The sequence below is a fragment of the Perna viridis genome, chromosome 8 (assembly GCF_037379345.1).
Source record: "Perna viridis isolate PV_CMFRI_1.1 ecotype Kerala chromosome 8, ASM3737934v1, whole genome shotgun sequence".
NCBI lineage: Eukaryota > Metazoa > Mollusca > Bivalvia > Mytilida > Mytilidae > Perna > Perna viridis.
The window spans coordinates 2,415,734-2,552,261 of record NC_142452.1 but is presented as its reverse complement, the minus strand read 5'-3'; the positions used below and the strand labels follow the sequence as shown (position 1 = coordinate 2,552,261).

Below are 136,528 nucleotides of genomic sequence, written 5' to 3'. Positions count from 1 at the left end.
TATAGCAGTTGTTCGTTCTATTTTATAATGTTTCCATTGTATCATATTTATTGTTGCTATATATTCATTACTTTATTATCGATAGTATAATACAACAATTGTAAGATCCATTAGTGACTTAGCTTCGAATTCGGAACTATTGTTCTTTATAGGTATGTATGTAATCCCCAATATATTGGTGATGAAGAGCTTCTTTCTTACAATATAGTAATAGTTAGAAATTTAGTGCATGACTGTTACCTTTATTACATTGTTTGTCAGGATGATCTTCTACAACTGTTAAGTCCATGAACAAAAGGATTAATTAAAAACAAAATGGATCAAAAGAAAACCAGAAGTTAATAAATAATTTGAGACCCCCCCTCGCCTGCCCTCTGAAAGAATACAATTAGGTATACACCCACAGACCTCGGGTCACATTACTAAAAATACATTTTAGTACATGCTGTAATTAGGATGTGATTTTAAAAGTTACGTTAACTTTATATGATTTAAAAAAGTTATGTTAACTTTATATGATTTTAAAAAGTTATGTTAACTTTATAATGTATTGTTTGGGATGATATGACATTACACACAAATAGGTACCGACATACGGACATAAAACTTCATTCCTTCTTTGTTTACTGGTTATGAAATGACAATAAGAAAATAAAGTACTTAACTGCTGGAGGTAAATGTTTGTATGACATTTTTTTTCACCTCCGAATAACCAGAAATAATTATATATATATATATATATATATATATATATATATATATATATATATATATATATATATATATATATATATATCACTTTCTATAATCAGGTATAAGATCGTTTCTTTAAGCTAAAACAATTATTACAAGGAAACATTAGATTCAAAATGTCGTGTCATTGATTAGAGATAAATGGACCTTTGTAAGAACTGAAATGTAGGTAAATGGACCTTTGTAAGAACTGAAATGTAGGTAAATGGACCTTTGTAAGAACTGTAATGTAGATAAATGGACCTTTGTAAGAACTGAAATGTAGGTAAATGGACCTTTGTAAGAACTGAAATGTAGGTAAATGGACCTTTGTAAGAACTGTAATGTAGATAAATGGACCTTTGTAAGAACTGAAATGTAGGTAAATGGACCTTTGTAAGAACTGAAATGTAGGTAAATGGACCTTTGTAAGAATTGTAATGTAGATAAATGGACCTTTGTAAGAACTGAAATGTAGGTAAATGGACCTATGTAAGAACTGTAATGTAGATAAATGGACCTTTGTAAGAACTGTAATGTAGATAAATGGACCTTTGTAAGAATTGAAATGTAGATAAATGGACCTTTGTAAGAACTGTAATGTAGATAAATGGACCTTTGTAAGAACTGAAATGTAGATAAATGGACCTTTGTAAGAACTGAAATGTAGATAAATGGACCTTTGTAAGAACTGAAATGTAGACAAATGGACCTTTGTAAGAACTTAAATGTAGATAAATGGACCATTGTAAGAACTGAAATGTAAATAAATGGACCTTTGTAAGAACTGTAGATTATTAATTTCATTTTCGATATACTTGTATTTACTTTACAACAGATGTAAGTACATGTATGATGTTGTCGACTCAACAGAATATAACATGAAAGGATTTAGAAGAAGAATTGACAATTATAATACAACTCCATTTGTACAAAATTACACACATTTTGAAAACAGTTTCTCGTCAAGCCGAAAAGCCTTTCGCTAGGCTTATCAATAATTCAGACTTTTCAATTAAGTTAACTTATAGAATTTAAATGTATCATTAATTACAGATCATATAAGGATTTCTCAAGTGAACAGTCAATGGTTAAATTGCTAAACATATGCAGATAGTGTGTTTTGTTTCCATCGCAAATATCCTTCTAAAATAAGTGTATACAGGTCGGGATTTTTTTTGTATCCTCTAACCTCGAATATCCATTCATATTAAAATACTACCACATCCATTATGTGGCTGTTTTTTTAACAATATGTAAAAGAAAGTAGGATCGAGTGTGTGCCAGACAATATGACACCACCGCTTGGCTGAGAGCCAAGCCTTGGACATCACCAAGGGGAGTTAGAGCCATACACTATAACAACACGAGGGGGATGAGAGCCAGACACAAGAACATCAAAAGGGCTGTACGCTGTCGCTATCCTGTTTCGATGTACATACGATCAATTGTTCCTCATTCAGACACTTCCGTGAATTATGCTATAGTTTATATATATCGTTCATACTGTTTAAAGGAATGCATGTTGATGTAACTAATAAGCCGATAGTTAGTTTTTGTCAATAAAGTTACAGAGCAACAACATATTAACTGCTACTAAGAGTTAAAATGTTAATCAGAACGTGCTACTGACAATTGTTATGACTTCAGTTATACAAAGTTTATTTTTAATGTCATTTTTAATAACCAAATAGATCCCGAAAGAATCGCTATATACGTCATACGTAAGAGATTAGGGATGTAGAGTTTGGTGTGTCGAGGACAAACAACTACATATTAAACTGAACAATTCCCATGGGGTGTGTTACTCACGTACATGTTAAACTGAACCATGGGGTGTGTCACTCACGTACAGGTTAAACTGAACAGTTCCCATGAGGTGTGTTACTCACGAACATGTTAAACTGAACCATGGGGTGTGTTACTCAAGTACATGTTAAACTGAACAGTTCAAATGGGGTGTGTTACTCACGTACAGGTTTAACTGAACCATTGGGTGTGTTACTCACGTACATGTTAAACTGAACAGTTCCCATGGGGTGTGTTACTCACGTACAGATTAAACTGAACAGTTTCCATGAGGTGTGTTACTCACGTACATGTTAAACTGAACAGTTCCCATGGGGTGTGTTACTCACGTACAGGTTAAACTGAACCATGGGGTGTGTTACTCACGTACATGTTAAACTGGACAGTTCCCATGGGGTGTTACTCACGTACAGGTTAAACTGAACAGTTCCCATTGGGTGTGTTACTCACGTACATATTAAACTGAACCATGGGGTGTGTTACGCACGTACTTCGAGCGTGTTTCTAATTCATGTACCGAGCCACATGGCTGGAAAATTGACAAAGAATTAGTTTTTAACATTTATCGTTATCACTTAGTTGAGACGTGAAGGTCTCAATACATACTTTGAATCAAGTGATGTTTTTAGTTTCAAATAATCTTAAGATAATAATTAACAAGAATTATGAATGAAACTGACTGATTCATTCCTTCCTTCGGTAATGGAATGCAGGTCGTGTTTGAAGTTTAATCGAACGTGGCAGTGGAACATGGAAACGGTACAATTCAAAATATGATAATAGTTCTATAAATTTGAATTGCAACACAAAAGCATTATTGACTACAACCCCCCCACCCTCCAAAAAAAAACAACACAAAAACAAAACAACACAAAACAAAACAAAACAAAACAAAACAAAAACAAAAAAAACAACAAACCACTTTTGTGATCGGAATATTCCGACAAATCTAATAAATTTGAAGATTTGCGTCAGAAGACAAAGATGCTTCAACTTTTGCTTGTTGAAAAGAGTAAACACTGGTCTACAGTGGTATACAGTGGTAAACAGTGGTATACCACTTTTACCATTAAAATGTTTTTATGGGTAAATTGTCCAAGTAAGACTTACAAACCACATTTCTAGAATTGTCCATAAAACAATTAATTTCTCTCATTTTACTGGCTAAATATCATTGGTCACTTAAATGTGCCAAGTTCGTAAATAAGTGATTCATTCCTGGCTCTTGTACAAGAAGCAGACAGAATACTGCACGTCGACCATCCAAATTATTGAAAGGGTATATTGTGATTATTATCATGTATTTATGTTAAATATACTTTCTAATTTCAATGTTAATGAACTGTGACTTATCAGAGATATAAGTGATGCATCTACCAAAGAAAGTTCAGCTCATTCTGTGATGTGCTGTAAACGAGATCGTTGTTTTTTACGGAACATCTATTTCAATTATTATCATACGGTAAGAACATTTGTTTCCAAGCTTACAACACATAGTTCATTAACTTCCTAGTGTGTTACACATGTCAATAACGACGAGTTTCTACCGTTCTTCTGTATTTTTTTCGTTATTTTTTGTGTCGCTCTTTGATGAATGAATTGTAGAGGAATCTTGTGTCTGTGATATGACATAGAAACAATTTTTAAGTAATAAAATATTCATCTGTTCACATGAAACTTGATATAAAAGTTGTCATTTATAACATTGTACTAGTTACCGTGAGTACACGTTATTGTAAGCCTTAGGCAGATTTCACTTTATTCTTGGCATTTTAAACGTGTTCAACGCGCGTACATGATCTCTCCATTTTTTCGGACAAACTACCGCAACATGGTATACAAAATTGTCATTAATTTCATTTAATAATACAGTGTACCGTGGGTGGTAATTGAATCTATGTTTGGTCAGCATTGCATGGCTGAATTTTACGTGCAGTTGTTTTGATCTTGTGTCTTTTTACATTTGACACAGAAACGAATTTGTGGCACCTTGCATTTTTTTTTCAAATTCTTTCGTTAAATAAATGAATTTTAAGATTTTAAGCTCTGTAGAAGAGCTATTATACAAATTGCACTCATGCTAATTGACCTGCTCTTCTTGTATATGCAATGGTTTGCCAGAATGTAAAGTTGACGTGTACTTGACATTTTTGGCATTTCGACATTTCCTGTATAGTAGTAATGAGAATGGTTTCTAACATTTTGTCATTGATAATTTGTACGAATTATAAACTATCTTATAACACAGTTGTTAAAATAGAAGGAACATGAAAGTTGTAAAATAACAATATGAAGAATATAATAAATCGAATCCTTACAGTTTGTTTTGCTTGAACGAACGTGACTTAATTACGAGGAAGTGTTGATTCAATTGTGGTAATTGTTTCAATTAACATACAAATAATTAGTGCACAATGGAATAATTGAATTTCTCTATCATTAACAGGTTATAGATAACTGGAGGATGCTGATACTTCGGGAGGAAGTAACGAATGACAGTTAACAATGTGGTAAAACCGGAACTGTTTTTGAAGGGAATCTTTATTTTAGCGACAGTTTGACTCGTGCAGTTGAGTGCATTACTAAACGATTGTCGAATAATAAAACACAAAAACGTTCTGATATTATAAGAAAATGGCAGAAAACAAAACAGACATATTTTTGACTTTGGCGGATCTTAATGATGAGGAAACTAGTAAAAGAACATCAGCTATAGTTTATTTGTCTATTGTTATGGCGCTAGGGATTCCTGGAAACTTATTAGTAATTATAATATATTTTGGAACATTACGTCGCCGAGATGGCGCTCATTGGATGTACATCCGAGCTCTAGCCATTACAGATTTTCTGGTGTGTGTAATTGCTATTCCATTTGAGTTGTATCAACAGACTCATCAGCTTACGTTTTACTCAGAGTCAGGTTGTAAGACGTTTAGATCTATCAGTGTACATTTATCTCTCATGTCATCTCTTGTTCTAATTGTTATGTCCGGTAACCGTCTGCGGAGGGTTTGTCAACCACTCAAGAAACAAATGACTCCAAAACAGGGACTGCTAAGTATTGCCATTGTTGTTTTGATAGCCGCATTATTCTGCTGGCCTGAAGGTGCCTTAAGTGGTATAAGTTTAGAGGAATTACCCAACAATCTAACAGGTTATGATTGTAGTTTCTCAGACAGGTACAAGAAAGAGAATTACACAATGGTGTATAGCACATTACTTTTGACGGTTTATATTTCTTGTATGGCTGCTCTTGTTATTATCTACGCCATTGTTGGTCGAGAGGTACTGAAACGGGCAAAATTACAGAATGCAAAACGTAAAGTCTCCGCCCGTATCGCAGAAGTGACATCGTGTGAACACGCTGTCCACAATGATTCTGATACTATCGACGATAAAACGGATTCTTCAGATCATAAAACAATACACATCGAAGTCATATCAAAGTCATATAATTCATCAGATCAAAACGACAACAAACCCAAAAGGTGCAAGAAATGTCAACGCAAAACCGACTCTAATTTAAAGGCGTCAAAGCGTGTGACAAGAATCGCCTTTGCAATCAGTATATGTTTTATAGCGAGTTATCTGCCTTACGTTGCGGTAAAACTAAACGCATCTGTAGCCAAGGGGAACTTTGTTGTGACTCCTTTGACAAAGGCAGTCTTCCCAATCTTGGCTCGAACGTATATTCTAAACAATATAATAAACCCATTATTGTATGGATTTTTAGATCCAACGTTTTTACAACATTGTAAACTCTTATTCAGACGTGTTTTCTGTTTAAAACCAAAGCTGTAACTTTTTTTCTGTGAAAACTTATAATTTCTATCATGCGGTACTAAAAAAGACAATTAAATGGTATATTGGAACCAGAAAATATTAGTGGTTTTCATTGATGTGCATGTGATTCAACAGTACCTACTAGCGGGGTTTGGGTTATATTAGTATATGAGCTATGTGCAAGGAAGTAGCTAATTTGGATATTCTAATATCAGTTTATAGCGATTTTTTATTCTTTTTAAAATATATTAGAAGATTAATATTTTATTAATTGGAAAAAAATATCCCCATTACTTACTACTTTCTACTCTATAATGTAGTAATTTTGTCTCAGACTTTAAAACATACAAAATCCACATTAATAACTAATATTTCAAGAGAAATAGTAATGATGACAAATTAATGACAAAGTCAAATCAAGTTGATTGCCCTACCATAAAGCAGAAACACAGTACTTAAATATCAATAACCCTCTTTATCAGATCTGTTATTGTCATAACTTTACCAATCTGTAATTAATATGTAATTATAAAAGTTACAGCATCATATGACGCAAAATGACTTTAATGTATTTGAAGGAATTCATAATTCTATTTCATACATTATTTTTTTACATACGTTTTCTTATCGAATGTGCCAAACTTTACTTTTTACAGATAATATCATTATATTAAATGTAATATAGACATTTATGTACAGTATGATACTAGATGTATTAATATTGCTGTCAGTATTAAATCAACTCACTTGTATTGTTATATTCTAGCAATTGACAACAACATAAGAAAGATGGACGACGAATTCCCAGAAATAACAAAATCCATACTTTACATTACAGTATAACCCTGCTTGTAATCATGTCTTTATATTTATGCTCCGATTCCTTCATCAGAGAGATAATGTATATGTAATTATAGACAATATTTAAATTTCAACATATGTTAAACTAAACAACAAAAATCACTTGTAAAATTTAACTGTTAAAAATGAAATGGAGAGCTTAAAATTTATCATTCATCCAAACAATTAGCTTCAAACTGAGATAAAGAAAATACAGAGTTGTCTTAATTGTGAAAAACTTTGAGAAAGAAAAATAACTGGTTGATATTTATCGGAGTGTACATAACAAGAAATTGATACTCCAGCAGTGTCTCGCAGGAATTTTGGCAACAATGTTAAATACATTTAATCGGAACTCTTTCTTTTGCCACAGACTCAATTATTAATTATTTTAGTATCTTGTTTTAACGACAAATGGGAAAGCAAATGTAACAGAGAGAGAGAGAGAGAGAGAGAGAGAGAGAGAGAGAGAGAGAGAGAGAGAGAGTAATCAAGGGGAACTAAGATTTTAGCGAAAATCAAAAGAATGCAATCCAGGGACAAAGACTAGACATGGAAAACAAACAAACACGACAAAGAACATGAAGTAACTAAAATAATACATACAAAGTAACAAAAGTAAATGAGCAACTCGGGCTCCACTAAAAACTGGGAGCATAGACAATGTGCACTGGTAGGTGTCTTCTTCTTTCTAGAAACAACCGTCGAGTTGCGGATAAAAAGTCAAGTCCGAGGTAGAAGAAAGAGGAAAGGAAAACTATGACACGATAAACAAATTAGTTTTCATGGTGCAGATGGATAAACCGTGACAATCCACGAGTTCATGACGACGACCATATTCTGTAGTGCTGACTTCAATCTTGTAGCAACATAACCCGGTTCCAGAAGCCTATTTGTAAGAAGTACGAAGTCTAGCGAGATACAAAAACTCTGCGTAGTTACGGCAAACTCGGCACAACGTATGAGGTGTGATATGAACACTCCATACGCAGGTGTTGAAGGGATGTTGTCACACATGAAAGGGAAGTTGACAATTATGAATGAAAAGTCATCACGTTTGGTCAATAGTTTTCAATAAATGTCGTTAAGATGACATGAAAGCAACTCATTGCATGTGCCACCCAAGTTTGGTTGAATGACTATTTAGTGTTGAAACCATACCGTATAATCAATTAATTTTAAACTTCATTTTTGAGCTTATAACATTAAATGGCTCATTTAGACTTGATCTTTCAATAGCTGCAGGGCGGAAGGATAAGTTTCCTTCTGCGTAATTTGTGTTGTTTAAGTAGCTTTTTTCATTGATTTCTCCATCTCACAAAAATAATTTGTATGGAATTTATGGAATGAAGGCTAATAATAAAATTACCGAACTGATAAAATCCAGGCAATAGTCAAAATGAATAGTCTAAAAGGAAAGTCCGTATATCAAATGGCAATATCAGGGTATAAACCAGAAAGATGAAAAACCACCGTAATGACAATGACTTGGTACATGCATTTCAAAATGAAAGATAAGTGATATAATGCATATATTGACTATTTTAATGTTGTGGTATTGATTTAGTTTAAAACCTTGCACGTTGACACTATTTTTATTCTATTTTATGATGTGTCTTTTGATGTTGTATAGGGTATGTAAGTCTCGTCACGTGACTCCGTGATTTCGTAAGAATGGGTCCTAGTCTACCATTCGAATGTATGGAGATTCGTCATTAACATAGCATTGATTTAATATTAAAAGCGAAGTATCATTTTTGGGTAAAAGTACTGATTAAAATGACAATTTTATCAAGTTCTAAGAGATAAAAATGTTTAGAATAGCATAAAATAGAAGATTTTGCATTGTGAAGCAGCTTTTGGATTTCCCGGAAGTACACTCTAAAATGCATATCGGTCTTCGGATTTCAATACGTTCTACACCGGAAATTCCGGAAGGGAAACTGAAACTAGAACGAGACTTACAAACCCTATTGTGGTATTTAAGTAGTGAACAAAAGGGTACATTATTTTTATCTTAGTCAAATATCTGATTGAATAAACGTCAAGTTTACATACCTAAATACATTGACGTTTATTGATGTCACTTGAATAAAATAAGTATTAACGTGCTAAAAAAAACTAAAAACAAGATTCGAAAATATGACGAAAATCTCAGCATTTCCCATTCAATAAATCAATGTTTGCCGTGCATTCGTGATTCAACTTGTGTCTGTTTTTTCTCGAACCATTAAAATGAAAGAAATACAACAAGAAAGAACTATTCACTGCAAAATTAAATTTTTATCAGTTTTCTTGCACATCTGTTAAATAAACCATTTTTCCTATGAAAAGAACCCTTTGTTTAAAACAAAACTTAACAGAATTTTATCCTTATTTTAAATAGTATTTCCCTTCTACAATCATATCGTTACATTAACGTCAATAATTATATACCTCATTTGAAAAACTCATTTGTCAAAACAAAATACTAGTGTTCATTGAACAATATGATATATCTTGCCTACCAGACACAGATGTATCGGAAAGCATTTTACTGACATAACCAGATAACTGTTTAATTGATAAATATCAGTCTTTGATTTCTTTACCCTTTTATAAACAGTTTATACATCTGAAAAATACTATGTAAATCAATGTCATTCTATACATTGAGAAACAATAAACAAAAGGTGGTGTCATGACGTGTTTTAATGGTACAGATTTCAATGGATAACTTGTAAAATGTAAATTGTTTAAAGAATAGGCTTGCCTCTCTTGTTTTAATTGGCATTAAATAATCATTGCCTATCTCTTAACTTCCAGCAATATTACTTGAAAAACGAGAGTGATTATGTTTAGTAAAGGGAAAGAAAAGTCTGTCGTCCTGTAGTACCCTTTAAAACCGTAATGAAGGTTCTTATTTCTACGACACCATAAAAACACATACATTGTAATTGTCCTTGAAATGATAAAGAAAGTGGCAGTAAAATAAATACAAAACTAATATGAAGAAATTATATATTCATCACAAAGTCGAGTTTTCATAAGCATTTAGAACCATTAAATACCGGTGATATTCTGACAAGGTTTATATGGTACATGTAAACCACTGAATACCGGTAATATTCTGACAAGGTTTATATGGTACATGTAAACCACTGAATACCGTGATATTCTGACAAGGGTATATGGTACATGTAAACCACTGAATACCGGTGACATTCTGACAAGGTTTATATGGTACATGTAAACCACTGAATACCGGTGATATTCTGACAAGGTTTATATGGTACATGTAGCCACTAAATACCGGTAATATTCTGGCAAGGGTATATGGTACATGTAAACCACTGAATACCGGTGATATTCTGACAAGGGTATATGGTACATGTACCCACTAAATACCGGTAATATTCTGACAAGGGTATATGGTACATGTAAACCACTGAATACCGGTGATATTCTGACAAGGTTTATATGGTACATGTAAACCACTGAATACCGGTAATATTCTGACAGAGCTAATATGGTACATGTATCCACTGAATACCGGTAATATTCTGACAAGGTTTATATGGTACATGTAAACCACTGAATACCGATGATATTCTGACAAGGTTTATATGGTACATGTAGCCACTGAATACCGGTGATATTCTGACAAGGTTTATATGGTACATGTAGCCACTAAATACCGGTGATATTCTGAAAAGGTTTATATGGTACATGTAGCCACTAAATGCCGGTAATATTCTGACAAGGTTTATATGGTACATGTAAACCACTGAATACCGGTGATATTCTGACAAGGTTTATATGGTACATGTAGCCACTAAATGCCGGTAATATTCTGACAAGGTTTATATGGTACATGTAGCCACTAAATACCGGTGATATTCTGACAAGGTTTATATGGTATATGTATCCACTAAATACCGGTGATATTCTGACAAGGTTTATATGGTACATGTAGCCACTAAATACCGGTAATATTCTGACAAGGTTTATAAGGTACATGTATCCACTAAATACCGGTAACATTCTGGCAAAGGTATATGGTACATGTAAACCTTTGAATACCGGTAATATTCTGACAAGGGTTATGTGCTAAATTTAAGTTTGTGATTAAAAAAGCACCAATAAACAAAATGAACATGTACAATTGTTTTCTTTAGTTTACAACAGCGCATGTATCGTGTTAACTGATGGTATATATAACTTGAATTGGCAAAGATTTTTTTTCTATTTTAATCCTCACCTTTCTATGCCTATGAGCGAGGGTCAAGCATCACGTGATAATAGTGGAAGTTAAACAGTGCAAATTTCTGATGAAATGCGCAAAAATAGCTTACACTTAAAAAACATAAACCAGAAAAAACCCTAATCATGAGTAAAACTAAAATTCACAACTGATAACAAGTCTAAATAATCAAGAATAATTACACTAAATATATCTTGATGGTTTTTGGATATTGGCATATTGTACAGTTACAATTGACATTCAATATCCTTTTAACCCTAAGAGAATAACTTAATGGTCGAACTGTGTGGTCTGAAGATAAGCATACCATGACAAATGACTCTAAGGGCGATTGATAATGTCAACAGAATTAACAATAACAAATACCTCTTATGACGATCATGGCAACAGAACGTACTATGACAAATCCCTCTAATGTCTATCACATCAACAGAACGTGCCATGAAAAACACCTCTAATGACGTCAATGGCAACAGGACGTACATGCCGTGACAAATACCTCTAATGGCGAACATGGCAACAGAACGTGCCATGACAAATACAACAAATGTACCTCTAATGACGTTCATGTCAACAAAACGATACCTGTAAAGTGCTTTTAATGTCAATCATGTCAACATAACGTACCATGACAAATACCTCTAATGTCTATCACATCAACAGAACGTGCCATATGAAAAACACCTCTAATGACGTTAATGACAACAGGGCGTACCATGACAAATACCTCTTATGGCGAACATGGCAACAGAACGAGCCATGACAAATACAACAAATGTACCCCTAATGAACATCATGGCAACAGAACATGTCATGACAAATACCTCTAATGGCGATCATGGCAACAGAGCGTGCCATGACAAAAATCTTTAATGACGTTCATGGCAACAAAACATGCCGTGACAAATACCTCTAATAGCGATCATGGCAACAAATCGAGCCGTGAGAAATACCTCTAATGACGAACATGGCAAAAGAACATGCCGTGACAAATACCTCTAATGGCGAACATGGCAACAGAATGTGCCATGACAAATTCCTCAAATTACAACAAACAAGGAAAAATGTATTTTAAAGCAACCAAAAACATACTATGACATATAACTTAACAGTAAGTATGGAGATTACTTGCCCGTTTATATCTAAGAAACTACAATATCCAATCCGTTGTGTGGAAGATTATTTGCGTTTCAAAAAAACATCATAACCGATTTACTTCTGATAATTGAATGATTCTGACTTTAAAAAGACAAAACAGAATTTGAAAATATTTGCTATCCTAGTCAACCATTAGTTGCCGGTATATGGCGTTATCTTCCTAGAATTAATAATAAAATGCATAATGTGTAAACCTATGGACATGGTTATATTTTCTCACCTATTTGAAAAAAGAAATCAAAAAGATGAATAGTCACCTTTTACCTGATCTCATCTATTGATCTTAATTGATAGATAATATTAATTTAAATCTAGATAAAACAATTCTTAAACTTTTTTTCTTAAATGTCAGGAGTTGTACCCCTTTACCTTCTAACATATAACACCAATATTACACTGTACTAACTGTCAAATTAGCGTTGTCATATTCAATTTATTTTAGCTAATAACTTTAATACCTAATAAATATGTCAAGAGAATACAGAAATTTAATCAATGCTGATCAATATTGTGACAAACTGCAATCGAGGCCAGACAAAACTAAAGCAGACTAACGACGCTAGCTATAGGACAGCTTTTAAAGAATTCTCGAAACAAAAATTTCAACAAGGTAGCTACTGTACATGATTACCGAAATAGTTTTAAAAGGCAGCTGATAGCGATCTTACTTTAATTTATTGTTGTTATCTAAAGATAATGTATTCAAATTGGTTTCGTAGATAAGACAAGTTAATTGCAGTAGTTTATGAGTTCAGTTCATACTAAAAAAACTCATGGAATTCATGTTAGGAATTTTAAGCATTAATCAGTGATGTACACTGGTGAAACCACCCTTCTTTATTTTGATAATAATTGTTGATACAATGCTAATTGTATAAAGTAGAACATATTTGTCATTATATCAACACGAATGGCACTAATTACCAAAAGTAAGGTCACGAGGGCACGAAAAAGTTAAAGTAACACAACGAAGACAAATACAACGTTTAGTAATTCAGCAATAAAGTCTTTCGAGAATTTGATATCACACCTACTCCAATGAAGTTAAACCAAAGGATACCAAAGAAATTATAAACTCAGCCTCGTATACCTACACTTAGAGATCGGTGGAATGGGAAAACTAATGACCAAACAATGCGACAAACGCGATGACTTCTAATTTCTTGTGATCACGCCAAAGTACTTTAATCCCGCCGTATATATTGCGCCAAATCAAGAATTTCTGGCTTCTGTATGTCACAGCACTACTTGCTATACATCAATACGCCGTACTACTATATTTGGACTTTTTATTTTTTTAAATTGTTTTCCACAATTAATTGTAATTTTGATAAAAAGACCCTCTTTGTTATTTTCATTCAGGCTCCTCATCAGTTGCTTATGTGAGCCTTTGATAAAGGAACAATTACCCACAGCGCACGCTATTCAGCTTCTGAATCTGTTTTGATCTTGAACTTTATGAGTTTTATGCTCGTTAAGTTTTGTGAGTTTTATGCTCATATAGTTTTATGAGTTTTATGCTGAGGAATGATATCTGTTATCCGAAATATTCAATTTAAATTTTACCATCTTCTGGTGATGTTAAACGTATTTAGACGTTTATATATATGCAAATTTTTGGTCGTTCCCTCCGCGGGACTCGAACTCGTACTGCTGTGACATCTATGGCAACACCGCCTGCACAAAGTCCAGCGCCCTAGACCACTCGGCCAACTAGGCTATATAAAAAATATAGCTTTCGCTGGCCGGGTCATTCCTCTTCATAGGATTAATCTAGGGCTGTAACATAGTACGCGATGTATGGTGGTACGGGACAGTTCATTTAGATGTTAATATGTAGGATAGAGGATCAAATTAATGATGCATGTCACAAATTGGGGTGTTATTAGAAAAGCAGAGATCTTTTACCCTACCGATGGACATGGTCCTTGCTCCGAATTTTTGGTGTCTTTAAACGTATTATTTTGGTTATTTCATGTTCTTTGTTGTGTGTGTCTGTTTCCCCTGTCTTTATGTTTGGAATATACTCTTATGATTTCCGCTAGAAACTTGGTTTCCTTTATAACTCTCTCAACAAAATCATATAAATGAGTAATTGACAAGAAGTGTGGCTTAACAGGGCCATTTACACCACCAGTACACAAAAATATAAAAATCTGATGTCAAGTTTACTTCATCAGTTCATTTTATAGTGACTGTTAAACCCTCCATTATCGTACACTATCTAGTCTTAATGTCAATTGTTATTTTGTGCCAACAATTTCCTGAAAATCTAGTATTATAGCTATTTTTGGTGACAATTCACTATCCAGTCAGTAACTGGTAACCCCAATTTTGATGACTACGTGTGGGTGTATAACATCTATATAAGTAAAACGAGGAACTTGCATTTGGACTTTATTGTACATGACTATTTATTAGCGAAATTCGCAAAAAGTTACAGTGGAATAACTCAATGAAATTCATAACATAGTATTATTTGTTATGTTATTAAGCTGCCGGTATCAAAATTACTTCCAATGTGAACAGTGGATGTTTTTGTTTATTCTGCTGAGATTTCTTTTAAATTGATGTTTTATTTTTGAAATTTTATTCAGAGTCAAGGAATTCGGATTTAAAGGAATAAACATTACAATAATACTTATGTTAGGACAATAAACGACTGAACATTTAATGGTCGTCTATAATATATTGCTGTACACGTGTTTCAAGAGGCAGCTTCTAAAATGATCTTGTGTTAAAAAGAGAACGAATCGACCAATTTAAAACATATCCATATCAAAAATAAAGACAAGTCTACTGAGAATTTCGGAAGGAGGTTATTAGAAACAAATACTTAAAAAGTTTATGAATTAAAAATCCAAAAACAAATTATGTACAAGAAGTATCAAAACCCAAACATATATGATATAAAAATAAAGTATGTAAAATATATAATAGGAACCCAAATAAAGCACCGATAGTGAAGCCTCATTGGTTAAATGCTTCGAATTTTGTGCTACTGAAAATTTTATAAATAATCTATGAAATGAAGTTCAAACCAGAAAAGTCTGACTATTGGCCTAGGGTGGTAAATACGCTCGAGGACTTATGATCCATTATTATTGGCATCGATTTAATGGTTTTAAAAATCATACAAATAATGGAAATTGAAATGTCTTAGAACCAACTGATAATATCATTTGTAGAAAGTGTAACTAACTCATTGTCTGATAGAAATAAGAAATTTATGATTGCATATGTTATTTTTAAGACCTCGAAACACACACACACATATATGTATTTATGATTGATTAATTACTAAATTACAACTTTTACAACCTAAACAGACGATTCTGCCGTCAAAGGGATGCTTCAACAGTGTAAATGTCGCAGAAATGAATCAACAGACTTCAATGATGCCTTAAAATTGACGAAATATGATTAAAACTTATTTTAACCGTGATATTAGGGTCATATGTGTTTGGGTGATAATACCAGAAAACTTGTCATTATTCAAATAAAATATTAATACTTAGCAACTGTGCATGCTTGGTAAGGCATTTCCAGCTCACTTAAAGCTAAGCAACGGTAGCCGAAGTAGTCAGTAGTCAGTATTCAGAAATAATTCAAATATTTCGTCAAAAGGTTTGTTTTGTAAGAATCTGTAGATCTGTTGTATAATTTCATTTTTCCGTTTCTTTTCTCTAAATTTACAAGCACTTCATCTACTATTATCATTTAGAGCAGTCATGTTTTTTTGAGATTTATTTGCTTGAAAACTGTTTTAGTTGGCCACAGTTTGTTTGTTGTTAAAACTTGATTTATTAAAAAATCTAGGGGAAATTGAGTTATCTTTCTTTCATTGTAAGACAAATTGAGTGTAAGGCGAATGTTACCATTCCGGCAGGGTGGAATGAGGTTCTAGGTACGAGCTCACAATTATCTGCCCTTAGCTATTCGTTGTATAACGAATATAGTTCCTACTTTAATAGGGTTTATTTTTTTTTAATTTTAGACAACCTTACCTTTAGAATTTATTATTCTTTTTTGGTTCAATTGAAAGAAGAATAATGGGAATAATTTAATAGACGTCTTAAATTAATAAAAAAAAATACATATAGGGTGTGATTTGGTGAGGTCAGAAAAGGTCAACTTTTTGGCCTTTGGAAGCCATTTTGGGTCAAATTTGAGGGGGTCTCTGTGTTGAGGTAGTTAAAATTGAAAAATGATGGTAAAAATTTCTATTTTTTATGGAAGTTTAAGGTAAGATGGTTTATTCAGCTCCCAAAATTTCATTTGATTTGAAGCGGTAGATTTTTTTTAATTTGAAAAATGCTATAATAAACTCTGTGTGAAAATTAATTTTGTCCTTGTTCCTTCTGGCTACTACAGTTACAAGCAGATGATTTGCTAAATACCAAAGAGTCTTCTCGTGAAGCCATAGAAAATGAAGACATTGTAATTTGAACGAAAAAAATGAAAGTGTCATTATTTTGTTATACAAGTGTGTACATATATAGTATGTACGTTAGTTCACACTTTCGTCTTATTGCACTCCAGTCTATTAGTAAAGAACTGATGGCAATAAACATACTGTAAAATTCAGCATTTTTAAGTCTGATATGTTAATTACAACCCAGTAATTTGTTTTACAAGACAAGACGTGTGATTTCATTAGGTTAAATTCTCAACTAATCCATGATGAATTAAGACCAGGGGCAAGGTTAGACACTAAAAGTAATCAATCTAGAAGTTCCTAATCACCAAATGTTACCCTTGTAGAAGAATATTTTACATAATTTACATTTATTATGCATTTTATACATCCGTCTGCCTAAACGGGGTGTATTATGGTATACCGGTATTCGTCCGTCCGTCCTTCGTTCACACTTCGAAAAATAGTTTAAAAAATGCAGCCACTACTTTTTGAAACTTTGGTGAAGTATTTTGTTCCTATTGCTGATTTCATGGGGATTTCAATCAGATCAGTTTCGGAGATGCTTTCTAAAACTCGACTCGGTTCTCCGACCTTCCTTGATGCACATATGTGTTGTACGGATGTCACTGTCGGGTTATTATTGACAGCTGGCAAAATCGTGCATATTGTCGTGACAATATGTCTCATACTTGTGTTACTACAGCGAATAATTTATGGTTCTATCAGAATTGTTTTGTAAAAATTGGTAAACAAGCTTTCTTGAACTCCGGAGGCTTTCAGTCATCTCGCATAAAGCTACTTCCAAGAACCAATTACATTACCTTTCTAGAATGCACATGATTAACGATAAACGTTATCCTTAACCTAACTTTTGGAGTGCGGAAGATTTAAAACATTTTTTTCTTCACTGTCCACTCCTAGAACGCATAAGAACATTTCTTAGATCCTTTGAAGAGATTATAAACAATAGTTTCAACTTCATGAAGTTGTCACCTAGTTCAAAATACATTTTGTTGGTGACATTGGTTATGCTTTGAATGAACGAAATAGCTATTTTTTTCTTTTAATGATATGTATGGAAGAATGTATCTCTTTGAACTATTCAATTTTCGCCGAAATGTTTTAACTTATTTAGGGGAGGTGGACAGGGGATGGGAATCGGTGGTAGAAGGGATGAGGGACGATGTCGGAGAGAACGGTAGTTGAAGGGGCGGGCAACGGGAAGTGAAAATTACGGGAAACGGTGGTTCTGGTTAGGAAACGTAACGGGGGAAACTGAAAGGGGTCGGAAAGTGGTTCTCAGAAGGGTGGGAGGCAGTTTTCTAGGCGGATGGAAGCGGGGATAAAATACCCCCTGCTCACCCCCTCTTTTAGATGATGTATGATGTTTTTTGTACAACTCTGATTATAATATACCATTTTAGATTTGACTTTGTTTACTATGTAAATGTTTTATTCGTAATGAACATGATTTTACTAAAAACACCCTAATTTTCTGTGATTTGAAAACATAATTCGCATGTATTTGTAACGTTTCTGAATACTTGTAAATAATAATGTATTAGACACACTGTTCTTTCATACCTATCGTTTATAAGTTTTTATCACATTTTTAATTTAACATACTGCACATATTAAAATATTTTCAATATTGTTCAAGTTGAAATCATTTTTTGGCCATTTTTGTTTTTGTACATGTTATAACATGTTTTGGCAAAATTTGTACGTGTTGTAACGGGAGAGCAGGATTTGACTCACATAATTATACTCCGCCACCGAGGATCGAACCCGAGACTGCTCGGTGACAAGCCACTAACAAACCGATTCGGCTATAGAATTAATCCTTTAACCAAGTCAATTAACTGGCTATTTAAATCTCACTACCTACTTCAACGCAGGTAGGCCGTACCACCACATTTCCCCCACCTTTAGAGTCTTCGTACCACGAACGACTAACACTAGTTCAATAGCTAAACCAAATCCCGTGGGTTTTTTTAGATGGGCACCAAATGTAACGGAAGAGCATGATTTGACTCCCAAAATTATACTCCTCCACCGAGGATCGAACCCTAGAATTAAATTTAATTCACCCACTGGACCTAAAATAAAAACTTAAATCAAACAATTAAAACACCATTTACACAGTTTGTGATAATGAATCAGGGTCACAAACAAAATGTTTCAGCAGAACAGAGGTAAAGAGTTATCTCCAATTGACCTTGAAACAATGTAAACAAAGTTTGAAAAGCTACAAATTTTACTTTAAGTAAGTTTAAGAGTAATCAAGGGAACCAAGGTTATAGCGGTAATCAAAAGAATGTAATCCAGGGACAAACACCAGACATGGAAAACAGACATACATAACAAAGAACATAAAGTAACTAAAATCATACATACAAAGTAACAAAAGCAAATGAGCAACTCGGACTCCACTGAAAACTGGGAGCATGGACCAGGTGCACCGGTAGGGTAAGCATCCTCTGCTTTTCTAGAAACACCCGCCGAGTAGCTCATAAAAAGTTAAGTCGATGGTTGACGAACGAGGAAACTATGACGCGTTCAACAAATCAGTTTTTATGGCGCAGATGGATACACCGTAACGATCCACGAGTTCATAATGACGACCATAAAACTTCTGTAGTGATGACTTAAATCTTGTAGCAACATAACCCTGTTCCAGAAGCCTATTTGTTACAGTTCTAGCGCGATACAAAAAATCTGCTTAGTTTGGGCAAGTTCTAGCATAACGTTTGAGTTGTGATATAAACACTACATACGCTTATTCTGAAGGGATGTTGCCACAGATGAAAGGAAAGTTAATAATTCTGAATGAAAAGGCATCACGTGTCCCTTTCCCATCGATTTCTAAGTGTAGGTCAAGATATGAGGCTGACCTCACAGTGTCTGTAGTATCCTTTATCTCAAATTCTTTGGGGTAGATGGGGTAAAATTTCTGTAATAATGAATTCAATCGTGTAGTAACATAACCTTTTTCCAGAAGTCTAATTGTAAGAAGTCTAGCGCGGTACAAAATGTCTGTGTTTTTACGGCAACGCATGAGCTGTGATATGGAAACTCCATACACAGGTGCTGAAGGGATAGTTGATTTATATTTCATTTGTAAGACCTATTGTTGTTTGTATTATGCACAATGTGTGTAGATACTATCTTGCAAGTCTTTTTCTCTGCTGTTTGCTTTTCCCCATCATTTGTAATTGTAATGGAATCCTCTACTATCATCGCACAGAATGGAACAAAATTACCTTTATACAAATAACATTCAATGGAATGCTTTTGGGTACAACCGAAACCGACCTATCAAATAAATTTTGTTAAGGTGCCGGAGGATAACTGTCAAAATGGTACAAATGTACATGATTTGAACAAGAATCGTTTGCATAATACCACTGAAATCGACCGTTCTTCATGAAGGTAAATATAATTGTTTACATATCAAGATAAACTTCAATGACAAAAGATTGTTATTGCTTATGTGTCCCAAGTTTTATTTAGGCTATTTTGTATAAACCTTTACAACTTTGCGTAAAAGCGACTGAAAATGAATTATGTAAACAGAAATAAATCACATTTGATTGTCATCATGTATTTCAGTATCTGTTTTGGACGTATTTTTTGACAACACTCCTAATATCAATTATATACTCTCAAGAACATGATACACACCGTCCCAAATGCACTCTTAACCATGAAAACGCGTTCAATAATTCTGCACATCTGTATGCATTTTATCATACTGAGAAACCAAATTCATTCTTAGCAGAGGAATACGTCCTAAGGTGCCCATTTATGCAAGTTAAACACATATCAAACTGCTGTCACATGTTTTTATCATTTTAGCTGACAACACCTCTGTGTAACTTTCATGGAATTTAAAAAAAACTACATGTAGTACATACATGTATACGTACATCTTGTCTTAATATATATTCGTATCTTACAAGTTAACAAGTTGGCGAGTATCTATAGTCAAAACTTATAACATCTTTGTAAACGTAAACACATGAAGTTAATAAATCTATTAAAATAACTACATTTAAACTAAGTAAAACATCAGTACAAAATATTTACATAAACACAAAATTCAATAATAAAAAACATAAAATATAATTTGTTAATCTGGGCGCTACTCGTAGAAAACAAACTTATTTTAGAAATTAGTATCTAGGGGGAGCCCAGCAGATATATGAAAGATGTAGGAGGGTAATCAAGGGAACCAAGGTTATAGCGGTTATCAAAAGAATATAATCCAGGGACAAACACCAGACATGGAAAATAGACATACACAACAAAGAACATAAAGTAACTAAAATCATACATACAAAGTAACAAAAGCAAATGAGCAACTCGGACTCCACTAAAAACTGGGAGCATGGACCAGGTGCACCGGTAGGTTAAGCGTCCTCTGCTTTTCTAGAACCATCCGCCGAGTTGCTCATAAAAAGTCAAGTCCGGGTAGACAAACGAGGAAAGGAAAACTATGACCCGTTGAATAAATCAGTTTTCATGGTGCAGATGGATACACCATAATAATCCACGAGTTCATGATGACGACCATAAAACTTCTGTAGTGATGAGTTCAATCTTGTAGCAACATAACCCTGTTCCAGAAGCCTATTTGTTAGAGTTCTAGCGCGAAAAAAAAGTCTGCTTAGTTTCAGCAAGCTCTGGTATAACGTATAAGTTGTGACATGAACACTCTATACGCAGATGCTGAAAGGAAAGTTGACAATTGTGAATGAAAAGTCATCACGTTTGTCGTAAAGTTTGGTCAATAGTTCTCCTTTACCATCGATTTCTAAGTGTAGGTCAAGATATGAGGCAGACTTCACAGTCTGTAGTATCCTTTATCTCAAGTTATTTGGGGTAGATGCGATGTATCAAACCCCCGAAATTAGGATTGTTTAAAGATAATACGTCATCTATATAGCGGAAATTGATATTAAAGGATCTAGCCAAAGGATATTCTTACTTTCGGATCAAAGCAGCTATAAAGTCATATAAAAAATGAAAATACATGTGAACTCCATAATAAAAGAAAACAAAAGTACATTGTATAATTGCATCTACTGAAGTCCTAATGTACCTATTATAACAGTTTGATGACCAGCGACCTTAAGTTTGAATCAAATGATCTTCGATTCCTGCAGCTGCTGCTGTAGTAGGTGCCCCTATACGAAAAGGAATGGCCACTTTATTTGGAATAATCAATACCTAATAAAGATAATGCATGTCTAAAAAGTCAATAAACTTGTTTCTGCTCAATGGTGCTCCTTTACAGTCTATAAAAAGAGCTGATGAACTAACTGCACTTGTTTCTTCCTCAATTCAATGAACTGTTTCATACATAGTACAGGTTTGATACTTTCAGATTCAAAATATGAATATTTACACCCTGTCTGAAAGGATCAGTCTTCGACATTTTCAAATTCAAAACATAGTAAGACCTATTTATATCATAAGTAATATCTTGCATTAAGATACAGTTATCATGATCAATTTACTGGTAACAGTAAATTTCCCACAACATAAAAGCAAAAAAAGGCTAATTGACAAACTGCTTATATCATAGAGTCTAGAAAAGGGGACAAAACCCTTTTTTAAGTAATTTACAAATCTCTGTCAAAATAGATAGAGTTAAAGGAAGTCTTTTCTTTAAAGCTAAATCAGAACCTTGAATTCTTTTGATACCTCTCAATATACATTCTAACCTATCATTATACTTGAGTGGATCTTTTCTACCTTTTCTTAAGTAAAAAGCCTAACTCCAGATAGACAAATCTTAATGGTGGTTAATTTGAGATCTAAGGCTTGATAATAGTATGTAACAAAGTTAATTAGTAACTCTTCGTCTATAGTAAGAAGGTTTTCTGGTTGGTTAGCCATACCATATAAGGTGACAAATTGGCAGAAAAGTTCAAAACCAGTCTTATAAGCTGCTGCGGTATTTGCACTAATAGAAGCGTTCCATAACCGTTCCCTCTCATCATCAAATCTTTCCACTGAATACAAGGTGTTTGAAATTGATCTGTCCATGGTGCTAGCTGTTGAAACTTTGCAGTGTTTGTTTTTAATCGCTACTGTAGATATGTTGTCGCAATGAAATACAGCTCTATGCCTAGCCCAAGTACTACCCCTCAAGGTTATAGCCATAGCTATGGGATATAAATAAGGCCATAGAAGCTTCTTGGTTGTGCAAATTCTATGAAGGAAACCTCCCTTGAAACCACATAGTACAATAAATACCCCCAATAACGCAGTCTGTAGCATCAGTGAATAAATGCAAATCAGATGCTGGAGTAAGATTATAATTTAGAAAGAAAGAAACACCATTCCATCCATATTCCATACATTCTTCGGTAAGATAAACGTGGTGATGCAGTTTTTTAACCGTTGTGAAAAGCTTAATGATATACGAAATAAATGAACGTCCAGGATAAATTACTCTGCATGCAAAAATTGAGATGACCCAATAAACTGCATAATTGTCTCTTTGTACATGATTTTAATGTCAGAAATATCTCTATGATTTCACAAATCGTTTCGATTTTTTCCTTGGGTAACCGAGCTTCCATATATTCCGTATCTAATATTACACCTAAATATTCCAAACAATGAGTCAGTCTAACAGTCTTATGGGGTTCAATTGGAATGTTCCACTTCCTGAATAACAATAATATTGCCATACTTCTATCAGCTTCGTAATTTGGTGGGCAAATTGTAAGGAAGTAATCTAACAAATGTAAAATGTTATTCACTTTGAATACATTCTCAACTATTCAGCATGTTGCAAGAGATATTTGGTCAAATATTTTCGGACTAATCTAGAACAAAAGTAATAATTATCCTCCCAATGAATACCGTGAAATAGCCATAAATGTTCAGCTATTGGCACTAATTTGAATGCGTCAAAAATATCGATTTTGCATAGCCAACTACCTTTCTCACATTTTTTAATCATATGGATGGCATGGTCAGTAGTAACATCTGGCAGAGAAAATCTTTTTTATCAATTAGGTCATTTAAACTAGGGTTATCTAACTCATCATGGGGTGCCGAGAAATCCACTATCATTCTTTCTTTTTTGGAATATTTCCCTTCGACAATGCTTATTGGATTAATGCGGTATAAGTCGTACATTATATTAATAAATGTACCATAGATGAAACCTTTGTCTAGTTCAGACTGAATATATTTTGAAGTGATATCCGGCTGACGTCTAGCTGTCTAGCTGATAACAAATGTTTACATATAACTGATGAAGACGGTAATGGAGAAATACCAGTATCAAAGCCATATTTTAGACCTGTCACTAAGTTTGCACAAATCCCTATCTGAATGGTAGCATAATAGTTTTTGAAAATTGTCAATATTTAAAGCAGTAGACACTGGGCCTTTTGTGTCTAAGGTTTGAATGGCACTTTGGGGCTATCAAGTTTTTTGAATGAAGACATTGTGATTTCCCGTGTTCTGCTTTCTTACATATAGTACATACATGTAAATTGTTACATCTTGGTCGGGTACATCCTTTCTCTGCATTAAAGGTATTGCAAATTTCTAAACCACTATAAGTAATCCTAAGTCTGCCATAAGCATCGGTATGACTATTGTCATTAAGAACTTTGTTGGAATCTCTATAAATTGGCTGTGCAATCCTAGAAACATTAGAATTCCTAACAATTTCAGGGCAAAAGGCCACTGAATGGTTCATACTCTGACAATTTAAACACGTGATTGGCTCCATATTGGCAAATATACTGCATAAAAATGTGTTATTCCTGACAGACCAATCTGCTGGCAATCCTCGATATTTGAGGTGGGCTGCAGCTCTAGCAATAAAAAGCTTATGGTACTCATAAAAGCCATTACCAACATACCGGCTCGACATTTCTATAATGTGTCTTTCATAAAGATCAAGTTCAGTACATCTATGTGGGAAAACCTCACACATTAATGCTCCGAAAGCGTTAACAAATTCTGCTATTGACAATTGTTTATTTAGCCCGGAGTCGGGACGTTCATTGTCTTTCTTCAGAGTAACTAAAATGTGGTATGAGCAATGTTGCAAAATTAACATCCTGACCTTCTAATACACTTTTGCGTAACAGAGGTGATACTGTTTCCACAAAAGGCAAGGATTCCATTACAAAGCTGAACTTTGTTTTGAGGAATTGATTATGATTTGTGTACTGTGTGTTGGTAAGATTTGAATTGTCAGTACAGATTGCAATATGCTCTGCTAAGTGTTGTGTCTTCTTGGAGTTCTTCGGGAATCCAAGAGTTGTCATGTTCGTCCTTAGCTCTATCGGCACCGCCTGGTCTGGGCTTGCTGTAGCTGCTGACACGTGTCTGGTGCCTTTTAATGTTTGAAAGTCATTCGTAACAGAGTTCATGTTCTTCTTGAATGCGTTGACGTTGGCTGACAATTCTCGAATTACACTGAGAAGTACAATATTTATATTATGATTCTTCTCATGCACTACGGAAGTTTCAGCCGTTCCAATATCTGGCTCTTCAGCTGTTACGGTTACCTTTCGTGTATGACCATATGATTTATACAATGAAATCAAGTGGGATCGGCGCGGGTTCCCAGGAAAACTTATTCCAGGTTTTGAAAGTTCAGTTTTAAGCTGATCAGCAGTCCAATTTTCTGGCAATGATAAATTATACGGTAAATTACGATGCACATTGCGACCCCTATTGCTTGCCTTTGGAGGCATCGTTCGTGTGATATAATAAAAATACTACGTGATTTCCGTAACACATGCTATGAATAGATGCACAAAATGAAAGTCAAACGGCTATTGAAGTCCAAAAAATTTGAAGTTTGGAAAGCTACATTCCATCAATTGAAATTCACTGAAATTCGTTTGGGTCCAGCTGTCTCAGCCTAAAAAATTTCATGACGTCACACATAGGTCATATGACTTGTGGATGTCGATCTAAAAATAACTGTGAAGTTAGGGGAACCAGGAAGGGGAGAACAAACGTATATAAACCTACATTAAAAATGTTCATTGATAATAACAAACTTACCCTTTCTATGGTAATATGAAAATATTCCCGAAAAGACGCTTATTTTAAGAGTTTAATGGATCGGAATACCATATGGCTTCACTTTGTATCACTTAGAAAATTGAAAAGGCGATCCGATTTAAGCCTGTCGTAGAAGTTTTCCGTAGTACAATTTCCAAAAAAGGTGAATATCAAAGGCTTAATAGGAAAACATAATTTGTGCATTTTTGCCATTTCCTTTGCAAACATTTGGCTAAAACTTGACAAAATTTGAACATAATTTTGATAAGGCATTGCTGTTAAGTATAAAGTGGTCGCAAACTTATATTATAAAATTTGCCCCCGACCAAAACCAATACAATGGAAAGTTTGTAGAAACAAATTGGTATATTCCTTTCTAAATATCACTCTATTATCATTCTTATCTGCATAACCAAAACATTGCCGACAGACACATTATGCTAGTTTCTTTTGCCACAAGAATTAATATACAGAAGTTTACAAAGAAAATGCGACTTGAGACACACCCTTTCCAAGAATATTTTCTCCTTGAATTAAATTTAATACATGAAGATTTTTTATTTCATACCTAATAAATTTCAGCGAAAAATGACCAAAAATATTTACATGCGATAGAAAAGAAATGTATTTATTCCGAACGAGGTCATTGTGGAAAGATACTCACTATTTGAAATCATATTTTTTACATCGTAGCACCCCTTTAACAAAATTAATCCTACCATCTCTTTATACTTTGAAATTCATCAATGAATTTGCCTGTATAAATAAAACATGTCAAATCATGTGTCAAAAACTATTCTTAATGGGGACATCATTAATATTATAAATATCATTCCATGGACAAGCAAAACATGGGTATAAATCCGTTATCAACACAAAATGCACAATTAAAGGATAAAAAAAAAAATTAATACATATTGCTTACCCATGTCAATATGTTTTACATGAAGAAAATTATCATCAATTGCAAGACATCAATGACTTTGTAGTTTTGGATTAAGACACTATAAAATGGATAATGTTTGACCCACGCTTGTGTTTTTGTTATATGGGAGTTTTCATTTAAATTTTCTAAAACAAATCTTGATAGACAATTGTTTCCATTACAAATATAAAACCAAACAATTGAAACCAAAATGTCGGTGATTTTTCATTTGTTTATTTATAATGACTTAAGATCTTTAATCTTCCAGGAACAGGAATCTTTTGACAACAACAAAAAATAACATTCGACTATTTTACACTACGCAGAAATGCATGGGTAAACGTTATGTTCATATTTCGTCAAAATAAGTCGGAAACGGTTTCAAAGAGAATGAAAAAAATGTACAAATTTTGTAATTTTAAAGAGTCTTTGATGTTGACCTTTAACCTAAATGGTTATTTTGTGAACATTGCAATTGCATAGCACAAGGCTTTCCCTTTTTGTTTCAACAACTGTATTTGATAGATAAATACGCATTGTTTGAAATATCGATATACAAATATGTTCAGTGACAGTGTATTAACGAGTATCTCTAAAAGACTAATTAAATGAATAAATAAATGATGAAAAACTTTGTTTGTAATTGAAGTACAAACCAACAAACAAAACAAAATAAAAACAATATAAAACATCAAAAACAAAACAAAAACAAAAAAAAGCAAATTAAAATCAAACAAAAAAAAAAAAAAAAAACAAAAACAAAAAATGTAGTAGACTTTTTATACAGTTTAAGTAATGACTATAGTGCAAATATACAAAGCTGTTACTGAAATAATCAAAATGATGACTTCGTCTGCAGTACAATCGTTTAAATTAAGGAATAGCTTCAACTATTTTCTTGATAAGTACCAAATGCATGTCATTTATATCATGAATACAACTTTCACTCAGGGTATATAACCCTATTTCAATACGTAACATTACGATACGAATTCGCCCAGTTGTGGAACCGCGTTACTCAAAGAATAATCAAAAGAATGTAATCTAGGGACAAAGACCAGGTGCAAAGGTAGATTTAGCGTCCTCTGCCTTTCTAAAAATACCCGCCGAATTACTCATATAAAATCAACTCCGAGGTAATACACACTCAATGATCTGCATCGTCTCAATCAGCAGACATTACTTTATCAATAACAGTAATTGGAAACTAGATGCACAGCAAATTATGTTTCGTTAGGCATAGACAAAGTAAGTTACAGTTTGAAGTCATAGACCAGTGAACACTCAGAATGCAGAGAAAGGTAAACTCGAATACAATAAACAATAGTCAGACTCGTTTGACCCGAAATATATCATTTTTTTATTTATCGTATTCAAATTCTCAGTATTACAAATTTCAAAAGCTTCATTCATTATATTGAACATAGGAGAACCTCAAGAAGTCAAGGGAATTGTTATCGGTGACAATTTTAAAATTGTTGCTGCAGAGGTATTCGTTTAATTATTCTATAACCGGCCTTGTCAGCGTAAGAAATTCCTGTTTGTGGACTGGATAATTTCGCCCTGCTTTCGATAATCCCCTGCTTGCGTAAGTAATGACTTTCTAGTGATCTCCTTGCTGTTTATATAACACAGCTTCAGTCAAGTTTGGCAGGCATGTGTGTGTGCTTCCAACAGTTTTAAGTAATATTGGTTAGGTAAATATCATAAATGGCTCATAAACATATCTATTAAACAGGAAGAAAGGTTCATACAATATCTCATATATTGCTAACAGATGCATTAATTTAACAATGAAACTGGCAATATATTTATAATATTATAATGCGGGAATCGATATTAAAATTCTGTTTGAATTTTGATGTTGATAAATTTTAATATATTCATTAAGAAAGTTAGTTCATATTTCAGGAAGTTTTTAATGATGAAAGGTGGTAATGTGAAATATTTATTAAACAACAAAAATGTGTTTGTTTTCAGTAAAATAATGCTAGAACACAATTTGAGTGAACACTAGTCTGACTTATAATTCATCATTCTACTATCAATAATCATTAATCGCATTCTGGCATACAAGGCAGCATAAACTTATGGCAAAATAAAATTAATATTAGATAATCTTTTCTTCATTGGGAAGCTCCATAATTCAGCGTATATTTTAAATTATTTTGACTAGTGAAAAAATAAGGGATATCATAGTAACATCCTTTTTGAAACCTTGTAAATATCAAACTGGAGATGATACCAGTTTGTCAAAAATTCACTTTCAAATTTTATTCAGGCAAAGTTTGTTATTCAGACGTTGCACTTTTGAGATAAATGTTATAAAATTTGTACATGAATTAGCGCTATGCAAGAGTTATCCTTCTTATTTTTTTATTTAAGAGGGAGATGAATATATAGTTTTCTCCGTAAGTACAGATCGTTATGCAAAATGGATTTTTGTGTATCTTGAATCTCTATTATTGACACTGTCGGAACTTTATATAGACTGGTACTCAAAGCTGTCATTCCACCCATTCAAACACCGCATGGAAATATAAAATGTACATAGTTTATGACCTTTTACGCTAAGAAAATTAGAGAAACTTATATTGTATTCATAATAAAAATATACAGATATGCGACGTGAATGAACAAGGATTGAGTAATAATTGTTATTGATTCCATTTTTGTTGTTCTTTTATGTAAAACATTTCTCTTTCCTTCCGATATTTAGTGGTCCACTGACTATAACGTTCAATAACAAAGGCTTTAGTTGTATTAAAGTCCTCTCGATAGTTGTCAGGGAGCATGAAGTGCTGACTAATTTGAAGGAAAAAAATGCTTTTGTCTCAGATCGCTCTTTTGACCATTTAGCCGTTTGTGAAAGGATTTTACTGATTCTCCCACAATCTGGATATCAAAGATTTGCAATTCGTGCCTAAGTTTCTACTGGCGAATGATGCCGAGACCCGTTTGAAGGCAGAGCATTTGCAACGCCTATCACCACATTATCCAGTCTTTTTTATGGGTCACCCCTAATCGGCAAGTTTTTGATGCTGTCTGCTGTTTTAAAACCGGAACTGGAGGCACATGAAATATCTTGGAAACTTTCGAGCTCCTTTCATTTATTTCCTATGTGTATTGATAATGTCGGAACTTTCCCTTACAGTTTGGTGATAGCAAAAGAACTCTATTTGTTTTGGTACTAAAGTAGTGTGCTCCTTTGGATAGACTCTGTTTTCGTACTACAGTAGTGTGCTCCTTGGGATAGACTCTGTTTTTGTACTATAGTAGTGTGCTCCTTGGGATAGACTCTGCTTTGGTACTACAGAAGTGTGCTCCTTGGGATAGACACTGCTTTTTTTTCTTTGAATGACCCTCCAGGACACCTAGTTATTAGTGAAGTCAGCTTCATATCTTGACCTACACTTAGAAATCGATGGTAAAGGAAAATATCCAGTGTGGTGGACGTGTTTTTCAACAAACGGTCGGCATTCCAATGGGAACAAATTGTGCTCCTTTACTTGCTGACCTATTCCTTCACTCTTATGAGGCTGACTTTATAGCTGATCTGATCAGAAAGAAAGAATATTGTTTGGCTAGATCCTTTAATCTCAGTGTCCGCTATATAGATGACGTATTATCTTAAACAATCCTAATTTCGGGGATTCGATACATCGCATCTACCTCAAAGATTTTGAGATAAAGGATACTCCAGACACTGTGAAGTCAGCCTCATATCTTTTTTTTTGTTCAAGCAGACGGGTGGTAGCTTTTTGGGGACAAATACTGATACCTATCTGTCGTTTTGGTATAAGAAATAATGAAATACATGTAATAATCCATTTAAGAATTTGAGCTGTAATGTGATGTATGTCCATCATTGTTTAAATGAATTTCTCATTTTTTTTCTTCATTTGTTTAGGACCATGATGTTGGTGGAAGCAGCCTTGTTCCTTGTCCTTATTTTTGGTTTGTAATTTTGATTCTTAAAAACAGTTCACTGCATACGTGTAGTCTGTATGATTTTATATTTTGTAAAAATAAAGCATAATGGTTGAACAAAGTTTTGTTGAATACAAATGCACTAATCGTATATATTTAAACTTTCGACATGGAAAGAGTAACGGTCAATTTACGAATAAGGGTGGACTTGCGATCAAAGCATCATTTAGTTAGTATTTCGAAAAAAGTAAGTCACTATTTATATTTGAAAGTGCAACGATATAATCGTATTTTACAATTTTAAAGCATATAATTTCCGACCTTTTTAAGTTTCTACTTTGATATGCTTACTCATACAATGTATATTTGTTTGTATCGTGCTTATACTTGAGTGAAGAGGAAATGCTTTCAGTCTTGATAAAGCAATAAATTTGAAGTTTAATATATCATAGGACTCGGAATAACAGCTTCACACTGTCAAATGATCAGACCTGGGGAAAAGGAGCATCTTGCCACAGTCAACAATCTGCTGAGAGGGACAACAGGAAAGAGTTTTATGAGTTACATAGGATATGGCAACTACTGTGGAAAAGGAGGGAGAGGCATTCCAGTTGACCTCGTTGATAAGTCGGTAACATGTTTTGATTTATCCCTCTTTAATTGCATTTTCTACAGATTTTATTTTAATTGTTCCAGCGATATTTTGTTATATCAAAAGTTCCCCATTTGTTCCCGATTTCTTAGAAGCTATTTCCTGTTATCCCATTTTCAATACATTTAAATGAATAATGTGAACAAGATATAAGCTTAATTAATATGTATGTAATGCTGATATGTCACAGTCGTATCCTTAAATGAAGTAACTGCTAATGAAATACTATGATACATTTTAACCAACATAACTTTGTTTTATAAATACCGTTTGATTGTAAGAATCTTTATTGTAAGTAAAATAAAAACTCTCAATATTACAAAAACAAAAAACAAAAACAAAACAAAAAAAAGCAAAAACCTAGTTAACTTTAGTATTATGGGATACAGCATAACAGATTTGAATATGCTCTCCGTAGGTGCTGTCTGGAGCATGATCTGTGTTATAGGGAGTTGAAGTGGTTTAGAGGTTGTGATGTTTTGACTGACAACTTCATACTGGGAACCAGACCTGATACGTCTGAACTTACCTGCGGTACGAATGTTTTTACGGTTAATTGTAATACCAATAATCCTGATACTATATCCAGGAAAGAAAAAAAAAGAAATATCTAAAAACAATATTTATATGTAACAAGTAAAAATAGAATAAAGAAAATAAAGTATATATAACAAAGAAAACAAATATTATGTATATAATTGCAGTGAATGTTTTTGCTGCTATTATAATGTTCTTTTATAGCTTTTCATTATACGTAATGCATCAATTGAGTATTGAATCCTCACTATTTTTTAAAGTAATGTAAACGTTGATTCTCTTAACCAAGTTTACATTTGCAAAAAAAAAAAAAACACATTCACTTTAAATCAAAATAAAAAAATAAATAATATTTAGGAAGATGTACGTATTTTTCAGACGCTGAGCCTGTTCCATGCCGTCGTGAAACATGTAAATGTGATCTTGCAATAGTTTATTGCTTTGCTCGTAATGACAGGACCTACAGTTTAAGGCGAATAAAGCCTTTACGAGTTTTACAATCATTTGACTACTTCCTGTCGCCTAGGATAATACATTAACAATTTCAGCAATAAAGAGTCCTGCGTGTGATTGGTAAGGTCCAAAAATTTAAGTTGCGTTTTTGTTTTCTCTACTTTAAAACACACAATTCCGTGCACTGTGTTTTTCTTAGTAGGAGTTTTACAAACTTTTATGTTTTTTTTCAAACACGACAAACTGGTCTAGAAAAAACTAAATTTACAGTATCCAATTACCAACTGAATGGAAAAGGTAAGCATGTAACGTAAGCGACGTTCTGATTTTTTTCTCCTTACTTGCATCGATGGTAGTAGCAATAGATTACAAAAACCATGAAGTAAGAATAATGGAAACATATAACGATACCGGTAACGTTTTGTCCTGTTAAACGAAATGCACTATACCGATAAAGTACATTGTGGTGACCTTTGATCCTTGGTTAGTGATTATAGACTTCAAACATTACAACTATGTCACAGAAGTTTAGCTCGGTTTTGAGAGTTATTTTACCCGATACACTACAGAATACTAAATATATAGCAATGAACAGTTCGAAAATCAGTAAACAAAGACATACACTGCACAGCGAAGCGAGTGAAATAGATTACATATAAAAACTAAAGATAGAGAAAACAACAAATACAAAAATCGAAAGAACTATCAGTATGAACTCCCACAAAACCTCGACATCGATTACTTAACATGGGTAAGTCCTGCCATCGGCATCCAACATATTGAAAGTATGTATAATTCAGTAAAAGTAAAAGTAAAAAAGACATTTGGGAAGTTTCTGTATCCATAAAAAGTAGGAATTTTGTTATCCGATAGATACAATTACACTGCCACATGACAAGACAGCCATATGCACACTTGTGAAATTTTGTATACTTAACATACAAAAAATATGTTTGGATATCCATATCGACACTTTTAAAGTTTTGGTATCCAAAAGATAGCAGTGGGAGCCATATTGTTATTACTTATATGTCATTTTATGATTTGATGAGTGAAATGTATTTTTGGTTTTGAGGAGTGCCACTTGTCTGTTGTAATGGTTGTAAATCTTACACATAAAGACCATTGTAGTATCAATCAATTGTCAGTTAATCATAAATACTCATATTTCTATCAAAGTCTGTTAAAATTGAAGGGAATGTTATTAAGTTAATAATACCAATAGCACAACATTACAAATTGAAACTTAAACTGGCTGAGAACTTTTAGGATGATGAAGGATGTTGTTCCTGATAATTATGTTTATTCCTAAGCAATAGCAGAACTGTTTTCCTATCTACGATAATCAGGTTTGACAGGTTTTGTCGCTTTTGATACATTTGTATCAATCAACTCATTAGCACTGTGTACATACAACTGTAACATATCTTAATTATAAGAAACCACTAATGATATTATTGGAGGCATGCTCATCAATTAAATGATTAATGAAATGATTATATAGAAAACAAACTAACAATGAACGTTTATAATTATGATGTGTTGAACAAAAACATGTCAATCAATGCAAACGAAAAAAAAGTTAAATGAATATTAAAGGAATAATACCTCAATGATTGAAGACAAATATCAACTATATAGTTCAAGGCCTCAAGTGAAATTGGTTTTGCTATTTGGTCTGTAAAAGATTTTAAAAAAAAACATAAGATTATCATAAATATTTGCATTGAAAGATGCTTTATATTATTGTGTGTGGTAATAGTTAAATATATAAAGGCTATATATTGTTATATTGTTATTAACTGTATGCTGTTATTTCATTATATATAGTCCATTTCAATTCGAAAAAAAATATAAATGACCAATGGCTGTTTGAGAATAAGATTTTTCATTTAAGTAAAATTTTTATATCCTAATTCAGAACACACGTGGAATTTCCTACTTCTACCTACCATAATAAAGTGAATCACATATTTCATTGCCTAGGTGTATATGTATGTGCCGGTATACAGTCATCGATAAACTCATTAGTTAGTTTGTTTGTTATGTTTTATGGGGTTTAACGTCCGAGCAGCAATATTTCAGCTATATTCAGACGACGAACATGAAATGGATGATAAAATGAACATGAATGATAATGAAATGAAAAGGGATGGGACACAAGGATAATATGGTCGACAAATTTTGATTGCCACTAGAAAAAGGGGGGTGGGTAAGGTCCTGCAATTTAGCCTCTTGTGGCGGAGCGCAAAGGTTCCTACTCCTATCGAATACCACAGCAGGGTTCTTTAACTTTAACGTGCGAGGAACGTGGCATCTTTCCCAACACGGTGCACCACTATGGTTTGCGGTCAGGTTTTCCGTATTATAGCCCGACAACCCCAGCATGTAACACGCCAGGGGTATCCCATTCCACCACCTGGGGCACACATCCCAGTTGCTCTGTGGGCAGAGCGCCTAGCCGCCGGCTAGGTTTCTGAGCACTATTTAGTCGCCCTTTACGACAAGCTTAGCGCTGCTGCAGGCCTATTCTTTTAACACTCGGACCTGCACGGGGGCTCATTAGTTAGAATGATAATTAAATATATTAACTGGTGTAAAGAAATGATGTCATACCGACATTACATAATCAATAAACACGCAGATAAAAGAATTATGCATGCATATATTCAGTGTCTAAGTGATGAAATCTATAAAAAAAGTATAAATGACTTTTGATATGTTTTTGTTAGAAATATGTTCTTATATGACTTTGCTCATGCAAAACATGTATATTCATTTTAAGGAGAACACCACAAGCATTTATATATGCGTTCGTATATGCACACAATGTCTGTCCTAATGTAAGAAAATATATATAGATGTAACTAGCAATTTATTATGTGTATTTGAGTAATGACCGTATATATGTTTTCTGTGTGTGAATAACCAGTCACGAGATGCACACTAAATAACTTGCAAAAAGAAGTAAAGCTGTTAAATGTGAACTGGCCCAAGCCCGGATTTCGTGTAACATGTTGAAATTAAAAACATTTAACTTCTGATGGAGTCAAGTACAAATAATCAGAATGGATGCGTTATCGAAACATTATATTGTTTGGAATCGCGGACTGCATACTAATTGACAGTAATAATGTAGACGTGCCAAACCAAGTTCAAAGCATGCTGTTTATAATAACATGTGGTTTGATGAAAAACCCGTTTGTTACAAATCAAACATATTATAAACAAATTGATATAATGTACTTAACATAATAATCCATAGAATTTTATCATATCATATTTTGAATTATGATTTCACTTTTTATGTGGACATTTGGAATCGATAAATTAAATTCGAGCAGCTTTTTTTTATTATCTGTAAAATATTTAAAGATTTTCATTAGGTTATGTGCAATATATAGCAGAACAGAATAAAAATCACGATCTCATGTTTCTGGAATTATCAAAAATGATAGAATGAGTAGTTTGACTTCTACATGAATATTGATGATTGAACTACTAATTGTAACCTATGGAAGTCATTACCCTATCTGCTGTGCAGTGGTTTATAGCAAAACAATAATAATTAGATTATAGAAATGGGAAGAAATGATAGGTCACGAAAGCAATAGATCATTCCCGCCTTCTCCTACTTTACCATGCGAGTTAAAAGCTTGCTAATTGTTATACAGTTTTTTTCCTGAGAATGAAAGCACTTATCTGTTGCTAGAATGTAAATGGACTATGAATAGTAAAGTACATGAAATATTTTTCGTTTGCTAAACGGTTGTTTCTGACAGTTAAAGCAGAACCTACGCAACAGTGTATCAGTAACAATTAGCTACTAAGATGTGCAATTGGTTATTATAATCTTGAAGAATTACATAAGTGCAACAGTGCTAAAAGAATCGAGTAATAGATGCTTGTAGTTTCAATTGGAAATGTCAAATAATTCAACCTCAGTTACTATGTTTAAACTTTCAAATCTGTCTGCTTTAAATGATACCAGTGTGACTTTGGAGTATTTGAATGATGAGGAAACAAAGCGGAGAATAATTCCCATAATTTACTTGACAACCTTATTGGTATTAGGAACACCAGGAAATTTAATGATTATTTACATCTATTTTGTGAAATTCAAAAGGAAAGCAACACACAGAACATTTGTGATTGCCCTTGCACTTGCAGATTTATTAGTTTGCAGTTTTGCCATTCCTTTTGAGATATACCAGATGACACGGGAATATACATTTGAGACCGAATGGCTTTGTAAGCTTTGCAGAACATGTAAAAATGCAATGACAATATCATCAGCATTAATATTACTGACCCTTTCCATCAACCGCTACTGGTCAATCTGCAAACCCCTTCGGCAACAGTTACGTTACTTTCAGGCATTAAAATGTATAGCATGTATTGTAAGCTTTTCCATAGTACTTGCAGCGCCAGAAATATTTCTTACAGGAATTAAAATTCATTACTTGGACCACAATTTAATTGGGAGAGATTGTTCGGACTCCGAAAATTACGCACACACCATATACCCGATGATATACGGAACCGTCCAGTTAGTGTTTTATTTCTCATGTACAATAATTCTCCTAGTGATGTGTTTCCTGATTGGCCGACAGATTCTAATACACGTGACGTTTCGACGACAATTTCGTCTTTCAAGAATGTTTACAAAACGACGTTCTAAGGGATCGTCTGTGTCAACTACAACAATAGTAAGCCGTCCGAAAGTACCAAGTTTAGCAAGTTTGAAACAGTTTTTCAGTAACAAAGAACGTAATCATACTAAACATAAGAACACAACCTCACCAACTAAAGTAACTAGGACGGCGCTTGTTGTTAGTGTTTGTTTTGTGATTGTATATATGCCATATATTACTATTAAACTCCTAGCGGCCATTACTGAGGGGCATATTATGCCTCCGAGCAGATTGGCATCCATTATCATGCCTTTATTCTCCAGGACACACTTTATAAATAATGTTGTTAATTTTATTATATATCTGTATATGGACTTATCGTTCCGTAAACAGTGTTCTAATGTTCTTTTTTCAGTGTGTCTACACCTTGTATGCTTCCACAGGCAATACAATTAGATAGATATACATGTACTATAGCATGAAACTGTATTCTGAGTATACCTTAAGGTAAAAAACATTAATTATGCAACAAACCAATAGTGTCCTTTTCAATATCAAAACATTGATATTGATGTGAATTTTGAATCGCAAGGAGCACAGACAACAAAAATTGCTTGAAATAGAAATATATTGTAGATTTAAACATTCTGTTTTTATATTACTTTTTTTTAGACATGAGGTTTTATTTATAATAACAATGAATTAAAACCTTTTCTTTTGATTTGATTATAATTTAATTATACATGGAGACCTCCGCATGCAGGTATTCTGTATAACTATTATGAAACCACTTCCAATGCATCTGGCCACAAAATGAAACAAGCGACACAAAGCACCTTGAAGATGGGAAAGAGTAATCAAGGGAACCAAGATTAAGCGGAAATCAAAAGAATGTAGTCCATAGACAAAGACCAGATATGAAAAACAGACACACACAACAAAGAACATAAAATAACCAAAATGGTATATACAAAGTAACAAAAAAGGTTAATCATAAGTCCAAAAATAACCGCTTAACTCAAGTTCATTGAATTTACTATATCATTCTATTTGCCGATTATTGACAATGAAATTGACTTCTTTTCAAAGTAATATCACAGAAAAACTATAAACAATATCCAATGATTATGTTTGACAAAACTCCTAAAGTTAATTATAAATCTTAGATTAACTCTTGGAATATACCATGCATTTTTCTTCCCAAGATCGATACAATAATTATGATGGCATCCATAATGACTCAAAGGACGTCTTCAAGGAAGAATTTTCACTTTCCTACAAGAACGTCTAAATTTCGATTTGCCACTAAATAATCATCATTTTGTTTTGGCATTCGATGAATATTTTCAACAGTAAATGGTTCATTATTCATTTTCATGACTATTTTAATGTAGAAGCTAATAAATAAGAGAACTAACGTATTGTAAAAATAAAACGCAAGTGATATAATTTGACACAAAATGAAACCATTACTTTCAATTTAACAACCCTGTACAAAAAGAGTATAGAAACTTATACTTCTTTGTTGCAGTCATGGATTGTAGCGAAGAATATTTCTAACTAAATGATGTTCATTCCAAGACTAACGTTGTTGCTAACATAAAATATTGCATTAATTGTGGTACAAAATTACAAATCGAACTTTTTGTTTTAGTCAAGGTTTCCTCAAAACTCATGGCACAAATTCATATCTGGGGTTGGTTGTTCAAAATATTAATTTTCTGGTCAAAGGACACTACACTTTATAAAAGTTATTCTGTGATAATCTATCGGTAGTGGACCCTGGTATATATTGCTTGTCAACTTATAATGTGTTGCCCGCAAACATAAATGGTCTCTAGAAAATGATAAATTATTAACGCATATTTCTCGTTGGGAAAGGCAGGCAGACGACCTTTTGGCTTATGATGCATTATCGGTCAAATATTATCGTATTTTATCAATTTTTTTTACAAAATATTATGTGTGTACTACAAGCATATAATAAGTCCTATTAATGTAACTCAGTAATAGTAAGATCGCTTATTAACATACCTGTTGAAAAAGTATACCATTAATATAGGCTTCAAAGCGAAAAAAAAAACATATATTTTTTTTTTAATTTAACAGTTGAACTTGGTTTTAAAGACATAAAAATAGCTTACGTCATCCAATGCAAAAGACAATCACAGAAGCAAAATATAAAATTGTTCCAGATTTTAATTCTTTTTATGTTTTTGTTCAAGGAGTTCTTATTGTACACTAAGTAACCTTCTTATTCTTTCAAACTCAACAATTAATATTCTTAAAGGAAATGCTGTACGTTCTATGAGGCATTTTACAGATTCCTATTGAAGTGCGTAAGGATCGATAATTTCAACTTTGAGTTATCAATGGGTTTTAATCGTAATCGTTTCTGTTTCAGCCAGCAAAATCGAAATGCATTGTATTTGTAGGTATTTGGAATTTGCTAAGATTTCCACTTTTGACGCGTGCCATGGTTATTTCAGATCTACATTTAAATTGATTTTTTTGTCTTAAATTTTAATGTTTTTTTAATATCACAATAAGGTTTCATTCCTGATGTTTTGATGCTTCGGATTTGTTTGTCGATATATTTATATAACTGTTAAATACTTTTGCAATAAAGGAATATCACAAATAAAGTAAAAGATTCATTAGTTAAATCGAACTTTGACTCTATAAGTTCGAGTAATGTTGTATTTTGACAGCGCATATCCTTCGCAAAAGTAATCAAGGCAACCATGCTTCTTGCGGTAATCAAAAGCATGTAATCCAGGGACAAAGTCCAGACATGGAAAACAAACACTACAAAGAACAAAATGTAACTAAAATAATATGTACAAAGTAACAAAGGTAGACAAGAAACTCGGACTGTAAAAACTGAGAGCATGGACCAGGTGTACCGGTAGGGTAAGCGTTCTCAACAGATAGATACAACAGTCGCACACAAACCGTGTTTAATCAAAAGAATCGAAAAGTTCATCAAATAGGTTCAGTACGAATCCAATCCAATAGATTCAGTACGAATTCAATCCAATAGATTCAGTACAAATCCCATCCAACAGATTCAGTTCAAACCCCTTGCATTGACAGGTAATGCATCGAAGCATTGTAAAATAAGATCAAGATTGTAGTAGTGACGTTTTATCATTGTACAATAATTTTATGGTTGTCGTGTGTGTATAAAGAACATACCTTTCTAAATATTGAGGAGCAGTCTTTACAAACCAAACAGACAGAAAGTGATTCATCAACAAAATCACTTTGATATCTTATTTAGTAACAGTTACATACCACATGAATCACCTTTAACAGAAGTGTGTGTGTGTGTGTGTGTGTGTGTGTGTGTGTGTGTGTGTGTGTGAAATTTACAAGGGTTGGTCCTTTAACATATATTGGAATAAAATATCTCACTTTTTGTAAGTAAGCATGGATCTACAAAGAGTCGTTGATCGCAACTGCTCTAGAAATATTTTCAAATGTAGGTCATGACGTCTTTTACAAAATGAGAATTCTTACCCTATAAATGACACAGAATATCATAACCACGTCACGATGGGAGTCAGAAAACACAAAAATAGAAAACGTGTCAAAAATAATAAGACAACTATTAAATAAAATAGGTGGTGTTAACCTTTTATACGTCACCTTAATTACATGAAGAATTTGTGTTTACAGTTCTCCTAACTTATAAAAAATATTACATATGGAATATCAAAGTCAAATGCGAATGGAAATTATATATAGTAATACACAACATCCAGCTGTTTGAAAATGTTGACAACATGCACTCATTTAAGTTGCTAAATAAGTATCCCAAACATAAACATATTTTCGGGAAATTGAAAAAACGCTATCCAAGGAACTAAAACGCAGAAAACGTAAACAAGCCGAGACAGAAATAGTAAATTAACATTTAAGAATAAATCAGAACAGACTTGGAATATGAACCACAAGTGCATTTGTAGGATAAACTTTCCGATACTACTGAAACATCCACATGCGTTGTTCGTTGAAATGTGGTCGAGGAAACCCACAATAAATGGATTGATATTAAGTGCAAATTTTCTCCATACACAAACAAGTCTCCCATTAATTTAATCAAACAAAACACAAGTATGTAAGTAGACGCCAGCATTAACACAGATACAAGAAAAATGGTATCCAAAAAGCATTTTTAACCTTTGAACTTTGAATATATGCACAATCATTAATTGTGGCAGATGTCAAAATATACCATGCATTCGTGTTGTAAAGAAACACTGGATACATCTTCAAAGGAACTCATAACTTGTTAACACTATTTACATACAAAGGTTAATTACTAAACGCCTTAGAGCAATAATAAGCAACAAATGAAGTTAGATTGATAACTGGCCAATTAATTATAAATATTAATGGAATCGATGATGAACCAACAAAGTTTATACGAATATGAATACCAAAACAAATTTTACGTACTTTAAAATTGGTGCATTAATGGGCAACTTTCATACATATAGATTTTTAAAATTGTATGGTAAAATATTTAAGACTGTTTAAAAAAGACACACAAAAATATCAAATTATTTATAAAATCTGTTCATGAAATAAAAATAAAATAAAACAGAACGGACAACTGTGAAAATATCAAATTCCTTGAGAATGGAGCAGGTAAGATAGTCAATCACCTTTTACTGATGATAGTCCCATATGTCTGGTGCATCAAAGGTAAAAACTAAATTACCAAAATAATAAATGAATAAAAGGAAAGTTCGTATAAGAAATGGCATTAAAAAAAGAGCCAAGAAAGTTGGAAGACTACCCCAATGGTTCGGACTTAGTACAAGCATTTCAAAATAAATGGTGGGTAAAATCAAGTTTTATAGCGCTCTGAATCTCTCGCTTCCATTACGGTTCGCTATTTCCGGTAGATTTGAACACAGACGCTTAGTATAAAAAACCAGTCATAATCGGTAAAACCAGAATTGAAAACTACATATTTGTATACTTCTTTTCAAAATTTCACGTTCTAATTATCTTTTTGTTCCATACAAATCACGAGGTACTTAAACTCAATAGAATGGGCATAATGAAAGAGTAATCAAGGGAACCAAGGTTATAGAGGTAATCAAAAGAATGTAATCCAGGGACAAAGACCCGACATGGAAAACAGACATACACAACAAAGAACATAAAGTAACTAAAATCATACATACAAATTAACAAAAGCAAATGAGCAACTCAGACTCCACTAAAAGCTGGGAGCATGGACCATGTGCACCGGTAGGGTAAGCGTCCACTGTTTGTCTAGAAACATCCGAAAGGAAAACTCGTTGAAAAAGTCGGCAGATGTTTCTAAAAAGCAGAAAGAATCTTACTCTATCAGTGCATCTTTTTGTTGGGTATGCTCCATTAACTTTTGTTTCTATAGGTATGTTTTTATATTTGTTTTCTTATCATTTGTATTATGTACCTATTTTCTTCGTCTAGTTGTTATCCCTGGATTATGTTCTTTCTTTTTATTACTGTTAGATTCATCATTCTCTAAAAAATGATTTTCCTTTCTCAACCTTCATAACAGGTCTTTTCTACCTTATCTTGAATGCAGTTTATCATATAAAAATATACTCAACATGTATAATCCGAAATATATTTCTGACTTCCGGCACAATATTCAGTCCTCCTCAAAGAGACGAGCTCTATCAAGAGTATTTTTCCGTCATCGGAAGATGATTAGATCGAATTCCATAGTATTGTCGTCTTAATTAATTATATAATTGAGTAATGACATAAGTCCCACAGCAGATCAATCTATTTACAACGATATCAGGATGTCTGTATGTGAAAGTAAACGATTTATAGAGAAATAGAATCGTGTACTGTATGTCTGGTCACACGCAATTTACAATAGAACGAATCCTGCACTTTAAATAAGTCAAGTGTATAAATACAGATTCTCCTCCAGTCTCAAGGGGAGTAAAGATTTCCCCATTTGAGATGAGTAGAAAAATTGCGGGAAAAATCTTGCAAAAATCAATCACCGCCCGGTATTTAAAAAGTCACATAAGGTTTAATTACTGGCTTAGAATGGGAGAAAATTTCTCACAAACTGCAATTACAGAGGTATAGGGAATTCAAATAATACACATAATTTGCATTCTTTATTCATTTTTATGTATAAGTAAGAGATGTATCACATAAACCCCAGGAGATTTATTTTTCTACAATTGTTCTCATGTACTTACAAATCTTGATGGGATCTTTAAGGTTTCAAATGTACAATAGTTTCTTCATCTTTAAAGTGTTTGGCTTTACTCTATAATTAAATTTCAAGTGTGCATTTCTATTCATATTAAAAAAGGAAAGACAAGTAAGAAGTGAAATTCATCACATCTCCAAAGTTAACTAGACTACACTGAACGATCATTTCTGTCTATAAATTTCTGTCTATCTTCCTTTTTCAATCGACATAATATGATCTGTTGTTCTCAATCTACAAAACGTAATAGAGTTTTTTACTGTCATAGATTTTTTGAAGTATTCTACAAAGAGAAATAATAAAAATACGATAATTAAGAGCTTATGCTTAATTTTGTAAAGACGGATTTTAGCTTTGAACAAACTGTAGAATAAGAGTTGATTGTCAGAAGGAGTAATCAAGGGAACCAAGATTTTAGAGGAAATCGAAAGAACGCAATCCAGGGCCAAAGACCGGACTGGGGAAACACACACACACACATAATACGTACAAAATAACAAAAATAAATGTGCAATTAGGACTAAAACCCGGGGGCATGGACCAGGTGCACCGGTAGGGTAAGCGTCCACTGCTTTCTAGAAACACCCGCCAAGTTGCTAATAAAAAGTTAAATCTGGGGTAGACGAAAGAGGAAAGAAACACTATGAGAGGTTAAACAAATTCATGGTGCACATAAATACACCGGAACGATCGACGATGTCATGATAGTGGCCATAAAACTTCTGTACTGATGACTTCAATCTTGTATCAACCTAACACTGTTCCAGAAGCCTGATTGTAAGAAGTCTAGCACAGTGAAAAAAAGTCCGCGTACTTACGGCAAGCTCTGGCATAACGTTTTAGTTGTGATATGGAAGCTCCATACGAAGGTGTACAAGGGATGTTGCCAAAGATTATAAGAAAATTGACAATACGGAATGAAAAGTCATCGCGTTTGTCTTTTACTTGGATCAATAGTTTTCCTTTTCCATAGATCTCTAAATGTAGGGGTATATTAGAGGCTGACTTTATTTTTTGGGTAGATGCGAAGTATGAAATTCCCGAAACTATGATCGTTTCAGGAAATTAATGGATCTGGTAAAACGATGTTCCTTCGTTTTGATCAAATCAGGTATAAAGTCAGCTTCATAAGAGTGAAGGAGCACAATTTGTTCCCATTGGAATGCCGACCGTTTGTTGAAAAACGCGTCCACCACACTGGACAAATATGTTGTCGATGAAAAATTTCAATTTGCAAACAAAACATCTTCTTCGGTACATTTGGAAGATGATTTGGAATCTCTTTTTTTTACAAAGTATGAGAAATCTCTATCAGAAATACCTACATGTATCTGTGTCTTCCTGTACCGTCTTTTCTGGAACAACAACGATGTTTTCCCATAGGGAATTTAACCAAGTATTGGGAATTGAAGTATTTAGGATTGAAATATCATAGCATTTAATGTCATTGTATTCTGATAATAATCTTCAATTGAGGGTTACCAGAAGATCTTTCGAATTTTTCAGGATTCACATTGAATTAACACGTGAGTATCAGGTGTCGTGGTAGGAACGGAGACCCTCTTTGACAGCTTTGAGTATAGAAGTGAAAGATTTGAAAGGTTTGGTGCTACATTTGCAGATCCCGCTTCGAAATTTCTCGTAATGACGTGAGGTGCTTTATGAAGTACTCGAGGTCCTGCAATAGCCTTTTATAAATGAAAATCTTTGATACAATAGGTAAAGTATAGGTATGAAATAACCGGCCATCATTTCGGAAAAGTTCTTTAAACCAGTTTGTTTTTAAGGTCAAAGCGCAGAAAAAGGATCATCTCTTAAACACACGTTTGTCAACAAAGGTATATGTGCAAATTATTTGGCTAACATTCTCAACAAAGGTAAAGGTGCAATTTATTTGGCCAACATCCTCCACAAAGGTATAGGTGCAATTTATTTGGCCAACATCCTCAACAAAGGTATAGGTGCAAATTAATTGGCCAACATCCTCAACAAAGGTATATGTGCAAATTATTTGGCCAACATCCTCCACAAAGGTATAGGTGCAAATCATTTGGCCAACATCCTCCACAAAGGTATAGGTGCAAATTATTTGGCCAACATCCTCAACAAAGTTAAAGGTGCAAATCATTTGGCCAACATCCTCAACAAAGGTATAGGTGCAAATCATTTGGCCAACATCCTCAACAAAGGTATAGGTGCAATTTATTTGGCCAACATCCTCAACAAAGGTATAGGTGCAAATTATTTGGCTAACATCCTCAACAAAGGTATAGGTGCAATTTATTTGGCTAACATCTTTTATCACAAAAACGTCACGAACAAATTTCCGTCATATTTCGGAGACACATGTTCTTTCACTTCTTGTGTGAAAGGTTATGTTTATAAGGAAAGTAGTAAAGAAAGAGTTTGCAACTAGAATGTTACAAGTTTTGGAATTTTTAATTCCATATTTTGATATAGTACAATATGGTTCGTTATCGTTTTTTCTGAAATATATCATGTAAAGTGATAGAACATGGTTTGATTGGTCTGAAATAGCCAGAATGTTTGTACTGCAATAGATGGTCAGCAGACTGAACATCCAATTTGGTACACTTTGATGGAATTGTTTTGTTGTCTATCTATTTCGTGTCATTATATTTATGTTGTGTTGTGTTAACATTTTGTGTCATTATAAACATTGTTTCATTTTATAATTTGTCAATTAAAAATTATGTATGTTCACTATCACAAGTCGATAGTTCATTAATACTTTTCGAAATTTTTGCAAAGCTAAGTATTTCAGTAGAAATAAAATTTAAATTATGGCATAACATTATATTTATAAAACAGTAGATTTCTCCCAAAGACATAAAAAGGAATTGGTGGCTTATTTTGCACCCGGAAAATTGTGTATATGGAGAACACATTACGACATTTCAGATCTGGCATATTTTTAATAATTCTTCATTTTAGGGGAAAATATGAACACAATAACCCCAATGTCATGAGATTTAACTTTTTCATGGAAATTAATGTTTTTTTCTAAAGATGTAAAAATAAAATAAGATTACGATAATATTTTGGTGATAATAGCGTTATCATAACTGACCGTTTGTTTGTTTGTTTGTTTGTTTGGTTGTTTGGTTGTTTGTTTTGGAAACGACTGTGACGTGTACAGAGTACTTTTATATTCGATTTTCTTTCCACTGAGTACATTTGTACAAAGAGGAGTAAATCCAACATATCATTATTTCGTCTTCTTGGGGTTTATACTGTTATGTGATATCAATATAATTCGAATTGAGAAAAAAGAATGTCAAAAGTCCCATTGTTTTGGGACACAGTCTGTATTCACTTCATATAAGATGATAATGTTTTGACTGAAAAGTCACATCAACATCTGAAAGAAGATAAACCACCTCTAAAGTTGAATTTCTAATCAATGTGACAGAATTTGTTACAACTTAAATCCTACTTAGAAGACTCCCATTATGTAAACTAATCTAATCAGGAACTAGCGTGATCTGTCATAACGGTGCAGCAAAAATTCTGTCTTGTTTGTGTAATTGTCTTTTTTTCAAATAGTAGTTCAAACATTGGTAAACATTGGTGATGTATAAAATATGCGTTTGTCATGCATGTTTCGGTAGCTACAAATGTCGCGCCTCAAATAACAAAATTGATTTAGCACTGTTTATCATGTTAACGTTATTCTCCATTCTATATATGTGCCTCTATTAAAACAGCATTATGATATATTAGTTGATGTTATATTTTCTTCATATGACCCTAAACTGTTTGGCCATTAGTGGGTTATAGGTACAGTTGAATTTTCAAATTCTATCTATACCCAACTTCTTGTTAAACGTCTTAGTTTGAAACCAATGCGACACTTTTCGCAGGAATTTCATGTAACATTTTCTGAACAAACGACGTAGAAGTTATTTCCTGCCTATTTATTAGCACAATGAAATGTTTTACAGAGCCTTTATCTCAGGTTATGTTAGTTAAAAGAACTTGTTTTTAATATTCACGATTCATTAAAGTAAACATATCCTCATGTTGTTAAAAATCGATTCAACAAGGAAATCGAAATGTAAGGGAGTCCAGGTTTGAAGAAACGTCAAGGATTTTCTACTATTGATCTCCTATAAACACGTTTTTTTTACGATGGAAGTGTAACGGCAGGGCATTATTTGAATATTAAAATTGTACCTCCGCCACCAAAAAACCGAACCGTAGAGAAGTCTGCGACACACCTATTCTGCTAAAGAATTAATCCTTTCGCCAATGCATACCTACTACAACGCAGGTAGCTTCGCAACAGCTGAATTTGAAAAAATGTACCAGCATTTTCTTACGGAAGGTAGAATGTAATCTGAAAAACAAAATATGAAAGTATTAAGCACACAAACAAGAAGAAAATCACAGGAAAAGAATGAATATTTGTAACTAGTTACACGCAAGAGTTGTCTTTCTTTGGTTAATATTAATTCGCAGTATGTTGTAATAAAATCTCCTTTTTTCGAAAACAAAACAAAAAGAAAAAAAACAACAAAAGTACAGTCATAAAAAACATGGGTTGTCTGAATAAAGTCCATACGTCATGAAAACTTGAGAGTGATCAATTGCAAACTTCGGTTAAAACGAGGAATAATAATTACCAAATAAATACATATAAAACAAAATATTAAGTGGCAGACTCAATGTTTTTCGTCCGGGAGTTTTCATCTCAGAGTCAATTATTAATGCTTTATTCCACTTTATTCTTAGTAAACATTCAGCTTGACAGGTCATCCTTAAATATGTTATTTCACTGTATAATCATGTTATGGTTTTGAAGCGTACACGAATCATGAATAAGTTTGAATCTAGTTTTGAAGCGTACACGAATCCTGAATAAGTTTCAAATTAGTATTTTTTTTCTGATATCTATATAAAACTGACATGATTGTACAAAATATACATGTACATGTTTTGAACACATGTGTAGAGAGAAAGCAAAACTTACAATGTCCTTTATTGTGAATTAAAATAAAAGGAGAACAAAAATGCACCGACTTCGAGGGCAGAAAGTTTACCACATTGTGTATTGAAAATTCTATGCAAACACTTTATACATTTTGTTCGATTTAATTTTTACTTCGGTGACACGGGAAAAATAGAAATGTTTTAATACCACGAAACCATTGTCTTTTTCATATCATCATTAGTTAACACATGTCTAGACTCTATATTATAGGGTTATTAAATGGTTATTTTCATATTAATCCTGTATTATGTCCAAGTACAGTCGTATTGGGTTGAGATCACTTGTATTGTGATACAAGTGGTCGAAACCCAATACGACTGTACGAGGACATAATACAGGATTAATATGAAAATAACCATTTTATGATCCCTTTATTAACTGATGACTTAAAATAACAGGAGTTATCTGTACAAACCTTTAAATACAGCTCAGTATGACATATTTCCTAGTGAAGACTGTAACACTACAGATCTTTTGATGCATTTATTCACCCCAACTGTTCTTTTCTACATAGATCTATATTAATATACCAAGTTTGCTGATACCTTCTCAAATTAGGTTTTTAATGCATTCTTTAGCTTTTCCCACGAATTTTATTAATGTGTAGATCATTATACAGTTTTGATTTTTTGTGTGTTAATGTGTTTTTTTTTCACATATAGAACTTAGCCATAAAGTGATCCCTTTATGAAACATACATGTAGATCAATTAAATGTATGAAAAAACAAAGTACAAATCTACATGGTAAATTAGATTTTTTTTTCGAACAAATAAATCTGAACAATAAAAATTAACATATTACAATTAATAAATAAATGCATCAAGAGATCTGGAGTATTTTGTTTATTTTATTTTATTTTATTTTATTTTATTTCGGATAAAAGCGATAGTTATGGTCTATTCCACATAACACTGCAAATTTATAGTCAGTTTTGGCAAACAAAATTCTATAGTCTGTTTCAAACAAAATGGCGGACAAGTTTAACTTTTATACAGGGCCAGAATTAATACAGGGCATGTGCCCTGTATTAAATTAATACAGGGCAATTGCCCTGTATAAATTATGGTTGCTAAAACCTCCTGTTGTATTAAAGGGGCAATTTACATTGTATTTTAAGTCATCAGTTAATAAAGACCTTTATATATCTGATGTGCATCTCTGAAAATGAATTTGTTAAAGTACTATTTTCCGTGCAACTATACCACAATGACAGGACAATATTATTATCCTAGTTCACGACGAACAGTTTGGAGAAGATAATTACAAGGTTTAACAAGAGAAGTTGTAACTAAATGTTTAGCAAATATTTAATTGCGAATTTAGTCAATAGACAAAACAAAACTAAGTTTCAAAAATTTTTTCAATCAGATGACATTCATTCATTCATTCATTCATTCATATCTTTATTTCCTCATGAAGAGCTTTATGAATACAATTATTATGGTTAAACTACATTAAATACAATATATAAGTATACGAACTGAATCTAAAAACTACATGCATCAATATACATTAATAAATACTATCAAATATAGCTTGGCTACGACATGTATCGCCATATCTACGACATAGCATGTATCGCCATATCTACGACATAGCATGTATCGCCATATCTACGACATAGCATGTATCGCCATATCTACGACCGGAATCTGTTATAAGTAGAAAGACATTGAACAATATGAGCATGGCACAGTTCTATAAGTTTAACTTGCTCTCTAGCTTGCAGAGCGGTTGTCTGTCACGTCCAAGTAACGTCTCATAAAGAATTTCATACAAATCAAAAGTTTCAATCATAATGTTCCATAATACATTACGTACATGTTCTGTTAATGTACAAGAGCAGCATGCAGGAACATATTACACATCAGTAAATGGTCTATCACATATAGTACAAGCACCAGGTGTAAAGTATGGTGTAACTGTCCATAGTTTTGTAATGTAAAATGATCTGTTAATTTCAGTAAACGTTTTGGAAAACTTCCAGAAAGAGGCTAGTTGTATTGATTTATGCAAGCATCGAAATCTGTCGAAGTCACTATCATAACTCATTCCTAAGTTTCAAAAATGACCTTTTTTAAATCAGATGACACAATAGGCAAAAATGGCTTTCTCAAAACCCTTTAAACCTATGGTATAAAAATGGAATAGAAAATCAAATTGTATTATATATTGGGGCTAACTTCCTGCCGAATTACGTGATAATCCGCGCAGCCATTTTCTAAAGAGAATAATGATAAAAAATGCCTTAAGCAAAACAATACGTGGAGATCCGTCGACTTAATTACACTTGACCTTATACGTATACAACTGCGGCATATTCCATTTTCATTTTTGGTGAAAAGAAAGTTCATGTTCTGCACGTGTTTCTTAGCCTGATATGTATAACATTAACTTTCCTTTCACCAAAATGGGAAATGGAATATTCAGTAGCTGTATATATATATATATATAAAGACAAGTGTAATTTAGTCGACGTATCTCTGCGCAAATGCTTATTTATTTCGTATAAATGTAGTACATTCCCCTTCTCGTAAAGATTGCATCCACTATTTTATAGAATACAATTTGTTTGAGTATATAGAAATTCTCTGCTGGCACGGCTGTGTTTTAACCTAACAAAAGACTTTCTGTGGGGACAAAGGTATTATCTATGATAAAAACACGAATCATCACTTTATCAAAACGATCTTAAAGGTTTGAATAATACTACATGTATATATAAAATGACAATCTCTCACCTTACACCCCCCTTTTGGCCAGATCCCACATTATTCCATTTCCGTTTTGGTTTCATATTAATTAGCAATGCGTTTTCCATTTTTCTTTATTTTTTATTTAATTTCGTTATAATGCATTCTTTGTACGTGTACTCATTGTTTGTACGGGAGAGGATCTCCATAAAGTTGTCATAACTTGAGTGCATTCTCTTTGTTTGTATTCTTCTTGGGCAAATAAATATGTTTAAACTAAACGGCATATTCCAGTGACCAAAGCTGTATTAGTAAGTTAGGCATATTCCAGTGACCTAAGCTGTACTAGTAAGAGTAATCAATGGAACCAAGGTTATAGCGGTAATCAAAAGAATGTAACCCAGGGTCAAAGACCAGACATGGAAAACAGACATACACAACAAAGAACATACAGTAACTAAAATCATACATACAAAGTAACAAAAGTAAATGAGCAACTCGAACTCTAATAAAAACTGGGAGCATGGACCAGGTGCAGCGGTAGGGTAAGCGTCCTCTGCTTTTCTAGAAACACCCGCCGAGTTGCTCATAAAAAGTCAAGTCCGGGGTAGACAAACGAGGAAAGGAAAACTATGACCCGTTGAATAAATCAGTTTTCATTGTGCAGATGGATACACCATAACGATCCACGTGTTTATGATGACGACCATAGAACTTCTGTAGTGATGACTTCAATCTTGTAGCAACATAACCTTGTTCCAGAAGCCTATTTGTCAGAGTTCTAGTGCGATACAAAAAGTCTGCGTAGTTTCGGCAAGCTATGGCATAACGTATGAGTTGTGATATGAACACTAGATACGCAGGTGCTGAAGGGATGTTGCCACAAATGAAAGGAAAGTTGACAATTCTGAATGAAAAGTCATCACGTTTGTCGTAAAGTTTGGTCAATAGTTTTTCTTTACCATCGATTTCTAAGTGTAGGTCAAGATAAGAGGCTGACTTCACTGTGTCTGTAGTATCCTTTATCTGAAGTTAGGCAATGGAAAAATTATATGTAGACATTATACTTCCATTGTAAGGTGATAAAAACACATGTAGGGGACCAATACCATTTTATTGAGACCTTTCCTTGCAACAGAAAGAAAACGGTTTATCATCAAGAAGTTTGTACGTGTAAAGCGCTAAAATGTTTTAGGTTTTAGAGAAATAATGTCACTGAAAGATAAAAAAAAAGGTCTGATATCTTTGTGTAAATTTACTAAAATTGAGTTCTCCTGACTCTCCTTAAATGTTGTAATCTGTGTTACATGTTTGTGAATAATTATGATATATATACCGTGTATTGTATAAATGTTATGAGAATTAAGATTGGTGTGTTGTTGTTGACTAACTGAACATTATTACAATGTTGTTTTCTTTTAAAGCGATTAAGTATTCAGGTAAAATGTACGGGACGTACTGGGATGTTAAAATGATAAATCATAACGGAGATCAAAAGTGAGAAAATACAAAACCCATCCACAGCATCCATACTGAATCGACATTTCATTTTACACTGGGACACATTCAGTATACAAATGAAATCTCCTGAAGCATAGTTAGTACCATTTTTACCGTGCAGTTTAGTTGAAATCAAATGAAATATAAAAAAAATCAAGCAAAAACAATTTATTTGATTTTATCATTTTATAAGTAAATATTTTTTCCGGATTGGATGCGTATAAAATCTGTTTTACGTTTATTGTGCTGTCCGACTATAAAGACGTATAGCTATCAATCATATTAACCACATAATTCTCCTGGATCTTGCTAATTAACAAATTGTGGTTATAAATATGCACAATCTGATCATAGCGATGCATGATAGCTACAGAATAATTTAATACTTAATTTGAATCTGTTTTTATGTTTTATCTGTAATATACCAATTTATTTCCCTGATTCTGTGATCTATATCCATTATGAAAAAAACAGATGTTTCAGTATCGTTTTATAATAAATCATTTTAAAGCTTGTTTCAAAGATACATAGATACAATGCCTCAGTTAGATAAATAAGGCATAAGTTGATAACACGGATCTAAAAGTGTTAACTAAATTGGTCATGTCTTGTAAGGTAAGCTGGTACTTCAAAATAACCAGTGGTTTATTTATCACAAGGATCATCAGTCCGAATTCTTATATTTCTATAGTTTTTGTTGTCAAAAACTTACTTGAAAGGCCATGGAATTGATATAAAAAAACAAACATCCATTCATTCATTCATTCATTCATTCAAAAAAAGAGACATGTTTGTAGGACGGTTCGTATTTCTACACTCCTTAAATGAAATTTTCAGATTAAAAAAAAAAGACATTCTTCAAAAGTGATTACATTGAAAAGGTTCGTCGCACGATTACTAAGAAGTCTAGTAAACTGCATAGTATTACAAGTGTCCTTCGTAAAAGTATAGAAAACGGTCTAGAAAATTCTGTCGATTTTAGCTTGTAATTGTTTTATTTCTCGAAATAAATATCAATTCTGCAAACATGCTAATGACGTTTTCATGACCAACACTAAATGCCAATAGAAGGGGTTTATTTATTGTTAAACGAGCGCCCATGTTTGATTAATGTTAAATGTCTGACGTTCTGTGTTCAACATAAAACAGAAATTAAAAGGTTCCGTGTGTCTGGAAAACCAGAATTACATAATATACAATTAGATGGTTTATTTAGTTTACATTCTCAGTGAATGAATGTTCCATCGAAATATGTGATCAAATAAAGCTACTTTTAACATCACAGTTTTTAAGCAAAATTAAGCTTCGGAACTCGTTAGTACCTACTATTAGAAGGAAATCCAAAAAGACAGTTTATTCCTTCACGTCAATAATATCCAGTTCACAGTGTATTAACATATAAATCTCCGTGGTCTTGCACTTTTTGGTGTGAAAAAAAAATATGACTTTAACATGATTTTATCAGTAAAATGGTGATAAAAATACATTTGAATTGACTTGTAAAAACTTAATAGGTTCTAAACCATCATTTTAAAGATTGGTATTGTATTAGAAAAATACAGTCACCATTAGGTAATTGTCTTGGTAGTAAGGTCTATTTTACATCTTCATAGCTGTGAGTTGACGAAAATTCGACAGAATAAAACTGCACTGGTCGTTCTTCCGAAAATGCAGATAACTTGTGTATCGGCATGTTTTATTAGCATGTGCTACTTGTAAATAAATACCTAATAGAAATGATAAATACACCACTATTTAATAAGTAAGAATATCGTCCATGTCAGATAAACTACATGATAAACGTCAACTGTAAAATTAAATGCAAGAGTTTAAGTGCAGTGTGTTGTCAAGCGGCAAGTAAACAATAAACAAGATATTGAAAAGACCCGATGTTAATCGTCCACAAAAAAAATATATAAACCTACACGTGTTTGCCACAACAGGTAAAATGTTAAGGTTTTTTTTCGACCTTTAAATTTATTATTTCACAGGTGGTTAACTTCTTTCTTTATCCTCCATTTCCTGTACGTTTGTGACACTTTATTATACAATTATTTTGGTGATAATTTATCTTTTACTAGTTTGAAGTGTTTACTTTAGATATTCATTGCTGTACAGAACGTTTTTTTTTGTAATTAACTTTACAGAAATACAGTAGAAAGTAGCAGTCGTGTTAGCAAAAACTGTCGGGAGCGTTCTAAGTGTCTATAAACACAAAAAAATGCAGGAGAACTCGTGTGCTTTGAGGACGCCATGTGTAAGTATTATGCAATAAATGCGATATCAAGATTAAAAACCAACGGGAAAAAGCAAGGACTTACAATTATCAGTGAAATTCAAGAAACGGGTTTTGTATAGTAAACAATACGGATATACCGTGGTTACAAATAGAAGCATGGCTAACAATTACGGATGTATCGATTCTTTGATTTTTGTACACGTATCAGATCAAGAAGAGGCACTGCGTTAGACTAGTAGAATTAAAAGTGTATGGATAATAGATTAACGTTGTAAGTAGACTTTTCCTGACATAATCATACAACACTTCCGCTAAGTCAAATTATTTTGTTTTTCTTATATGATTGTACAGCTCTACTGTGGATCGTGTTCAAAACCCCGGGTACACAACGTACGTCATGTTTCTATCATTTATAACTGTGTTACTGCGTTAAATAGTGTGACTATAGAAAAGAGAAAAAATACATGTACAATAAAAAAATAATAAAGTTGAACCAAGTGGATATAAAATATACAATACTGTGAGAATACTGGAGATAAAATGATGTAATGAATATTCAGGAAATACAATAGAGATAGCCTCTATATCTGATTGGAAATTACATTGGATCTGTCCGAACACAGGAAATTGATGTACATTATGAATCTCCGTGCGGATTCAATTATATCAGGCTAGTCTTCCTTGGTTTATTTATTCATTATACAAATACTCTAACCGAAATGTGTGACATTATAAACAAATTACAGGAGATTTATTAATTTTATTGTTTATAATCAGAGAATTGCCTTTTATCTAAACATAAGCTTATCATCAGCGTTGCAATTGGTTGCTAGTGATCTTAATTAGACGGCTTTTGATTATGTTTCTGCTAGTTCCAAAACGAGTACAAAACCATTTACACCCCTTCTATGAAGACGCGTTATATTTTGTGATATAAAGAATACTGAAGTGAGTGTGAATATCATAACAGAAAGTGCGACTAGGAACAGAAAAAAAAACAAAACTTAAATATAAAATAACTGTGCCAAATGTATCTGAATTTCACGGTGAATTTAACGTTAGAGGAATTAAACGATCAGGAAACAGCCAAACGGATTGCTCCAATAATTTATTTGGTTATTTTAATGATAATAGGAGCGCCTGGGAATTTACTTGTTATAGCAGTGTATACTGTCACAATAAAAAGACGCACTACACACCGGCTCTTTATTACAGCCCTTGCAGTGACCGATTTTCTGGTATGTATTATAACTATACCGTTTGAGATTATCCAGATGACAAGACAACTAACTTTCTATTCTAAGTGGTCATGTAAAATATTTCGGTCTGTCAACGTTCTTCTTGCTTTATTGTCTGCGTTACTGTTAATAGCAATGTCTGCAGACCGTACCAGACGAGTTCTTTCACCACTAAAACCACAGCTTACTATACGGCAGGCCTATTGGTGCATTGTCTTCGTCATTTTAGGAGCTTTGTCACTATCATGGCCCGAGGCTGTTATAAGTGGTATCAGTATAGAGATCTTAGAAAATAATTTGACTGGATACGATTGTAGTTTTTCTGACAGATTTACGGAGAAAGACTATACAGCAATATACAGTTCGATTCTACTTGCTATTTACATTGGTTGTATGTTTGTGTTAATCGTCTTGTATTCCATCATTGGGAAGCAAGTACTTAGCCACGTGCATTTCAGGAGTACGTTCGTCCGACAAAGTGGCACCGGTGATAACTCGACGGCGTCGACTAATAAACTGGATAAAAACAATATCAAATCTAGTCCCGATGAAACGTTGGATAGTAAAAGTATAGACTTTGATGAGGAAGAAGGGACTACTCAACTCGCTGATTTTAAATCAAAAAGTAAAAATAACACATTTTCCCGTGATGGTAAATGTGCAGACAAAAGACACGGTGCGATGAGGCAGGCTAACTCCTCCAAGAAAGTGACTAAGATTGCATTTGCTATCAGTTTTTGTTTCATCTTGAGTTACCTGCCTTTTGTTGCTGTTAAACTGAATGCTTCCTTGGCCAATGGTAACTTTACTGTTAATGCAGTGACAAAGGCAATATTTCCTATTCTTGGAAGAACTTTTATCATAAATAATATCGTTAATCCAGTTATCTATGGATTTTTAGACCAGACATTTCGTCAGAAGTGCAAGGTTTTATTTAAATACATTTCTTGTAAGTCATAGTATTTCGTGACACTGTATTCTAAAGATAGTTACTCATAGACACAATGTCTTTTAGACATAGATTTACGTTATTATGTGAAACATTGCAGGTCGTAACTTGAAAAATATCAAATTAATGTACATGTAAGATGTTTTGACAAATGTGTTGACTGATGTCAAGCCTCAGAAATATTTATGTTTTGTTTATGTTTAGCATGATATTTCATTTTTATTTATTTTTCTCTTATCTCGTTCAGCGGAGAGAGAGATGTAAACTACATTTAAAGTGACAAAACCAGAAAGAAATATTTGTACAAATAGAATGTGAAATCCAATTGACTAAATATTCGGCTATTGCATGGCAAAACGTGATCATCCATATGTAAATATACATGTAATGACTGAATTAGATTAACATTCTTTTAAGGATTGACTGTTATATTTTCAGTCTATGAAGAAATAACCTCAAATACGTGGTTCACACTAAATTATTTTAAAGTGTGAACCACGGACATTGACGTTGTTTCCTCATATACCAAAAAAAAAATGTAACAGTCATTCCTTATAATTCAATTTAAGTACCAATATTCAATGAGTAAATCATTTAAAAAAGTTATTATTACAGAATTTGGTCTATGAGATGATAAACGAAAATTTTGATCCTATCAGAAACCGTGTTATTCCTGAAACTAAATTATATGACAATGTCAGTACTAAATACATGGTCACTGGTACCGTCGATTTTTGACCTCTTGTGATTTTTCGTGATTATAAAGAATTCAAACAGACAATGTCACATATATTGTCAATTGGACCATTTTAACGATAAAAAGACAGGAAATGACTGTTTAAACTGTCAGTAATATTTTACTCAATGGTAAAGATAATGTTTAGGAAATAACTCGAGAAATTTCAACTCAGTAAAATACATGTAAATGTGTACCGTCTATATGTCTAGTTGTTTAATATGCGTTGAACATGTGCAGGGTACTTCATTGATGATTGATATGTACTGTTTTGTTCATTTAAAAAGTAAAGAAGGGTTTTATTATTAAAAAAAATATGTTTAAAACATCATTTCCTTTAAACCGGAAATCTTGAACGTCACCGAGACCTCTTAACAATGACTTAACATTCTTCAAAAATTTAACTGTCGTAGCCATCGATACTGATACAATAAAGTTAAAGTGTTAAAGTATCAACAAACGTGTCACTTACGGTTTACTTTGAAATATTAAGGAAATCGAAACATTTTATGGTTTTTCTTTGTATTTATGGTTGTAAGATCAAGATAAATATTGCGAAAGGTAAATCGGAATAACCGAAGTGCCAATGAAAACGGTATATCAAAGTCGGGAAATCTATGGACAAAACGCAGTCGAGAAAATATAAACAAGAAAGACAAATTATGATATGTATTTAATTATAATGCCAGAGGTTTTACGTCCGGTAGAATCTGAGAGTGGTTTTATGACAAACATCTTTACAAGGTACTAGGAGAGATTAAAAGTCAAATTTTTGCAAAAGTTCCAATCGTTTTAAAGAACGTAAAACTAAATTTTGTGGTCTAGAAGTGACACTCCCTATGTTTACCTAACTTCATTTCATTATGTGTAATATTCTCCAGCGTGGTATTAAATTTGCCACGTTATTACTGTTTCTCGTTAACAAAGTTACATAACATTATGGTTTTTTTCTTCAACCCTTATAATAAAATACGAAACCACACATTAAAGTTTTGAAACTTTGAAGGACATAAAACCACCACTGACAATTGAGTATACGAAAGCAACAATACAGTTTTTTGTTTGTCAAACGTGGTAATTTATGGACAACTTGTTTAAACATTGTGTTTTGAATGGTCTATATAAATAAACTTTCTTCAGTACGCTATCTCTACATTGTCTAGATGTGATAAGGTTCTTCCTAGTCGAGGAGGACAATTATTCGGTGGGAGCCATGGTTGGATTTTATCGCTGTTAGATATTTGGTTATACTAAACAGCCTATACATTACGCAAGACATGATTTATGAGAGCAACCCGATGAGTCAAAGGTAAAGAATACGACGTGCCTATTGGAAAATAGACGGAAGTGACGATTCGGGTTTTTGTAAATGAAAACTTATATCTTTTGAACTAAGAAACATTAATGCTAGATCCGTGTAAAACTTTGTAGGAGATTATCATTAGATATACAATTGATATGTTAAATGGGATCTGCCATTATGCTTAGAAATAAATGCATTTGGCATATATTTGTTTCAGTTGATAAGAACATATAGTCCAATCATACGTGTACGTATTCATAGTCTTACACAGGCAAATATTACTCACGTGAATTTTATATGAATCGAGGGTCACACGAAACACATTTAATTAACGTGATTTTCAGGTGAGATTCGCTTAGCATAAACTACATTGTATTAGCTCAATTCGCATGAAAATCAGTTGTGATCAATTTGTATGCGATTATTTCATAACCTCTTGAAGGAACTGCCTTAAAAATGTACTATCTTTTGCGATAACGCTATTCTTAACAATGCCAAAATGTGGGATTTGATAAATGAATACAATAAATTCGAGTTGTGGCTCTGTCTTGATATCGTGTGGCAGGCCCAATATGTTACATAACCGGTTAGCTGGTTACCCCTCTGTTCCATGATTATCGTTTAGTGAAATTTATACTGAAATATAATTTGCAATGTCATAATTAATAAAAAAGAAAATATAGATCGATTTCAAGGTTGTAACTTTATCTTGCCCTTGTTAATTGTATTGTTTGGCTAAAGTTCGTACGGATATCTTTTACTGTACTTCATGAGAATTGATATTTATAATGTGAAAACCGTCCAAAGATAATGTTAATCAATTATTACTACATTCAAAATACACTTGTGTGTAACATGTTTGACTAGCTTGATTTACATATGAGTTTAGTTCTGATCTCTCACAAAACTGTCAGAAGAAAAGTTCTATTACAGATTCAGAACAGTTCTCGGACAGTCCTAGAGTCTGCTCTAAAAGTAGAATTGTTCTCCTAGCGCTGGCGCAACTACTAGAACTGTTTTCGTAGAGCCGGCTCTTCTAGAACTGACAGAAGAGCTGGCTCTAGTAGCAGAACTGTTTTCGTAGTGCCGGCTCTGCTAGAACTGTCAGAAGAGCTGGCTCTAGTTGTAGAACTGTTATCGTAGAGTGAGTTCTGTTAGCAGAACTGTCGAACTGTCAGAAGAGCTGACTATAGAACTGTTCTATGAAACTTCTAGAACTACATGTTCTTCTGACCGTTCCCCTCAGGGGTAGAACTGATCTCATCATCGTTGATAGAGATGTACGATAGTTATACACCTTAGAATGTGGGTGATACATTCTCACCTTTCGATAGAGATCAAACTAAATTGTCATATTTATTGTACAATGTCAGAGTCTTAAAGTTTATTTTATCTTTGTTTATTGTATCAGTATTGTCGATGACACAATCATATTACATGTAAAATAAATCTTTTTTACTGGATTCTTTATGTTGAATTGTAAAGTTCATGCTTAAAAAGTAGAATTTGTCATTTTCTAAGTATTTACCTTTTGTTTGCCCACGATAACGAGGTCTGGACTGAACCTTGACCTCCAAATATTTAATGTCAGCTATACCAACAAACTTGGTTGCCAAAATGATCGGGTATTCAGATTAAACAAGAAATTCAGAGTGTTGTCTATCGAGAATCGTTTTCCCAAAATCTGGCAACAAGTTTGACCAATTTGTTTAAATGTAAGAAATTTGCGTACAAAGTTATAGAGAAAAAACTTATTGTTTCATGAAATGCAATTTTGGAATAATTCAGAAACGTACAAAACATAACAGCTAAAACATTGGAAATGCATTTGCGATAGTCACTGTCAATCGGAGTGCCATAGTAACACGTTTGTTTGTCATTATTATACATTAGTTTTATGCGGTCTGTTGTTTATGTAAACCTGTGTTGCGCAAGGTGTTTTTAGGTGAAAATGCATATACAGTACAGACGACCTTATATAGTTTTACAATTCCATAATTTTGTAGTGATTTTAGACTTAGTCAAACTGGTTAAGTTTTCATTGCACGGTAATATATTTACTTCGAGTCTGACTGTGGTAAGGTGAAAGTTAATCATTATAATGTAATTATTTAGTTTGAAATAACGTTTTGTTTATGAATTTCATGTCATAATCAATATTGTTATACTTAATTTCAATTTTTGATTGGTTCAATACGAGGGCAATAATCTGCTCTATCATATGTCTGTGATTTGTTTTTGTCTATTACCCTCTCGTGAAAAGCTTAACTGGTTTCGGTAAAATTAGGTACCAGTTCTATCCTTGATATAACATCGATTAATGGGGAAAAGATATCTTCCACCGATACACTGAATAAAGATCACAAAAGGGTATGATCCACAGCCACCAATACACTGAATAAAGATCACAAATGGGTATGATCCACAGCCACCGATACACTGAATAAAGATCACAAAAGGGTATGATCCACAGTTGACTTTTACAGTTTCAAATGAATGCAAAATTGCAAAAGAAAGTAAAACGACTTTAATGGAAGAAATGAAGACAAAAGACAAACATACAAAACTGATTTTTAGGACTTACTTCTGTGGCAATATCCCTTCGGCTCCTGCATATGGAGTGTTTATATCACAACTCATACGTTATGCCAGAGCTTGCCGAAACTACGCAGACTTTTTGTATCGTGCTGGACTTCCTACAATCAGGCTTCTGAAACAGAGTTATGTTGCTACAAGATGGAAATCATCACTACAGAAGTTTAATGAACTCTTGGATCGATACGGAGTACAAAAGCAGAGGACGCTAACACTACCGGTGCACCTAGTCCAGTTGATGGTCCCAGTTTTTGGTGGAGTCCGAGTTGCTCATTTACTTTTGTTACTTTGTAGATATTATTTTGGTTATCTTACGTTCTTTGTTGTATGTGTCTGCTTTCCATGTCTGATGTCTGGTCTTTGTCCCTGGTTTACATTCCTTTGATTTCCGCTGGAATCTTGATTCCCTTGATTACAAATACATTCGTGACACATTTGTTTTCTGGCACATGCGTTGCACATGCATTTAAATGCATGAGTGCCACACATGTTTCCCATGTGCGGCAATAAACAAGCGTTATTAGGTACATGCGAGACACATATGTGGCACTTTTAACCTAGTAGACATTGCCGACGACCACTTTTGTCTTATGTTTTCATAAATATTATTTGTACATTCATTTAGTTAGGGTAAGAGAGATAATCCAGATTGAAAGGTTAGAATGTTTGAAGGACTCCTGAAACTTAGACAGTGAAATATTGATACACGAGGAATATAGCTTTTATTAAAATGTTGTAGATGGCGCCTTCTATTGCATACCAATATTCCTTTAGATAAAATATTCAAAATGAAATACGAAATATTTTCTGTTGAGACAGCCGCCAGAGTTGATCAACGATAATTGTTTTTATAATTCATAAAGATATTTCAAACTTTCCGTTTTCATTATGTTTGTCAATCATATGAATTTATCTCATTATGCATAAATGAATATTTGTGTGACATTATTTTGCATCATGCTCTTTTCAGCAATTCTCGTTATGCAATAAAAGTCATCAAAATTTGATAATAGCTAATCTTGTGGAATACTTACATGATTTAAACCGTTGATTTGACAATGCTTTACCTTAAGATCTTTTAAATATCAAAAAAAAAATTATTACACGGTGAAATGTTTTGTATATGAATGATCCATATAGTATATTTTTTGTACGAGAATTAAATCTTTTTTTTGCGAATTAAAAGTTCTTATAAAGGGAAATAGCTGAAAATTCCTCCTTTTGTCAGTAAATTAAAAGCCCAATTACTCTTCTACAACATAAATAGAATTACAATTTCATGTTATATCTTCTGATACTTGTAAAGTAAATTAATCTTAATACTCAGTTGTTCATTAATTTGTAAAAATGACCCTAAAATACCAGTATGGTTGAGGTTGGCCAATAGAGATTGTTTAGCCCTTATAGTTCAAAAACTGCACGATAAATTTTCTAGAAAATTTGACAGAAGTTAGTGTTGTATCATGAACAAATTTAAAGAAAATTGAATTACGGGAAAATTTTGGGGGTTCCCCTGGTCTACCTTTTAAATCAAATTTCAAGTTCTTAAAGAAAAGATTGGTATTGACTTCAGCTTCGTGTTTCAAAGTATTTGTTTTGTGGTTGGCCTGAAGCCACACGATAAGAAATCAAACGGTAATCGAAAAGAAAAATATTCAAGGAGTAACGACAGGATAAAGAATACAGACAAACACAAGAGAGAAGAAGAAATCACCAAAATAAAACGTACATAAAAAAAGTAAATGAGCAAACCAGGCTACACCAAAACTGAGAGAATGGACCAGGTGCACAGGTCAGGTAAGCGTTTTAAACCCACCGAGTTGTTAACTTAAATGTAATGTCAAGGGTAAACGAAAAAAAGTTTAAAAAATCAATTGTCACGGTGCAGATTGACAACTTGTGTGACTAAATACATGTCCTAAATTCTAGCCTTCTATTTATAGTAATTACAATTTAAAGAAAACTTTCCCTACATACACGTTCAAAATCATTAAAGATGTAAAAGTGAACAAACATAACCTTAATGCTATAAGTGTAAAACCACAAACTATGTGTTACATAAATTGTATCCTACTTATCATGGAAAACTAATGTTTACAAATTTAGGTATTCATACATGTAGGAGACTTTTAACTGGATTGTATCAATTACATGTAGGTAATGTTTAACTGGCTTGTACGTATTTCCAATAATTCCATGACCTTCTAAGTCTATAGTGAAACGTGCTTAGTCACAAATTGGTTGATCACAACTATACATGTTTAAACATGACTTTGATTTTACAAAGTTTTATCAGGATATTACTTTAACACAAACAAACATATATTTGATTATACAGATTATGATATGGATGTTGTGTGTTTTCAAACATTTGAAAAAGACCAGTGGTTGATTTTTCACAAAAGGTCGCAAGTGTTAAAAAAAGTAATCAAGGGAACCAAGGTTATAGCGGTAATCAAAAGAATGTAATCCAGGGACAAAGACCAGACATGGAAAACAGACATACAAAATAAAGAACACAAAGCAACCAAAACCATACAAAAAAAGAAACAAAAGCAAATGAGCAACTCGGACTCCAATAAAAACTGGGAGCATGGACCAGGTGCACCGGTAGGGTAAGTGTCCTCTGCTTTTCTAGAAACACCCGCCGAGTTGCTCATAAAAAGTCAAGTCCGGGGTAGACAAACGAGGAAAGGAAAACTACGACCCGTTGAATAAATCAGTTTTAATGGTGCAGATGGATACACTATAATGATTCACGAGTTCGTGATGACGACCATAAAACTTCTGTAGTGATGACTTCAATCTTGTAGCAACAAAACCCTGTTCCAGAAGCCTATTTGGTAGAGTTCTAGTGCGATACAAAAAGTCTGCGTAGTTTCGGCAAGCTCTGGCATAACGTATGAGTTGTGATATGAACACTCCATACGCAGGTGCTGAAGGGATGTTGACACAGATGAAAGGAAGGTTGACAATTCTGAATGAAAAGTCATCACGTTTCTCGTAAAGTTTGGTCAATAGTTTTCCTTTACCATCGATTTCTAAGTGTGAGTCAAGATATGAGGCTGACTACACAGTGTCTGTTGTATCCCTTATCTCAAGTTCTTTGGGTAGATGCGATGTTTAAAGAGTCTGTGGAAACCAATATCCAATATGATGGGAACAAGTCTGTGGGGTTAGAAACAGGAGTGTCAAGACATGTTTTGTAAAGGGAGTGTAGTAGAGTGAGAGGTAAAGAATAAAGTTTGGTTCTAATGTGATGAAGTCCAAGAGGTTTTTGTATGAAGGAGACCATCTATGGAGACATCATGTAACTTAGGTGACGTAGAGTGGCGATGGCAAAACATACGTAATTACGTCATAAAAGCGAGTAGAGCAATGCTGTGAGAGATTGATGGTGTCACATATTTCATTAAAGGTTATCAAATATACCAACGAATTAAAACGTCCCAGAAGTAACAAAAATGAGACCATCCTTACCGCAGAAAATTTACCATTTCCTTAAACCGAACAAATAAAAAATAATGGTTAAAGATTATGTTAGAAATTACATTTCGGTATTAATGACTTCATTTGTTTTGATAATCTTGAGTTTTTTATTCTGTAAATTGGATTTGAGTACGCATCTTTCTCCGATGTAACAATGGCTGTTTCTATAAAAGAAGATTTTGGAAAGGAAAACTACTACCATTTCAGAATTTAAGATATCAAAAATATTATTTCTCTTTGTAGATTTAGAATAATAACCTTCCTATTGAAAGTGAGTGTTGGCAAAACGTAGAGAAAATAGAAGATGTCATTTATGTAATTCGAGAGATATTGGGAATTAGTTCCATTATTAATTTCCTTTACCATCGTTCTTCAAGTGCAGGTCAAGGTATGAGGATGACTTTACAGTGTCTGTAGTATGCTTTATCTCAAGTTCTTTGGTGTAGATTCGATGTATCAAATCCCCGAAACGACGATTGTTTAACTGTAATACGTCATCTATATAGCGGAAACTGCGATTAAAGGTTCTAGCTAAACGATGTTCCATCTTTTGGATCAGAATAGCTATAAAGTCAATCTCATAAGATTGAAGGAATAGGTCAGCAAGTAGAGATGAACAATTTGTTCCCTTTGGAATGCCGACCGTTTGTTGAAAAACGCCTCCATCACACTGGAAAAAATATGTTGTCAATAAATAAAATTTCAGGATTTTGAAAACATCTTCTTCAGTATATTGAATAAAGAGTTTCAGAACGAACAGTCAGGCGGTTAAGATTTGAAGTTCCAGTCTCGAGGTCCTGATATAGCCTTTTATATTTGGAAATTTTGGATGCAAAATGTGAAGTATAAAAATATGAAATGATCGGTATTGATTTGTCTTTGTAATACGGGGAAATTTTGTTCGTGACGTTTTGGTGATGGAGGATGTTAGCCACATTAATTGCATCTATGCTTGTGTTGACACACGATATTGGAAGAAATGATCGTTTTTATTCATCTTGAACACAAACTGGTTTAAAGAGTCTGTGAAAGCCAATATCTAAGATGAAGGCCAAAAGTCTGTATAATGAAGAGGTAAGTTCAGAACCTGGAGTGTCAAGACTTGTATTGTAAAGGGAGTGTAGTAGAGTGAGGGTAAAGACTATAGTTTAAATCGAATTTGAATGTCCAAGAGGTTTTTGAATGGAAGGATGAAAGAATGAAAAGATCATATGTAGAGACGTCATCCATCTTAGATGATGTATAGTTGCGATGGCCATGACTCCGTATTCGTCTTTGATTTTTGTGAAATAAATTCATCACATTTATGCTATTGTTATATTGCTTGGAAGGTTTTTTTTATACCTTTGATGTTGTCATTGCACCCGTAAGGTATTGCAGTTCCTAGTCTATACCATTTACCATCACCCGTTTATCTGTTATAGCTATAGAAATCGAATGTAGAATTGAGTCAATTTCTTCACAAAATTAAAATCAATAGCAGAAAAATGATGTGACTGTGCTAATTCATACCTAGCTGAAGTAACTTAGATAACAAAATATTTTGAATAGCAATCTTTCAAAGAATGTTATAAAAATAATTAAAACCAATAAGGCCCAAATTAGATTTATTTATTAATTGTTCAGCTTGAATAACATCTGTGTTAATACCAACCTCAATAAACACTACATGCTTTGTTAAGGCTGTCCTATGGTTGTAGTATCGATTTATTGTCAATGATCATATCTGTTATCAATCATCTATACATGGTCTGAGTTCAGTCTTTTAACAATCTGGCCTCGTTTCTTTGTATTCCTTCGAAGTATTTCGGGTATTGTTAAAATGTCTTCTTGACATTAGCAATTATTCATTTATTTCTACATTTCCAAACGCTAATAGATCGAGCCATGGTCATTCTGAGGAAATGAAACATAGCTACATTCTAATCAATTCTTAGCAATCACTCGCATGGTCAAAATTGATATTTTGATGAGTAACATTTTTATGCATTGATATAAAAGATGTGCTTTTTCTTTTGTGAGAGAGCAACAAATTCATTTTATTCATCAGTTCAATAAATAAGGGTATGTTCCTATATTAGTCCTTTGAGTGATGGGCTTATTGAATTCACTTTACAATACATATAACTATGTTTCATCAAATGTTCCCAGTGTAATAAATTTCAATAATCAACACTGTGAAATAAATTTCACTCTCGGACTTTCTTCCGCCAAAACTTCACAGCTTTAATATTAACCCACCACTGACTAAAATTTGAAATTTATATTAAAAATAGCAACGAATAATAGAGGAAATCTATATAATAATTAAGATAATCAATTGGTTATCGTGAATGACTAAAATATGATCCCAAGAATGCAGTAAGACTTAATTCATGTGCGGGACCAGTTCCATACACTCAATAAATCTTGGCGTTCTTCGGCATTCGTGATCATATTTTGGTTACAGCTCTTGTATGATATAAACTTCCCACTTATACAATATACCATCACCCCATTCCCCATTCTCCATTGTCCCCATCCCCATTCACCATAGAAAAATTCCCATCACATCATACAATCCCATTGCATATTTTTATCAGATATTTAAATTATCTAATTAAATTTTATATTTTTAAATTGTTCAACTTCTTAGCTGTTATTAGTTTTTAAATTTTACACATTTTGCAAGTCAATAATTATTTTAAGACTAATTTCCCCATCTTAACCATTCCAAATCTCCACCACCCCCCATATACCATCCTCATTCCCCATTTCCCCATCCCCAAGATATCATAGAATGGGAAGGTTTCCCCATGCACGTACTGTATTCACCTATTATCCTATTATGAATCTGACCGTATATCGATGGTACAATATCATATAAGTAGAAGTCTACTGTTAAGGTATATATACCTTATATAAGTGGCCTATGAAATATATTTTTCCAGAAATGGTTTTTAAAGAATGTAATCAAGGGAACCAAGGTTATAGCGGTAATCAAAAGAATGTAATCCAGGGACAAGGACCAGACATTGGAAACAGACAAACAAAACAAAGAACATAAAGTAACTAAAATAATACATATGAATTAACAAAAGTAAATGAGCGACTCGGACTCCACTAAAAACTGGGGGCATGGACCAGGTGCATAGGTAAGGTAAAAATGTGAGTAACCCTTGTGTTCCTAATGTTTGTGACTGTTGACTGAAATTGATGCAAAATTTACATATAATTCCGTCCTTTTGTGAGAAAAAATGAAAAAAAAACATGGTCTGACATTCGTTCAGTTTCAGAAAAGAAAATTATACATTACCGAACATTTTACATATTAAGTTACAACAAACATAATCCCGTTACAATACAATAGTAAATATATAACATTCTCTTGAAAGAGATGTTTATGAAATAAGTATTTGTTATTTTGCTATTTATAGAAATATTTCAATTGCAAATCTTCTCTTAAAATAATCCAAGGATTTATTTTTTTGCACCATTTCAAGTAATATTTGCTAATTAAAAATGCATGTTTCTGTACAAAATAGAAAGATCACCTAATAAAAAAGCTTGATGTAATGTATCAACGTCTTGTAATATATGCTGCTCATTTAGACCGTTGATATGATGTTTATTATTTGAATAACACCTTAGCCATTCCGGAAAACACCTTAGACATTCAGGAAAGTGATTACATGAAGTTAAGTGTACAGGCCATAACGCCCTGTACTCAAATCATCATAATTCTCTCAAAACAATTATAATTAGATGGATATTGAAGTGTCTGCTTGCTTGGTAGCATACTTTGTTTCTAAACAATAGAACTGATTGCATTTTTCAAACATTATTTAGTTGAGCATTATGGGCAAATCTACAATACACACCCAAGTGTGTACCAAAAGATAAAAACAGTGACGTTATGGCGTGGCAGCATCAATGTTATGAAATAGATTGCCATCTTTCTTGCCATATATACGTCTCTTTGAGCTATTAAAATTAAAACATTTTTGTTCAGGTTTGTACACCAAAGATATATCAAGTTTTAATGCATCTCAGGATGACGTTTCTTTTATCGTTCGTGGAATTGATTTAAGTGTTTTAAACAACTATGGGTTTTTATAATACTTCATCTTATAAGTGTATCAATCATTATCAATTTGTTTATAAATCAATATATAACGAGAATAGGTACGGTGGATATGTCAAAGAGACAACTACTCCATCTGGATTAAAATGTCAGCACAGGGCTACCCATTTATCTTCAATGAACGACGAGGAAACCCTCACACCACAGGGAAGCTGCAGCTGGTTACAAAACATCATTATAAACAGATACAACGAACGAGTTGCCCCTATATACTCTATTAGCATAGAAAAAACACTAAAGGAACGACATACAGAGACCACAAATTCCCGACTTGGCATAGGTGCAAAAAATACTGCGTGGTTAAAGTACTGTATACTGTATATAATGAATACTTTTTTCCTTCTATCTCTTTTGTATAATGTACAATACTTTTCTTTAAATTACTAAATCCTAATAATGATGAAAGTATACATACCTCTTTTAACGTTGAATTCATACTCGTTATGACTTCTTACTCTACAAAGTTAAGTTATTCATCAATAATGCTACAGTATATAAATGCCGTCAATAACATTGGATTCCGTTTGTTGTTTATGTTGCAGTTTAGGTGTTCTTATCAACAGAGATGCAATAATAAGGAAAAAACTGCTCCAATTGTCTGGTTTGATTTATTGTAGCAACATTGAAGGTCATATGTAAAATAGACATCTAATGAAATATAAATTTACAGAAAAAAAAAATTGTGCGATGTTTGTAACCAACTATCAAACTTGTTATATTTTCCTTTTGTAAATGTGTCAAGTCGAAAAGTAAGTCTGCTTATCGACTTAACTTTTCCTTCTTATGTGTCATTTAACAGCAATTAACTAAATGCCCAATTGTAAACGGTAAAAAAAAAACTAATATAAAAAGATGTAACTTATGGAGGCATACCATTTTCTAAGGGTACTTTGTGAACAGTAAAGACCGTCTGCTTGCGATAAGATAAATGCTTAACGTTTTTTTCCCTTTATTTTATTGATATAGTTATAACTTTTATTTCTAATTTTATGTTTTTCTATTATCAGTTTTAACAGAAAGCCATATTTTGTTCTTAGTTTTGTTACTACATTATTTATAGAAAATGATCAGTGGCTTCTAATTTTCCCCCCTTTTATTTTGTACAAATACAATATTCAATTTTGATGGGAAAAAATCGTCGTAAAGCGTAAAGAAATGTTGGAGAATTCTTGAGATACACCCCGCATATATCATATCATTCAAAGTAATACAATTCTAATTAGAAATATGGATATGAATGTCCAGCTCTTTAATATAGAAACTATTCCAGATCTGGTCTACATAACAGATAACTTTAGAGATAAACAAAATTATGAAATCAATATGACTGTTTTCTGAGTCTCCGATTAATGTTCTTTCTATTGCATCAAACAATCAGGATTTATCATTATTTTCCTAATACAAGAAACATTTGTTTATAAATTAGCGTAATTCTGATTAATAATTACAGGAAAACAAGCGGTGTAATTAAAAACTGAGTTTAGATACTGAATGTGAAAATGTGAATGTGTTAATCTCATTGAACTATCATTAACTCTAAATCAAAGGGTAATCAAGGAAACCAAGATTCGAGTGGAAATCAAATGAAAAACAAACACACACACACACACACACAAGAACAAGAAATAACTAAAACAAACTTACAAAGAAACAAAAGTAAATAAGCAACGCGGATTCCACTAAAAATGGGAACATACACCAGGTGCACCGGTAGGGTGAGCATCCTCTCCTTTTCTAGAAACACCCGCAAAATTGCGCATAAAATGTCAACCCAAGGTAAATTAAATTTAAATTAGCATGTGTGTATCATTAAGAACACAATGACAGTAAGTATGCTGTAATATTAATATCTACCATTTTGTACACACAAAGTAAACAATATGTGAATTTTCGAACTGCTGTGCTAATTTGAAACTTGGACCATTTTCTACCGATGCACCTGGTCCATGCTCCCAGTTTTAGTGGAGTTTGAGTTGCTCATTTGCTTTTGTTACTTTGTATGTATGATTTAGTTACTTTATGTTCTTTGTTGTGTCTGTCTGTTTTCCATGTCTGGTCTTTGTCCCTGAATTACATTCTTTTGATTACCGCTATAACCTTGGTTCCCTTGATTACTCTTTTAACTAACGATATTTTTTTTAATTTGACACCTTAATTCCAATGTGATTAAAAGTTATGTATAAAAAACTTAGTGTGCTATTCTGAAGATAGATTCTATGATGTATAGTTCATATTTTTTAAGATATTTACAAACTAAAATGATTCGTCAAACATGGTAGATATGTTTATCAACGAACATTCGGAATTTTCAAATGAGCTGAAAGAATGAATATTAGAACTACTTCAGAGCATTTTTGCGACAGAATGATACCTTCCCGAATAGGGGTATGTTGCTACAAAGTTGAAGTCATCACTACAGAAGTTTTATAGTCGTCATCATGAACTGGAGGATCGTTACGGTGTATTTATCTTATCTGGACAATGAAAACTTATTTGTTCAACGTGCCATAGTTTTCCTTTCCTCTTTCGTCTACCCCGGACTTGACTTTTTATGAACAACTCGACGGGCTTTTCTAGAAAAGCACTCTACCGATGCGCCTGGTTCATGCTCATAGATTTTAGTGGAGTCCGAATTTGTATGTATTATTTTAGTTATTTTATGTTCATTGTTGTGTATGTCTGTTTTCCATATCTGGTCTTTGTCCCCGGATTACATTCTTTTGATTTCCGGTAGAATCTTGGTTCCCTTGATTGCCCTCACACACAACACATGCATGGATATCAACCCAAAGCAAAAAAACCCTAAAAAACAAAAACAAAAACACAAAAATCTGTACACAGTATTTTTTCAGTATTTTAAGAAATATGTTTCAAACATATTGTGTATAATTGGTGTAATGTTTTTCAAAAAGACGATGCTAACTTACCACATAAGAACGTTAAGGGCATTATACTCATTTCTTTATTCAGTCAATCAAAAGGTCAACATTCAGCTGTTTTAACTTTTCCTCACTTGGATAAGTTGAAGCAGGTGTACATATTTTGCAGTTAATTCGAAAACCGTAAGTGTGACCGCATCTTTCTTTAATATCATTAGAAAAAATGAACATGGAGTTTTATTATTACGTCTATATTAGTTTACTGCCATGTCAGGATGACGTAGCCGTTCAAACAATTGTGCTTCAAAAACAAATAGGGTACAAATGTAGGTTTATACTGAACATAGAATCAGAGAATATTCTTTGGTGGTAAATTGATTCGTAAATATAAGTTTAAATTTCTAAACAAAAAATCATGAATTTTAAGACGGAGAGGTGTGTATGTATTAAGGACCCTTTCAGCCCATGGACTATATTTATACCTTTAAGGGCTTCTTTTTCCTACCTTCTGATTCGTGCAATTCCTCAGGTCTTTCCCCTTGAAAGTCATAAATTACCTGTCTTATATAAGATATATATATAAAGTAATTCCCATTTATAATGTTACAACGTTTCATAACCGAGACAACAAACTTTATAAAGAAAATTACAATCAAATTGGATTTATTGGGTGCCTAGGTTATCGGCAGATGTACTTTAATATGGGACACTAATAGAAAACTGGAGAATTTCCATTAAAATGAGTATAGTAATCGATATTTGATTATCTGTATGTTAATATTTGCACGAACAGGGGATATCAATTATCTACAAGGAAGAGAAAGTGACAGTCTTTTCATAGTTTTATATCCAGACATTGTTCTACCTGTTGCAACACTTTGCTTGATTTGAAAAGGTTTTTATCCAGGGCTATCAATTTGTACTTGAAATAATCAACTCACTCCTTTATAATAATAAACGAACCAAAAGACCAAAACATTCATTTTTAGAAAGAATATATATTTTCAGGATTATGCAACAGTAATGGGTTTTACGATAACAGGTAGAGGAGAAAATATAATGTCTCTTACGGTTATTTAAAAAGAAGCATAAACATGACATTGTTAGTTACATTTTAGTATTGATCCATTGTTTACCCTCTCATCAAATTAAGAGTTATATTTCTGAATACCTCCGCTTTTCCAGAATAAAATTGACAGCTTTTTACATGATTCAGTAACGTTGGATGGAAAAAAGGATAGCAAGGTACAATGTACTCATGATTTTTTAGTGTAAAATTGAAAGTAAGAATATGCCGAAACAAGTCAAACGCACTTTATGCAGCTCTAATTGTAATCAAACAGGACAAAACTACAAGCCTTAACACAAAACAACAGGTATTCGGCGGCAATGATTACCCCATATCCATGGATATTTGCACGAGCAGATTTTGTTTCGGTCACACTGGAAAACTTTTTGCTAATGCAGATATTAAAAATATTTTATTTGCATTTAATTTTCAAAACACAATATCATACTTAATATCACTTATTTTCATGTTGTTGTGAACAGTTAGTTGTCTGAAGACTTTGAACATGATGTGCATGTACGTGCACATTCGACATGTAAGACCAGCAAAGCGAACAAATAGTTTTACCTGATAGGTACGGTATTTTTTCGTGAAATCATGCTTTTTTTTACATCATGCTCACAACATGTTTTTACAAATTTCGTGCTATTCATGACATACACATGCAGTTATTAATGGAATTTATAGACGGACTAATCAAGAATAATTTTCTATATCTGTGAATTTTTCATTTTGTTTTGCGATATATAAGACACAAGTTAAATTAGATTAGATTTTCATATATGTTTCCCTAATTTTTCAAACGACGACCTTGAATGATCATACTGTAAAATTTCAATATTTAAAATGTAGGTTAACGAACTTTCGAGATCTCTGAAATTTAATGTAGGAGATATATATGAAGTCAGCTTGATATATGTGAAAATATCCCTTTAGCACTTGTGTATGGAGTTTTTATATCATATATACGTTACGCCAGAGCTTGCCGAAACTACGTGTACTTTTTTAACCGTGTTAGATTTCTTACAGAAAGGCTTTTGGGACAGACATATGGTGTTACAAAATAAAAGTCACCACTACAGACGTTTTGTGGTCGTCATCATGGATCGTTATAGTGTATCCATATGAACCGATTTGTTCACCTTGTCTGCCCTGGACTTGACTTGGTATGAGCAAATTTGACAGTTCTAACATCTGTGCTAGCTTACAGAAATTACATCCTACAGAAAAGCATATCAACCCACTCTTATTATGGGTAAATATTTTGTCAATTGTCTAACGTTTGCATGGCGGAGAAGCATTGATTACCCATTTCTTATCCTTGGTAAGTCTTGGTCAGGGATCGAACCAACAGGCGGTTTAAATAATTGTGAAGTAATACCAAAGCAAAAAGTATACAGGATAGGACACACGTTCATTCACTGTGATAACATATATTTTTTCTTGATACATTGTATTTGTTTTTTTTTTTTTTTGTTATTTTAGAATTGCTACAAATTATTTTTATATTTGACAACATTGACTGCAAATTGTAGAACAGTTTATTTTTCAAATTTCAATTTAAACATATAACATATTTACATATTGATTAATTTATCAACTTGTCTATTTCAGGAATATTATAGGTAATCAATGTTAAATTCGTTCTCATTTAAGTATTGATAACCACATATCGTGCCAGGCCACAGATACTTCAGCAATGATAACATTAATGATGTCATTAGTACAATTTTCTTTTCATCCTAAACGGCATGTTACCACTTGTTAATTGAGAAACTCCCTTAATCAATTTCCTCTCCTCCCTTTGAAAAAAACAAGCTGTTGTACTTTAAAAATGATCGTCTTATCTGAAGATAAATATTGAATGTTTCGTCATTCTGGTGTTCATGAAAAACAGAATTAAAGACGTTTGTGTCAAAAGCCAATAATCGTGTTAGCTATTTAGATACTTTCCAAGCATCATTTTATATACCTTCCATCGAGTGATTCAGATCAATTGAATACGGTTGTTATCTATCCAGTCGTGAACAACTGAAGACGTTCTTGTTTTCTAGTCGTCTTCCGTGATTTCGTTATTCCTAAAAATAATTTACGAACAAGAATGAAAAGTTACTTATCATGGACAATAACACTATCAATTACTAGGAACTTTCAAGGCTAAACAATACATTATAACGTTACGTTGAATATGTCAAAGAGACAACAACCCCACCGGGATAAAAATGTCAGCCCAAGGTCACCCTTTGACCTTCAATGAACAAAGAGGAAACCACCACACCACAGGGCAGGCTGCAGCTGCCCCAAAAATATCATTATACACAAGTACATAGAAAGAATTGCTCCCACATACTCAAGTGACATGAAAACTCATTAAAGATTAAAACGGAACAAGACATATAGTCCAGAAATTCCTGACTTGGGACAGGTGCAATAACTTGGTGGGATTAAAGTACTTAAGCGTTATCACAACCTACCCCATTTCAAATCTAGCCGGCCACTGTGGAAAAAAATATTACACAATTAAACACACCTTTGTTTTGTTTGTCTAATCGCGTATGTCTTCCGCAAAGATTGCTTCTCTTGTTTCTACATTTTACTTACTTTTTATCTTTTGCCTAGTAGGTTTGAAACACTGCTAGTAGTCGTCATACATTATTTTACTCTTCACCCGGGTTCACCTGTTTCTTCTATAAACGGTGTTAATCGCAAATATGGTTGATAAAAAAAGTTAAAAATAGAATTGAGTTGAGTTAAAATATTTTCAAGTATGAAAGTATGAATTAATGAACTGCATCATATTTCAGCTAAAAGGTTAATTTTCACTATTCAATAGTTTGAAATATGTTGTAAGTTATGTTTATTTTGGACTTGACTTGATAATGAATCGGATTAGTGTTCGGTAATTTTGTTGTAACCTTTATTTGATGAAGCGCGTGTGAATTGCATTTCACGTAGTCCACTCATCTTAGACCTTCTTGGCTCGTTTTTATTCAAGATAAACCCATTTTAGGACAATTGTGTCATAGTGGCAGTGTACTTAGTATGACAATCGATTTATGTTTTTTTTTTCCAGTTATTTCTGAATAATATCTACTTTCTAGGCGAAAATACACTTCTTTTATTAAGAGATATTGCTTTTACACCGGTTGAATCACAGTTATGTGCTCAAATAATGCGGTTGGTGTCATCGTCTACATGAAATATTTTTGACGATAAATGGAGTTTCCGAAGTGTCATGATGGCTGTCAATGCATATCGTTTTAGTGTGTTAAAGCGCGTCAGCAATCAACCTCGCTTATTTCCCTCCTATTTAATCCAGTTTGGACGAGTAAGAAAATAAGTAACAAACAATAAATATATCTAGAGGATGTATATATATTGAAAAAAAAACGGGTTAAGCTGGATGTTCTTTATTAATTTATAATTATGAAACAGGTTGTCTGTTTCTTAAATACAAACATATTTTCCGATCAAAACATTTCCCTATACAGTTTGCTATACCTATAAAATATTCGAAGCAGCATTTTAATTAAAATATTTTAATCGAAATATACTGTGATCCCATATCATCTATCTCATGCCTTCCTCACATATATTGTCAAATAGTGTTTTATGCCCTTTACAACAGACCCTGGACACTAATGCCGTTATACTTAATAATGGAAATTAATTTAAAAATATCAATATAATCAAATATCCCAGTTAAATTTCCCTTTTTTCTATTTGAATTCAGTCACTAGAGCCACAATGATTATTTACAGACACAATCAAGCAATAAGTTCTCTATCTGTAATTAAACAGAACCGTAATTTAATTACCAAGTTCCATGCTTTTAACCAATAATGTTTTATTCTCATTATATGTGTCTAATTTGGGAAAACTATGTTTACCATCAAAATTAAGTTGGTTTTGTGTTATATCAGCTATGGTAATTATTGGTAAATTATACCCACGGGAATGTAAGTACTCTACTCAACCTAATGAAGTGTCACAAACTCGCAGGAAGTACTGACATGTTCTAATGACTAGAGATTATCATGTCATGTTATCATTTGCTTATTGCATATTTTTCAATTAACCAATATTTTTCATTGGTTCAATTGACTTCATTCAATAAAACATTATGTACTAAAACAAATTCAATTCTCTACGATGTTATTCCCGATGAGGAACGCAAATTATAAGTTAATCGAAAGGGCAGATTTTGCAATGTTGTCTATAGAGCTTTTAGTTTGTGGGGATACATGTGCAATGTTGTCTATACAGCTTTTAATTTGTGGGGATACATGTGCAATATTGTCTATAGAGCTTTTAATTTGTAGGGATACATATGCAATGTTGTCTATAGAGCTTTTAGTTTGTGGGGATACATGTGCAATGTTGTCTATAGAGCTTTTAATTGGTGGGGATACATGTGCAATGTTCTCTATACAGCTTTTAGTTTGTGGGGATACATATGCAATGTTGTCTATAGAGCTTTTAGTTTGTGGGGATACATGTGCAGTGTTGTCTATAGAGCTTTTAGTTTGTGGGGATACATGTGCAATGTTGTCTATAGAGCTTCTAATTTGTGGGGATACATGTGCAATGTTCAAATAGTGCAAAAATCGAACTGACAATAGTGTAATTTTATAATAAGTATTTTTGTACTTAGTAACTACTTGGTCGATACCACTTTTAGTGTACCATAGGCCCCGAGGGTGTCCAACAACCCAGTAGTCATACCTGTTGGACCCAGATTAAAACATATGTTTTTCTCAACTTTACAATAGCACAAAATCTAAACACTACTAAATTGTTGAGGCTTCATTCCGTGTATTACACATGGTAGAACTTTTCAGTGCTGGATTTTGTTGTCGTTTTCGATATTTATGGTTTTGAGTACTTCTTGTTTACAAATTATTTGTGCTTCTTGAACGTATCAAGGCACGACAGAGACACCGTGGTATGTTTACCTAAATATAGTCGATACAATTTGATATCAGTTCACATCCTACTGAAATAGACACAATTGTGACAGAGGCAATGACAAAATTGATGTTATTCGTAAAATAAAATAGACAAATAGTTAAAATATCAATTTTCCAATAAGTAAATTGGTCCATAATTAGTATTTGTTCATTGGTTTAATCAATGGCATAATCTTAGCATCAGGACAACTGTAAATTAGCTTTGTTTAACTTGTATCTGAACTGTTGCTGAACTAGAAATTGTAGGAGGAGCAAAATGATTTTGCAGTTTATCATTATTCAACATAGATTTTTAGATTATAGAATTTGAGATATGATAATCAATGTTTATTGTTTTACTGTATTTTTAAAATGTGTACATTAAAATAAACTAAGTTTAAATTTTAACTTGGAAATAATTAGATGATAGAACCTCTCGGTGATACTTCCTGTATATTGGTTTCTAATGCTGCTAGACGTTACTCCTGGAAACACGTGTACAGCATATAGAAATTTGTATTATGTATGATTGGTGTTATGTATTTTTATTTCATGTTTATTTTCCTGTTTCATTGTCTTCAGGTTCGGTTGGAAATTTTTGAAGGAACTCCACATCTCTGTTTCAATAAGATTTCCTTTTGAAGTTAACATGTAGTAAAGGTTTACTATTGATAATGAAAAAAACGCATTTGTAACTTTAAACATCCGCACTTTTAGGAAAGTGTAATCAAGGGAACCAAGGTTATAGCGGTAATCAAAAGAATGTAAACCAGGGACAAAGACCAGACATGGAAAACAGACATACAAAACAAAGAACACAAGCAACCAAAACCATACAAACATAGAAACAAAAGCAAATAAGCAACTCGGACTCCAATAAAAACTGGGAGCATGGACCAGGTGCACGGTATGGTAAGCGTCCTCTGCTTTTCTAGAAACACCCGCCGAGTTGCTCATAAAAAGTCCAGTCTGGGGTAGATGCAAGCGGAAAGGAAAACTATGACATATTGAACAAATCAGTTTTCATGGCGCCGATGGTCCACGAGTTCATGGTGACGACCATAAAACTTCTGTAGTGATGACTTCAATCTTGTAGCAACATAACCCTGTTCCAGAAGCCTATTTTTAGAATTCCAGCGCGATACAAAAGGTCTGCGTAGTTTCTGCAAGCTCTGACATAACGTATGAATTGTGATATAAACACTCCATACGCAGGTGCTGAGGGAATGTTGCCATATATGAAAGGAAAGTAGACAATTCTGAATGAAAAGTCATCACGTTTGTCGTTAAGTTTGTTCAATAGTTTTTCTTTACCGTTGATTCATAAAACACCTGTAGTGATGACTTCCATCTTTGAGTAACAGAACCCTGTTATAGAAGCCTATTGTAAGAAGTCTAGGGCGATACAAAAAGTCTACACGGCTGCTACAAGCTATGACATAACGCATGGGTTGTGATATTAAAACTCAATACGCAGATTCCAAATATATGCTGCCACAAATGAAAGGAAAGTATACCATACGGAATGCAAAGTCATTGCGTTTGTCGTATAGTTTGATAATGAATCATATATATATAGCGAAAACTGAGATTGAAGGATCTATAGCTAAAGAATCCTTAGATCAGAAAAGCTATAAAGTCAGCCTCATAAAAGTGAATGAATAGGTGAGCAAGTAGAGGAGCACAATTTGTTCCTATTGGAATGCCGACCGTTAATTAAAAAATGCTTCCACCACACTGGACAAATACAAAGAACTACATATTTGTATCTAGTTGAACCGTATTAATTTAGTAACAACGGTGCATAATGTTTTTGAGTCGTGATTTTTACTGAGTAAGGGGGAATAGAAGTATAAAGAGTTGAAAGTATAGGTTTTAATACTATTACATTCTTATAATAATCTTGAATTGAGGGTTTTCAGGAGATCATTTGAATTTTTCAGGATTCACATTGAATTAATACCACCACGGGAGTAACAAGTGCTGTGGTAGGACTGGAGACCCTATTTTAAAATTGTGAGTATAGAGGTTAAAAGGTTTGAAAGAGGTTTGGTGGTACATTTTGAAGACCTTTGTAGCGTTGTTTGTAAGGGTTGTTGTGAAGTTTAGGAATCCATTACATATTCGGTAGATCACAATCATCGTTTTGGAAAAATGCTAACTATTACTGAATCAAAAGAACGTATTAATAAAACGTGCTCATGTCACAGGACAATGTGAAAACTAAATTCATGAAACATATGAAACGTAACATTTCCCCATAAAAATGAAACTCACTATCTATTATCTCATAGAGTATTTGGGTTTCATTCTCTTCTATAATATTCTTCGAACAGATATATAAAGAGTAAAGAAAATAACCATCCAAATGATACGGTTTCTTTCTTTTTTTCTAGTTTAGGGACGTTTTTGCCATTTCAGCAAGTGCTTTTTTTTCTTTTCTAGCTTTTTTTGCATGTTATGTTTGAGATAAATTATGCTGTTTTTCTTATTTCTCTACAATGCATATAGGCATTTAAAAGAAGAACTTAAGCACATACAAGGCTTGAATATTTTATACAGGACAACATAATCCCTCGGAGTAGCTGATTTTTATATGAGGACGTGATATGTATACTAATATGTTTTGAAGCGAATGAACAGTCCACTAACATGATTACATTATTTATTTACTAAATTAACTTCACAACATCAAACGTCACATGAAACGCTTTTCGTAAATATTTAGTGCAATGATAATACAACTTGACTGGTGATAATTATTATAAAGTCAAAATATGACAACCTGTTATAATTGAATAACATAAAGTAATATTGACGACCTAATTCCATTCTAAATGTGCAGTTTAGAAACGAACTGGTGGTTGAACTTAGTCGATAACTACAGATTCCAACTTGTACTTTAATCAGCATGCTGTACAAAATCACGTCGCATTGGGAATGAACCATTATATGTTATCACGGTATCACCTCACCTGACAGATATGTTATAACTTTCTTAAGATGAAAGTAAAACATTCGCCCCCACGTTATGTTCTGTTTAAACTGCAATCAGTTTTCAATATACATATTTTTATGTAAATTGATAACTCTGCCTACGAATTTCAACAGAATTATTTTAGTTCTTAGCTCTCTTTTCAAAATAACTTTAAACGACGGCTCGTGATAGTTTTTTCTAACATTAATAAGTTTACATTATAGCTGATCTGATACGGAAGAAAGAATACCGTTTAGCTAGATCCTGTGATCTCAGTTTCCTCTATATAGATGACGTATTATTTTTTAACAATCCTAATTTTAAGGAATTGATACATTGCGTCTACATCAAAGAATTTGAGATAAAGGATACTACAGACACTGTGAAGTCAGCCTCATATTTTGACATACACTAAGAAATTGATGGTAAAGGAAAACTATTGAGCAAACTTTACGACAAACGTGATGACTTTTCATTCAGAATTGTCAACTTTCTTTTCATCTGTTACAACATCCCTTCAGCACGTGCGTATGGAGTTTTCATATCACAACTCATACGTTTTGCCAGAGCTTGCCTTAACTACGCAGACTTTTTGTATCGCGCTAGAATTATAACAAATAGGCTTCTGGAACAGGGTTGTGTTGCTACAAGATTGAAGTCATCATTACATAAGTTTTATGGTCGTCATCATGAACTCGTGGATCGTTACGGTGTATCCATCTGCGCCATGAAAACTGATTTGTTCAGTGTGTCATAGTTTTTCTTTCCGCTTGCGTATACCGGGTGTTTCTACGAAAACAGGACGCTTACCCTACCGATACGTCTGGTCCATGCTCCCAGTTTTTAGTTGAGTCTGAGTTTCTCATTTCCTTTTGTTACTTTGTATGTATGATTTTAGTTACTTTATGTTATTTGTTGTGTATGCTTGTTTTCCATGTCCGGTCTTTGTCCCTGGATTACATTCTTTTGATTACTGCTATAACCTTGGTTCCCATGATTACTCTTTTACATTTAGAGTTGAATACTTTTCATCTCAATAAACTATGTATATAAGAAACGTCAGCAAACCTATGTTGTGAATATTCGCCAATTGCCTACTATTAATAAATTCAAGAAACACACTTCAGCAAGTTTTCTAGGCAATTGAAATTAACTATCAAAAGGATTTGACACATGAAAAGTTATACGATGACAATTGACCTTTTTCAACGCACAGCATTATGACAAATAAAGGATATTAAATTTGTTTTCTTCTCTTCATAATCTGAATTAACCACGACATCTTTGCAAAGTTTCCTACTAATCCTTTGGTATTAAATAGCAAAAACCTGTTATATTTTTGGTTTACCGTCAAGTACAAAGATGAAAGAATGGTTGAATTTTGGGTAGCTTTTCTAAGTTATTTGATGATGATGCTTATCTCTGAATGTTGATGTGTCATTGAATAAATCAAATGTACTTTTTCTTCTAAATCGTATATAAGATAGTTGTTTTACTGCTTAGCAATATGTTTGTTTGTTCTAGAAGATCTAGAAGATAGAGATGGCGAACATTGACAGAAGATAGTGTAACTCTTTTATCTTTAACATCAATAAACAAGGTAGGTAACCATATGTTTTTTGTCAGGTTCACCTAGACACCTACCATTTTATCCTCTTACTGCCTGAAAAATTTATACCTAACTCTTACAGACTGGACTCGCTTTCAATAAAGGGATTGAAATCGATCTAATGTGTCTCTACCCTACCTGAGAAAAGATTTATTATTAGTGTATCCAATTCAAACTTTTAACTACATCGTATGTATTGACTTAATAGACAAACAATGAATGAATGTTTACTACGTCAATTCTTAACCGTTGCTCATGCTGTTAAACGTATGTATATTGAAAGATTTGTAAGCAGAAAATTATTGGTGGATTGGAATGGCAGTAAGTTATTTTATTACATTCAAAACAAAGCGTAAATTCAATTAGCAAGACCTAGACAGCTTTCCTTTTAATTATTTTTGACCAGATTGTATCCGTTTGGCAATTTTGTGATCACCGTTCTTCAAGGCAAAATGATACTTAAACATGCCTACTTATTGAAATAAAACCAATTGTCAGAACACTTTGAACAAGAATGTTAAATAGTAAAAATGCTGTAACTGTTAATTGCTTCCTTTTTTTGCAAACCAGTAAGTTACATATATTTATCGTCATAAACGTAAAATTTTGTTCAGCATCTACGAGATGGTATGAAAAGATACGTTTCTTTCCTGAATTAGTTTAGTATTATTTTAATATGACAAGAACACCAAAATTATTTTTAAACATTTCCTGTGAATTTAAGCATTCCCTTTTCAAATAATTGGCTTAAAACCGATATGATATCTTATATAAAAAACATCGGTCATTCTTTGAACTTTTATTGTAACTTGGTCGTTATCATAGAAGCTATTATATTTTAATCTGCGTAAAGGCATGAATAATCGACAAAGGTTGCAAAATGGTTATATTAGATGAAATATGAATAAATAGCGTTTAACACGATTAAAACAAACTTCGATGTCAAAGAGTAATTAAGAAAACCAATATTGAAGCGGATTAAAAAAAACATATAAAGACAGGACAAAGAAAATAGATGCACGCAACAAAGACATAGCCACAACAAGTAAATAGGCAACCAAGACTCCACTAAAAACAATGGGCATAAAACAGGTTTACCAGTAGGTTAAGCATTTTTCATAAACAAAACAAAACAATTAGACCTGATATTTTCAAAGAAAGGCTATAACACCTTCACGTCTATAGTTGCCTCTAAATCTTGGTAAAAACACAGCAAACAAACCCTAAAAAATCTAGTATTTGAATTATTCCTTTGAATAAATATCTTTTATTGTCACAAGCTGATACACATTCGTTTTAGTCACCCATTTTTACTTGTATTCTATTTCCTTGATGATATTTGATAACAATTTAACCCATTCTTCTTCCGTGTTGCCTTCAATAGATACTTTTATTTATTTTAAAGGATTAATTATAGTAATAGATTAACTGATATCTCTTGACTGGGAAGTAATACACATCTATACCTGAGCAGTGAGACGGGAAATATATACCAAAAAGTTAACGTTCCAGATTAAGTTAGAGTAAAAATATCATAAATTATGTTGACAAGTAATTGACAAAGTTGATTAAGATTGTCTTCGTACTTAGACATCTGAGGACTTAAACCGTCATTTTATCAAGATAAAAATTCAAATGTTATCTTCTTTTATTCAAGTACGCGTCGAAATGTATTTCAACTGTCCGTTAAATCAAGAATATATTAGCTTTCACACCGTTCATAAAAGTAAATATTATCACATATGTTTTACAGATTATATATCAGATATTTTCATCTGTCTAATTATTTGTATAATAGTATATATAAATATCGATCATTAATCATCAAATGTGAACAAATTATATTATAAATATCATAAGGATTGTAAATTGATCGAATAGATAAAAGCACCTTCATTTGAATATACAAAGTTGAGCAGTAATGATGGCTTTTTGCTTATGATCATTCGGTGTAAGTGTTTGTAAGAATCAGGCAAAATAGGAAAAAAGTAGAAACATTCATATCAAACCCCACTAATTTGATAATGAGAATATTACTCAAGGATGCTTTCTCTATTTTAATCAACCATTACGTGATCCCTGCATCACTGAATTTGTTCCGAATGTTTTTAATATAATTTTAGAAAAAGGAGGTTTTTGTCTTTATATGCCCTATAAGTTCATTTTTAGTGCATGTCAATGAAATAATAACTCAATCACTTGATATGGAAAATATTGTCTTTATGCCATGAGTCTGATGATGCAAATAGTCAAATTACACTATCAAAATGGTGGGTTTTATCATACCATGTTTCACCTACTGCCCGATTCTTACAGGGACTGACACTTAAGTAGGTTGTCTTTAAAGTTTAGCTCTAACTCAAATTCGAGATTGATATATTTTATTTTCTCCAAAGCACTTTAAATATTTTACAATTCATACCTTCAGACACCACGTTAGTTATGCTGTTACATAACAAGAACAATTTGATGTTTATAAATTTTATGTGATAAAGAAATCCTTGTCATTATTTGACTTCAACGACATTGTAAGTTGGTAATACATATTATCTGAAGTGGGCAACGGATCAGGGGTGGTTCCTTTTATTCCCATTACTGAAAAAAGATACAGGACAACCATTTAAATTTTGGAACTAGAACATCAGATCGAATTAACAAGACATCTATGATTAGAATATATAAATCAATTACTAAAGTATCAAGCTGGCAATAATATAATGTTAAACATTAAACTGATGAAGATATAAAATGTTGTACACAGAAGAACGTATGTATTGATATGAAATAAAGGTATCCGATTTTCAGATATGAAGGAAGTCATGAACGTAACACATATATCTAAAAATATCAACACAAACATAAAAAATGAAGCTTTTATAATGTTAATTTTAGTCTTTGATTTTAAATTTAATTCAAACATCAAAGGTTTTATGATTCCATATATACGAACTTTCACTGTTTTCAGTGATTTATTACTGACTGAGCTTCATTTTCGTAAGGTTTCAATTAATGTTTATTAAGATTGTTTTGAATATTATATAAAATATATGTCTAAGTATCATTTTTACTGAAACAATTTGTTTACCATAATTCAATCTTTATTGATATAGCCATTACCATTCATTTCAATAGTATCTCACAGCATTTATATAATATTGTCTATGATATTATTCTGATAAACATATATGGTATGAAAAGTGTTAACATGTAAACATGTGAAATTTATGATGTATTTTCTGTTTGTAAGTCTGACTTCCTTCTTAATCAATTTCGTGTCTGATAATTCAATTAGATCAAACACCTGTCCTTGGGAACTCTGTATGATGTCCGTAACCAAGCAATGTATCAAACACCTGTCCTTGGGAACTCTGTATAATGTCCGTAACCAAGCAATGTATCAAAAACCTGTCCTTGGGAACTCTGTATAATGTCCGTAACCAAGCAATGTATCTCAAACACCAGTCCTTGGGAACTCTGTATAATGTCCGTAAGCAAGCAATGTATTCATGTATACTTTAACCTTGAATTAAGTGTTTCAACAAATCTAAATTTAATATCTTGATATAAATCTTAGCACTTTACAATACAATATTTACAATAAATAATTTTTCTTTCATTTTATTTTTTAAAATATATTACTTATTTTACTATAGGTCCATTTTGAACATTAATTTGACCTCGAAAATTTTACAATTTGACAAATATTCTGAAATCATTTATAAAATAAATTTCATGCAAAGGGTTACATTAAGTGTAGTATATTAAAACCGTACTATTTATTTGTCGAATATTGAAAAAACATAAAATAAATGTGTTAAATTACCTGTTTATTGCACCAATTTTGACATGAAATTCCTAAGGTTATCGTCGTAGAAATAAATATAAGATGCAGACACTCCAAAATGTTTTAATAATGTGATTAAATAATTGTTTTGAATGCCATCACTATGGTTTTGTTTTTCGAACACCTGTATCACGCTTCCTATACCCATGCCGTTGCTTCAAACCTTTTATCCGTGCATGTACATAATCTTTTTAAATCATTTTTGAAAATTTATACTGAAATGATTCTGTGTCGGAGACACTCGTATGATTTTAATATTGACAAATTAAACACATTGAGCAATAATAACAAGACCATTTTAAAAAAAATAAAATGCTAATTCCCTTTCAATTGGCAGAAATATGTCATTCGTCGCAACCTCGTAAAAAATAATAATATTGCCATTTTTAATATTTTATACAAGAATTTGATACCATTATTGAAATTAAAGCTGTTCGCATCCTTACAATCTGCAGAAATATGTCATTTTGAGTAATTTAACTGAAATCAATAAGTCCCAGCCAAACATATGATGCTTATTTTGACAATTTTAGCGTTTTAAAACAATAATATAAATGCACAAAACTTTCTACATCCTAATGCATGATATGTGTTTGATAAAACATTTACTTTACTCTCTCTTTTCGGAATGAGAAAAGGCATTGGACAACGGGAAATAAGTCGATGCAAGTAGGGATAGAGCAATGGGGAATGGGGCTATAGGGAATAGGGTATGGGGGGATGGGGCAATGGGGGATGGAGCTATGGGGTTATGGCCCTATGGCGAATGGGGAATGGGGCAATGGGGTATAGGGCAATCGGGAATGGGGGATGGGTCACTGGGGTATGGGGCAAGTGGGAAGTTTATCCCATACAGTAACTATAGTTTTCCTTTCCTCTTTCGTCAAACTCGGACGTGACAATATTTGTGCAACTCGGCAGGTGTTCTAGACAAGCAGAGGCCCGTTTTTCGGGATACCTTTTAACTTTTGTTTCTATGTACCTGTTATTTTAGTTATTTCATGTTCTTTGTTGTGTGTGACTTTTTCAGTGTCTAGTCGTCTTTAACCTTGGCATATATTCTTCTAACTTCCGCTCGAATCTTGGTTCCTTTGATTACTTTTAATAGATAACAGCAATAGTTTGTAAATAAGATTCAATTGAGGTTTTATTTTATCATTAGTAATTGTTCACTTAAACATGAACGGTTATAACAAAATCATAATAGTTATATGCTAGTTCTTAAAAAGTTTGTGTTGTACCCTGTTTATAACTTTGAGTACATCTTGTCTATTATATGATGTGAAAACGAACATGAACCAAGTATAAGCTTCTTCTGTTTACACTTGCAAAGGATCGGAAATGTCTCCTTCTACAATAATTACTCTTTTCAAATGATGATGTCAGACTTCTGTTAGTAACATTAGATCGAAAGACTCTTCTTTTTATATATATAATATTTACATTACAGCAACTTACAATGAACGTGAAATTAGTAAATATACACGATATACATATGAAATATTACGAATCGAATAAAATAGATTAAAAATAAAACTGAAGATACATTAGGAAAACAAAACATACCAGACAAAACTAAAGCATCAACAATATGAACTCCACATTCAACCGGAAGTGATATTATGTGCCTCGAAAGGATTTCCTGGCCTGTCATTGATACAATGTTCTTGTCATATTCGGGTTGTAAATGGGTATAATCCGGCAATAGTCTAGAAACAATAATGCAACATCTCGACACGAGTCACAAAGATGTCCCATAAAAATCAATTCGTACTTTGGAGATATCATTCAATATAACAAATTATCATGATATAGTAAAGAATGCCCAAATGGTGGACAATTATCCAATATAATACAAAATTATATCAAGATAATAAAAAATCACCATAAACATTAAAAATCGGAATCATAATTTTTACATTTTTTCACACAAAATATACATTGAAGTACACATACAGATTCGTTTGCGTAAAAACATAAAACACTTGCAACAATAATCAAGGGAACCAAGATTCCAGAGGAAATCAAAAGAATGTAATCCAAACAGACAAACACAACAAGGAGCATAAAATCAGAAAAAAACCATACATACAAAATAATAAAAGTAAATGAACAACTCAGGACAAAAATAAACTGGGAGCATGGACCAGGTGCACCGGTAGGATAAGCGTCCTCTGCTATTCTAGAAACACCTGCCGAGTTAAAAGTCATAAAATTCAAGTCCAGGGTAGAGAAAAGAGGAAAGGAAATACTTTGACACGTTGAACAAATCAATTTTCATTGTGCAGATGGATACTGACTCAAGAGTTTATGATGACGACCATTAAGCTTCTGTAGTGATGATTACAATCTTGTAGCAACATAACCCTGTTCCAGAAGCCTAACTGTAAGAAGTCTAGTGCAATACAAAAAGTCTGTGTAGTTAGGGCAAGCTCTGGCATAACGTATGATTTGTGATATGAAAACTCCATACACAGGTGCTGAAGGGGTGTTGCCACAGATGAAAGGAAAGTTGATAGTTATTTAGCCGATAGATATTGCAACTTTTAATAACGCCTGATTTTTAAAAAAAAAAAAAGCTATGCCAATTGGCCAACTTTGTGACAATTTGTTACCTTGTAAGACTAAAGTCATCGTTACAAAGTTCAGAGATGCTTTACAACCATCTGTGAAATTGAAAGCTCGTTTTAGAACATTTGTTTTTTTTTTACGTTGAATCACCTATGAAATGAATTTACAGAATAATGTCAACACTATATTTAAAGTCAAAACTAAAGCACTGATATCAGTATAAAACCTATGGAAAATTTATTATTTATCTGATGGTTTTCTTTTAGCTGCTTTAAGAGGACGATGACTTGTCAATGAACAGTGTTCTTTCGAGAATGTTGTTGGTATATGATAAATTGTTACGTCAATTAAAACTCCTCTAGTACATTGTTACTCAATTTCTCTTTATTGTGGAACAAAACGATTTTCTTAAAGATAAAGATAAATCAATTATGAAATGTAGAAAGACACTATGACCAAAGCATCTCCGCATAGTTTTGTTTATTGGTGCATCAATAAACCACTTATAAATACATTAAATGTAGAACTATAATGGAAAAGAATTACAAGTTATAGTTTTGACATTACTACTTGGTGGGAACAAGCAATTATTAAAACTTTGTTTTAAACTAAAATATATCACAAAAACAGGTGACATTAATTTTAATGTTCAATTCCAGTAAAACTTCAGAAAACTAATCAATGCACTATAAATTCCAGAAAATGCTGTGGAAAAATTTGTTTACATACCTTAAATATATCGCATCTACACCAAAAACTTGAGATAAAGGATACTACAGACACAGTGAAGTCAACCTCATATCCTGACCTACACATGGGGATCAGTGGTAAAGGAAAACTATTGACCAAACTTTGCAACAAAAGTGATGACTTTTCATTCATAATTGTCAACTTTCCTTTCTTCTGTTGCAACATCCCTTCAGCACCAATCTGTGGAGTTTTCATATTACAATTCATACGTTATGCTAACTACGCAGACGTTTTGTATATCGCTAGACTTCTTACAATTAGGCTTCTGGAACGGGGTTATGTTGCTACAAGATTAAAGTCATCACTACAGAAGTTTTATGGTCGTCATCATGAACTCGTGAATCGTTACAGTGTATCCATCTACACCATGAAATCTTGATTTGAACTGAAGTCCACCCGGACTTGACTTTTTTTAAAGCAACTCGGCGGGTATTTCTAGAAACGCAGAGGACGCTTACCCAACCTGGTCCGTGCTCCCAGTTGTTAGTGAAGTCCGAGTTGTTCATTTACTTTTGTTACTTTGTATGTATTATTTTTGTTACTTTATGATCTTTGTTGTGTTTGTCTGTTTTCCATATCTGGTATGTGTCCCCGGATGTCATTCCTTTTTATTACAGTTTGATTTTCAATTGATATTCAGTTTGCCTTCTTTAGAATGATATAAATTATTAATGATATACGCAATAACTTTTGTGAATTTTAGTCTAATTCATTTTTTAATTAGTGTAAAGTTTTGCCTTTACAGATTTTATACGTTAACTCAAATGTAATTATTTTAGGGCATACCTTTTTTTGTCTTTCATTTTTTTTGGGGGGACGAATGAATTTTAAGGCTTCCATACTTCTATCAATTGTAAATACAGTCCTGACCTAACATTACACGTGGGTTATTTGACATATACACCGAGGATTTAAAAGTTTACATCCGCCGCTAATTAGGCAGGTTGTAATGTTTAGTATACAATATGCATAATCTCCATCTAATCAGCATACATAGATTATTGCCAATTATGCCACTTTTCTTTTTCATTGTCAAACACAGGTGCCTGGAGAGTGACTTGGAAACCCGATATGTGTGGAAACTGTTTTGCTAAAATTGAATGCATATTATTCATGATGTCTGATGTAAGAGACTTTTGATCGGTTATGATTTTTTTTCTGTCTGTCTTAACGTCCCTATCCAAGGTATGTTTTTTACCTACATCATTTTTTTATAAAATAAATATATATTTTAGTTCTAAGCCTAATTGATTGATTGATTGTTGTGGTTTAACGTCCGAGCAGCAATATTTCAGCTATATTCAGACGATGAATATGAAATGGATGATAAAATGAACATGGTATGATGATGTGATGAAAAAAGGGATGGGACACAAGGATAATGGGGTCGACAAATTTTGATTGCCACTCAAAAAAAGGGAGAGATGGGTATGGCCGTACAATTAAGCCTCGTGGCTGAGCGCAAAGGTTCCTACTCCTATCGAATACCACAGCAGGGTTCTTCAACGTGCGAGGAACGTTGCATCTTTCCCAAAAAGGTGCATCACTATGGTTTGCGGTCAAGTTTTCCGTATTATAGCCTGACAACCCCAGCATGTAACACGCTGGGAGTACCCCATTCCACCACCCGGGGCACACATCCCAGTTGCTCTGTGGGCAGAGCGCCTAGCCCCAGGCTAGGTTCCTGCGCACTATTTAGTCGCCGCCTTTTACGACAAGCTTAGCGCTGCTGCAGAGCTATTCTTTTAACAGCCTAATTGTGTCGATAAATTAAGATATTTCATCCTGAAAATTGTTCGTCCTGTCAAGATTTTGGATTTATCTCAACTTAAATTCAATGTATATATCAAGGTACCAGTATCATATTGCATATCCCTGAGCGGGTGTACGTCAAAACATGGATGCCATAAAAATATAGTGCATTTTCTTTTTGCCTCTCTACAAACTAATGTTTTGTCAAAAGACATGAACAATGACTTAAAAAATAGAGCAAACATCACACTGTAAGATGAAGAACTTTTTTAAAAGAAAATCTAACATAATATCATAAAAATGTTCCACTGAAAAGGTTGGTTTGGTGAGTGCAAAACGAAAGTGAAAGTAGGGAAAATGGCTATTTATAGTTCAAGACTACTTTTCTGTCCAATCTTCGTGGACTCACCCTATTTTCTTTGCGGGAAATTATTTTTTCACATGTCCTTAGAAATGCTACATAAGTGAAAGTTTTATTGAATCAATTTACATATTTTTTAAAAAATCCTAAAAATATGCACTTCACTATAGAAGTCTATGGGAAAATTAATACGATACTGAGACCTAGTAAGCCAGTTTTTCAAGTAAAGTTGGATATTCAGCAAGTGGTCTTTACCAGCTGAAAAAGTAGTACCCCAATACAGGTAACACTTTTAAGATGAATTAGCCAACTTTTGAACCTGATTTTTTATGGTAGCTCAGGTTTTTTGCATTTATGGTTAATCTTTACCAAATTTGGAAATGCATTTTGTTTTCATGAATTTGTAGGATATCAGTTCAATAAAATTATTATCTTGACTATTTATGATGAGCATATCTATATTCAGGTAACCTAAAGCAAGTAATACTCCTGCATAAAGGATAGTTTTCAAGTTACAACACATTTTAAGTATGTGGTTAGGACTTGAAAATAGTCATTTTCCTTACATTGCCTCTTATATATGAAAAAATGAATATTTTTTTTATTTTTTGTTTTTCTTTCAAATAAATAGCTAAAATGAGTTGCCATATAACTGTGTGGTTGATTTAAACACAGAAATGTCACAAAAGTCATCAGCCAATTTTTTAGTGGACTTTTTTTAGTGGTTCAAATGGACAGATTCTAATGCGGCAAGAAAAATAATGGTGTTTTTTCATATAAAAACTGAATTTTTTCAAAAAGTATCTAAAGCAGACAATTGTTATTATAATATTTATACCAGTAAACTATATTTCTTGCATCATAGCTATCTGTTTTAAAGAAAAAGTCTTTTCCCTGTCACATTGAGGTCCATTTGTATCTGCCTGGGGTACCAAGATGGCTTAAAATCTGTATTTTTTATGCATATGAAAAGCTATATTTTTTTAAAACTATGATATTGGTATAATTTTTTCTGGATTTATTATAATTGAAATGACCATATCTATAGTTTAAAACAGTTGGTTGTACCGGTCATTATACTTTACTTTAAACAAGAGGCTCCCTTGAGTTAAAGACAAAAAAGGAGGTTCGGATATTAATATTTCCATATATGGAACTCACAAGTGGGGATTAAATAATGATTTGGAACTCATAGTACAGCTCATGTATCTACCATGTCAGAATAAACCACAAAGTTGCTTAGTTTGATTAATGCAGCAGCTTTTTATCAAAAGTAATATTTTCTGGCTAACATTGAGATATTAGTCTTGTGCCTGGAATAGGGTACCTATATAAGAATTTTAATAGAAAACTCATGTTTGTAGCAGGGCAATGATATTCTGAATTTTCAGTATGGAAATGAATACTCTAGCAGAAAAACAACAACTTTTAGGATTATATTGAAATGTTTATTAGTAATAGGTACCAGTATCGTATTGCATATCCCTGAGCGGGTGTACGTCAAAACATGGATGCCATAAAAATATAGTGCATTTTCTTTATGCCTCTCTACAAACTAATGTTTTGTCAAAAGACATGAACAATGACTTAAAAAATAGAGCAAACATCACACTGTAAGATGAAGAACTTTTTTAAAAGAAAATCTAACATAATATCATAAAAATGTTCCACTGAAAAGGTTGGTTTGGTGAGTGCAAAACGAAAGTGAAAGTAGGGAAAATGGCTATTTATAGTTCAAGACTACTTTTCTGTCCAATCTTCGTGGACTCACCCTATTTTTTTGCGGGAAATTATTTTTGCACATGTCCTTAGAAATTCTACATAAGTGAAAGTTTTATTGAATCAATTAACATATTTTTTAAAAAATCCTAAAAATATGCACTTCACTATAGAAGTCTATGGGAAAATTAATACGATACTGAGACCTCAAAATGTAGGAAAAAAATATAAGCTTTAAGAATATGACAGACATTAAATGAAATTCAGATATTTTATGTTTTGTTGCAATTACCCCGAAAAAAATACACAAATCACGTAACACAAGGAACCCGTCCTCTCAAGATTTTTCCCTTTTAACTAACTCAAAAATAAAATATTTTTATATCAAAATATACCATTTACTATTAGCTTTAAGAATATGTAAATACTTTTTGACAGACATTTAGTGTAGAAAAATCCCACATCCCACATCCAATAAGAAATTGAAAACTTCCGGTTGCAAAAAGTTCGTCTTGTCAAGATTTTGAATTTATTTCTGAATATATTTTAACAAAATATATATCAAAATATACGCTTTAAGAATATGTCAAGTATTTTTGACAGACATGAAGTAATCACATTTCAAGGAACAGAATAAGTCCGTCCTGTCAAGACCTTTCCACTTTAACTGACTCAAAATGAAATAATTTTAAATCAAAATGTGATATGATTACAGGTTTTAAGAATAAATGTACTTTATTTGACAGACGTGACACATTTTATGAATAATGAACTTTATTCTCTTTTTATCTCCATTTTCTTGTCAGAAAAAGTTCGTCCTGTCAAGATTTTCGCTTTATCTGTACAGCAGTTTGATAGTGAATGAATATTTGATAGTAATGATATTTAATCAAATAAAATATATATTACAGAGAGACTTGTAGCAAGCTTTGTCGAAGGCAACGCCGCTGTTCCCCTGTTATAACTGTTTACGTCGTAAACAAACGATGGCTAAAATTTCCGCAATGACAAAGATGCCGAATGATGCCTAAGTTTTCGTTTTGATAAATTCTAAAAGAAAGTAAAGCTCGTCGATTATGAAATTTCTCCCATCTAAAAGTTAATAATCTATTTTTTTTCTTCTTATTGTAGAAAGAACTTATGACTGATACATGTTTGCTGGGAATATCGGATTGTTTTTCATTATTGTGTGTTCAATCATCGTATCTGTATTCATTTGTGTCGTTATAGTACCTTCTAAGTATTCTCTCAATTTGTTCTTTCTTCATATTCTACAACGTCAAGCTCAATGATCATGAAATTTATCTCAATGTGAGAAATTTCCATAATCAATTCGCTATCGTTTTAGTTTCTATACTTCCACTAAATTGATGACGTTCTATCATTAAAGTATCATTTTAGTGAGGAGTCTCCATTAAGTATATCCGATTATCTATCCTTAAAATGGTATCCGTTCCATTTCTTCCAGTTTTAATCCTGGCTTAAAACAAATTTAATGAATAATAATATCATTTACGTAAGTTTCACTTTATTACTTTAAGTATTTACTAGCTCAAGCTTTCGGTTTTAACCACACTACATATTTCTTGGTCAGATGTTTCTCATTATTGCGTCTTTGTGTCGTTATATTACTTTGTAGTTTTTTAGTTTTAGTAAATGTCATTGTTCTTTTACTGTCGATTGTATTACTTTTGTTGTCGGGCCTTTCAGACCTCACCTACAGGTGTGTTAACACTTTTTGAAGAAATTTAGTGATCTCTGAAATTATTTACTATTTAGTATTTGTTATACGCTGGTATAATTCTTGCGTTTCACCGTATTTGTTATTTTTCTCGTAAAATGTTTATCAGTGGTTCCGAGCTGCAAAAACGATTGATAGCATACCATGAATAAAATATAGGGTTTTAAGTGCTAATAAAACCCTGAACTAATACAGTTTACTGCATAATTACACAGCAAAAACGTTATAATTTGATTAACCTCTCAGTAGTCTCATGTTTATAGTGTTAGTGGAAAAGCCGATTGAACATCGACATCTGCTATAATAATGACAGGCTAACTTTGCTTCTCGTCAAAACAACACAGAAACTATAGCTAACAAATTGCCCAGAAAATCATCTTAAACGGCGTTTTTAGCGCTAACAGTAACCTTCTAATGATACAGAAGATGCCATAGATATACAGAATAAATACACTTAATTCCTTCATTATAACACAGACGTACTGCTGTTTTATGAATAAATATTTAAATGTATTGAAGATAACCCATACCCTGATGTTCATCAACTTCAGACTGAGATATTTTTTTTCACATTTTTTTTCTTTCTCTAGGTATTTATTTTTTCTAAAAGTTATTACATAATATAGGATTTAAAGTATTGATCATCCAAACAGTAACACGCTGTTAGCTCGCCAATACTAAGATGAAGATCGACTTACTTTTATATAAAATGCTTTAGTTTGCTTTATATTTAACTATTTCCGTTTTTTTTGCGACTGAACATTGAAAAGCTATGTGGATGTTAACAAAACAATAAACTGTACTGTAAACATTAATGGTAATTTTGAAGATTTTGTTTTCTTTATTACTTTACATGTCTACTTTAATGGGAGCATGAAACTTTTAGAAACATTCACGGATTAAAAATGGAATAGTGCAAGCTGAAGATACCATTGTACCATACTTAAGAGGGCATACTAAGAAAGGATAGAAGGAGCAGTTGAAGAATGAATACGAATGCTTTCGTCATGCTATAAGAATTGGATATATTATTTCTAAATTATCCAGCAAAGTTCCTAATCAATTAAAATAACTTGAGATAATTTGTGGTTGAAAATGAGTAAACGTTAACTACACATTTAAATATGATAGTTCTTTCTTCTACTCCGGACGTGACATTATATGAGTAACAAAGCTGTGGATGCAAACCCTATCGGTGCACCTGGTCGATGCTCCCAGTTTTTTGTTATTGAAACCAGTGTTGCTTATTTGCTTTTGTATCTTAGTTTGTGTTATTTTGGTTATTTCGTGTTTCTTCTTATGTGTGTCTATTTTTTGTCTAGTCGTTGTGTCTGAATTATATAATTTTATTTACCTTTCTAATTCATTTCCCTTGCATCATATGGCTCCGTCATAATCGAATTAACTGTCATTCATACCAAAAAAAAAACATAATTAGAGCAATATTGCGAGTAATATTCAAATAAAAATCATGTTATGTGTGAAAGTTATAAAATTCCAAGAGATATTTGCTTTCCAAATGCCTAAAAAATCAAGAAAATATCGGAAATGTTCCGACGAGCCATATAATATCGGAAATGTTCCGACAAGCCATATAATATCGGAAATATTCGGACAAGCCATATAACAATAACAGTTTTTAGATATCTACTTGTTAATCCTGTGAATAGTAAAAGGAAAGATAAATCGAATTTGTTTCTAAGTAACAAAAAATGTACATGAGATCAAACTCTGCTAAATAACATAAATTTGTTGAACAAATTAAAAAAAGCATTGTTTTTTTTTATAGATTTTTTCAAAATAACATTCACACTTAAATACATGAAAAAAGATATGGTAACAAAAAGAAAAAAGGTTTAATTAAACAAATAGTCGTCGTTCATTGAATCAAAAAGACAAAATGTGCAAGTATTTTACATAGAAAGTTCTGAAAACAAGTGCAGTTTGAATGATATTTGGATTGATTTGTGTCAGCCAGTCATAACACAACTTGAACAGGAATCTTTCCCTTGTGGGTCTTTAGACTAGAAATATAAACGAAAGTGCATGTAATCACAATGAAAATGAATAAAGTAATGTAATATTGATTTTCTGTAAAGCATAAATTTTAAAAGTAAATATTTATGTATCATTCTTTGTAAGAATCAGGCAATAGGTGGCAAATCATTTTTCCCCAATATGGTCTTTTTTCTCAAATATATCCAATACATCTTGTGAACAACGGAAAGCTATTCAAATTTATCCTAAAGCATATGTGACGTAGAATTCCCGCCATTTTTTCATAATCAATTTCAACTAAATTTGACCTATGAACACTTAAAAAGGCAAACTTTACAAACACTTTGATGGTTATTTCAGGAGGATATAAGGTATAAATACTCGGATGATGCAATAACATCTGTGTGTTATATTTCTTCTCCATGTGCCACACCTTTTTTACATTATATCTGATTTTTAGACAGAAAAGTACTTGATGCATCTAAATAGCAATCAAATTCAATACTTTAATTAAATTAAAAATACCAGTTGATAATCAAGCGAATTATAATATGTTACAACACAACTTACCAAAGTATATAGAATTTCTCCAAAAACCTCCGCATATTCGTCCAGGTTCTCCTGAATACGCCATATTACATTTCGGTACATACATACATTCAACTGATCTCCACAATAACAGCTGTTACCATTTCGCAGCCCAAAATACCTGAATCCTGTGCAAAAGGTTTTGCAAAATTGATTGCTATTGAAAGAATTTTTAGTTCAATTTCCAGGAAACTGTCTTTCAATGTCATCATGCAAGCAACCAACGTAGTCGGACCGGAAACTGTTTTCTTCTTTACCTTCAAAAAGTACCTCATATTATTATTTATTTACTGAATCTTAAAGACATTTACTTTCAAACGTTTGCTGCTTTGATGACTTGTTAAGTTTGAACTACAGTTCAACTGTAATCTGTTTTAATACTCAATGATAAAACTTTTTTTTAAATTATTTTTTTTCAAGCATACTCTAAATGTCACATAGTTATAGAAGCAGAATGTTTATAGGAAATAATTATACGACGGTTATCTCTCATTTTGCACCAGATAAAATAACGTCTTATTCGAAACAGACACCGAAATACCCGAGGGTTGTGTCCGTGTTAGACATTTTAGTGTGCCTACCCATACAAATAATATTATTAAAAATTAGAACAAATCATTTTATATTGACCCTAAAAATTAGGACTAATCATTTATATTGACCCATTGTATAAAATCGCTGAGTCGTTTTGTCGTTCTGATATTCACAGCATTTTGTACAGAAGGGGATAAAAGCCAAACTTTGCGAAATAAAGCAGACAAATCTATACATGGATTTGATCAATGGCAAGTTGACAAAACAGTGATGGAATTCCGAAACTTTCCGGCTTCTGTACACACTAAAAGACATTGCCAACCTTTGCACTATAAAGCACATCCCTCTCATTTTCGGGTTTTTAAGAAAGTCAAGCAAAGTCATGTGCTTTTACTTGTTTTTGTACTTGTAACACTATATAATATGACAAGCAAAGTTTGAAAAAACGTATTGTTTTTTTTTAGAAAATTCATATTAGAAAGCGATTTTTATTTCGATTTTCATTTTCCCAAATTAAAGCACTTTATTATATTAAAAAGGCGTTTTTAATGTCGAAAAAGTTAAATCTTTTCTTTTAATATTTTAAGAAAAAATATTTTATAATATGAAAAATTCTTGTAATTTTAATACACATACTGATTCTTTTTTAATAGAAATTGTTTTTTAAATATGTATTTTTTTATAAATATGTTAAATTTGGTTTTTGATATTTTAAATTATATCTTTAATATTTATATAAAAAAAAGTTTAATGTAAGAAATTCATTTTCTAATATAAAAGTCCTCTTTCAATTTTGTGAATACCATAAGTTGTATTTCTAAGCGTTCTTACGAGTATATTGAAATTCCTTAATGATTAAGTAAGCCTTTATAACATGTATCTTATTCGTTATGACGGCTTGAAAATACCACAACGCCCGGTACTTATGGATTTACGTAGATTTTCGTATTGACCGTCACCACATATATATCTGATAAAATTTAATTTCACAAAAAAGTCACAACATGACAACAGCAACATGTAAGTTATAGAAAAACCTGAAGAGAGACACCAACGATAGCTGTCCAAAACCAGATGGCCGGAATTCACCGTGTCACATTTTGAAATAAGATGCTAGTATTCCATTCTGGTTCTTGGGACTTTCTACAGCGAAACAATAAAGCATACCCTAGTTCCCAGAATGTTCAACGAGTCGGACATTACTTTCTTAACATCTACTGAAAACTCTTGACAAATTTTTGTATTGTGTAATTTTAAGAGTTTCAATGTCTTTCCAGTGACGATGAAGTGCGACTTCAGTAACTTTCGTAAAGAGTTGTCAAGAGCAATTTCAGTAAATCAAGTGAATTCATTCAACGCAAATTCAGTAGTGCTAAGATCGCATTAAGAGTGTTCAGTTTTTTTTGTCAAGTGAACAGTAAAGTAAACGTTTCATTTATATCAATAAACAATAACAAATGTGTCGACTAAAATTAACATACCGATTCTGTTAATTAGTCTGTCGCTTTATGAAGTAAGATGCTATTTTGACCATTAAATAACATATACCAAGACACCATTATTTATCAGCATTCTATCATCATTCTTGTTTGAAATACGAAACCCACGAAGATAATTATACAGTACCACCGTTCACAGTTTCAGAAAGAAACCTGGAAAAAGTTACCGGAAATTGATGCAAAATATCTCAAACTATTTAACTTTATCGATCCTCCCAACTCTAAAGCCAAAGTGATGTTTTGAAATAACACACGCAAATCAGAGGTATAAAAAGTTCCATTTGTTTGCTAGAAAAGTGTATATGGTCATTTAAAAATACGTAAACACCACTTATCTTTACCTCGTTTTGTCAACACCATTCCACCATCTGAACACCCAAAACGTGCTTGTTGTGTAAAACAGGCTCTGTCTAATATACTCTCTCTAGAGTGGCTATTGTAAGAGTAATCAATACAACCAAGGTTATAAGGTTATAGCGGTAATCAAAAGAATATAATCCAGGGACAAAGATCAGACATGGAAAACAGACACACACTTCACCGGTAGAGTAAGCGTCCTCTGCTTTTCTAGAAACACCCGCCGAGTTGCTCATAACTAGACAAGTCGGGGTAGACAAACGAGGAAAGGTAAACTATGATCCGTTGAATAAATCAGTTTTCAAGATGCTGATGGATACATCATAACGATCCACGAGTTCATGATGACGACCTTAAAACTTCTGTAGTGATGACTTCAATCTTGTAGCAACATAACCTTGTTCCAGAAGCCTATTTGTTAGAGTTCTAGCGCGATACAAAAAGTCTGCGTAGTTTCGGCAAGCTCTGGCATAACGTATGAGTTGTGATATGAACACTCCAAACGCAGGAGCCGAAGCGAAGTTGCCACAGATGAAAGGAAAGTTGACAATTTTGAATGAAAAGTCATCACGTTTGTCGTAAAGTTTGGTCAATAGTTTTCCTTTACCATCGATCTCTATGTGTAGGTCAAGATATGAGGCTGACTTCACAGTGTCTGTAGTATCCTTCATCTCAAGGTCTTTTGGGTAGATGCGATGTCTCAAATCCCCGAAACTAGGATTGTTTAAAGATAATACGTCATCTATACAGCGGAAACTGAGATTGAAGGATCTAGCCGAACGATATTCTTTCTTTCTGTTCAAATCAGCTATAAAGTCAGCCTCATAAGAGTGAAGAAATAGGTCAGCAAGTAAAGGAGCACAATTTGTTCCCATTAGAATGCCGACCGTTTGTTGAAAAACACGTCCACCACACTGGACAAATATGTTGTCGATTAAAAATTCCAGCATTTTGTAAACATCTTCCTCTGTATATTTGGAAGATAATTTGGAATTATTTCATACAAAGTATGAAGAATCTCTACCAAGAACTATATATTTGTATCTAGGTGTACCATCTTTTTTGGAAAAACAACGATGTATAATGTTTTTAAGTCGGGATTTTAACTGAGTATGGGGAATAGAAGTATACAGTGTTGAAAAATCATAGGTTTTAATGCTAATATATTTAGATAATAGTCTTGAACTGATTGTCTCCAAAAGATCTTTCGAATTTTTCAGGATCCACATTGAATTAATACCACTACGGGAGTAACAAGTGTTGTGGTAGGACTGTAGACCCTCTTTGACAGTTGTGAGTATAGAAGTTAAAAGTTTTGAAAGAGGTTCGGTGGTACATTTTGCAGATCCAGCTATGAAACGTTGTTTGTATGGATTCTTTTGAAAATCACAATCATTGTCCTTGGTCGAGAGACCAAAAGAGGATAACACAGATCAATTGTTTTCCACAATCTCTTCTTTGGAAAGAGTGGTAGCAGTGTAGGTCTTATCACTGCTATTACTTTCCACGTCTACCTCTGATAATAAACATTAGATATAAAACGTTTTACAGACAAAAACAATGTTGTTTTGGGCTTTGTCTGCTGGTACGACAACATACTTGTCATGTATAGTAGACAATGTTTTTGCTACAATGGGGTCTTTGAAAACTGATGTAGCCTTGGCACTCATTGACCTACTTAAAACTTTCATTCGCTTCAAAATTAAGGACCTCACGGCCTTCAACCACTCTGATAGAAAATCAATGTCTTCTTGTTCTCGTTTTATCCATTTTCTTGCATAGTCCTCGACGGCATCCATAAGAACTTTAAAGTTATAATTCCAATTTATGGAGCGTGGTTCACGGTACTTGGGACCTTTAGAAAGGATATTACGCAGAGATTCGTTTTCGATAATGGTTAAATCTCCCGTAATGACGTGACCAGAAAGACCATATTTGAATGGAGAGGTTTTGCAAGAACAGTCAGGTGGTTTAGCCTTGAAGTCCTCAATCTCGAGGTTCTGCAATAGCCTTTTATAATTGAAAATTTTGGATGCGATGGGTGAAGTATAGGGATATGAAATAATTGGTATGTATTTGTTTTTGAAATATGGGGGAATTTTGTTGGTAACGTTTTTGTGATGGAGTATGTTAGCCAAATTAATTGCATCTATACCTTTGTTGACAAACGGTAGTGGAAGAAATGATCGTTTTTCTTCATCTTGACTTTTCACACAAACTGATTTAAAGAGTCTGTGGAAACCAATATCCAAAATAATGGCAACAAGTCTGTATAATAATGAGGTGGGGTCAGAAACAGGAGTGTCAAGACATGTTTTGTAAATGGAGTGTAGTAGAGTGAGAGGTATAGAATAAAGTTTGGTTCTAACGTGATGAAGTCCAAGAGGTTTTTGTATGAAAGGAAGGAGACCATCTATGTAGACATCATGTAACTTAGGTGACGTATAGTGGCGATGGCCATAACTCCTTTCCCGTCTTGGATTTTTGTCAAATAAATTCATCACATTTATTTTATTGTTTTATTGGCTTGAAAGGTTTCCTATACTTTTGATGTTGTCATTGCATCCGTAAGGTATTGCAGTACCTAGTTTGCGTATCCAGTACTCCTCGTTTTCCCTACGATAGTTTTTACTTAGAACGGGACTGTTCGCAGGATGGTAATTTTTTTCTAAAATACGAACTTTCATGGAAAGGATTGAATTATCTTGTAGTTGTTCATAACAAGACAAGTCCGGGACAGACAAACGAGGAAAGGAAAACTATGACCCGTTGAATAAATCAGTTTTCATGATGCGGATGGATACACCATGACGATCCACGAGTTCATGATGACGACCTTAAAACTTCTGTAGTGATGAATTCAATCTTGTAGCAACATAACCCTGTTCCAGAAGCATATTTGTTAGAGTTCTAGCGCGATACAAAAAGTCTGCGTAGTTTCGGCAAGCTCTGGCATAACGTATGAGTTATGATATGAACACTCCATACGCAGGTGCTGAAGGGATGTTGTCACAGATGAAAGGAAAGTTGATAATTCTGAATGAAGAGTCATCACGTTTGTCGTAAAGGTCAATATCTTTCCTTTACTATCGATGAAACAATGTTTAAATTGGACTATGACATAAATTGTTTAAACCACATATCAGAGTATTCATATTGTGTTCGAAATTAAGGCCTTTCTTTCTACCATGCTGAATAACTTTTCCATTTTATCAATACAATAATCGACTTTTTGACAGTTCATATCCGTCAAAGAATTTACATACATTCCATGGATTTTTTAATCAATTGCTCATAGAATTGGTAAGGAAACATCTCTGTTGAATTTATCTCTGTCGATTCCTAAAGCCCCTGTCTATGACAGATAAAATGACTTTTAAACCTGAAATTGTCTGAAAGTATCATATATTTCAAGTCATATTTTTGCTGATACCTTATCTTTAAAAAAAAACAAACAACAAGCTGTGACATCAGCTGTTTTGGACATTTTCAGCATTACATCTTCAATATATATCCCCGTTAGTTTAAAGTCAGTGCTACAAAGTCGAACAGAAACGGAATATATGTCATCCTCCATGCAAATACTATTGTCAGTATCTTTTCAAAAGTCTACATTTGAAATAAAGAGGTTTATAATTTTAGTTATTAAATTTCATTATTAAAAGACGTTCATGCTTTCATTTGGATTGCAGAATAACCCCCGTGCTGCAAGTTTTATCGGTATCGTTGTAGTGACACTGGGGATCTTGAATGGTCGACATCATGCCACTTTGATAATTTATTTAAATCGAATACCAATTGTTCAATGTGTCATAGTTTTCTTTTCCTCGTTTGTCTACCCCGGACTTGACTTTGAATGAGCAACTTGGCGGGTATTTCTAGTCTAGAAAAGCAGAGGACGCTTACCCTACCGGTGCACCTGGTCCATTCTTCCAGTTTTTAATGGACTCCGAGTTGCTCATTTGCTTTTGTTACTTTGAATGTATGATTTTAGGTACTTTATGTTCTTTGTTGTGTATGTCTGTTTTCCATGTCTGGTCTTTGTCCATGGATTACATTCTTTTGATTACCGCTGTAACCTTGGTTCCCTTGATTACTCTTAACTAGACACGTGAAGCCTTGAGTCTATTATTGGCCTTTTTTGTCTTTCCACTAATAACGGCTGTTGCAAAAGAAGTGTGCAGTAAACTTTCCGTTTCCCATACTAGTAATGGCATCTCCAGTGTTCATTTGCAAGAATTTTGTCGAATCGAAACTTTCAGTAGTAATTCGGGAAATGAAAACGGGAGATCTTATTCACTAACGGATGGATCATACATAACTCATTCGAAATTAAAATCTTGATCATAATAGTTTTTCTTCATTGATAATTTACCGTAAATGATGAAAAAAGTCGATGTGTTTTTCTTATATTATTTTATCGACTACGAGTTAGAGTATTCAACAAATGTCTTTAATCCTGATACTACGAAAATCGATACCCAGGAAAATAAATGAAACCCAATATTTGCATCCAACCCTGCCGATAAAATAATATATTGAAATAAGATTTTATCATTTAATATTTTAAAAGCAACGATGCCCAACATTAAAATGATTCCTGTGTCTTATCAGAAGTTTTCTGCTGATAAGCATACCAGAGCCCCTCAATATGCATTGAACTAGATATCTGTATACATTTGTTACAATCTAACAATATGCCTAACATTTTTTAATTAAGGTTGTATGAAAAAATTTCCCATATACTACCAGATTCAGGAACTAATGCTAATGGAAACTATTGAACTGTTTCAAGGGTTATGAAAGAATAATGTATATTGCGTATTAGGATATACAATGCTTATTCCGGATGGTAGGGAAGTCAGCGGCGAATTGAATAAAACCCTTCAACGATCAATGTACAATAACGTCAAATATTTGTCACTTATTTTAGTACTGTGTATGGAATTGATTAATTCCTAAAAATATGTCCCCATTATAAAGTTATGAGTTTCAGTTTAAGTAAGTACTGCATAAAACTGGTGGATTATATTATGAAAACGGTACGAATGTACAATTGGAGCACTTTTGGTGCTCCAAAAATAAATTTATGGAATAAAAACAATTATGGTCAACTTCATTTCTGTCCGGAGTTGTGTCCGGTATCAAACAGCTATTATAATGTTTACGTGATAGTCAGCGTTCATGAATGGCAAAAGGTTCTCAAAAATGAAATGCATGCAATTCAACATTTTCAACCCGAATAACACGGAATGCTCACAAAGAAAGAAGTGAGGAGAGCGTGCAATATCGACTGATCCCTCAGCTTGATTCAGTGTACTTCGGTTCAAGTTCGAGCTGGAAAAGGATCATTTTGTGGATTCTGTCAGTTCTGTTTATAAATCTCGGTAACTTAACTGCTTCACTCTTCAAATTGAGGGTTTTATTTTGTTCATGTTTTAAAGTTCATGAAAATGAATCATTTTTACTTGTAACCACTTTGTATGAAATTATATTCATAGGTTAAATCACCTTCAACATTTGCAATAATATTACTGTATAGGTAAACTATGGAACGCTAGTTTGTCTCCGTCAAGGGCAGTGCACAGGGGTTTTCTGTATTAAATGGGTATATAAACTACGCAAACATATATGAAAAGCTCATACATGGCGTTACTCTTAAAATCAACAATTGGAATTTTTATTATCGTATATACATGTACGTGGCATTTACGGCTTTATTGTACTTCTGAAATGTGACTTTTGGGCCCGCACCAGTCCGCCAGAAGGCACTATGTAGTAGGTCAACTTTTGTCAAAATAAAGCTGTCAAATAGAAAATTATGTCCTCCTAGAAGCATGATGAAGAAATTCGTATATAATAATTCATGGAAGTACACACATGAAATATTTTGTCAAATGTTGGGCACTTGGGGGTTGGTCGCAAGAGGCGGTATGCCAAAGTTAAAAGTAAAAGCAAGAAAACATTGATTAGATCAAGGAGCTATGTAGTGACAGACCTAGAAAAAGGAACACAGTGACTGCAAGATCAGAAATTGAACTAACCCTAACACTTAAGGGAAATATATAATCGATACCCCGTTGCAAGAGTTTCCGATACATGGTAAGTTCTTTAAAATAACCAGTTTATATCTAGGAGATAGAACATTAAGAAAGGGGACAGAAATATTTCGAATACCTTGAATTACATTTGCAATCAGATGCATCACGTCAGGTTAAGTGTTAAATCGACTATTTTAGCGTTACGTCCACAAATTTTCAGAGTGGTCAGTCATGCGTACCGTTCGGAACAGTACAAAGCCTTGTTGTACTTGGGTTAGAGTGTGAGTATGTAGCTCGACATTACCACTTGAAACCTAAATTTCTGTTGTATTTCATTTGCATATACTTAGAGTCAGCGAGTTATCCAGAGTCAAACTGTTATAAGATATTAATTAATTCGTTTAGTTTTCTACAATGCTAGATAGTCTATTGTTGTTCATGGTCGAATCCTTTTTAATGTAGATGCAAATTTTGACACAAGATGTAAGAAGTTGAGAAACATTATTACTGTATGATACGTGAAGAATATTATTAATATTTTTGCATCTTTACTTGTACACACATTTACGAGACTGTTCATGGAGGTTATCTAATATGTACATGTATGTAAGAAGAGGTTCACGACTGGTACCAGTCGGAATTTCTCGTCCTCTGTTCCCAGGGTGACTTAATTACATGCGGATTAACGTATTTGAGAATCGGGCTCCCTGTTCACTCAGTAATGCACGGAGGAACTTCCGTTATCTCTGTTACCAGTAAAAACGCCTACCTTAGCCAATTTACTCCTTGGCGATTTGCACCGTCTTTCTGCTGTCTGTAGCCGTTTTGACAACACAACATTTCACATTTTATTGAATCTTTTATTTAACATTATCTAACTTTCTGTAATGAATTTAAATGAGACAAATTGAAATACAGTTGGAATAAATATGACACAATCTTTTTTTCATTAATTTCTTTTTCTTCTGTTTAAATGTGTAACGTAAACATTATCACCGTGACAATATTAAACAAAAGTAACGGAATTTCTGTCATCACGCGAAAAAGTTACATATAAAAGGTTGGCAAAGATATTAATTATGATCTTCTCACGTGCCGGAATTAGGTTTAAACGTTAACAAAGTTTTGTTAAGTAGATTATCATGTAAAAAATGCCTACAATGATAGTATTGCTTCGATGGAGCATGACTTTAAAAGATCTGTTTTTTTAATGTTTACTTCCTAATAGAATGTGTCATGCATTATTTTACCACCGTACTACATCTAGGCATTCTCGTTCAAAATGTCGACAGAGAATCATCTGCTTGCTGCTAACTGGTCTGCGCTTAGTGGGGTAGCAAATTATAATGCATCGAATCATACGCGAATTCATAATTACACTGATGACACTGTGATTGCACCGATGCTTTTTATGGGAATCTTGTCTATCATCGGATGTCCTGGAAATGCTTTAGTATTTGTTGTTTATATGTTAAAACATAAACCGAGTGTTCATAGAACTATTATAATAACGTTAGCTACATATGACTTTCTCTTATGTGCAATTACGTTACCGTTTGAGATTTATGACATGAGTAACCGATTTAACTTTAGAGAAAAATGGGTTTGCAAAATTTTCAGAACATTGAACTATTTTTTAGGATTTAATTCCGGATGCATGATTCTTTTAATGACAGTAGATAGATTTATGCGTGTATGTAAACCATTGCATATGCAGATGACTGTCCGCTCAATGAGAGGTTCAATATGTTTCATCAGTGTCATATCTGCAATTGCGTCAGGTCCAAATATGGTAATAAGAGGGATACATGAAGTCAACCTGGGCAATAATCATACAGGATATGATTGTACAATATCTGATGAATTCATTTATACCACCATTCCGACAATATACAATGGAGTGATTCTGATTTTAGTTGTTCTTGTCATGGTAGTTTTGATTATACTTTATTCTTTAATAGGTCACGTGGTTTACAAACATTATGGATTCAAGAAAAGATTTTCAGAAACTCATGATTTGAATAAACGGAGAGGCGGTAAAGAAAATTTGACTGTCTTTGCTTGTCATTCTGACAGCAGTTTTACAGGGAAGAACAGTTACATGTATCGAAGCGAGAAAATCATATCACGTATATCTACTGTAACACATTATGATCCTTCGAGCGCCATGCACGATAACATCGAAAAGAGAGAAAAGAAAAGTAAAGACCAAAGAACATTTTTAGATGTGAAAAATTTAAAGATAACAAAAATTGTCATATCAATAAGTGTATTTTATGTTCTGAGTTATTTTCCAAGTTTGACTGAAAATCTTCTAGAAGGAATATTTACATTTGATACTATATCAAGATATGTTCCGATGTCAGTCCTATTTGTTATACAGAAAACGTTTGCTGTTAACCATGTTGTTAATGCATTTATTTATGGTTTTCATGACAACAAATTCCGCAATGACTGTAAAGTAGTCATGTTTCAGCTCTTAAAAAAATGTTATCAAAACTCGTTATGTTAAAAGTAACCTATAAGATTAATAGCAGTTACGAGTAGTTCTGTAAATGTATACCCCGACTTTGTTTTGTTTTTGTTGTCGTTTTCTATATATTTAGTTATACATATAAAAATTAACATATATTTCCAACGTGGTGTACCCACCTTCCTCAGAGAATTTGTTTTACTATTATCACGGGAACAAACGTCATAAAAGTTGATTAAGTTGATTTTGTTATATATATATATATATATATATATTGGATATAAGAAGAACCGAAGAAACAAAATGCACCATTTATTGTATTGGATGTCCCGAATTTTGTACCAGGTTTTCCCTATCAGTAATAACAATGTATAATGATTCATTGTCATGATTTCAACTGAGTATGGGAAATAGTCGTATAATGAGTTGAAAAACATAGGTTTTGGTGATATTTTACACCGATATTAACCTATCATTGAGAGTTTCCAGGAGATCTCTAGAATTTTTCAGGATTCACATGGAATCAATACCACTTCGAGGGTATCGAAGTGTCGAAGTAAGACTGACTTTCTCTGACAGATGTAAGTATGGAAGTTAATAGTTTTGAAAGAGGTTTGCTAGTGCATTTTGCAGATCCAGATATGAAGCGTTTGGTAGATGGATTTTTGTATAGTGTTTTGGAATATAATATTTCGACGTAAGATCACAAGCATCGTCTTTCGCAGAGACACAGAAAAAAAAAGATTTGTGTGTTTCAACTCTCTTTTCTTTAAAGAGTATGGTAGCAGTCTACAAACGTATATATGTTATATTATGTGAACCAATATGGTTTGTCTTAAATGAACAAAATATTCACTCCAAAGTTTAAAAACAACAAAAAAAATATCCAACATCTAATTCCTTATAATTGATTGGGCTTAATTACCATCTCACTGGTATATATACACAGGTAGGCAGAACTGTAAGGAAAACCGACTTTGTTAAGGTTGATGTTAAATGTAATCAATAACTGAAGTAGTGTGTCAAAGTTGGATCATATCTCATTTTTTGTCTAAAGGTTATGTTTGATAAACATACTTTAGAAGATAGAACATAAGTCAACGAAGACGAAATATTTTGCGATTAATTTAAAACAAAAATATAAAAAAATTTTCGTACATATTGAAATAAAATACTGATTTGACATTCTGTAATATTTTAAAAAAATAAATATGGGGTCACCGAACTTTCATTTTGTTGTTTTAAAACAGGTAAAAACTCAAAGCATTTTCCCGCCAACTATCACATTTTTTCAGGTAAAAATATTTTATTATACCATATTTAGTTTATGTCAAAGTTGTTTTTTTAAACGATTTAAGTTAATGATTTTACGCAATATCAAACAGTATTTGTTCTTTGGAAATATTTCTATTCTATTTGAATTTGCATGATGACTAAAACGGAAAACGGTCCATGTTATGGTAAGATCAACCTTGAAGTGTGCCTTTTAACTGACGTGTCATAATCACTCAGTGTTCTAGCATGAAGGACTTTGTCGTTGATATATTCTTTAAATTGATTGATAGGTATACTACACCTCCTTCAATTGTTGTTTTCGACGTTAATGAGATCCCGAATTGATGTACTCTGATATGTGTACCAATAAACTGACTGAATACCCTGTTATGTATGGCTATAGACTATACATAATTAAACATGACTGCTGCATAAGTAATACTTTCATGAAGTAAGAGCTGTTAGTTATACTTTTAGAGATAATTGAAACAGTTGCATACAATTTGAATAAAATACAAAAATATTACTCATATTGATATTGCTAATGTCGGTATGCTGTACACGTGGTTAAATAAATAGTATAGTCTCTTATATGCTGCATTTGACATAATACGTAGGAAGATCTTTATACAAAAAATAAAATTGCATACAATTTATACAAGTACACAAAACCAAAACTCGCAAAATAGGAATCCAAATCCAGCATCAAGAAGTTCTAGCAGGTACAATACAGGAAATGATGCTTCAGTGATTATGTGGTTTTGCATTTTGTGATACTTTGAATATCTGTAATTATCAATAATAAAATGTATACCCTTGCAGAGTCCACCAGCAATGGCATTGACAAAGTGGTTGTTAAATAAAAAAAAATACCACTCCTATATATCAAAATTGCAAAAAGGAGGAGTGATCTATATGTTTTCGGGGAGGGGGGTTTAAAGCCATACCCTCCATAGCCAAAACATATGGGTAAAACACCTTGATGCATTTTACAGTTATGTTACTCTAAGCAGAGTTATAAACAAAATGAAACAAAATGTGTGTTAAAGAGACCTACTTCAAAATTTACAACCTTTGTGATAAACGATTTTGTTAGGTATATTATATACACAACAAGTTTATTATATTATTGTACTTTCTTTCAAAACAATAGAGTTTATCAAATAGTGCATATTTTAGGTATTTATTCTGTATAATGCTGTGGAAAAATCATCTTCTTTGTCCACCTATCTGTCCCTTTATTAACCCGTCTTTGTATCTACTCATAAAGCGTTCGATAAATTTTGATAAAATATTATAGGATCTTTAGAGTATAGAACTTTGATATAGGATGTTCCATTTCACGAATATTGCATAGTTGTTACGTGTTTTAAAGGGGGTAACCTCATCGAATTAATTGGATTAAAACATTATAGGAATTTTAGGCATTCTATATTAATGAAAAAAGATTATAATTATTAGATTCTTGCGAGAGATAATCCACGGTATGTTTTTGCATGTTTCAAACAAGGGTGCCACTAAGTTAGCTCATTTACATCTTTAAATCATCTATTATACTAAGTATGAAATATGTTGAATCTCTGTCGGTGTTACTTTACAACAAAACAAAACTTTACAGTTTAAATGACGTATATGCATATGTCACCTCGATCGATAGATAGGTTTTCTTTTAAGTCTATAAGTATTTATATAGATACATAGATATAGATATATATAGGGGTATTTGTACATTGTATTTAGCAAGTGAAGTGTGTGTACTTTGATTATAAAAAAAAAAAAACTTATAAGTGATTTTAAATAAAGGGACGTATGAAGCTGTTATTTTAGAATGAATAAAATTGGTAAGATTTTGCAAGTAACTGAGTTAACTGTTCAAAATCTCTGAGAATTTTCTATATTAACAAGGAAGTGAATAATGAAAATTGTCTTTATTTCTTTCATTTTATAGTTTTTACATGTTTCAAGCAAACGAATTGATGATATTTTAAGTAATAATAATTCTAAGAATTTTACTTGAAGTAAAAGTTTGATTACCAGGTCAACATATAGGACGTTACCGACAATTTATTATTGATTTTTGTTTTCAATATATCAGATAAAACTATCTAAACTTTGCATTATGATTCAACAGATGATATATTACCCTTCTGCACAAATCAGGAACATATAGTCCAGTAGTTGCCGTTGTTGTTTTTAATTATATTCAGTGTTATTTTTTTTACGCAAATTTACAAATTGGAGATGTTAAATGATTGCCAACAAGGCAATCATCCACCAAAAACCAAGCGACAACAATTAAACTTCTACAGTTCAGCATTCGGTCGTCAATGATGGGCAAAACCCATACAATAAAGAGAGCAGTAAAAGGCCCCAAAATAAAGGAAGTGAAACTAACTATATATATATAAACGAAAACCGACTTTATCAATAGGAAAAAACCCTGAACATATAAAAAAAACCAACGTCATCCACTTTACTGCAGGGTCATGGCTTGGGATTGGCACATAAAGTATGTGGCGGGGTTGAACATGTTTGTGAGTGTTCAACCTTCGCTATTGAAAATACAACAACAAAATAAACGAACTATAAAAGTCTGTCGAATTTGGATTTAACCCTTCGTGCAAATGCCAAGATAAAAAGAAGCAGTCTTAGGTAGACAGAAATATGTGAATTCTCGTCTTTTATTAATAGTGTCACTTTATTGTGGGGGCTTTCACATCTTCTATTTTTATACTTAGGTATCAATGACAGAGTGATCCAAATCCAGTTCGATGATTTGTTTATTATGTCTAAAGCTTGAAGCTGCAGCTGTGTAACATAATACTGGCTATACATTATTCGGTTACGTTTGTCAACATGTACTCGAAAAAATTTCCTGAACGAAAGGAAAAAGACCTCAACAAAGTTGTTCAACAATATTGGAGAAGGTATGTAAAATTTCATTTACGGCAAAAAGAAAGACTGAACGGTACCTGTAGCTAGAGCAATGTCTTCTGGTTAAAGAGTAATCAAGGGAACCAAGGTTATAGCTGTAATCAAAAGAATGTAATCCGGGGACAAAGACCAGACATGAAAAACAGACATACACAACAAAGAACATAAAGTAACTAAAATCATACATACAAAGTAACAAAAGCAAATGAGCAACTCGGACTCCACTGAAAACTGGGAGCATGGACCAAGTGCACCGGTAGGGTAAGCGTCCTCTGCTTTTCTAGAAACACCCGCCGAGTTGCTCATAAAAAGTCAAGTCCGGGGTAGACAAATGAGGAAAGGAAAACTATGACCCGTTGAATAAATCAGTTTTCATTGTGTTGATGGATACACCATAACGAACCACGAGTTCAGGATGACGACCATAAAACTTCTGTAGTGATGACTTCAATCTTGTAGCAACATAACCCTGTTCCAGAAGCCTATTTGTTAGAGTTCTAGCGCGATACAAAAAGTCTGCGTAGTTTCGGCAAGCTCTGTCATAACGTATGAGTTGTGATATGAACACTCCAAACGCAGGAGCCGAAGGGATGTTGCCACAGATAAAAGGAAAGTTGACAATTCTGAATAAAATGTCATCACGTTTGTCGTAAAGTTTGGTCAATAGTTTTCCCTTTCCATCGATTTCTAAGTGTAGGTCAAGGTATGAGGCTGACTTCACAGTGTCTGTAGTATCCTTTATCTCAAGTTCTTTGAGGTAGATGCGATGTATCAAATCCCCGAAATTAGGATTGTTTAAAGATACAACGTCATCTATATAGGGGAAACTGAGATTGAAGGATCTAGCTAAACAATATTCTTTCTTCCTGATCAGATCAGCTAAAAAGTCAGCCTCATAAGAGTGAAGGAATAAGTCAGAAATGCCGACCGTTTGTTGAAAAACACGTCCACCACACTGGACAAATATGTTATCGATTAAAAATTCCAGCATTTTGTAAACATCTTCCTCTGTATATTTGGGAGATGATTTGGAATTATTTCCTACAAAGTATGAGGAATCTCTACCAAGAACTATATATTTGTATCTAGGTGTACCATCTTTTTTGGAAAAAACAACGATGTATAATGTTTTTAAGTCGGGATTTTAACTGAGTATGGGGAATAGAAGTATACAGTGTTGAAAAATCATAGGTTTTAATGCTATTATATTCAGATAATAGTATTGAACTGATTGTCTCCAAAACATCTTTCGAATTTGTCAGGATCCACATTGAATTAATACCACTACGGGAGTAACAAGTGTTGTGGTAGGACTGTAGACCCTCTTTTACAGTTGTGAGTATAGAAGTTAAAAGTTTTGGAAGAGGTTTGGTGGTACATTTTGCAGATCCAGCTATGAAACGTTGTTTGTATGGATTCTTGTGAAGTTTAGGAATCCAGTACATAGACGGTAAATGACAATCATCGTCCTTGGTAGAGAGACCAAAAGAGGATAGTACAGATTTATGGTTTTCCACAATCTCTTCTTTGGAGAGAGTGGTAGCAGTGTAGGTCTTATCACTGCTATTATTTTCTACGTCTACCTCTGATAATAAACATTGGATATAAAACGTTTTGCAGACAAAAACAAAGTTGTTTTGGGCTTTGTCTGCTGGTACGACAACATACTTGTCATGTATAGTAGACAATGTTTTTGCTACATCGGGGTCTTTGAAAACTGATGTAGCCTTGGCACTCATTTACCTACTTAAAACTTTCATTCGCTTCACAATTAAAGACCTCACGGCCTTCAACCACTCTGACGGAGAATCAATGTCTTCTTGTTCTCGTTTTATTCATTTTCTTGCATAGTCCTCGACGGCATCCATAAGAACTTTAAAGTTATAATTCTAATTTATGGAGCGTGGTTCACGGTACTTGGGACCTTTAGAAAGGATATTACGCAGAGATTCGTTTTCGATAATGGTTAAATCTCCCGTAACGATGTGACCAGAAGGACCATATTTGAATGGAGAGGTTTTGCAAGAACAGTCAGGTGGTTTAGCCTTGAAGTCCTCAATCTCGAGGTTCTGCAGTAGCCTTTCATAATTGAAAATTTTGGATGCGATGGGTGAAGTATAGGGATATGAAATAATTGGTATGGATTTGTCTTTGAAATATGGGGGAATTTTGTTGGTAACGTTTTTGTGATGCAGGATGTTGGCCAAATTAATTGCATCTATACCTTTGTTGACAAACGGTAGTGGAAGAAATGATCGTTTTTCTTCATCTTGACTTTTCACACAAACTGGTTTAAAGAGTCTGTGGAAACCAATATCCAAAATGATGGCAACAAGTCTGTATAATGATGAGGTCGGGTCAGAAACAGGAGTATCAAGACATGTTTTGTAAAGGGAGTGTAGTAGAGTGAGAGGTATGGAATAAAGTTTATTCTAATACGATGTTGTCATTGCATCCGTAAGGTATTGCAGTACCTAGTCTGCATATCCAGTACTCCTCTCTTTCCCTACGATAGTTTTTACTTAGAACGGGACTGTTCGTAGGATGGTAAATTTTTTCTAAAATACGAACTTTCATGGAGAGGATTGAATGATTTTGTTGATTAAAGTGTTTATAAATTGTCGGGAATTTGGTGGTGTTAATTCCCGAACGATGACCGCAAATTCTTTTATTCAATCGTTCTTGCGTTTCTCCGACATATATTAAACCACATAAGTTGCATTCGAATCCATATATTAAGTTTGTTGATTTGCAACTTAAGTCATCGTGACTTCTTGTATGGAAAGGTTTGTTTGTAAGGGAACTGGAGAAGTAAGGGTCGGTTATATGAATGTTGCATGTTTTGCAATTTTTTATACCACATTTTGATATGTTACAATGTGGTTCGTCATCGTTGTAGTCAAATGTATCGTTTAAAGTGATGGAACATGGTTTGATACTTTAAAAATAGTCAGAATTTTTGTACTGGAATACATGGTCTGCAGACTGAACTTTTGATTGGGTACTTTTAGTTGAATTGGTCGGGGCACTTTCCATACCAGATGTGAGTGTGCTAAGATTCCCATCTGGGGACACCACATACTTACAAGACAACAGAGTGTCCGATCTGCTGTCAGGTTCGGACCTTTTTATACTGGGCGACGTCCGAGCCAGTTTTTCTTTCATTCCTCTTGTTAATATGTCCAAGTTTATAATACATAAGAAATGAATTTTATGAACTGTATGCAGTATGAGTGTCACACATGTGATGTACATTTTATAACCGATTTAAACGCTACTGAAAATTAAACTTTATATGCAAACTAATAAAGTGTTTAAAGGTATATCGTGAACGTAAATAAATCAGGTCAATGTTAAACAATTCAAATTAATGTTAAACAGATAAGACGTATTTTACAATTCATCACGAGGGTTAATTGTGATTTATGTCCTAACTAAAGAGCTTTTAAACTTCATACTATTTAAATGACACTGTTAGTTCAAATGTTTTAATACAGGTGATGCATGAAAACTTACAACTTATTTTTTCATAAGAATAATTATTGGTTCTTAGTGCATTACTTAATTGAGCGATCAATCGACACTTCTTAATGGATAACTTTATGCAAAATTAGCAATACCGAAGATATAAACGAGTGGGGTACTTGAAAATGAAATCACAACATTTTTAGAACAAATGTCGTATTAAACAAAAGAACAGGAAAATATACAGAGAAAAATAAACAATGGATAGGAAAGAGTATTAATACATATTGAAGCAAGTTCTGAAAGGACCCGACGAAAATACGTAACAAATTTATGATAACAGAGTGAACACAATTTCTTTTAATCACATAAAAATAAACTACACAAACTACTCTATTTAGATCCCTTAAACAAGAATAGCATATGTTAACTCACTTTAAAATATTAACTGTAAATATTCAAACAACTCAAGGCGGCGTAGGAGGAATTGATGGAAGCCACTAATTGTTATTTATTTTATTGGTATAAAAAACATAAAGTCGGCATTTGCGCTTTTGAAACATTAGTAAGTGCACTCTATCCTTCGAAAACAATAAAACTGAACGTTTAAGGTTTGAATTCAGAAAAAAAATTAAATATTCTCTTGTCTATATGTAATAGGGGTTGTAAATACCAAGATATCAGGTCACTATTTACTTTATTAGAACTCTAAATGTTCAACCCTGCTATTACATAATAATATATTTTTATATCACATCAGACAATACACATAGACAAATAGACATATGTCACACAGAGAAAACATAATCACATTACTATAATTAAACACACAGCTTAGCCATTCTACTCAGAAATATGCATTATACCAAGTATAACGAGTAATTCTAATATGCGTTCGCAATATATCAAAAATCGAATTTGGAAACTAGAAATCTTAATAGCTTAACTCTCAATACAAAAAAATATATAAAAGTACAAGATAAACACAAAACACTCAATTACCTGTCTATGGGACCAGGTTGCCAATCTATACATCAAAACTATATACTATAACTATTATGTACCATATCCTCAAAATCAATCTCAGAAATCCCACAGCAAATATTCTAATACTTGTACAATATACAGTATGTTTCAAAGACTATTTCAAAGGCAAAGATTCAACGCCAACAAGAAAAATAAATAGAGCGGGAAAACTCTGCAACAGTAACAAAATGCTCATACCTCTAAGCCAATCAGTACTCTAAAATTAAACACACCCACAATAACTCATCGTCAATTAAACTGCCACACCTGAACGCTTCCAAAATTACCTGTCCACTACTGAAATGTAATAGACCAGCAGATAATAACCTGAAAAACAAAGTTAAATATCAATACACAAACACAGTAAAGGTACTCACCTAAAATATTAGTCTTAGATTTATCTTATTGTCTAAATGAAATGTTCCTTAATGTAATATTCACATAGCAAAGTGAAATATAGAGTAAAAAATGCAAGAAATGCACTTTGGCACATAATACTATTTAAGTAAATAACAACATAGGTACGTCAACATTAATTTTAAAGATAGTACTTGTACTTGTTTTAATCATGCTATTCTAAATAAGTGTTATTGAATTCCCGCCCTTAACATGTTATTATGACATTTTATCTTTTTTACAGTAAATCGCCAGTTCCGGATGTGTTGGTAACACCGCCAGGTATGGCATGATTTCACACCAGCTTTTATGAATAATTACCTAAATCTTTGCACTCAGATTGATCAAATTTATGTTTAGGATTCTAACATGGCGTGACACGTTCGCTTTGTAAACAAGGAAGTCTCTAAATAACTTAAAATCCTAATCGCACATACGCAATCATTTTAATGAAAGGGGAGATTTTTACTGTATTCATTGAATAAGAACACATAATACCAGTTGGCTGTATACAATGACGCATGTAAAACGACGGTTTTGGCCACAGTGATTTTGGCAAAACATGCATTGAAGGACATGATCACGCTAGCAAATCAACATTGAAATGTCATTCACAAAGAATGAAATGTATATCAGAGGACAGGGATTTGTTAACATTTTGTAAGACAAACCTAATCGACCTAGTGCGGCATTTCCAATATGATCGAATGACCTATATCTACGTGACATGATGTGACGTCATGACAAAATTCCATTGTTTTGTTTATTTGTAAATTCGGTTCAACTTTTCGTTTTCTTAATATAAAGGCTATTTCTTAAAATAACTATATAAATGTATGGAAAATATTATTGTCGAAACAGTTGAAACAATTGTACTTTATTGTAAAGAAATGATATGGAGAGGTAATTGGAAGAGTCAAATATGTTGTTTTCCTAAGGAGCGCCTTACTTACAAAATGATTTTTTGTCATGTTAGAAAAGAAATAATTCCTGGATGCCGGGTTAATGCTTGTTTTACCATGGGTAGACACTATATTTATCACGTTCACTACTGTGCAAAAAAAACGACTGTCCGTACCATAGTCAGTCGTTTTCTAACTGATAAAGTCTATATATGACTGATAATGACTGACGAAAGAACTGATTTTGACTGATGAAGTTGGTATAGTATTTTGTATCAACTGTCTAAATTAAAATTTGACTGAGTAAGTCACTTTTTGACTGTCTAAACTTATTTAATGTAGAATCAGAGACATTTGGACTGATTAAACGTATTTTGGGTTTAATCAGACGTTTTTGGACTGACTAAACTCAATTTGCGTTTATTCAGACATTTTAGAACTGGCTAAATTTATTCAGCATTCAATCAGACATGTTTGGATTGTCAGAACTTATTTTGCGTTTAATTATATATTTTGTTTTATTCGAATGTATTTTTGTCTATTCTCAGTGATTTAAATTTTTTGACGGTTTTTATAGTGTTAGTTTTTTTCATAAAGAAGGGACCTCCTTCCTCTATTGGACAATTATGTTATTTTGTGCAAAATCGGAGGCAAATGATCTTATAATAGCGTTGAACCCTTTCTTTGAATTTCCTAGCTTGAAACTTTCCCTTTCTAAAATTTCTGACCCCCTCCAGTTTTATTCATTTTGCCATCAACGGCAGTGTATCTTGTAGTTTTGCATTTTGAAATTTGCTACCTCATTGCCACAAATCATTTTGTAAAAGTCTGGTCAAATGTCAGAATCGACCTTCTGGTATGTGCTCAACTATTAGGAATCAAATTAGTGACCATTGTCGCTTTGAGAGAGGGTTTTCGAAGCAAAGTCCGGCTAATACATACATATATGAAAAACAAATGCAGACAGTGCATATTTGATAAAAGGATTATGGCCAATGAACCCCCAAAATCTTCCCATAATTAAATTTGTACATGATATTACACTAACTGTGGCGCATTATTGGTCAATTATTTTAGAAAATTTTGGACAATGAAGACTAAAATATTGCTATTTTTGTTTTAACTGAATCATTGGCCAAACTGCACCATATATGGTCATTCTGACAATCGATTTAAATAAATAACTGAGTACTAAGTCAAATACACTTTAAAAGAATTAATTTATCAGATTTAATATCGAATTTTATTCTTTCCATTTTGTAGAAGAGAAACCAGGCTTTTAATTTACTAAAATAACAAAAGAAGGGAATAATTTTCAGCTATTGGCTTATATAAATACCTCTATTTTGCAAAAAAAAAAAAAATCATTATTCAATTTTCGTACAAAACTGATATTTTATGGACTATTCATATGCTAATCATTAGATAAATTTTCAGAAAAGTTCACCGTGTAGTTTTTTTATGTTTTAATGTTAGTAGGGTAAGGCATTAAAATATTCTTTTGATAATTAATCATTATGGCTAAAATCATGAGAATAATCAATAAAGTTATCAAGTATTAAATTATGATGACTTATATTGAGGAAAGAGCATTGCAAGGCACAGCTTGAGTCAACTACTGTTGCAAATTAATGTCACACAAATATTTATACTTCTGCACAAAGGGACAAACTTTTATGCTAAACGTAGTTGAATGCTGGATGGAGTCATATGCTGAACAAAGCAACAAAATGAAAATAGAAAGGTTAAAGTCTTATAAGGAATTATAGAAAAGGTATATTTTTCTGGAACTCTAAGAGGTAAAGGAGTTATAAACTGACAATGTTATTGGTTAGCCGCACTGTCTCATGACAGAGACAATTTCATATTATATCTTAGGGAATCTTGATTTGCCGTGAAAAGGTATCATTTCAAACGGTTTCCCATCTTATAAAATATATTCCTCAATGTACCCATTTGAAACATTTAATCAATACTTCAAGGGAGCAGAGTTACTGGGGCTGGCATCTTTGTTCCAGAAGTTGAACTCTTTCTTGGAGTTATTTCCTTTTACCATCAGTATCACTTTGAAGCTAGCATATTTGGAGTCATTCAAACTCTCTTGTGACTAAAATCCTTTCAATTTGGATTACCTCCCTTACCGCAGGTTTACTACCTTAATATAGGTCCAGAGCGATGTCATGCTTACATTTCTAAATAGTAAAGATATTTACCGTATTTTCGAACCTCTCCATAGAAAGTTTTAGCAGACTTTTTGCAGTTACATCCTGCGATCATATTTGTTTTCAATCATTTTTATGAAAAACACAGGCCCGTCTCGTCAGGTTTAAGGTTATAATTAATGACAAGACATGTTATTCATGTATGTACAAGTGCAGGCATATGTTTATAAATTACTTATTGTACAGACTACATGTATATACTTAATACTTATTCCAAACTATCAAACTGAATATCAAATAGGATGCTTTCCTGTTCGACATTCGTTTGACATTCGTTTCCAGGTTATATATTGAATATGGAATTGATTTGAATATCAAACTGAAAATCAAACATGATTTTTTTCTGTTCGATGTTCGTTTGACATTCGTTACCGAGTTATATATTGAATATACAATGGATTTGAATATTAAACAGGACGTTTTTGCTGTTCAATGTTCGTTTGACATTCGTTTCCGGATTATCTATTGAATATAGAATAGATTTGAATATCAAACTGAATATCAAATATGATTGGTTTGCTGTTCGATATTCGTATGACATTCGTTTCCGAGGTATATATTGAATATACAATGGATTTGAATATCAAACTGCATATCAAATAGGATGTTTTTGCTGTTCGATACTCGTTTGACATTCGTTTCCGGTTTATATATTGAATGAGTAATCAAGGGAACAAGGTTATAGCGGTAATCAAAAGAATGTAATCCAGGGACGAAGACCAGACATAGAAAACAGACATACACAACAAGGAACATAAAGTGAAATGATACATACAAACTAACAAAAGCAAATGAGCAACTCGGACTCCATTAAAAACTGGGAGCATGGACCAGGTGCACCGGTAGGGTAAGCGTCCTCTGCTTTTCTAGAAACACCCGCCGAGTTGCTCATAAAAAGTCAAGTCCGGGGTAGACAAAAGAGAAAAGGAAAACTATGACCCGTTGAATAAATCAATTTACATGGTGCAGATGGATACATCATAACGATCCACGAGTTCATGATGACGACCATAAAACTTCTGTAGTGATGACTTCAATCTTGTAGCAACATAACCCTGTTTCAGAAGCCTATTTGTTAGAGTTCTAGCGCGATACAAAAAGTCTGCGTAGTTTCGGCAAGCTCTGGCATAACGTATGAGTTGTGATATGAACACTCCATACGCAGGTGCTGAAAGGATGTTGCAATGGATTTAAATATTAAACAGGATTTTTTCTGTTCGATATTCGTTTGACATTCGTTTCTGGTTAACATATGGAATATAGAACGTATTTGAATATCAAACTGAATATCAAACAAGATTTTGGTCTGTTCGATATTCGTTTGACATGTTTGTATTTTGCACGTAAAAATCGATAGATTAAACGACTGACAAGACAATGTCCTACATGTAGGAAGCGAAACACCACTGTTTAAAAACTAGTACTACACAGAAAATTAAAGTTAGGGTAAAAATCAACCCTATAAAAAGGGAGACAAATCAAAGGTATCAAATTACAGACCAGTTGCTTTGTTGTAAAATCCTAGAAAATATAGTTCATAAACCTTTTTTTAACCATTTATTTTTCAATAATCTTATCTACAAATTTCAATCGGGATTCTTACCCGGTTTTTCTACAGTACATGAATTGATTGAACTTTATCATGAAATTTTGTTGTCTTTAGATTCTGGTAAAAAAAAACTATATTACTTTTTGCGATGTCAGCAAGGCTTTTGACCGTGTTTGGATTACGGGATTGATTTTTATAGTTATTTAGAATCTAGAGGACAAAGGGTTGTTCATATGTATGGAAAATCAACCATAGGCTCATTGTATGCTGGTGTACCACAAGGATCTGTATTAGGTCCCCTTCTGTTTCTTGTATATGTCAATGACATATCTGATAGTATGATTGGGCTTTGTAGGTTATTTGCAGATGACACTTCGATTGGTCATGTAGCCAATTATGAGGCGACACTTGTAAATATGACTAATATGGACTTCGAAAATATTTCAATATGGTCTAGTGAATGACCAGTAAAGCTAAATCCTTATAAAACTGACATTATGGTATTTAGTGCTTGCAACAGAGCTACTAATAATGGATAAATTATATAGATATTCTAATTGAGAGACCTTCTAAGCAACTCAATGTATTACATAAATTAAAATTTAAGCTGGATAGAGAATTCCTCGAGAGGATTTACTTTACATTCATAAGACCGATTCTAGAATACTCTAGCGAAGTTTGGGATAATTGTGGATTAGTCAATTTAGATTGAATCGAGAAAATCCAACTTGTAGCAGCCAGAATAGTTACGGGTTTAACATCATATGCTATTAGAGATTCACTTTATCGAGAGATTTGTTGGGAAACATCAAAATATAGAAGAGAACAAAAGAAGCTTCTTTTGTTGTATAATATGAATAATGGACATTATCCTGAATATTTATCAGATTTACTTCCCCCAATAGTATCTGAGATATCAGTGTATAACTTACGCAATAACCGCAATTATAGCATCCCTCCAACTAGACTTTCATTGTATCAACAGTCATTTTTGCCAGCTACATTGAGCCTATGAAACAATTTGGATCTATCCTTGCGAGAATCACATTCTTCTGATGTATTTCAATTACGTGTAAAAATAAAATATCGTAATAATAATGCTATTAGTAGGCCACCACCGTTTTACCTTATTGGTAAACGATTCATGAATTTGACTCATGCACGAATTAGAAATAAGTGTAGTGCTTTGAAAAACGACTTATTTAGAGCACATATCATTTTTGATAAAAGCTGTTATTGTGGAGCTTTGACAGAAGACGCAGAACATTTTTTTCTCGTCTGTCCAAATTTTACTGTGCAAAGAAACGTGCTTTTTCAAAATTTGACTGGTCTAGAAACAAATAATTGTCTCAACACTCTGCTTTTGTGAGATGATAATTTGAGTTACGAGTTCAACTCCTTGATTTTTAGTTTTGTTCAAACGTTCATTGAAGCTACTTGGCGGTTTTTACGTGAGTAATAAAATGTTGTTACATTCAGCTTGTACGGTATATCGCGAACACTACTTGTGTTTATTTTTATCATGTTCCTCTGCAACATTGATGCATGTGTGTCTTGAAAAATTTAACTTATAACTCATTTATACATAATACATTCAATTTGAGTATACATTTTTCGATATGCATGTCTAATTTTATTCATGCTTAATCCCCAGTGCATGCATCTATGTTTATGGGTCACTACATATTTGTTTGTATCTATAGGAACTTCGTAAATAAGACTATTTATTGTAAATGTCATACGAATATCGAACAGCAAAAAAATCCTGTTTGATATTCAGTTTGATATTCAAATCCATTCTATATTCAATATATAAACCGGAAACGAATGTCAAACGATTCTCGAACAGAACAAGACATCCATTGGATATTCATTTGATATTGATTTAGTGTTTACATTTTTAATAGTAGCCAGAAATGAATATCAAACGGTGAAATTTTACCGTTTGATATTCAGATTGTTATTGAAAAGTTTGAATGTCGAATATCGAACATCGAATATCCATCGCACTTGATCTCGGTACATTTCACTGGTACGTCTTATCAGTCAATTCCGTTCTTAGATCATAACTTATCATATTCAGTCTTGCATGTTATACATCGATACTTTATGTCATTTCCAAATTGTATCTTCTATCCTCTAAGATATTGAATACAGTGAAAAGTACGAAATATATTTGTTACAGTGCTTTCTCAGTAATCTGAAAACTAAACTATTTTGTAGGCCAGGAGAGTCTGGCAATGCCAGAGACATTAAGTAGCAAGTAAGAAATAGAAAATGTTATCAAATAGCAAACTGAACTTAAACAAAAAGAAATGTTGATTAGTTCGGCTTGTTCAACCCCTTTCACTTGATTAAAAAGTAGCTAACTGTTAATAATTCAAATTATTACAACAATACACATATATTTGTGAAGCGTTGTAGATGTTTTTCAAATAGACAATTCAGCATCGGTTTTTACAAATACGTGGATAAAAAAGAAAATAAAAATAGGTAACTTGTCTCCAGTACGTCCACCATTATATATTAGCCTGTATAAGGGAAATCGCATCAACAAACACACAAAATAGATTAATGTGTTTGACATCACGATAATAAAACATATATTGTTTTACGGATACTAAAATTTTGTTGGACTGTATATAAATGATTCAGATTTTTTTTGCACTATAAATTTTTTAGTCCAGAAGTTGGGAACCCCGACAGCGGTATGTATTAATATATTTAAATTATTTATAAGACAAGTCAGAATGCTACAATTACACATAGCAAAAAAAAATATACAGAACACAACAAAAAGCATGAACCCCATTACAATCCAGGGATGAACTCAGAAGCTTTCTGCCATCATTTGAACGTAATTCGTTTGTTTGATTTCAATGAATTAGTTTGTTATTACATCTTTTATCATACAGCAAATGGTTACCCATTGTTAAAGTATGAACCGAGGGGAACTTGTGTGTAATTCTTTAGTTAAAGGCAGACTTCAGGATGAGCAAGAAAACAATATACAACATACAAGAGTCGATGGTACTCAATACATCGACCATTCGATAATGTATGTGTCTTTTGCTTATTTTAGAAAAAGCCACTGTTCTCCTAATGTTATGTTAATTATGTTAAAAGAAATCGTAAAATAGTCGTATTGTTTACTTTTATATCAGGTAGAAGAAGTCGAAGATCATCTGCGAGTCCCACACGTTTTAATAGGTAAAATATGGATAGAGGCATTATTAATAACAAAAATAAAATCCGCTGTTTTGATTAGTTCGCTGCAATTGAGAACAATAATGTCGAAACCACTTACAGGTACGAGAACACCATTAATTTTCACACAGAGTTTATTATAACAAAATTATTATTATTTTTCAATTTTAGCTACCTCAACACAGAGACCCCTCAAATTTGACCCAAAATGGCTTCCAAAAGCCAAAAAGTTGACCTTTTCTGACAAAACCAAATAACAACCTACATGTATTTTTTTTAATTTAACACATCTATCAAATTATCTCCATTATTTTTCTTTCAACTGAACCAAAAAGAAAAAGAAATTCTAAAGATGAGGTTGTCTAAATATTTTTTTAAAAAATACCCTATTAAAATAGGAACTATATTCGTATACAACGAAAAGCTAAGGGCGGATAATTGTGACCTAGTGACAGCAGTTTTTCGCATATATCTCCAAACCGTTAAGTTAAACCAATTCCGACATGAGGCAAAAGCATGACAAGAACTATTTGTGGTCAAAATTTAGGTGAAAATCCCTGAACCCATGTTGGAGTTATTGCTATTTTTGACGTCTTTTTTGATGTTATTACTTTCAAAAACGTCTTCTCAGAAACGACTGTACAGAATTCAATGAAAGAATACATGATTGTTTCATAGGGTATCCTGCACACAATGACCGTTTGGATTTATTATCGGTGAAAAAAACATGACAGCTCTTACTTAAAATAGAACATAGGTGTCAAAATAAAGTTTTTTGGAAATAAATCAAAAACCGTTAAAAGCAAAATTCTGATGAGGGTAATATTGTTACTATCAGAAAACGGACTATGCCGAAATTTTCAAAATAATTTGTCGTCCGATGCAGGAGTAATGGCCCCTGAAACATATTTTATTGTCGTTTTTTCAAGTCTACAATTTTGCCAATCTTCTTCTCTGAAACCATGCAACAAAATTTTATGAAAGCATAAACTGATCAGTTAAAACTTTCATCGGTTAAAAACATAACTACTGTTACTTAAAATAGAACATTGGGATCAAAGTCCCTTTTATGCCATTAAACTATAGAAGAATAATGAAGATGAAAGCTACAAATAAGATGATAACATGATATTCCGAGTTGACTGGCATTATTGAAATTATTCTTTAGGCAGCCATATTGAAAATGGCTGCCATTTTGCGACCATTTCCCCTGTTGCTCGGATTCAAATGATTTTTTGTTTCCTTGGGAAACATTTTGTATACTGGGCTTATGCCCCCTCAGAACCGCTGGAATAACAAGGCGTAGAGGGACCCCTCCCCAAATTATTTGTAGAGGTTCTTAAAACACTTTGAAGGCATTTCCAACATTTTACAGTGCCTTAGGTACTCAGTTGAACTTACGGCATTCATCAATGTATGCTCTTTTTCAGCTATTTTCTGTCAAACATGGTAACAAAGCATGATATCTTTACTTACTTAGTTAATAGAGCATGGTTTGCCAGGTGATTAATTCAGGCTCTTTGAGAGTCTCTTGTTTATTCTTTCGATTTCTAAAAAATCTTTTCATCATATCATACCGTGTTATTCATCAGTGTTAATTGTGAAGCTCCAATTAGTAGTAAAAGTTAATTATTAAGATTAAACAGTCATTAGTGTATGACCCGGCTCGATTCATGTTCCGGTCTTTATGCAATTATGGTTGTGAGTACATTGAGCCTGTTCACAAATCAATGAAAAAAATCGATTTATTTTTATACTGAATGCTGGAACGTAAGAGTGAGCAGTTGATGTGTAGCAAACATATGTACATATATATAGTACATATTATGTGAATTGATTAAGTAAAAGCTTCTTTTTTTCAATTTGCATTATTGAATGCAAGTCACTTTTGAAGTTTTACTATTGTGATTAGGAATTGCAAAGGCAACCTTAAGCTTAATTGTTGGTCCAGTTGGTAATTGTAATCACACATTTTTCACTCATGTTACTTTAGGAATAATAGTATTATTGAACGAGGAACACAGTACTATACTATGGATCATCCTAGAAGAGGAGATTTTGTAATATTTAATTTCAATGTTTTTGGACCTAACGCTCGTAATGGGGCATTAAAGGACACTGAAAATCTAACAAGGTGTTTCAGCACTCTCGGTTTTGATGTTATTGTAAAATTAGATCGAACAGAAGAAGAAGTCTTCAGTACAATTGATGAAAGTAAGTAGCAAAAATGCATTTGAGATGTAATTGATATCAGGTACAATCTAATAAAACAAAACAAAAATCTTTTCTATAAAAACAATTGCTACAAAAACTGACAACAGGATTAAAAGCAACTTTCACGCTGAAAATCAAAATAGCAATGTGTGATCACAGAAAGAATGTAAAAAATGCAAATTTGTTTTCCTGGTAAACTTTTTGTTACACTGCAATCTTCTTGTACGTTGAAACATTGTTTTCGCTATTCTACAGTTTCACAAAAGGACTATAGTGATGCTGCTTGCTATGCTATGGCCATACTGGGTCATGGAAAGGAAGGCATTATCTCTGTTGCTAATGGAGAGGTCAAATTAGACAGAATCATATCGAAAGTCAAAAAGTGCCATAACTTGCAAGGGAAGCCAAAACTGTTTTTTGTTCAGGTAAGCTTGTCAGAATATTACAAGTATTTTACTGTAAATGGAAAGACAGTTTAGTTTAATTTAACTTATGTCTATGCATATAGTGTTTATATTTTCAGTAGGTAAGGTATGTCAGAGCTTGTTGACAAACATATTATAGATGACAAATTTTCAAAATGTCTGGGTATTAATTTGCTGTAATTTTCATTTGCATATTATTATTTTATTTTGTACTTGCGCTTTTTCCCCATAAAGTTTATTTTTATTCTCGGGTCTTGGAATTACCCAATATTTATTGTATTTATTTTATTTTTTATCACTTATTTATTGTTCATCTCATCCGTGGTGTTTTGACTACTGGTGGTAATTTTATGCTACCAATTGTGCTGAAATATACCGGAAAAAATGAACTCTAATGAAAGCTGGAGGTAAAACGCGCTATAAAACCTGATTTAACCAACATTTCATTTTGGAAATTCCTGTACCAAGTCGGCACCATTGCAATATATTTTTCAACTCTACGATGTTAACCCTGATATTGCCATTTATCATATGCACTATCTTTATAACTACTGCCAAGATTTTATCAGCTCATTAATTTTGTTATTACCCTTCATTAACGTAAATGTGTACATTTGGTTCTATTTAAAAAAAAAACTGCTTCTTAAATAGGTTTATTTCATATCAGTGAAAAATCAGTAATTTCAATTGGATAAAACCTTTTCACTTGGTATTTATTAATCTGCAGTAAAAAAGTTTTGCCAGTCAGTACCATGATGTGATAATGCCCGGTTACTAGTTTAGAGTTACACCCCCTTATTAAAACGCATTCGTGATCAAGCAGTTGTCAACGTAAATATGAGCCGCACGTTATCCTGTTTTCCGGGACTACGTTCCAGGTATTATCTACTAGCAATACACTCTCACGAGTATATGTGTAACATACTGAATATTGCGATCGGGAACCAGTCTAGCCGCACGTCTGCTCCCGTCGCAGTCAATACCACTGTCCTGTGGGCAGTCTAAATATCACGATATTGACCAGTTAATCAACAACGATTATATTATTAAAGAGTTATCATGCAAAAAATATAGAAAATATATAGATTTTTTTAAAACATACCACAATCACCTTCATCTTGTTTACCGAAAAGTCGTGATCATTTGTAGCTAAAAGGCATGTTGATATAATAAATCCGTCATAGATTTCCTTTTAAGGTCAATATTATCATGCTACATGTGACCACTCTGATTGTTTTGTGAAGTAATGAATGATAACCTTTCCACCAATACGATTTGTTTATTTTCCTTTCCATTCTGAAAGAGTAATCAAGGGAACCAAGGTTATAGCGATAATCAAAAGAATGTAATCCAGGGACAAAGACCAGACATGGAAGACAGACATACACAACAATGAATATAAAGTAACTAAAATCATACATACAAAGTAACAAAGGCAAATGAGCAACTCGGACTCCACTAAAAACTGAGAGCATGGACAAGGTGCACCGGTAGGGTAAGCGTCCTCTGCTTTTCTAGAAACACCCGCCGAGTTGCTCATGAAAAGTCAAGTCCAGGGTAGACAAACGAGGAAAGGAAAACTATGACCCGTTGAATGAATCAGTTTTCATGCTGATGGATACACCATAACAATCCACGAGTTCATGATGACGACCATAAAACTTTTGTAGTGATGACTTCAATCTTGTAGCAATATAACCCTGTTCCAGAAGCCTATTTGTTAGAGTTCTAGCGCGATACAAAAAGTCTGCGTAGTTTCGGCAAGTTCTGGGAAAACGTATGAGTTGTGATATGAACACTCCATACGCAGGTGCTGAAGGATGTTGCCACAGATGAAAGGAAGGTTGACAATTCTGAATGAAAAGTCATCACGTTTGTCGTAAAGTTTGGTCAATAGTTTTCCTTTACCATCGATTTCAAAGTGTAGGTCAAGATATGAAGCTGACTTCACAATGTCAGTGGTATCCTTTATCTCAAATTCTTTTGGGTAGATGCGATGTATCAAATCCCCGAAATTAGGATTGTTTAAAGATAATTCGTCATCTATATAGCGGAAACTGAGATTGAAGGATCTCGCCAAACGATATCCATTCTTTCTGATCCGATCAGCTATAAAGTCAGCCTCATAAGAGTGAAGGAATAGGTCAGCAAGTAAAGGAGCATAATTTGTTCCCATTGGAATGCCGACCGTTTGTTGAAAAACACGTCCACCACACTAGACAAATATGTTGTCGATTAAAATTTCCAGCATTTTGTAAACATCTTCCTCGGTATATTTGGAAGATGATTTGGAATTATTTCTTACAAAGTATGAGGAATCTCTACCAAGAACTATATATTTGTATCTAGGTGTACCATCTTTTTTGGAAACACCCGCTGAGTTGCTCATAAAAAGTCAGGTCCGGGGTAGACAAACGAGGAAAGGAAAGCTATGACCCATTGAATAAATCAGTTTTCATGGTGCTGATGGATACACCATAACGATCCACGAGTTCATGATAACGGCCATAAAGCCTCTGTAGTGATGACTTCAATCTTGTAGCAACATAACCCTGTTCCAGAAGCCTATTTGTTAGAGTTCTAGCGCGATACAAAAAGTCTGCGTAGTTTCGGCAAGCTCTGGCATAACGTATGAGTTGTGATATGAACACTCCATACGCAGAAGCCGAATGGATGTTTCCACAGATGAAAGGGAAATTTCTATAATGTGGGATAGGTATAAATCTAGCTCTCCTGAGCGGGCAGGAAATGCGGAGCACATAACACGTTTGTATCGGCCAAAAGCAATCACAAATTCTTCTACGGAAATATTTCTTGTGTGTCTTTCATCATTTTCGTTAATTTTCTTCTTTGAAGGATTTTTGTAGTTAGGAATTAACAAAATATTCAAATTAACATCTTTACCTGCAACAATGTCATTCCTAATGTCAGGAGAAATCCTGTCCACGGATGAAAATGATGCTGCCGCGAATCAACAATTTTCCTGGCATCGTTGACTAAACATTGGGGCTATAAATCGGCACTGTTTGCATACAGCTGTTATGCAAATTAGCCACATGAATAGGTGATTGGTGGCTAGACGGCAGAGAAGTTACCACTGAAGCATTTAATGATCCAATTGCAGTTTGTAAGTTATAACGTGAACTGCAGTCACTAAACTGGAGTTTAACTGCTGTAACGACTGTTGGGATAATTGAATAGTATTATGCAGTAGACTCTCTAAAATACCGTTGTTTACATGCGACGTCATGTTAAAAGGAGCATGTGCATTGACTGCTGCTGTTGTTTCACTTGCTGTATTCATCCGCGCTGTCGTAATTTCACCGAATGGCATATTGTCTGAGTTTGTCACTGGACCTGAGTTAGGAACGTTTGCTGAAATTTCTATTCTTGAATTAGAAATTTCTCTAGCTGTCGATGGAATGCCATCTTGATCAGTCTGAGGAACACTAGCCTGGTTATGGTCCGATGGCACTGTAACAAAATCCTTTGTGGACATTGTCCAAATAAATTCGTCGTAACAAGTTATTGTTAATAGAACCACTAATTACTATCCCTGACTTGTTAAGCTCTTCTTTTAATTTTGAGTTAGTCCAATTAACTGGATTGTTTATGTCTAATGGCGTTCTTCTTGACGCCATTTTTAGATCTTAATATTAAAGTTTAAGGAAGAATGTCCATCAAGAACTACTAGGTTTACAATCTAATATTGGTATAACATCCCACACAAAATATTTTTTTTTCTATCTAAATAAAACAATGGAACCAAAGCTTGAATATTGATCTGACTGCCCTAGTTATCAAATCCAAAAAGAGGATGAACGTTTGGGGTTCTTTTAAGGGGGTTTATCTTAAATCCACTACTAGTAAAGCTGCTTGATAGTAAATAAATTGATATTCCTTCACTAGGTAATATGCTCAATTAAAAAAAAACTACAATTATCAATATATTTGAGAATTGGTTATGTTGATTGTAATCTACTTGTACTTTCTATCTGGTTCGTGTTTGTTAGTTTTTTTTCTGCTCTTGAGTTTTATAAACGGGCTTTGGATTTTTCTTATGATCAACATTTTCATATCATTTACATCATAAAACTTTGTTAAATTAAATGATATCCCGAGTGTAATTATAGAATGTCCTTACTGTTTTTGGTGGGATCGTCTTTACAAGGTGAGTATGGATGCTACATAATTGGAGCTAGGTTTTAACGGATTTTACTCAATTTAGAGAATTGAGAATTGAGAAGAGGGAGTTCATATTAGTTTTTTATGTGATATCCTGTTGCCCTTCTTTTCAGTGTTTATCTGTTCTGTAATTAAGTATGAATCTGTTCGTTACATTGTGTATGTAGATCGTCTCTGTTTCCTGTTTCCGCGTTTAAGCCAGGTACTTGTATTCTGATGTCTCTGATTTTACCGACTCGCGCTTCGATAGTTTATGCGAGCTTTAAACTTTATTTCAAATACAATGTATAGGTAAGTAGCTGATTTTAAGCTGCGTCGTATGAATTATATAGTCAAAATATCCTACCATAATAGAAATATTATTTATGTGTGTAATTTTAGTTCATGTATGTTAGAGAGTTACATATCCTTTTCTTAAACAGTCTTGTCGGATTATTGGTGGTCTGGAGACTGACGCTATTTCGCAGGATGCCATTGTTAATGATTACACTCCTATAGTGTCAATAGATGCCGATTTACTGATATCGTATGCAACAACTAAAGGTAAGATATTGTAGATAAAGTAAAAATTATTCATGCATAAATCGTTTTTTCATCTATCAATTTCAAGCTTTTATTGGTCACGTTTTATATATTTGCCAAGACTTGCAGCAATTTATTTCTCTCGTATGCTGTAGTTGACCAAGGTATTTTCCTATTAAGCATGTGCAATATATCTGCAATCTTTTTAAAGATATAACAGGCTACTTTTTCGGTGAAACGAAGCTTACATTTATGCTTATAACTTTATTTTAATATTTTCAAATATGTTGCTAACTACAGCAATGGTGCAGGATACATTTCACATGATAATATTCCTTGGATATTCTGTAGACTTAACTAGTCTGTTACAATTATTATATTTACTCGTGCAGAAATTGATTTGCCCTCAATATACTGACGAAGGCCATATGTCGAAATTCCATTTCGTCTACATTGGTACGTTTAATGTTTTTCTATATATCTCAAGTTTTTGTTGAAGAGGTAAAAATGATATATTTATGCCATCAACAATAAATAGTGATTTATACCTGATTTCAAATTAATTAAATCGATAAATTTGTCTTCTAGGTAATGTTGCATTCCGCATACCTGAGACTGGGTCCCCATACATTACAAAACTTACGGAGGTCTTAGAAGAATTGGGCACTCAAGAAAGTATTTTAGATTTACTCACTGAAGTTAATGCAAAAGTAAACGACATGGTACAAGAGTATGGATTTTCCCAGATAACCGTATTAGAATCTACGCTCAACAAAAAACTAGTTTTCGATAAAGTAAGTATCGCTGGTAAAAATGATAACACACTTTATCGATTCGAAGTAAATGAAAGTCTCAAGAGCTGACAGCAAAACAGTTCATTGTGTATTTGGACAGTTTGATAGTACTAGCGTATCAGTTGTGTAAATTTCACTGCTTTCAATTACTTGATAGAAACGGGATATGTCCCTATTGAATGACTTATGATGTACTCTGGTTCTGCATGGGAAGAACTGGGATTGATATTACATTCGGTGAGGGCATAACATTTTGTAGGTTTAAACTTGTCTGGACTGGTATGCCAGTTAATTGCTAGTGGTCCTTTGTTCGCTCATTTGTTTAACATTTTATTATAATCTTCTTTTTTTGTTTCTACAACGAACTAAGACCTTTTGGAACTGATTTTAAAGTGTGTTTAAATTGTTTAATATCGCTTCCACAGTGACCAGATTTAAATGGCTGATAGTTGTGATCACGCCAGATATTTTAACCGCGCCACATTTTTGCGCCTAGAATTTCTGGCCTCTGTATGTATTGTTTCGTTTTACCTTCAAATTACTTTTTATAGGGATAAAAAAATTCACTGTACCAGTGTATAATGTTTTTGTGCTAGCTACGGCATGCCCTGTGTTTTGACGACTTACTAGTCGTTCATTGATGACCCATGGATGACCATGAGCTGGCCTTTTACATACCGGTGGGTTTTTTCTTTGACATATTCACCATATTCATTTTCGTAATACATTCTTCCAACATTATGCAAAACGTCTAAGTATTGGCCGCTTACACCTGACTTTGTATTCTAAAGTACATATATTATTTGTTAAGATAAAACAGTTTTTTTTTACTATTTTGCAGGTTGAGGAAGTTTTCCCACAATGCAGAAAATATAATGACGGGCGTATAGAATTCAGTGCCTCTAATAATTAAATAATATCATTTGCAGGCAGTTTGATTCATTTTTTGATTATTTATTTCATTTCTATTTTCTGACTTTCCCTAACGAGTGTTTTACTATTGCAGACGTTTCATATAATAGATTTTGTCTTTGGTTAATGCAGCCCCTTGCACAGAGGATACGAATTAGTACAGTACACCGGAACGGCAAAGAGTGGTCTCGCCCTGTGAATATGTTCATATCCTGTATAGCAGAGCTTATAAGCTAGCGGAGTGATACATGGTAAAATGGTAAAATTGCAAATTGGTTGATTGCTATCTCCACATACCTATATCCGCGTCCTGATTGACTGCATATCACTCCACTAGATTACAGGCCCTGCTATAAACAAGGCGTTTTTTGAATTTGGAATAAAAAAATAACCAAATATTTGTTATCTAATCCTTACTAAGGGGGCTAAATCATGGCGGCATGGCTAACGGGTAGGGTTAGTATAATAAAAAAAGTCAAGGAAACTTACTTAATCATGACGGCATAACAAACCCCTTAGTAGTGGCAAGTTTTATAAATATTTTTCACTTATTTTATTAAATCCAAAATAATTCAAAATTCAAGTAATACCTTGTTTATACAAGATGTGAAAACATTCACATGGCATGATCATTTGCACTTAGGCACCGACAATTTTAATATAGGGGTTGGGGAGGGGGCTTGGAATTTTTTTTTTTTTTTTTTTTTTTTGGTGAGAAAAAAGTTTTTCCAAAGTTGAGCAAACATCTTTTTTACTCAGCCAATATGATTCGATATTCCCCCATTATTTAACAATGTAGATTGCCAAATGGCTTCTGCTGAGAGTTAAATGCTGTGGCAAAGGAGTTTAAGCTTTGGAATAGCGAATAGTACCCCTCTACACAGGAGGTTAGGATGATAGTTACATTTCCATCTATCCCAAATTGTGGCTCTTCTATGCAAAAAAGTCACTTTTAATTGATATCATGTTTGTTCTGTATTATTTTTTCAGATAATAATCAGTAATCTTTAATATAAACTTATCTTGAAGTTTTTAAATATATGTTTATATATTTAGCCTATATGTTTTAAGCTTGTTATTCACATTTTAAATGGTTGTTTTTTTCTTATTATCGAAATGTATGCTTGAATAGGTCATTAGATACAATGTTTTACGGTAATAAGATCCTTTACACCGAAACAGGTTAATATGCTTTTGTATGACATACGTTTTGAACGTTTCTTGTTACACCATCGATCTACAAGGTCAAAATTAATGTAGTGAAAGCAGAGGAGTTTGTTATATGTGTGCTGCTTTAATATTCTTCTATTTGAGAACTGAACAAAAATAACATATACAATCAAAACTAATCTTCTCGCCAGTTACGTCTACAAGGATAATTCTTATCTTCTTATAAGTTTTAAGCAACAGCATTACTTATTTTCACAGAGACAACCATAAGCTAGTATCGTTTGAAATTCTGTTTCGAACATTTTTTTTGTATGTTCCAAGAGA

At 33.0% G+C, this 136,528-nt stretch overlaps 6 protein-coding genes across 14 annotated transcripts in view; all 6 read left to right on the top strand.

The window, feature by feature from the left end:
• LOC148608931 (cholecystokinin receptor type A-like) overlaps positions 1-6,421 on the top strand; it is an 8,044-nt gene extending 1,623 nt beyond the window's left edge. For 2 of the 4 annotated variants that reach the window (XM_088541306.1, XM_088541308.1), the window contains exon 2: positions 4,988-6,421. In XM_088541306.1, coding sequence (XP_088397432.1) covers positions 5,176-6,342 — 1,167 coding nt within the window. In that variant the 5' untranslated portion in view covers positions 4,988-5,175 and the 3' untranslated portion in view covers positions 6,343-6,421. Of the gene's footprint in view, positions 153-3,565; positions 4,004-4,987 lie in introns of those variants that run through there. The other 2 variants (XM_088541309.1, XM_088541305.1) reach the window with 2 other exon arrangements.
• A 24,457-nt stretch (positions 6,422-30,878) lies between these two features.
• Positions 30,879-32,675, top strand: LOC148608930 (basic phospholipase A2-like). Its single transcript, XM_088541109.1, has 4 exons — positions 30,879-30,921; positions 31,347-31,521; positions 31,965-32,080; positions 32,462-32,675. Exons 1-4 carry the CDS (start codon positions 30,879-30,881, stop codon positions 32,620-32,622), a joined length of 495 nt encoding a protein of 164 aa, XP_088397235.1. The 3' UTR covers positions 32,623-32,675.
• A 3,618-nt stretch (positions 32,676-36,293) lies between these two features.
• LOC148608929 (alpha-1A adrenergic receptor-like) lies at positions 36,294-37,769 on the top strand. The gene has a single exon (XM_088541093.1). It carries the CDS (start codon positions 36,460-36,462, stop codon positions 37,624-37,626), a length of 1,167 nt encoding a protein of 388 aa, XP_088397219.1. The 5' UTR covers positions 36,294-36,459; the 3' UTR covers positions 37,627-37,769.
• A 16,779-nt stretch (positions 37,770-54,548) lies between these two features.
• On the top strand, positions 54,549-61,310 carry LOC148608928 (5-hydroxytryptamine receptor 1F-like). Its single transcript, XM_088596314.1, has 2 exons — positions 54,549-54,566; positions 54,771-61,310. Exon 2 carries the CDS (start codon positions 55,891-55,893, stop codon positions 57,058-57,060), a length of 1,170 nt encoding a protein of 389 aa, XP_088452440.1. The 5' UTR covers positions 54,549-54,566; positions 54,771-55,890; the 3' UTR covers positions 57,061-61,310.
• A 21,765-nt stretch (positions 61,311-83,075) lies between these two features.
• LOC148608926 (caspase-7-like) lies at positions 83,076-135,742 on the top strand. 6 transcript variants are annotated; one of them, XM_088596460.1, is made up of 12 exons: positions 83,076-83,099; positions 113,020-113,208; positions 118,347-118,384; positions 124,999-125,038; positions 125,458-125,483; positions 125,940-125,985; positions 127,413-127,484; positions 127,976-128,196; positions 128,452-128,621; positions 133,229-133,349; positions 133,917-134,122; positions 134,964-135,742. In XM_088596460.1, exons 2-12 carry the CDS (start codon positions 113,138-113,140, stop codon positions 135,033-135,035), a joined length of 1,083 nt encoding a protein of 360 aa, XP_088452586.1. In that variant the 5' UTR covers positions 83,076-83,099; positions 113,020-113,137; the 3' UTR covers positions 135,036-135,742. The 6 variants fall into 6 exon arrangements, with proteins under 6 accessions (XP_088452586.1, XP_088452583.1, XP_088452587.1 ...); XM_088596457.1 differs by lacking the exon at positions 83,076-83,099 and adding an exon at positions 111,967-112,122; XM_088596458.1 differs by lacking the exon at positions 83,076-83,099 and adding an exon at positions 112,796-112,933.
• On the top strand, positions 107,936-109,093 carry LOC148608927 (uncharacterized). Its single transcript, XM_088596464.1, has one exon. It carries the CDS (start codon positions 107,936-107,938, stop codon positions 109,043-109,045), a length of 1,110 nt encoding a protein of 369 aa, XP_088452590.1. The 3' UTR covers positions 109,046-109,093.
• Positions 135,743-136,528: the final 786 nt, after the last annotated feature.

Excerpts from the sequence above, each read along its gene's own strand:
- LOC148608930 (XM_088541109.1), top strand. The coding sequence starts at position 30,879 with ATGATGTTGGTGGAAGCAGCCTTGTTCCTTGTCCTTATTTTTG. Across the intron at positions 30,922-31,346 it reads GTTCCTTGTCCTTATTTTTG|GACTCGGAATAACAGCTTCA; the intron begins GTTTGTAATTTT and ends AATATATCATAG. Across the intron at positions 31,522-31,964 it reads CCAGTTGACCTCGTTGATAA|GTGCTGTCTGGAGCATGATC; the intron begins GTCGGTAACATG and ends TGCTCTCCGTAG.
- LOC148608929 (XM_088541093.1), top strand. The coding sequence starts at position 36,460 with ATGTCAAATAATTCAACCTCAGTTACTATGTTTAAACTTTCAAATCTG.
- LOC148608928 (XM_088596314.1), top strand. The coding sequence starts at position 55,891 with ATGTATCTGAATTTCACGGTGAATTTAACGTTAGAGGAATTAAACGAT.
- LOC148608927 (XM_088596464.1), top strand. The coding sequence starts at position 107,936 with ATGCTTTTTATGGGAATCTTGTCTATCATCGGATGTCCTGGAAATGCT.
- LOC148608926 (XM_088596460.1), top strand. The coding sequence starts at position 113,138 with ATGTACTCGAAAAAATTTCCTGAACGAAAGGAAAAAGACCTCAACAAA. Across the intron at positions 118,385-124,998 it reads TGTGTTGGTAACACCGCCAG|GCCAGGAGAGTCTGGCAATG; the intron begins GTATGGCATGAT and ends ACTATTTTGTAG. Across the intron at positions 128,622-133,228 it reads CAAAACTGTTTTTTGTTCAG|TCTTGTCGGATTATTGGTGG; the intron begins GTAAGCTTGTCA and ends TTTCTTAAACAG.